The sequence below is a fragment of the Mesoplodon bidens genome (assembly GCF_964165515.1).
Source record: "Mesoplodon bidens genome assembly, chromosome: 1".
In the NCBI taxonomy this organism is placed as follows: domain Eukaryota; kingdom Metazoa; phylum Chordata; class Mammalia; order Artiodactyla; family Ziphiidae; genus Mesoplodon; species Mesoplodon bidens.
Genome location: NC_138176.1, coordinates 71,232,124 through 71,376,302, shown reverse-complemented (window position 1 = coordinate 71,376,302; position 144,179 = coordinate 71,232,124). Strand labels below are relative to the sequence as shown.

The 144,179-nt window shown below is 35.9% G+C and overlaps 1 protein-coding gene across 1 annotated transcript; it reads left to right on the top strand.

Annotated features, from left to right (window-relative positions):
• Positions 1–54,352: 54,352 nt before the first annotated feature.
• Positions 54,353–122,941, top strand: TACR3 (tachykinin receptor 3; the record flags this gene model as incomplete). The annotated part of the gene is made up of 5 exons (XM_081248164.1): positions 54,353–54,897; positions 80,609–80,797; positions 82,564–82,714; positions 120,968–121,164; positions 122,588–122,941. 5 exons carry the CDS (start codon positions 54,353–54,355, stop codon positions 122,898–122,900), a joined length of 1,395 nt encoding a protein of 464 aa, XP_081104290.1. The 3' UTR covers positions 122,901–122,941.
• Between the last annotated feature and the right edge of the window lie 21,238 nt (positions 122,942–144,179).

The following is a 144,179-nucleotide window of genomic DNA, read 5'->3' as shown; positions in this document are numbered from 1 at the left end:
GTCTAAGTGGGGAGACAGATTCCTGGTGCTTAATATTCTGCCATCTTCCTAGAATCCCTTCCCTAGGACATTACTTCAGAGACTGAGTACAAAAATATTGTGACATATATTGGGTGCTTTATCTTATTTGTTTTGCTCTCTTGCTCTGAGTGAAGCCAGCTTCCATGCTGTGACCTGAGATATTCAGTATCCTCATAGAAAGGAAATTAGGAAAATCTCAAGTTAACAGCCAGAGAGGAAGTGAGACCTTCAGTTCAAAAGCACACAAGAAACTAAGTCCTTCCAACAATGAGGTAATCTTTTCCCAGTTAAAACTTCAGATGAGTACCGTGGCCCTAGTTGACTGACAGTTTGTGTGCAGCTTCATGAGAGACATTGAAAGTCTTCCAGATCACCTTTGTCCAAATTCCTAACATACAGAAAATGTGAAATAATAAATATTTGTTGACTGAAGCTTCTGAATTTGGGGATAAGTTGTTATGCAGCAAGAAATAACTAATATAGAGAACACAATATATTCTGATTTGTCTTAAGTGTTTAAGTCTATTCCTTGATTTTTCAATGCTTACTGAATTTTTTTACCCTGTATCATTTCTTAATGTGTATTGATATTTTCTACCAGCTACAAAAAGAAATGCTTCTTCTGACTGGTCCAAGGTTGTGTCAATTTGCCTCTTAATTCTCAAGAATTAGGCTTATATTCCACAGTTATCTATCAAGATTTTGCTCATTTAAAACTGCCATTATTTGGGCTTCCCTGTTGGCACAGTGGTTAAGATTCCACCTGCCAATGCAGGGGATATGGGTTTGAGCCCTGGTCCAGGAAGATCCCACATGCCGTGGAGCAGCATGCCACAACTACTGAGACTGTGCTTTAGATCCCATGAGCCACAACTATTGAGCCCACATGCCACAACTACTGAAGCCTGTGCACCTAGATCCCGTGCTCCACAACAAAGAGAAGCCACCACAATGAGAAGCCCACACACCACAATGAAGAGTAGCCTCCACTCGCTGCAACTAGAGAAAGACTGCGTGCAGCATTGAAGACCCAATGTAGCCAAAAATAAGTAAGTAAGTAAATAAATAAATAAATAAATAAATTCATTAAGAAAACTCCATCGTTATGAAATCTTCCCTTGCTTCCTAAGATTCTGCCACTGTTTCCTTAGCACTTTGCACATATCTGTTATTAACACTTATCACACTGTCCCACACTTTTGAATTTATGAGTTTTTCTCTCCATTAAGCTGTAAGATCATTAAGAGAAAAACCAGGTCTGATGTCTCTGTGCACCACTAGTGCCTGCCTATAGCCATGTGCCATAGCACAGAAACACAGTAAAAGTTGTTGAATGACTGGGTTTCCCATAGCATAGGGCATTCTAGCTAATATCACATATTCTTATGTACTGGTATTATTGTAAGCACTATATGCCTATTAACTCATTTTAGTCTCACAAGAATGTTATGAGTGGTACTATTGTAGTCCAATTTTACATATGAAGAAATTGAGCCACAAAGAGGTTGTTACTCCTGAAAGATTATATACCCAACTGCCTTACCAATAACATGATACATAAACTTCAAATATATTCCCTCCATTCCACATGACTTTTATCACTTAACTATTAACTAAACTTTCCTTTTTTGAATCTCCTATTCTTATACTTTATAATTTAATAGTGGAAAAAATAAAACCAGAACTGGCTATAGAATTAAACATAAAGTAATATATCACCATTTTACACAAGTACAAGATATTTGTTTAGTTACTACTGTGTACTTGATGCCCTTTTCAAAAATGTACAGCACCTTGATGACTTTATTGACTGCAAAACTTGAAACATGAATTAGTCTTGGACCTCAAGTTCTTTCCCAGATTCTCTAATATACTTAAACACCTTCCCAATTTCCCTGAAACTTTTGGGTTTTCAGTGCCTAAAACTAGGACAGGCCCAGGAAAATTGTGACAGCTGGTCATCCTACATTTATTTGACAAACATATCACCTCTCCATAATATGAAATCACTGTTCCCAGCACAATGAATGCACAATTTCCCCCTAGGCTTAACAACTGAAATTTCCAATTTATTTGACACTTTTCTGTTTGTTTATTCACATTACAAGGTCTTCAAGTAGTTTATTCTTAGAAACATATATTTTTGGCATTGTACCTCATGTTAAAAATAACTTGTTTAAAGATTAATTCAGTCTCAGTACTAATGCTCACTGATACTCCAGGTATTTCTTCAGTATGAAGGTATCCCTTGCATATTGAGTCATTCTTGTTATTTATCTTTTTTCTTAGTGAGTCTAGCTAAAGGTTGTCAAATTGGTTTATCTTTTCAAAGAGCCACCTCTGAGTTTCACTGATCTTTTCCATTGTCTTTTGAGTCGCTATTTAATTTATTTCCACTCTGATCTTTATTATTTCCTACTGACTTTGACCTGCACTTGTTCTTTTTCTCCTAGTTCCTTTAGGTGTAAGGTTAGATTGTTTATTTGAGATTTTTCTTCTTTCTTGAGGTAGACTTGCATTACTATAAACTTCCCTCTTAGTACCATTTTTGCTGTATTCCATAGATTTTGATATGTCATATTTTTATTTTCTTTTGTCTTCATGTATTTTTTATTTCTTCTTTGATTTCTTCATTTATCCAACAGTTGTTCAGTAGCATACTGTTCAGTCTCCACATAATTGTGATTTTTCCAACTTTCTTCTTGTAGCTGATTTCTAGTTTCTTACCATTCTGATCAGAAAAGACACTTGATATGATTTCAATCTTTGTAAATTTATTGATTTGTTTTGTGTCCCAACATATGATCTATCCTTGAGAAAGTTTCATGTGCACTTGAGAAGAATGGCTAATCTGCTGCATTTGAATGGAATGTTCTGCATAAATCTATTAAGTCAATCTGGTTTAATGTTTTATTTAAGGTCACTGTTTCCTTATGGTAAAGATTAAGTCATCACTGTGTCATAAAAATAAATATTCAGTGATCAACTTCATCATATTAGCTCCTAGGTGAGGATGAATGTATCAAAAAATAAAAGATGAATTGTGTCCTCAAGAATTTCATAATGGTTTAGTAATTCAACGGTAACACATAAAAACAATTAGAAAAATGGTGAACAGACTGTCTAATTTGGTTAACTTGTGGCAAACCAACCCTAAAGATTTAAGATTTTGAAAATTGAGTGGGTTAATGTTATCAGAGAAATCCCCACTCTGGTGAGAAAACTTGGGTTAGACCTGAGAAAAAGGACTTTTGAATTATCAGAGGTGAGATAGGAGAATGAAGTAAGAGAGATGCAAAAAGGGTTTACTGATGTGTTTACAATGGGAGTGTAAAAAAGGAAGTAGAAGGAAGAAGAGTGATGGTTTTTAAGAATATAAACTTGTAATTAGTAGTAAATTAGCCATAAAGATCTAATGTACAATAGTAATAGACAATGATATATATTATGTAACTAAAAATATGTAATGTGATAAATATTTCTACATCGGCAATCATATTACAATATATAAATGTATCAAAGTAACAGGCTGTATACCTTAAACTTACACAATGTTACACATTATATTTATTCAATTAAAAAAATAAAATGCATTGCTCCACAAGGCCCTGTATTACTTAGCACAATTTGGAGTGCATCATAGATATTCATTTATTTTTTATTTGTTGAATTCACTTCTATTTCTTTACTCTAAAAGTTTTTGGATCAACTTGCAACAACAGTAGTAACAAAATAATTTATTAAATTTATTGAAAACTTAAAAAAGAGAATTGTTAGATATTATAACCATCCCCAGATTTAAAATGCCCTAAATAAAAATTCAATAATGGTTCAAATTATACTAATATATCTCCTTCACAAAAGGAGAGGAATTATGTTTTTGGAGTCCAATTCTGGATATAGTTTTAGTACAGAAAGGAAGAGAAATCTAGGCTTTTTAATGTGATGTGTATGGAGCATTTAATAAGATGTACTTTCTTGTTTCCCCCTTATTTTTTAAAAACATTTGTCCAAAGATATCCTCTGAATATATATCTTTTTGTATTAAAATAATACAAACTATTCTTGACATGACATTGCTTAAAATGGTTCAAGCCATTCTCTGGCTCACCAAAGTTCAGGAGAGCAGTATTGTCATTACTATACCGGGAAGACAATCTGTCTGCCATTCAACCTAGAAGGAGATATTGTACAATACTTGAAAAAGCTTTCGCAGAAGTGTTTCTCTTCCTCTAAAAGAATTATGTTTATTTAATTCCTTACCAAATAGAATTTTTCAAAAGATTAATTTTTATCATCATAGAGACTTGAGTTAAATTACTAAAAATTATAGAGCAAAGCTGAAGAATAGAATCACAGATTAACTTAGCAGGTGTGCAAAGGCACCATCAGCCATTTTACAGGCCCTATCAGCCATATTTTTTGCAAAATAGCACTAATTATAGCTCTTGTAATTAGAAACAATGTTATGCATTCCCAGATTGCCAAGATTATATAAATGCCTATGTTGGCAGAAATTTTAAATCACTATAATTTCATTCTATATTTTGCTTATCATAATTATACTTTATTAAAACAACTAACTCACAAGAAAATAATACCAAAGCAGATGAGTTGTATTTTTTCATTCATTTGTGTTGTTACTGAGGTAAGTAGAGTCATAATAAATTGGGATTAGAAAATTTTTGACTGAAATTGTGTTTTATCTGTGGCTCTCTTTTACACTAAAAGTGTGATGAAATTTGAATAATAAGAAAGAGTTTAGAGTTCAGAGGTTAATGTCCCTGCATATATACATCTATGCCAATTTTCCCTTGCTTTCGTCAAATGGGAAAAAAAAATCTCCCCCAAAAATGGATTCTCCAAATTAGATTAAAAATTTTACTCCAGTATTTATTTCATTCTTTACTTTCTCCAATTATCCACAATATAATTAATATTCATTCAGTGGATGATTACTTTTTGGTGTGCGTGTGTGTGCGTGCGTGTGTGTGCTTTCTGCTTCCTATTACACCATAAGTTATTTGAAAGAAGGGATCATATTCTGTGTGTTTTTCACTCTGTTTAAATGGTTTATCCTCATCATATCTGACTTTCTGTCTCTGTCTCACATACACTCACAGCACACATGCACGCACAAACCCAGAAGAGCTCATCCACTGAGAAACTATGAATAATGTAGTGAATAATAGGTGAATAGTAATAGAAGTACCAACAAAAGAGTTATGATAGTTTGAGTGATTCAATTTCTGAAGATTTTCTAGTGTTTGATGAAAGTGAGGGGGTAAATCACATGTTGACGTAGGAAAAACATGAGGGGTAGGAAAGAAAGTCAATTTAAGAATTAGATTTGTCCCCATGTAAGGATGACTTCCGGCCATCCATAAAGAAAAGAATATAATGCTGCCAGGTAGCCGACTGCTCTTCATAAGGGAACAGTTTGTGGTCTAAAGGTGAGCTACTGCCACTGAGCACAGGGCTCTCAATAGTGGAGAGAGCTGCAGAAACCTTGGTGAAAGGAAGGAGATGCAATGTTGAGAATACATTCTATCCATGAACATTTAGCTACTTGCATCATAAGGACAATATTGAACAAGTCCTGAGATGACAGGAAAGAATGTGCATGTGTGGCTAATCTCTACAGGAAAAGGAAACAACTTTAGGTATCTTAAGGACAAAAGGATCTAAAACAGGAAAATAGATACTTACAAATCATTAAAAGAGCCAAAGGCATGGAAGTCAGGGGCATTAACTGCACTGCTAGATTCAGGGTTATTAACCACTATGCCTGCAATCTGGACGTGCTACTATTTCTACCTCTGCTGCTTCAATACAACTGCCACACATTCATGAAGCTGTTGACTAAACATTAGAACATGGAGCTTCACCATCACAAACTTGCCTGTCTGTGAAGAGTAGCTTGTCAACTACCATAGTCATCAGAAGATGGCTTCTACCCCACTTCCATCTTTCACATATCACAAATCTGCATCTCCTGGAAGAACCAAACTTTCATTCACAATCTTAAGTTTTACGCCTCATGAAAAATGTAAATTTTGTCCTTCTAGTTCTTGTGATAATGAAAAAATATTGAAGGGGGTGAGAAGAAATTCTACTTAACAATGGGCAATATCCAACACAGGAGGCTGATTTATTTAACAAGAGAGTTATTCTTTCCATTCTTCTATGCTATCCTGTTGATAAGCATTCACATTGAACACAATTATTTTCATGCTCTGGGTTTATTCCGAATGTTTCTCCCACATCCCTCTGAGTCTGGGGGATCTTTATCTCTATCCCTCTATCTCATGCAAAGTGGACAAGAGAATCGTGTTCTTTTTGAGAGAATTTCTCTATTCTATTTCTATTAACATCATGTCACGCAGAACCATCTAAAAATCAGGCTGTAATTTTTTCACACTCAGTTAAGTTGCTTTAGAAATCATTCCATGAAGATCATACATGTTGGTTGAAGGAGGGATGACAGTGACTAGGATTAGGCATGCTGGGAATGTGGGCAAACATCCAATGCAATTTACATGTGACCCCAGGGCCTGTGCAGGCTGGCTCTGAGCACCTTATCACATGGTGCTGTCAGTTTTGCCTGACTTTGTATCTAGGAGGAAGAAATCATATCCAGTTGATATTGGGTGGTTTTGATATTGGGAGTTGCATGGTTACTACCTGATGTTTTAAGATCAGCTTCAGTCTTTTTCAAATGTTATTATATTGCCAGGAGCAATTCCTCCAAGGAAAAGTACTACATTAAAAAGTGCACAAGAGTTTTGTTCCCAAAACCTAAAAATCTATAATGTGTCTCCTATCTCCAAGCAGGCCTTGCCATAGGCTCTTTGCAGTATCTTGTAGCACAGATGCTGCTGTTATATAAAAGCCAAACATTAAGCAGCCAGGCTGCTTAACTTGCAACATATACCAAAATATGAGCCAAATTCATATGTGGAAGTTCTGAGTTACATAGTAAATGCTCTGGAGCAGCAAACCCGAAGGTAGTGTGCATTGCCTTGGCAATACAGAAAACCATGTTTGTTTGTTTGTTTTTCCTGTCTTAAGGCAAACGACAAATGGTTTAAGATGCACCTCTCCATATTTTGGTGGACACCAGGAGAGACTCTGAGCATGGATATATGAAATAGCATTTATCGAGTGCGTTTCAGTCTATCAATTTCCAACGTTGTGGCTGGATTGGCCCTGTGGTTCTTATTATGACTGCAAGACGCCTTCAGCAATAACCATCAGGAAGCTTTGGGGGAAAAAAAGACTTATTACTTACAAGTCCTGGAAATCCCATGGCACATCTGGGGCCTCACAACAAGGTCATGGGGGAGGTGGTGAGGTGGGGGAAGAGAGAAAATGGGCCTGGGGTTCTGCTTTTATTGGGGTTGAGGGTCGGGACCTGGGGTTTCTTGGTCTCACTCTACATTGGTGAATTTAAAACATAAAAGCAGGAATTTAAAGAGTGAGAAGGAAAAGAAAAAGCAGCCCAAATTGTCAGTTATCAAAATCCACCAAGATCTCTAAAACAAGGGAGCCTGGGGCGTGGGTGGAGAGAGGGAGAGGGAGAGGGGAAGTGACTGGCCTGGTGCTTTATCTAGCTGTATGGCTGGGGCAGTGTGTTTACTTGAGATAGCCATCTTTCAAGTGAATGTCTTGGCACTCAAAGCTTAAGTCAGGCACTTATATCACAAAAAAAGAAAACCCAACTCTCAGGGCTTACACTAAAGCACTGCACACATAGAGAACAGCAGGCAATTCCTTGCTAACAGAGCACAGATTATAACTGAATGTTATGAGACTGATAGATACCAGTCATAATGGATCTTGCTAACATATTAAGAAATTTAAGCTTTATTTGATAGGGGATGGGGTTCTGTACTTTGAGGATTAATTCCAGCAGGCAGGAATTTATTCTTATTTCAGTAAAAATTACAAATGTACCTGGCCTGGCACTGACTCCTAGTCAGCATGTGACATATTGATTAATAGTGCTGCTTGGTAGCCATAAGTCTTTGAAGTTTCAAGGAAGTTTGCACCAGTTTCTAAACAATGAGATTTATGAATTGCCCCTAGTCTTGGTAAGACCCCTGCATTATGTATCCAGAATATGCCTACATGACTGGTAGGGTATAAGGAACCCCAACTGAAACTAAATTTTGGGTCGCCTTATTCTGAGGTGTCCCATTCACACATTGGTGGTTTCTGGTTCAAGAAAGGAAGTGTGTCATGGGAAGACCCTTAGAGAGGGGCGACAGCTGGAACTTACTCCTGGCCTCTCCAGACACTTGACTGTGAGGCAGCATTTGGCTGTGATACATACCCTAATTTTAATGCTGTGACTATATCGTACATCTTTCCTGCAATGAACTAGAGATTTGTCAGCATTGCCACTTTGAATCCTGTGAGTTTCCTTTAGCAATTAGCACTGTGCACCTGTCACATTAGGGTAGGCCATATAAAAGTATTAATCCATGAATGGTATATTGTTGGATGTAGATGCGAGGGAGGGAGACCACTCGCATGTTTCTGATTTGTATGACTATAGATAGAAGCACCATCAACTAACACTGGAAACACAGAAGACACAGATTTTCTCTGGAATATAATGTGCATAGTCTCATCATAAGGTTGGATTTGGGTGTATTTTGAGCATCTGAATGAAAATATTTGGACAGCTGGATATATAAGCCTGAAAGTGAAGTGATAGTCTTTCTTGCAGTTGTAACAGTCATTTGCAGAGACTTTTTTAGAGCAAGAGTAATGAGATAAAGACTAATGATATTTAAACAGATGGCAGAACCAAAAGAGCCCATATTTCCAATCCTTAATATCATTCTCCTAGATTCAGACGTCATCACTGATTCTAGACTAGATTATGTTGTTTATGAACATTTTCTGATTGTCAGGTTGAAATTTTCATTAACTGCAGTCAGGTAAACATTTCACCTTTGCAATTTTATAGGGTTGTAAAAGTAAATTACCATGGATTGATCATTTTAACCTATAAAATACATTATCACAAAGGTACTGATTCATCAATTACATTTTGAAAGGTGACCCTTAAAAATAACTGCGTTAAATGAAAATTGGCTCCAAGGAAATAATTAAAATATTTTTAAATAAAAATGACAGTGCAAATAGATAAATTTATCTGCTGACCAGAGAGTAGGGATGTAATAACAGAGTTATTGGTTGCAAGGGGCAGAAATCCAAATGATAAACAGCTTAGGAAATAGTAGGTAAATTATTTACTCTAGTAAAAATGAAACGAAAAATAAAGGTGGAACTAGCTTCTGGGTCCTTTGGAACTTGTGGTTAATTATCGCCAAGTTATCTCTCTGTTTCTCTGTCTGTCTCTCTGTCTCTCTCTTCTTTTCCCTTGTCTATAAATTTCACTTACCACTGCTGATATCATGCCTACTAGTAGCTCCCACTTATCTTTTCAGCCTTATCAAGAGAGACTAAAGGACCTGTTTAGTTCTAATTTTTTTTTTTAATTCTCAGGGAAGGACTTAAGATGGCTTGTGTCACAGACCCACTCCTTCCACCAAACATTTTTATGAAGAAGTGAGGAAATATAAGAATATGGCATAAAAAAATGAAATTCTGCCATTGCAGCAACGTGGATGGACTTAGAAAATATTATGCTTAGTGAAATAAGTCAGACAGAGAAAGACAAATACTGTATGATATCACTTGTATGTGGAATCTAAAAATTAATATAAATGAATGTATATGCAAAATAGAAACAGACTCACAGATATAGAAAACAAATTTGTGGTTACCAAAGGGGAGAGGGGAAGGAGGAGGGACAAATTAGGGGTATGGGATTAGCAGATACAAACTACTATGTATAAAATAGAACAAGGATATACTGTATAGCACAGGGAATTATAGCCATTATCTTTTTTTTTTTTTTTTTTTTTTTTGCGGTACACGGGCCTCTCACTGTTGTGGCCTCTCCCGTTGTGGTGCACAGGCTCCGGACGCACAGGCTCAGCGGCCATGGCTCACGGGCCCAGCCGCTCCGCGGCATGTGGGATCTTCCCGGACTGAGGCCCGTGTCCCCTGCATCGGCAGGCGGACTCTCAACCACTGTGCCGCCAGGGAAGCCCACCATTATCTTATAATGACCTATAATGGGGTATAATCTACAAAAATACTAAATCACTATGCTGTACACGTGAAATTAACACAATATTATAAATCAACTATACATCAATTTAAAAAAGAAGAAAATGGCAGCTGATACTGAATCATAAGTGGGGATGGTGGACAGGACTGGAGAAGAGTGAATCTTGAAAAGAGGATGATACTGTTCTCAGGACAAGAAGGAGGTACTGGGGAGAGACAGTAATGTATGTATGCTAAGAAGGTTAGAGTAATCACTTGATATCTTTTCTGTTGACATTAATGACATTAATGTAACAAAAAATAATGATGTTGTATATGTATAGCTGATTCACTTTATTATAAAGCAGAAACTAACACACCATTTGTAAAGCAATTATACTCCAATAAAGATGTTTAAAAATAATGATGTTTCCTTATATATGGAAATATATATTTTTATTGAGAAAAATTCAATCATAGGTACTCAAGACTAGTGACAAAAACCTAAACAACAAAATGAAGCAAAGCAAAACTTCGTCTGACCCTCGTCCTAGCACATGTAGAGCAATCAGGGGTATAAAGCAGAGATAGAATTTTACTAAAAGTTGGTAGTTCTAACAATGAGTTTGAGAATATATAAGAAATATTTTATTTTCCACCAGAATATGATTTAGAAAAAAGAATTTTTAATGAATAACTTCATATTAATTAAGGTTTGGGGTTTGAGAAATTATCTAAAGGCAGATATTAATAGTCCCTTTGTACATACTTGTTTTTATAACATAGATTCTGTTTGCTTATTTTTTATAAATTGTCCTTAATTTTTTATATAAGACAGTACAAAAGCAGCTAAAGTAATATGTAGTAATTCTAATAGAAAGGAGATATTGTAACTTGGTAAGAAGCCACCACCATTTTTGGTAAGTGAAAATTATTTATTTGGGGACAGTAAAATGCACACATCAGACACCCTTAAGATAATCTAAACAAATATATTTTAAGGAAAGTTTAGTTAGGCTTCAATTTTTCAATCATCTGAAATGAGAACATTTACCTAATATACTGGAATTATATTGAGAAAATAAGCATTCTTATCACATCTTTGTTATTAAATAAATGTGTTTTGGGACAAGATACTTATTCTCTTTGGTTCTAGTTTCCTTATTGAGAGATTTTGAATAAATTACAGTTTTTGAAATTTTTCGAGTAGCAGAATTATTTTACCAAAGGCAAAAAAAAAAAAAAATCCCAATATATAAGACAGAGAAAAGCACATAGCTACTATGACTGAAGTCAACAGCCCTGTACACTTCACGACCCATTATCTCAGGTGCCCTCACTGCTCCCACTCATCTTTACCCAAAAGAAAACTCCCAGAACAGAATGTTCTGGGGAATATGACTGAACATCTGGATTAGATGGTTTTTAGGGTTTTACACAGTTCTAAGATGATTTTTAACTCTAAGGTTGGGGTGAGGGAAATGGGGAAATGATGTTCAAAGAGTACAAACATTCTATTATAAGATGAATGAGTTCTGAGGATCTAATGTACAGCATGGTGACTATAGTTGACAATACTGCATTGTATACTTGAAATTTTATAAGAGAATAGATCTTAAGCATTCTCACCCAAAAGAAAAAATATGACCATATGAGGTGATGGATGTGTTAATTCACTTAATTGTGGTAATCATTTCACAATGTAAACATATATCAAATCATCACATTGTATACTTTTTTATATATAATTTTATTTGTCAATTATAACTCAGTGAGGTTGGGGGAAAGAGCTATTAATTATACTTAGTCTCTAATATTAGTTTAATGCTGTGAAGAATTAAACATTACTATTATTGTAAATAAAATATCAAAATAAAGGTAAGTTAAAATCTTACTCCTTAAAGTTAGACCATAACTATAGAGGTTCATATGCCTCTGGCGTCTGGTGCCTAAGAGGTTTGAATCAGTGTGAGCTTTATTCTTTCCATCCTCCATACTATTTAAAGGCAGCAGAGCCTTGTTAGCATCCACATAGAGAAAAAGAAAACAATTAACTTAGAAGTTTGAATGTTATCATATCAGAGCTGCAGTTCGAATGGGCTTTGGAAAACACTGCTGTCCAATGAGTAAATGGGATCAGAAATCTAGTGATTATCACTTTTAACTTCAAAATAGATTATCATTTATTTATTTTTGGTAATTTCCATATAGTGTTCAGCACTGTATCTGAGTGCTCCAATTTTCTCATAAGCATACCTTACAAAACAGTTTTTCTATCCCACTGACAAAAACAGATTCTTTTTTTTTATTTTGAGTCTGTGAGACACAGATCTGTCCTTTTAAAGTGAGGTCTCTACTGTGCCAATGTTTAGGTCAGGGCATGCATGGCCCTGTGTGAGGTTTTCCTAATATGTAAATTAGGCTGTTGATTCTGACAAAGTCAGGAAAGGCCCTCTAGAGCATCACTAGGGACAAATTACAGGAAAACAAGAACTTTCTCAATTTCATTCAGACTCTATCAAACACTAGATCATATTTTTTTTAAAAATAACTGTTAGCTTACTCTCCTCTGATCTCAAGGCTGAAGCTTCTGGCTTCTCTAGAGTGTCCTATCAGCCATTCATTCACAGAGTTGATACTGAGCCATTAGGTTAGTTTAACTGCTCCAGCAGTCTGAAAAGATGAGATAATTTTTCAATGAGTGGGAAGAATCAAGTGCATTGGGAGCAAAGCAAGAGGAATCCAGAAAATCCCCAAAGTTACTTGAAGTTAAGCCAGTGTTGTCTGCAGAAGAAATAACAGAAATAAACTAACCAGGTATTGTGGAAGTCAGGGACAGCTGTATATACTAAATCCTGGCAAGGAAGTGGATCAGAACATACTATCATCGGGACTTCCCTGGTGGCGCAGTGGATAAGACTCTGTGTTCCCAATGCAGGGGGCCCAGGTTCTATCCCTGGCCAGGGAACTAGATCTCACATGTGTGCCGCAACTAAGAGTTTGCATGCCACAGCTAAGGAGCCCACGTGCCGCAACTAAGGAGCCAGCAAGCCACAACTAAGGAACCCTGGAGCCATAAATAAGACTTGGTGCAACCAAATAAATAAATGTTAAAAAAAAAAAGGAACAGAGGGAACCAAGTAGGATTCAAAAAAAAAGAACATACAATCATCATATATAATAGTATATATAGTATTTTCAGCAAATTGCTTTAATATACAATTGTGAGGAGAAAGAGACTACAAGGGAGAAAAATCAAAATGCCAATAATATCTAGGCTCTAAATTTTCTATTCTGAACTTTCCTGTGTTTTCCTGGTTCTCTACAATGTACACATGAAAGAAAAAAGTTATATTTTGTGGTGCTGGTTAGAAAGAAGGTACACATCCCGAAGTCAGGAGCTTAGGTGCAAAGCTGATAGGAAGACAGCATGTAGTTTCAGGAGCCAGTGCAGCTGACAAAAAACAAGAAGTGACCCAATCCACTAAGAGAACAGAAAGAATTGGGTTTAAGTCCCAATAAATGGAACCAATAAAACAGCTAATCAGACCCCAGCCCTTCCTGGCTGTGGTACGGTGCTCACAGTGGGAAAAAGAGGTTGATACACTTCTGATCAAATGGTTCATATTCAAAGTGCTTTGTTTTACTGCACTGAAATGACAGTGGTCAAAACTATTGAGAACTTACCAACATGCCAGGTACTGCTCTGAGCATTCTGTATGAGTTGTATGATTGAATTCTTATGAACATCCTATGAGATAGTAAACTATTATTATGTCCATTTCACAGATGAGGACTCAGAGGTATTGTATCCAGCTAACATCACAAGGTTATGTTCCAGTCCTATTTTATTATAATATACTGACTTCATATTTCTAAATGTTAATGATTTATTGCATGAAGGTTGTTGTCCCTTCTCAATTTAAGAAAGACAAAACAGTCACTGGAGAACAGGAAGATCATGATAGAAACGATAGAGTGGTGCTACGGCAGGGATGCTAATCACTGCGTTCTGACATCTGAGTTTTTCTGATGTTGGCAGATTTCACTTTCATGTGCCGGACTGTGTAAAGCAGCTGCACTGATTTATTTTATTTGCCTAATTAGTCTTTTATTTTCATTTTGTGCTTATGCCCAAATGATAACATGAATTGGAAATCTGTGATACTGGAAAAAAAAACTACATCTTTTAACTTGTCTTTTACAAAATGATTAACTGAGGTGATATATTTACAATGACAGTACTTAATTTTCTTGCTTCATCCCTAACTGGACTTCCTGTCTGGTTTATGTTAGTGCTGTATGGTAAGAGATCAGGACCAAAGATTCAAAGCAAAGCAGGAAACAAATAATGGTCCTGGCATTGAAGAAGCTTAGGACTTGGAATTGGCATAAGTTGGGGATAAAGAAGCAGCTAGTCAGAAACCTCAGGATTAATGCAGGGAACAAACAGAGACAAAAGTCAAGGTCAAATTAATAGTTATGAAAGAAATTAGGGTAAGTAGTACTTGTAGCCTCAGATACAAGAAGACCTATATTCAGGTGACTTCTGTCTCAGAAGGCAAACATCATGGTTTCTACCTATCAAAACAGTCAGATATTATGAAGACTACCCCAGGGCCCATGAATAAAAGTGAGTGAGCCCAGAAGTGTGTGAAGTGGTACATAGTCTTGCTTTGGGAGAGTGTGTAAACAGTGTAAAGAAGATTCTATATATAATAATTCTTATTGGCATACCTAGCAAGTTGTAAAGAAAAATGTGCAGCTATTTATCTGCTTACAAATAAAACTCTAAGCAGCTAGATTTGAGATGCTCTTATTAGACCTTCAAAATTATTATTTCATAAATAAGAGAAAATATTTGACTTAGTTTTGGCCCAATTTTGGTTACGTAAAGTAAATTTATAACAATGTCAAATTATGTAGTCACTTGCAAACTTTAATTTCTCTTTCCAGTATATACGGCCATGATGACTAGTCCTTGAAAAATTGATGAAAAACAATCCCACCAAGACAATGAAAAAGAAGGGAATTCAATCTGTGTTACGAGGTCTGGTTTGATGTAACTGTTTCACTTAAATATTTGAATAAGCAGATGAAAGGCATCCTAAAGAAAGTATACAATTTTGGAGATTAGTTCAAGTTATCTATTCCTGTGAAACAAACCACCTCAATCTTAATGGCATAGGAGCAAGCACCCTAAGCCACTAGAAGTTGTATCACTTCTTACGACTTAACACCAAAAGCCACATGGTATCATATCACTATAGTCACAAGGCCATCGAGATTCAAAGGGAGGGGGCATACACCCACCCCTCCTTGGAAGAAATGTTGAGGTAAAAATGCAAGAAGAACATGTGGAATGAGAAACAGTGTGTGCCTTTTTTGGAAAATACAATCTGCCACAAAGTATGAAACACATTTGACAGTAAATACATCATACAAACAATATAAACAGATATAAATAAAGAAGAAAATATTATGAAATTAAGGTAATTTATGTCCAAATGCCTGCTGGGAATATAGAAACTGCATATATTTATAAAGAAAGAAAATGCAAACCCCACTGTCTGATCTTCAGCCTCAGTGCCTTCATCCTAGAGATTAGGGGTCTTCAAAGCTCTTACATTTTCTCATCATGGCGGAAATGTCCACTTTTGTCCCTGAGCTTAAGAAATGGACTGCTTTCTCGAGATTAGCAATGGGATGGTTTGTGAAAAGCCTACTGAAGGGCAAAAGCATATTGGAAAAATTCCATATCACTACTATCTACCATTAAAGTTTAATTTTGTTTAAAAATCTAGGTTTATTTATACTAGTTTTTCAGAGAAACTGAAAAAAAATGTGGACAAATTGGTTCAGAAGATACTAAAAATGGTGGAGGGGAAATCACATAAATTGAAAACTACCTAAGCCACATATTGATTTGGTTGATTTTTGAAAATACTATCAAGTGGAAAACTGCTAAAAAAATATGTACATACTGACTTCAGTCAATTGCAAAGTAATCAGTATTCTTTAATCCATTTAATCATTAAACAATGAACCCTAAATTTTATTTAATCTAGGTATGAATGTTTCTGGTATTACATTTTTTCAATTATGTAAATTTAATTTAAGTAACTTCAAGACATATCTAACAGACATAAGTGTTCATATTCCAATGGAAGTCATAAATTGACATAAATTTAAACTAGCCAGGACTTCCCTGGTGGCACAGTAGTTAAGAATCCGCCTGCCAATTCAGGGGACATGGGTTCGAGCCCTGGTCTGGGAAGATCCCACATGCCATGGAGCAACTAAGCCCATGTGCCACAACTACTGAGCCCAAATGCCACAACTACTGAAGCCCGCACACCTAGATCCCATGCACCGCAACAAGAGAAGCCACAGCAACGAGAAGTCCTCGCACTGCAATGAAAGTAGCGCCCACTCACTGCAACTAGAGAAAGCCCGCAAGCAGCAATGAAGACCCAACGCACCAAAAATAAATTAATTAATTAATTAATTTAAAAAATATACCAGACATACTTGTACAATAATTACTGTGAAATTTTTCTATTTTTTGAATTAGTTATAAGTTAATATTTCACATCTTTGAACCAAGCTCCACCTGACCCTCAGTGCTCCCCTCAATTGCAGGCATCCTGAAATGCAAAACCTGTTCAAGGTAACAGGTTCATCCTTTACAATGGAACTATCAAAAGAATTTTCAGTAATGCCTTTATAAATGGCTGTTTCCTGGTAGACAACAGCATTATTGTATCTTCAGTCTGAGTTCCATCTGAACCTAAAAGATGAATGTTTTTGTTGTTGTTGTTGGCAAATTTAAAAAGAAATTATTTTATATGGGAGTAGAGTTGATTAACAATGGTGTGTTAGTTTCAGGTGTACAGCCAAGTGATTCAGTTATACATATACATGTATCTGTTCTTCTTCAAATTCTTTTCCCATTTAGGTTATTACAGAATATTGAGCAGCATCCCATGTGCTATACAGTAGGTCCTTGTTGGTTACCTATTTTAAATATAGCAATGTATACATGTCAATTCCAAACTCTCAATCTATCCCTCTCCCCAACCCTTCCCCCCCTGGTAACCATACTTTTAAGGAATGTGTGGGCAAATGAAGGACAGAACATACACAAGAGATCACAAAACAGTTGAAGTAACATTGAAAGCTCTCAATAAACTATTTTGCTTTTTTTTTTTTTTTTTTTTTTTTTTTGCAGTACGCAGGCCTCTCACTATTGTGGCCTCTCCCGTTGTGGAGCACAGGCTCCGGACGCACAGGCCCAGCGGCCATGGCTCACGGGCCTAGCTGCTCTGCGGCATGTGGGATCTTCCCGGACTGGGGCACAAACCCGTGTCCCCTGCATCGGCAGGCGGACTCTCAACCACTGCGCCACCAGGGAAGCCCTCAATAAACTATTTTAAAGCCTAATTCCTTTCATAACTATTAACCTGACTTTGACTTTTGACTCAGTTTGTTCCCTCCATTAATCCTGACTGATGGTTTCTGATGGTTATAACATTTATTTGAAGATATCATTTATTTTATAATTTAAGACAAGTGTAGGGGGAAATTTAATAACATTTTTTATTTAGTTTACTATGGTAATATTACAACTTCTCTGATGAATATTTTAAGAAGTATAGAAATTCTTTTTGGGAGAAGAAATTTCCCGATACGGTAGAAGCATCTGTCTCTGTTGTTAAATCAGGATGATTTTTTTGGCTCCAACTCGTCTCTTCTCAATACTGTACAAGTTCTATATTATTGGTTAATTTTATTTTCTTCTAAGTAAAAATGCATAGCGGGGAAATAAAGGGTGTGTGGAAGTAAGAAGTAAAATGTAATCTGACTGCTGTAGCGGTTAAGATTAGTTGCAAAGAAATGAAAGCAAGGGTAAAAGAATGTAAACATGTCAACCATTTCTTAATTTTTCTGGTGAATCATACGTGTTGTATAGATTAAATACAGACCACATTCAGGGAGAAATAAATCTTGCTAAAAGAGCAGAAAATGATAGTATATAGAAAAGAAAACATCTAGTATTGCTCACCCAAGAATATTCACTGTAATACTCAAATACCATCTGCACACAAGGTATGTGTTTGTGTGTGTGCAATAATAGTACACATAGAAGTTATCTCACAGTTCTATAAAGATTAAAAATGAATACATTGAGTAAATATAAATTCACACATCAATAATATCACCACTAACAATAACAGCCACCATTTATTGTATAAAATATGATGATGTTTTGAGCTTTACATGCATTCTTTTTCAATCACTTTACCATCTCCATGGAGTAGGCAACATAAGAACTTTGAAGCGTAGACAATATAGTTTGCCAAATCTTTGCTTCCTGTACCTGGGAATCTTTTTTTTTTTTTTTTCTTTAGCTTTGGGAAGTTTTCAGCCATAATTTCATCACATATATTTTCTACCCTTTCTCTCTTCCTTCTGCTTCTGAGACCTCCTATAATGTGAATATTAGTATGCCTGATGTTGTCCTCATTTTTTGACTTTTTTCTTTCTTTCTTTCTTTTTCTTTCTTTCTTTCTTCCTTCCTTCCTTCCTTCCTTCTTTCCTTCCTTCCTTCCTTCCTTTCTTTCTGTGCTACATGGCTTGCAGGATCTTATTTCCCTGACCAGGGATTGAACCTGGGCCCTCGGTAGTGAAAGTGTGGAGTCCTAACCACTAGACCACCAGGGACTGGACCTAACTGTCCTCAGTTTTTAAAATTTGTTTTTCTTTTCGTTTTTCTCATTGGGCAGTTTCCATTATTTTATCTTCCAGATCATGTATGTGTTCTTCCATATCACTTTGTCTGCTGTTAACTCCTTCAAGTATGTTTTTCATTTCAGTTATTGTATTCTTTGGCTCTATCTGGCTCTTTTTTTTTTTTTTCACGGTACGCGGGCCTCTCACTGTTGTGGCCTCTCCCGTTGCGGAGCACAGGCTCCGGATGCGCAGGCTCAGTGGCCATGGCTCACGGGCCCAGCCGCTCAACGGCATGCGGGATCTTCCCGGACCGGGGCACGAACCCATGTCCCCTGCATCGGCAGGTGGACTCTCAACCACTGCGCCACCAGGGAAGCCCTATCTGGCTCTTTTTTATATTTTCCAGTACTTTGTTAAAAATTCTCACTGTGTTCATCTATTATTTTCCCAAGTTCCCTTAGCATTCTTATTACTAATGCTTTGAACCCTTTATCTGGTAAATTATTTATCTCTGTTTCATTAGTTGATTTTTCAGGATTTTTCCCTTTTTCTTTCATTTGAAACATATTCTTCTGTCTTCTCATTTTGTTTAACTTTCTCTGACTCTATGAAATTAGGTGAAACAGCTACCTATCCCTGTCTTGAAGTTGTGTCCTTGTTTGGGAGCATCCCTATGCAATCTACATGTGCCCAGTGGCTTTGTCTGTAGAGCTGGATCTGAAGTAAGCAAGGTTAATGTCTTCCTCAGGGTGTGCTGACAGCTATCACCTTGATGGGAGGTGAGATTGGAGATGGAGGGGCTGGGGTCATAGCCAGCTGTGAGTTAGGGCCTCCCCTCTGCTCAGTGGCTGTTACCACCCTATCAGGGGTGGGGTCTGGTCCCAAGGTGCTGGAGCAGGAGCCATGAGGGTTGGGTCTGAGTTGGCTCGTTTTCTCTAAGTGTGCACTCTCCTTCCTCCCAGTAACAACTTTGCCCCAGAGGAGAGCATCACTGGAGCAAGAGGGCCCAGAGTGAGCACTGCAAGCCAATCAGAATGCCAGACATCTCCTCATCCTCCTCCTTTGCAAGTGCCAGCGGTGGCCACCCTTGCTCCATTCAGATGCAGTGCCAGGTTCTAAGCCAACTCCATGCCCCCCAGTGCATACTTTCCTTGGCATTGGCAGTCTTCGCACTAGTGGGTAGCTGTGGGTAACTGTGCTGGAGCAAGAGGAGCTCCAGCATTGCAGGAAACTGACCAGACCCCTGGGCAATTTCAATCTGTTTTTTTTCATCTTATTCCAGGAAGTAAGCGTGTGTGTGTGTTTCACGAGCAGAGTCTTGGTTTTCCTACAGTCCTTCTGTAACTCTCACTGATTTTCATCTTCCTGGTGTCAGACCCCAAGCCTGGGATGCCCAATATGTGCTGGAATCCCTCACTCCCCAGGGAAGATCTCCAAGCTCATTATATCCTCCTCCCCTACTGTGTCCCCTGCTAGGGACATGGTCCCAACCTGATTCATTCTCTGCCCTTTCTACCCAACTCCATGTGGATCTTTATAGGCTTGGATGTAGAAGAGTCTTTCTGCCAGTTTCCAGTTTGTTTTCATGAGAGTCGCTCCACATGTAGATGTATTTTTGATGTGTTACTGAGGGAACGTGAGCTCAGCTTCCTCCAACTCCACCATCTTGATCATTTCCCCCTTCTTTTCCATATGTTATCTAAGATTTTGTCTTCACCATTTCTATACCTAATATTTTGCTTGTTAAAAAAACAAAATTCAACTGAGTAAAGAGCTAATTGGCTTTATCCAATGACTCATGAATTGGGCAGCATCCTATCTAGTAAATAGAAAGACGCTCTGAGGAGTTATACAAAATGGAGGGTTTTTATAAGAGGAAGGTGGGACAAGGAAGTTATTACCAAAAAAAACAACAAAAACAAAACAAAAACAGTTTCAGGCCAGGCCATCGTGTTTTGAGGGAAGGGAAGGGAAGGGCAGGGGACATTGTCTCTTCTTCCTTTGGGGGCTGGAGAGGGCCTATGTGACAGATTATCTCATTGATGCTGAACAGATAATTCCAGACTAACCAGTTAAGGTTACATTCCTGGAAAAGTTTAAACTGCAGTTATGTCAGGTATTAAATCCAGGTTTGGTATATTTGGATTTAGCACAAGTGATGCCATTTTGGACTTGTGGTTTCCCTTTAACAGCTTCAATATTAGAAATTTTCTGATAATGATATCAGGTAAAAGTTGAATGTCATCAACTTTATACTACTCTGTCAGAAAATTCAATTTATTAATTCATAAATTCATACTTACAGTCAATTTCCTTAAAAAAACAAAAAAAACCTAAGTTTGGGGGAAAAAAACAATGATTCCTTGGAACACAGAGTCCTAAAATCCATTTTTTAAATGTTACTTGAAAATATGTTAGCATGAATTTTAGCCTTTTTAAGAAATGAGATAATGCCTTCCTTGATTTTACTTCTCTAAAATATGTCCATTTACAGCAATAAATTACAGTATATTCTCTCCATTAACCACATAAGCATTAGGAATGTTGAAAAGAAACAAGCCCAAAATGGAGTCATTTGTGTTAAGCCCCACCACTTAATAACTAACCTAACTGCAGTTTCAGCCTCTCCCAGGAGGGGAATTTTAAACCAATTGGTCTGGAATGTCCTGATCAGCACTGGTGAGGTAATCTACCTGATAAAACCCTCTGCCTTCCCCAAAGGGAAGGTAGCCTTGCCTGAAATAATCCACACATTTAATTTCTTTGTCCCAACCTCCTGCCTATAAGGCCCTTTTTTAAAAATAAATTTATTTATTTATTTATTTATTTATTTTTGGTTGTGTTGGGTCTTTGTTGCCGCACACAGGCTTTCTCTAGTTGTGGTGAGCAGGGGCTACTCTTTGTTGTGGTGCATGGTCTTCTCATTGTGGTGGCTTCTCTTGTTGTGGAGCATGGGCTCTAGGCGTGCAGGCTTCAGTAGTTGTGGCACGCGGGCTCAGTAGTTGTGGCTCCTGGGCTCTAGAGTGCAGGCTCAGTAGTTGTGATGCACGGGCTTAGTTGCTCTGTGGCATGTGGGATCTTCCCGAACCAGGGCTCAAACCCATGGCCCCTGCATTGGCAGGTGGATTCTTAATCACTGCACCACCAGGGAAGCCCTAAAGCCTTTCATTTTGCACAGCTTCTGGGAGCTCCTTTCTACTTGTGGATGGGATGCTGCCTGATTCATGAATTGTTGAATAAAGCCAACTAGATCTTCAAATTTACTCAGTTGAATTTTGTTTTTTACCAGAAAAGACAATTGCTTTGTTCCATTTATTAATTTCTCATTCAGTAAGATAAACAATAATAGTACAAACCAGAGGAAAGAACTTTGAGAAAATGAGACTTCTGCCTTCTGGGATGACATATCAGTTAATCAACTCTAGCTTCTTCCTTCTGCTCCTGGCATTGGTTCAACCACATTTACTTACTTTTCTCTATTCTAACTTGCAGTGTCAGGTACAGGGTTGGCAGATGTGTGGTTCTCAGCTCTTTTCTTCTTGAGCAGCACAAATGATATTACAAAGCATATAACCCTGCTTGTATGCCTTTAAGGACAATCTGTCCTACTCCTCTACCCAATAATTCACTTCAAGTTGAAGTCCAGTGTTTGTTTATAGGTTCTTTTTTTCCACCTGACTTAGATGTGGCACACATTAATGTATTGGATAGATCCTTTTCTGCTGGACTGATCTTTACATGAATTTAAGTTGTAATAATCACGTATGACTTAAATGCTAATTGAAGTTCAGAATACCACTTCAGGAAAAAAACAAAGAACACATTTTGTAAATGACCAGGCTCTGAAAAAAATTGTTCAAAAATATGATCTATTTCCAGCTCTGAAGATTAAATAAGCTACTAGCAATTTCCCTGAGTCTGTAGGTATAACATAGCTTGCTACATAAACTAAGAAGATTTGAGACAGCAATTTTTTTTCAATCCCTTCTTAGTCTGTGTCCTTTCTAGCATTGACCTGAAACAGACTGCCAAATATTTCTCCAGCAAAGATGAGCTTATTTGGAATCAGCAGAAAATTGCAATTTAAGGTCTGCAATCATGGCAAGCCACCTGAAAGTCCCTCCCAGTAGCAAGGGAAGGAGAATACTTTTATAGAGAGGAAAAGGAAGTTGGAAGGGCTAGAGAGAACAGAGTCCATGGCTTTTCATTGGCTGAGCCCTTGCCAGGAAAGAAGAGTCATTCTTCTTCTTGTTGGGCTCTGCTATCATAGCAGGGCATGACAGCTCCCCTTTCTGGTCCCCCAACTCTATTTAATTAGAGTTTCTGTTTATTAATTTTTTACACTTGGAAGGGAAAACTACTCTAGGAAGGGGAAACTTCTAATAAAGAAAAACTACCTATCTGCTAGTAAGACACAGTGTCATTAGTAAGACTAGTGAAAATGGAGGTGAGATGGATTTTTTAAAATCTCCTGTGCCTTTATTGGTGCAGGAAGAAAAACAATCCTTGAGTAGAGGCTAAAGGCACTGAAGTGGAACAGAATTTGTCACCCCAAAATACGCCTCTTTGCATAAGGATTATCTTAAGCTGGTTATTTCTAAGAAACGTCAGACATAGGAGAATCTCTGAAAACTGAGTAGAAGTTAACCTTTGGTAAGGGACATTTACCTTTATAAGGGAAATCTCCATTTGTAAGGGTGTCTTCCTCTCTGTACCAGGAAGAGGAGGATGACTAAATCTTTAGAAATTCGTATCAGTGGAGACAGCAACTGACTTAAACCTGCAAAACAACCTTACCCTTGTTTACTGTGCTTTGCCTGCTAACTTCCCATAACTGGCTTCCTTCCCTTACCAAGATCTTTTTTTTTCTTTAGCTAGAGATGATATTTAAGGTGGTGGCTTGGGCCATTTTGGGGAGTTACTCAGTTTTCTTGGGTCTCTCTCATTGATACAGGAGGTATACAAGTTATTAAATCTCTGTTTGCTTTTCTCCTGTTAATCTGTCTTTTTATTACTGGGGAGGATGTTTCAGCTAAGAACCTAGTAGGATAAAGGGAAAATTAGTGTTACTCCCCATAACATGAAATGAAAAATGTTAGTATGTCCCAGTGCACTCCTGGTTTAACAATGTGCTTTTTCAGTACAAAATAATTTGTTAAAACTGATGTTGCCAGGTAGTTGGCTAGCCATAGAATGTGCTAAAGTCATATATACATTTACTTGCCCATAGAAAATCACTGAGTAAGCCACAAGTCTCAATATTTTAGGATTTTCTTCCCAGCCATATTTGTCATTCAAATTACTCCAAAGTAGAGGAAAATTGCAAGTACTATAAGAGAGTATGCTGAAGTTGTAAAGCCCTTTGTACTGAGTTCAAAATTTCACTTGGAGAATACACAGAACTTTTACTCAAATTTGCTGATAAAGAAGAATGTGTTTACTTTTGTCACGCTAATCTAATTTTGGTCTTAATAGTGGCCCTAGGAGAAGCAAAAAAGTCTCTGGCTGATAGCTAATTAAATCTCTGTGGCCTTTGGTGTTTAGTTGATTCTCATTTCTACTGCATATAAATCATCTGGATTTGACAGAAAGAGAAAAGATTTACTGGAAGTCCTATATCCCAAATGATTGCCCTGAAGAAAGAAGAAACCTTCATTCCATCAGAGTATGCAATTAACTGGTCTAAATAGAATACCGTTGACCTGGGAGCTCAGCTGTTTTTAATTACTGCTTCAAAGCATATTGAAGTATAATTTGTTAATGAGTTTAAGTAGTTAGAATTAATGGTCAAAGTCTTTATCTTTGGTCTTTCATATGAATTCTTCTGCAGTTATAATTATGAGCAATAAAATGGCAAACAACCCTATTTTGGGGTTGCTGGAAAGTAAGAAATTTTTCTCTATCCTAGGTTCTTCTGGATGGTCTAATTATATTGACATAGATTAACAGGGGAAACTCAGATAAAACTTTAATAACATGTATACCTGAGAGAGACTCAGGAAAACTAAGTAACTCTCCAAAGTGAATAAAATCCTTACCTTAAATGTCAGCTTCAGACAAAAGAGGATGTTGGGGGTAGTGGTTTGGGATTTCAAAGGGGAGGAAGGCAATTTACATAGAGAAGGAAAAGCAAATGTTTGGTACACAGTCCTTTGCTGGGCCCTGCAGAGAGGATTCAACACAGAGTGGACTCTGATCTCTCGGCCCTGCTGAGTTGCCTCCACCACACCCAGCCCATATTCTTTTCAGATTTCTCTGGTGGCAGCTCTATTCTGGGAACATCCCCTTTATCTAAATTCTTTTAGGCAGTTAAGGGAGAGGCAACAAGAAAATCTTCCTGAGTCTTCTGTTTCTTAATATTCATCAGTCTAAATTAATCCTTATGTCAAAGAGACACATTGTGGGGTCACAAATTTTGCTTCCCTACAGTGTATTCTTTGATCAGTCACATTTCAAAATGGGTTGTAGTAGGAATCTGGACAATTATTGTCCCTGTTTTTAGCAAACTTCCAAATCTAATGGGATAAACACTCTTGGTAGTTAAATAATTTTCCATCAGAAGTTTAATATTTGCTCTGATTCTATTCAGTTCAAATATATTTGAAACAAACGTTAAACACCTACTATGTGCTTTCATTTTTTATTAATTTGTAATTTCCCATTTCCGAAAAAGGATTTAAGGCAGTAAGTCAATTGAGTCAATCCATCACTAATTTAATCAAAGAGATATTGCTAACTTTGATTTCCCCACAAATATTCCTTAAGTAATTAACAAATCATGCCATAAAACTGGTGGTTTTAGGGGTAAAAATATTCCTGCAGCGCCATGTTTAATAAGTGCTTTTCTTTTGTATCATTCATACTTTTTACAAAGCTACATAATTAAGTGAATCTATGCTGGAATTTTTTCATTAAAGTAATATAAATGGATTATACCTGATTGTTGAGAATAGCTATAGGATAATTAATAATTGTATCCTTTTGCCTTGAAAGTGTACGTCTGCTATACACATTTTTTAACCTGAAATTTCAAAGAAGTTTTTACTTAAAGAGGTTAGTAATTGAAGCCAAAAATAAACAAACAGAAATTATGCACTGAGAAATCAAACAAGAACAATTCCAAAGAAGTTTATAAAACTGCACAAGTAGAGAATCATTTTAGCAATGAAATTCCTGTATAGAACAATATTGTAAATATTGAGAATGCTTTATTGTTTTCATTACTTCTTAGTCTTTGTCTTATCTCTTCGCATTAAGTCACAAGTCCCTTAAGGCTGTCTTTTACTTTTATTTTAGCTCTTAGTCTGGAGCACTAGAACTCTATTTCAAAGTGATAGTGTTCAAATCATCAAAAACCCCTGGGAATTTTAAAAATACAAGTGAGACTCAGGATCCCAGAGACATCCTCAGAGATTTTGAATAAATCAGTCTGCAGGAGATCACAGGAAGATGTCACAGAAGTTCCATAAAGGAATTTGATGGTCAGCCATAGAACTATAAAGCCACAAACTATGCTGCTTTTGGGGTCCAGGGCAGACCACCCCAAAATATGCCTCAATGGCAAGTTGATTATTTTGGATTAAAGTTACTTAAGAAACAGCCAATGCAAGAGGGACACTCTGACCCACCTCCGTGTCTCCCTGAAAGCAGGAAATAAATCTCTCAGGTGAAAGGTGTACTCCCTGTCTCTGGAGACAGAAGGACACTCTTATTGCCAGAGACAGGGAATTTGGGGCCGAGAAGCCTATATAAACAAACCTTGTTACTTCTTTAATTTACTATCCAAAGCCCAAACTCTTATTAGATTCTTCACTAATTGAGCACCCCAAACCTAAGTTTCTTAGTCCTGTCAATTCATCAAAAATTGTTTTTTTTGTCTGAAAAGTATAAAACTGCCTGCTTTGGCCACTTCATTGGTCCTATTTCTATGAGACTTCTGTGCACACAATTTTTTTTCTTTTTTTTTTTTCCTGTTATTCTGCATTGCGTCAATTTTGTTATTAGTCCAGCCAAAAGAATGCAAAAGGGATAGAGGGGGAAATACCTCTTCCCCAACACTGCCTTGTCATTTTCATATTAAGTATAATACATTAATGTTTGCTATGTGTAAAGTGACATAATTTGACTTGATTTAAAACCTAAGCATTTTCACTAAGAATGACCTTAATTTCCTGACTATTAATAATAACCTCTATTATTCTACTTTAAGTAGATATAACCTAAGAAATGTGGTAACATCTGTCTTGGATATCTGGGACATGTTAACATATTTTCACTTAAGGTTAAAAGAAAAGTTTTCCCCATATTTTATACTTTTGCTCTGATCTCTTTCTGCATTGAAAATATTTTCTTTTTTTAAATACATAAAAGTTAAAATGCAATACTCATTTAATCTCAAATTTCTGTATTAGGATTCTGGCATATTTATCTAAAGCTACCTCTACTCTTCAAAACAATATACAATAACTATATAAGATTAAAAATAAGGTTATTAACGAGTCATTTTATTTATGATAGAGGCTTGGCTGCTATAACAGACAATCACAACAACAGAAAATTCTTCAAAGTAGGAGTTAATTTTGCTTTCACCTAACAGTCTGGGCATAAGAAGTCAAAGCTGGTTTGCTAACTGCCTGAGATCAGACACGCAGGGTCTTTCTATCTTGCTCCCATTAACCCTTGGTATTGCTCCTATCGAAAAAAAGGAATCACTAGTCAATCTAAGAAAGAAATGGAAAATTTTATTAGAGCCAACCTGATGATTATCATCTGGAAGATAGTCTTTCAGAAAGCTCTGAGGACTGTTCTGAAGAGGTAAGGAGGGGAGGCCAGTATGTATGTGACTTTGGCAAAGGGGTAAGTGCAATCAAACACATACCTTGGTAGAAGGGTTCTGCTATTCCCAAGGGACAAATATCTTAGTTAATGGTTTTAGTGCTTTTATAAGTATGGGAAGATACAAGAAACTGGGTTCATAAAATTTTCTCCTGAAAATATCTAACGGGCCAGTTCCGCCAGTTTTCCCAGAGCACAGCACCACATCCCGATCTTTGCCCCCAATTCCTTTCAGAGTGTATTATAGGTCAGTGACTGCAGTGACTAATGACTTGATTCTTATAGAATCAGATGGTGGGCAAATTCTTTATTTTATAATCCCCTCCCTTCTGGTCTTATTTTCGACCAAGGGTTGGGAGGAATTTTGTGATCAGTTTATCTTATGGCACTAGGGATTCTCATTCCCAGATCAGGCAGGGATTTCATTGATAGGCCACCAGAGTGTTGTTACTGGACCAGGCCCTGTTAACAGTAGCCAAAATCCTCTGGACTGCCTGTTTTACTAGTCTGTTATGGTCCAGAAACTGGTTCCCTCTTCCTATGTCTAGAGTTACACTATTACAATCGTCGATATTATAGAACTATATGTTTGGTCAACTGTTTCAAGTCACCTAGTCATCATTATTTTTATAGGATGCTCAGTCACACATTTGGTAATTCAAAAAACAATAATCTTATAAAATAGGCAGAATACAAGTAATACAGCTAGTAACATTAATAAGGTTATAAGTAAGTATTTAAGCTAAGAACTTCCATTAGGTGTGGCCCAGTATATCCTCAGGTCATCTGGCCCAGTCTGTTTTGTACCAATCACTATCTTTAAGTGAAATGATATATTGGCATTGTGCATAAAGTTCACCAAAGATATCTGCACATACAAGGCAAGTGGTGGGTCACTGTGACCCCTTACAGTATTGAGAAAGGAATGTTACCTTCTAAGGAGTTACATGGCTGGTGTCAGAAGAAAAACTGATCTTTATGGTTGTGCAGGTATTCTGCAATTGGGAAGGTCTGGTTAATGCATAATGCAGATGTATAATGCATACTGTTGGGGAGAGGAGATCCAAATGGGCAGAGGAAAATTTTATGTTTAAATTTTTTTGTCTTGACTTAAAATATGCATTTTATTTCATCACTTCCATCTACATGCTCCCAGGAGGCTTCAGCACAACCACATTTCAACCAGTGAAAAAGGAGCAGGGACAAGGGACAATGCCCACTTTCTCTTGCACTGGAAGTCATACACATCACTTTTGTTCACACCTCTTTGGCCTGAATGCAGTTATAGCAGCACACCTAGCAGCAAGGGAGGCTGAGAAATCTAGCCTTTAGTTATGTACTCAGCTAGAAATCATGTTATTGAGGAAGAAAAGAAGAATGGATATTAGTTGGCAAGTAGTGGCCTTTACCATCCATCAAGAATAGGATACTTTACGTGGGGCAAGTGAAATGAACCAGCACCAACCACACCAAAGGCCAGTCTTCATCCAAAGAAAGTGATATTGTGTATATGGTGGAATAGAAGGGAGTCCTCTATTATTAGCTCCTTCCAGAAAAGCAAATGATTAATTCCAACAAGTACTGCTCCCAACTAGACCAACTGAAAGCAGCACTCAACGAAAAGCATCCAGAATTAGTCAACAGAAAACACATAATCTTCCATCAGCATAATGTAAGACTGCATGTTTGTTTTGTTTTGTTTTGTTTTTAGCGGTACGCGGGCCTCTCACTGTTGTGGCCTCTCCCAATGCGGAGCACAGGCTCCGGATGCGCAGGCCCAGTGGCCATGGCTCACGGGCCCAGCCGCTCCGTGGCATGTGGGATCTTCCTGGACCGGGGCACGAACCCGTGTCCCCTGCATCGGCAGGCGGACTCTCAACCACTGCGCCACCAGGGAAGCCCGAGACTGCATGTATTTTTGATGACCAGGCAAAAACTGTTACAGCTTGGCTGGGAAGTTCTGATTCATCCGTTGTATTCAACACACATTGAACCTTCGGATTTCCATTTATTTTGGTCTTTACAAAATTCTCTTAATGGAAAAAATTTCAATTCCCTGGAAGACTGTAAAAGTCACCTGGGAAAGTTCTTTGCTCAAAAAGATTAAAAGTTTTGGGAAGATGGAATTATGAAGTTGCCTGAAAAATGGCAGAAGGTAGTGAAACAAAAGGGTTAATAAGTTGTTCAATAAACTTCTTAGCAAAAATGAAAAAAAAAAGATAAGATACTTTATGTAGGAAGAAAATTACCCCTTTTTTTATAGGCGCATATCAAAAAAGAGAAATATTTGCTTTTAATATGATGTTAATGCAGTAACTGAATGTATTTGTTTTTATGCAAATGATAAAGTACTATCCTATTATATGGACAATCATTTTGTTAGGTGTTGAAAAGCAAAATATAAAAGGTACAGTTATAGCTCTCGAGGAGTTTATAATAATGGCTGATGTGAGTTGGAAGGCAGAAAACAAATACTAGTATTTACATAATTAAGTCAGAAGACTAAATAAGGCAAGTGCCATCAGAAATGTGCAGTGATGCTGGGGGGGGGTATGGTTTCAGAGAAATGAAAGTTTGTATTTAGTTACAGGGTTCAATAAGGGATAAAATAGTACTTGAAGAATGGTTGTAGATCTTAAGGCAGAGATGAAAGAGCACATGAAAAGCAGATACTTTAAAGATGGGAAAGCTTTAAGGTCATTTGAGGTATAAGTAACTCAATTGTATTGTCCAGAGGAGCAGTTGTAAAAGATGAGGTCAAACTGTCAGTTAATAGGCATATAGTGGATAGCCTTAAATATGAGACCTTTAGAATCGGTTTCGAAGGCAATTAGGGGTTAGTGACTTTTTCTTAAAATGAGGGATATATTGTAATCCACTCAACAGAAGAATTCTATCTTATACACTTCTGTGTTCCCAGCATCTAGAGCAATGATTCATGAAGTGCCTGTGAGAAAAAATATTTGTGAATCATTGAATGGGTGACAGAACATGTACCAAAGGAAAATTAATCTACAAGTGGTGTGTTGAATAAAATGGAAGGAGATTATCATACTACTTGCATCATTATGATTACTGTTAACATAACATGCTATTAACATTTAGTGCTCAGTTTTTGTCAAGCACTTTACAAGCCTATCTCACTATTGACATCAATCGTATAAGGTAAAATACAATTTTAATCTCATTTTATAGAAAAGGAAACTGAAATTCAGAGGGTTAGTAATCTATCTAAAGTGTCCAAACCCAGGTCACTGATCTCCTGTCCCCAAACACTTAACACTACAGCTGTGCTTCATCTTTCTGAGAAGACTTTGCTGTCTTCTCAAATAAAAAGAGTTCAAGTAAGGCAAAGTCAGTCTTCTCAGGTAAAGCAAGGGATTAAGTCACAGGCTAGGAATGGGGGAAGTACATGTGGAATTAAATTTCTGGAGAGGAGGTTTTAAAAAGACTTGATTTGATTCTGTGAGCAAATTAAAGTACTGTTGTATCTTTGGTCCAGATGATGTAAAAAAAGTGTGGAATCTAACTAACCCAACTAATCTAGGAGAGGAAAAATACCCAACTCTTGCCACCTCCAGCCTTCTACATGGGAGAAAGAAAACTCTCAACTCCAGCTTAGTTTAGCCCTCCTGTTCCTCTTAAGGAGGAGGAAAAACTTGTGAAGTTCACAGTCAAGAGGTATAGACTCAATAAAGGACTAAGACCTAATCATAGCAATAGAGAAAGCTTCCCCTCCCCAACACTTCACCACCACATTACTAACAGCCTAATTACAGCAGTTTGGTTTACCCAGTACATCATGTCTGGTTATCAAGAAAAATTACAAGGCATACCAAAAAGCAAATATATATATATATATATATATATATATATATATATATATATATATATATATATATATACAGTTTGAAGGTATAGAAGAGGCATAAGAAGCAGACATGGCAGAGATGTTGAAAATATAAGTTTGGGAATTCAAAACAACTATGATTAATATGCTAAGGGCTCTAATGGATAGACAGCATGCAAGAACAGATGGGCAACGTAAGCAGAGAGGTGGAAAACCTTAAAAAAGAACCAAAAATAAATGCTAGAAATTCAAAATACTGTAACAGAAATGAAGAATGACTTTCATGGGCTTATTAATAAACTGTACACAGCTAAGGAAAGAATCTCTGAGCTGGAGGATATATCAATAGAATCATCAAAAGCTGAAAAGCAAAGAGAACAAATATTTTAAAAACACAGCAGACTATCCAAGGACTGCGAGACAACTTCCAAATGGGTTATATACACATATGGGAATACCAGAGGAGAGGAAGTAGCAGAAGAATCGTTTGAAATAATAATGACTGAGAATTTCCCCAAATTAATGTCAGACACCAAACCACAGGTCCAGGAAGCTCAGAGAACACCAAGCAGATAAATGTCAAAATTAAACCTAGGCTTGGGAATTCCATGGAAGTCCAGTGGTTAGGACTCCATGCTTCCACTGCAGGGGACATGGGTTGGGGAACTAAGATCCTGCAAGTTGCATGGCCTAATATATAAATAAATAAATAAATAATAAATATAAAGTGAGGTCACTTAGATGAGTATTCTCTTTTGGCATCAAGTGCTTCACAAGAATGATGTTTAAGGCTTAAATAGATTTAGAAGTATGAACAGGGCTTCACACTTCCCTTTAAAAAAAAAAAAAAACTACGTAGGCTTATCATTTTCAAACTACAGAAAATCAGACACAAAGAAACAATCTTGAAAGAAGCCAGAGGGGAAAAGCTCCTTGCCTATAAAGGAACAAAGACAAGAATTAATCCAACTTCCCAGAGATTATGTAAGCAGCAAGAGAATGGAATGAAAAAATATCAGTGTTGAGGGGGAAAAAAATGTACCAATTTAGAATTTTGTACCCTACAAAGTTATCCTTCAAGATTGAAGAAGAAATAGACTTTCTCAGACAAGTAAAAATTGAGGAAGTTTGTTACCAGTAGACCTGCCTTGCAAGAAATGTCAAAAGAAGTTCTTTAGAGAGTAGGAAAATAATACAGGTGAGAAACTTGGATTTATATAAAAAAGGAAGAGGTTGAAGAAGGATTAAGTAAAAGTAAAATAAAATTTTTTTCTTATTCTTAATTAATCTAAAAGACAACAATTTGGGGCTTCCCTGGTGGCTCAGTGATTGAGTCCGCCTGCCGATGAAGGGGACATGGGTTCGTGCCCCGGTCTGGGAAGATCCCACATGCCACAGAGTGGCTAGGCCTCTGAGCCATGGCCACTGAGCCTGCGCATCCGGAGCCTGTGCTCCACAATGGGAGAGGCCACAGCAGTGAGAGGCCCGTGTGCCGCAAAAAAAAAAAAAAAAAAGACAACGATTTGTTCAAAATAATGATACCACCAATGTATTCAATTTGTATGCATATATGCATACATATACATAGTGTGTGTGTGTGTGTGTGTGTGTGTGTATAAATGAGATGGATGACATTAAGGATACAAGGTATAAGAGGGAGGAATTGAGACTATTTTGTTATTATAAGGTACTCAAACCACCTGTGAAGTGGTTCCATGTTATTCAATATTGGACATGGATTAGCTGTAAATATATATTACAAATTCAAGGCCAACCAAAAAGAAAGGTTAAAAAAGGAAGTACAACTGATATGCTAAGCAAGGAGAGAAAATGGAATCATATAAAATGTTCAGCTAAAACTAAAAAAAGCAAAAAGACATGAAAGACAAAAATAGAACCAAAGGCAACAAATAGAAAACAGGAATAAATAGAGTAGATTATTAACATAGCTGTCAATGATCTAAGTTCACCAATTAAAGACAGAGATTGTCAGAACTGAATAAAAAAACAAGAACCAACTCTAAGAAACTCACTTTAAATATATAGACACATACAGATCTCAAGTAAATGGATGGAGGAAAATACACTTAATGCTAATCAAAACAAAGTAGGTGGAGCAATATTAATTTCAAATAGAGCAGACTTCAATGCAGGGAAAGGTATCAGGGATAAAAATGGGCTTTACATAATAACAACTGATAAATGGATCAATCCTCCAAAGGACATAGCAATCTTAGCATGTATGCACCTAACAAAAGAGTATCAAACCACGTGAGGCCAAAACTAATAAAAATACAAAGAGAAATAGATATAGCTACTATCATAGCTGGAGACTTCAACACCTCTCTCTCTCTGAAATGCTCCAGCAGGCACAAAATCAGTAAAGATGTAGTTGAACTCAATAACATCATCAATCAACTAGATAAAATTGACATCTATAAACTACTTCATCCAACAATAGCAGAATACATAGAGACAATATCAAGAGAACTAGAAGACAAACCACAGACTGTGAAAAAATACTTGCAAAAGTCACATCTGATAAAGAACTGTTATCCAAAATATACAAAGAAAATTAAAACTCAAAAATAATAAACAACCCAGTTAAAAATTGGGCCAAGATATTAACAGACACCTTACCAAAGAAGATATACGAATGGCAAATAAGCATATTAAAAGATGCTCCACATCATATGTCATCAGGGAAATGCAAATTAGAACAGCAATGAGATACCACACAACTATAAGGATGGTCAAAATCTGGAACACTGACAGCACCAAATGCTGGTGAGGATGTGGAGCAACAGAAAGTCTCACACTTTGCCGGTGGAAATGCAAAACAGTACAGCCACCTTGGAAGACAGTTTGACTATTTCAAACAAAACTAAACATAGTCTTACAGTATGCTCCAGCAATTGTACTCCTTAGTATTCCCCCAAAAGAGTTGAAAACTTATGTCTACACTGCACTCAGATATTTATAGCAGCTTTATTCATAATTGCCAAAAAACCTGGAAGCCACTAAGATACCTTTCAGTAGGTGAATGGATAAATAAACTGTGGTCCATTCAGACAATGGAATATTATTCAGTGCTAAAAAGAAATGAGCTAATAAGTCATGAAAAGACATGGACTAACCTTAAATGCATATTACTAAGTGAACGAAGCCAATGTGAAAAGGCTACATACTGTCTGATTCCAACTATATGATATTTTGGAAAAGGCAAAACAGTAAAAAAAAAAAAATCTGTGGTTGTCTGGGGGTAGGGCGTGGGAAAGGGGTGAATAGGTAGAGCACAGAGGATTTTTAGGGAAGTGAAAGTACTCTGTATGATACTATAATAATGGATACATGTCATTATACATATGTCCAAAGCCATAGAATGTATAATACCAAGAGTGAACCCTAATGTAAACCACTGACTTCGGGTAATTAGGATGTGTCACTGTAGGTTCATCAATTCTAACAAATGTACTGCTCTGGTGGAGGGTAATGATAATGGGGGAGGCTATACAAGTGTAGGGGTAAGGGATATAGGTAAATCTCTATACCTTCCCCTCAATTTTGCTGCTTACCTAAAACTGCTTGTAAAAAATAAATTCTTAATTCAAAAAAATATATATTTTCAGGAAGGATATAGGCTTACCAAACTTTCAGAGGTCCATAGCACAAGAAAAGTTAAAAAATCTGATATAGACTATGTAAATGTAACAAAAGATTATTTTCTTGATAAGACATAAAAAATTTTTCCTTTCATCAGCACCAGCGTGAAGAGTAGTGAAAATATAAAGTGTTATCAAGGAGGTAGAAACCTAGAGAGGAGAGGTAAATCTGATTTGCAGGGAGCCAGTGCGGAGATTTTTGTATGGCAGTGACAAGGATAAGAGATTATTTTAATAAGTGGCAGGTTAGATGAAACTGGAAAGTAAAGTAATTGAAGAGAGTTTTATGAAAAACGAGATTGACTGCACATCACAGGAAAGAGAAAATATCTATTTTGGTTTAATTTTCAGTTTAGACATCAATTATATTTCTTCATAAAGTTTGGTTTATGTGATGATGTCATTTATTTTTGAAGAAGAGTGATAAAAATTTTGGACTGCTTTCACAGAAAATTGAAATTAAAGTATTGTAATGCTCAGAAGGGCAGTAACTTGTTCAAAGATCTGAGACGAAGAAAACAGTTCCTATCCATACATTCTCTAGGCCTTTCCAATCCTTCCTTTTATTAGTCCAAATTCTTGCCATGGAAACAACTATATAACTAATCAAGTTATTGATAGAGCACATGGAACCAAATGGGTAATTATTTCACTAAGGACGCTTGAATACTGCCTAAGGCTTAGTAGGCACTAAAATCGAGTTCTTATGGTGTCACTAATTTAATCTAATTAAGTTCATTAGAATTTGCTATATTTCTAGAGTAAAAGTAATCTCAAAGGAAGTTATTTTTCAGAAATATAAGTTTAATGATAAAGAGCATTTAATAAACAACAGGAGTGAGAATGGAGTTCATTTTTTAAAAAGCTTTGATATCTTTGGCTACAGAATATGAATGAATCAGTCAACTTCTGTGGGCAAATGGCCTTCCAAAGTAATTGAGTCCTAAATGCCAAACTAAAATAGTTTGCCATAGACTCAGTGAAAACGTTCTGTTCTAAGAATGTTCCAAATGATAGTAAATTTAATAAAGTTTAGAAATGTCAAGTTGAGTTTTAATTCCAAGTTCATAGCTCCTAGAATGTAATGTGTTACAAATTCAATATACTGAGACCATCCTTCTTCAGCTTTTTAGATTATAGCAATAAGAACTCAGAGAGCAAACATAATCAAGACTCTATTCTGCTTATGTCATTCAGAAGTTCAAATAGCTGATCTGAAATACAAACCTATAGGGAGCTATTTTAAAATAAAAATAATAATAATTGTTAGGTTCAGGGTCTCCAAATCAGGCTGCTTTTTTTTTTCTTTTTGATAACTAACATTTATTTGGCATCTACTATGTTCTGTATACTTTTTTAAAAATTGTAGTTGATTTACAACATTGTGTTAGTTTCAGGTGTATAGCAAAGTCATTCTGTTTTATATATTTATACACACATATATATGTTCTTTTTCAGATTATTTTCCCTTATAGGTTAGTATAAATTATTGAATATAGTTCCCTGTGCTATACAGTAAGTCGTTGTTTATCTCTTTTATATACAGTAGTGTGTATCTGTTAATCCCAAACTCCTAATTTATCCTTCCCCCCTCTCCTTTCCCCTTTGGTAACCATAAGTTTGTTTTCTACATCCCTGAGTCTATTTCTGCTTTGCAGATAAGTTCATTTGCATCATTTTCTTAGATTCCACATATAAGTGATATCATATGATATTTGTCTTTCTCTGTCTGACTTACTTCACTTAGTATGGTAATCTCTAGGTCCATCCATGTTGCTGCAAATAACATTATTCAAATTAGGCTGCTTTTTATGATATCAAATAATTTGGCTTAATTTTTAGTGTCTAGCTAGACTAACCATGAAATAAAAAAAGTTTTAAATGGTAAAACTGAAATATATCAGTTAAAAACATCTACCTGTTTTATAAAAGATATTATTTTTCAGTAACTATTTAACTATCTTGCTTGAGGACAAAATAGGTATCTATGTGGCTAATACAAGTGAAATAATAACTTGATGTTTAAGTATCTTAGCTACCTAAAACTATTATTATATCAACAAATATGAGTCACAGCTTATATAAACAAAACAATTGATCTGGTTAATAATTTTAATTTTAAACAATTATTTTGTCATTTATGTAAATATAATTTAGCCTTACTAATAATATCTTACATTCAAGCTTGTGTAGTTATACCCTATAAAAGATAAGGATAAAATCTGAAATTATCTTTTAGGAAGGCATTCTATTACACATAAGTTAATATCTTATTGAAAGGCACTGCTTCAGTCATTTATGAATGCTCCTAATATGTATTCTGTAATCCCAGAGTCTTTAGCAACATAACAAAATGTCTTGACATTCCCTTAACCCTCCCTGCCATTCCCAAAGAAGATAGAAAGGTTCTTTATGAAATTCAGTCATTTTTCTTGAATAAATGGTCCTTGCATTTTGTAAGCCTTTGATTAATTTCCAGAGCTCTAAAAAAGTTGATTTTAACAAATTTGCCAGTTATCATTGTTTTTTTTTGAAGAGCGGATTTTCAGAAGTCCTTACTTTGAAATTCTGGAAGTGTTTCTATACTTGAGTCTATTTTAACATTTTTAATCTTGAGTTCTGATTTTTTGATTACTAGTATATAGATATGTCATTGTTTTATATATTTATTTTGTATACAGTTTCCTTGCAAAACTTGTTTAATTCTAGTAGCTTTTAAAAAATATATTTCACTAAATTTCCTGTATAGGCCATCATGTCTTTTTGCTTTCCAATTTCAATGCCTTTTATTTCTTTTCCTTTTGTTTGAACCTCCAGCATAACATCAAATAGAAGCAATAAGAGTGGATCTGTGTGCCTTGATTCTGATTTTAAAAGAAGAGTGTTCAGGTTTTCACCACTAAGTATGAGGTAATCTGTATATTTTTTGTAGATTCCCTTTGTCAAATTGGGGAAGTGGCTAAGATGTTTATATGAGGAGTGGTTATAGGGTGTTGTCAATTTTTTTTATGTATCTATTAAGATGATCATCTGGTTTTTCTTCTTCAGTTGGTTAATATGGTTAACTACATTTATTGATTTATGAATGTCGAACCAATCTTGAATTTCTGTGATACCTACCATTTGGCAATTAATGCTTTAGCCTTTTGATATATTGTTGGATTCCATTTGCTCAAATTTTGCTACAAAATGTCTCACTTACTTTCTTGAGGGTTATTGGTCTATAGCTTATTTTCTTGTAACGTTATTGTATGGCTTTGGTAACAGGGTAACATAGGCCTCATAAAATAAATTGGAGTGTACTTGTTTCCCTTCAATATTCTAGAATAATTTGCATAAAATTGGTAATATTTATTCCTTAAATGTTAAGTATAATTCACCAGTAAAGTCATTTGGACCTGGAGTTTTTTTTGTGGGAATCCAATTCATTTAATATAGTGCTATTCTGATCATCTGTTTCATATTGAGTGAGATTTGGTAGCTTGTGTTTTTCAAGGATTTGTCCACCTCAGCTGGGTAGTAGAATCTTTTGGCATAAGGTTGTCTATAATATTCACTTATTTTCTTTTTTAATATCTGTAGATATTGTAGTGTTGATGCCTCCTTAATTCCTAACGCGGATAACTTTTGTCATGTCACTTTTTCCCAAATCATTTAGGCTGGAGCTCTACCAACTTTACTGATATTCTCAAAGAGCCAGCTTTTGGTTATTTTGGTTTTCTGTACTAGATTTTTCTTTTTATTTCACTGGTTTTTTAGTCTAACATTTCTTATGCTTAGTTTGGGGTTTTTGTTCTTGTTCTTCTAAAACTTTTTTTGTGCTGGAAGCTGAGTTTATGTATTTGGGAACTTATTTTCTAGTAACGACATTTTGTGATACCAATTTCTAAGTGTTCTTTTAGATGCATCCCAAATAATTTTATATGTTGTATCTTAATTTCTATTTAGTTGAAAATATTTTCTAATTTCTTGTTTGATTCTTTTATGGAATCATGAATTATTTAACGGTCTTATTTAATTATAAATATGTTAGAATTTTTCATATCTTTCAGTTATTGACTTCTATTTTAATCCCATTTTGAGCAGAGAACAACTCTATATGACTTGAATTCTTTTAAATTTATTGAAACTTGTGTTATGGCTTAAAATATAGTCTATCATCTTAAAAAAGATTCTGTACACAGTTTAAAAGAATATGTATTCTATTGTTATCAGTGGAGTGAACACTAAAAACACTTTACTGGGGTAAAATATAAATAACTAAATTTTAGTGTAATATAAACTCAGTGCTGGTTGCTAGTGTAGAGGAAGGTAGTGAATTTGTGTTCAGGTTTATCTGACTAATATTTGATCCTTTCCAAATTCTATGTCATCATCTAAGTCACTTTTAATCCTAAACCTCATTTTTTTTTCCTTAAAAAAAGAGGGGAGGATTCCCTGGTGGCGCAGTGGTTGAGAGTCCGCCTGCCGATGCAGGGGACACGGGTTTGTGCCCCAGTCCGGGAAGATCCCACATGCCGTGGAGCGGCTAGGCCCGTTGAGCCAAGGCCGCTGAGCCTGCGCGTCCGGAGCCTGTGCTCCGCAACGGGAGAGACCACAACGGTGAGAGGTCCGCATCCGCAAAAAAAAAAAGGTGGGGGATTAATAATGCTTACATTACAATTTGGCCTTGATTATTTATCATGGGTGTAAGTTTCTAAAACCGAGCTACTCACCTACTTGTTCTATTGAATAATAAGCTATAGAGGAGCAGGGAGCATGTCTCTACTGCTAGAGTTTATCCACTGTGCCTAGGATATTGCCTGTCAAATAGTAGACACTCTGAGTATTTGTTCCAGTTTCCCTTGTTTCTCAGTATTAGAATGCTCTCATAACTCTCCATTAAAATCTATTTATGTGTGTGCTTTTTATTTCATCCTTCATATAATTCAGTTTACTCTTAATAGATAAAAAATATTTCCCAGCTTCGATGATGAGTCATACATGAGAGAAGAACAAATTATGGAAATTGTGTACTAATATGTGATTCATGATGGCCCATGTTGCCTCTACCTTTCAAAAATGTTTTATTTATCTGTGATTCTTTGAAAAATGTCATAAAGCTCTCTGTGAGTAGTCATTTGACCTACTAAGAATAAGGGTACATTTAAAATAATGAAAATAAATATCATTTGTAATAATAAATCATAAGTCAATGAACATCTTATTTTTATAGCTCATTTCCTCTCAGATTTACTTGGCTGAAAACGTAGAGTGGTTGATCAAAACCACATTATGAGACCCTTTAAACCTCTTTATCATTGCCTGTCTCTACCATGAGGTTGGCAAAGCTAAACCTCATTTTTTAGTCTCCTTTCAAACTTAGGGTTGTCTATGTGACATAGCCTTGCACAAGGAAGGATTCCAGTGAGAAGGCTGTTACTTTAGTGATAAACACATATAGATGCTACTTGACTTTTTGCTTGATTTATTTGGGGAGGTTGCACTTTGTTTTGCCTTGAATGAGAACACAAAGTCTATAGATCTAGTGGTCATGAATAGAGATCATCATATAAGAATGGCAGAGCATAAAGATGGAGATGATCTAGGTCTTCTTATGGAATTATCTGGTAGAGAGTTCAACATTACCAAGTACTCAAGCCTAAATTTCTTCCATGTGAGAAAAGTATAACAGGAATTATTGTTTGTGTCTTTCTGTTAGTTCAGGCCATATTTCTAACCGATAAAGTTGACTTTCCTGACAAGCAAATAGTCTAAATTCACACTTATTATTTATTTTAGGGTTGACATAATATTTAGAACTTTTGGACTCCTAGTTATTATCTTTAATATGGGAAATGAAGAGAGAAATAATTAAAAGTCAGATAGAATCTGTCCTTCAGAGAAGTTTGGACAACCAAAATTAAAGTGATATATGTCATACAAATTAATTTACATTGCATGTATTAATATATATACTACCAAATGCTTAACATTTCCATACACCCAAAGCCTAGTCCTGGTCCTTCAAATCCTCATAGTTAAATCAACTTATACTTCATCTTTCAGGTAGGTAACAGTGTTTTCATATATCATCTCAATCATTTAAAAGTCCTGTGAAGGTGAATATTTTTATCCCATTTTTTTAACAGATAAATACATATAATTGTCTTTTTGATTCAAGCTAGTTAACTAAAACAGGAAGTTTTCCTTTTGTCTTTCTGAATCCATAAAAATAAAATTATAGAAATACAAGTAATAAACTTACTAAATGTGTTAAGATCAAATAACATTCCCCCCAAAATAAAACCATGAAGTTTTGTTTAAAGATATAAAAGAAGTCACAAATAAATGTAGAGATTTCTCATGTTTCTCTATGGACAAATTTGATATTGTAAATATATTATTTCCTCAAAACACAGTCTATGAATTCAAAAGAATTCCAAACAAACCTCAAAGGACTCCTCATGGAACTAGAAAGTGAATTCTAAAGTTAGTTTGAAAAAGAGAGAATTGTTCAAGAACAGCTAATTTAGAAAGTTAACAATAATAGGGCAGTAAAGTAATTACCAGGTTATTACAAACATATACATATGGTTTTGCTATAGGAATACTTATGGGATCAATAGACCAGAATGGTGAATACAGATACTGATTTCTGTTAATGTGAGAATTTAACATAAGAGAAATAGGGCATTTATTATTTTGTAGATGAAATTTGACACTATTTTACAAATGGTTGTGGAAAAAATAGCTGTCCGTTTGGAAAAAAATATTAGATTTCTATCTCAAAGCATTTATCACATTCTAGACAAACTACAAATTCATGTTAAATACACACACACACACACACACACACACAATCTATAAAAACATTCAAGGAAAATACCTTAAAGCAGAAAACGTCTTCCCAGGACAAAATTCAATATCATCAGAGGAAAGATTGTCAAATTTGACTACCAAAACACTAAAACTTTCTTTACAACAAAGATAGCAAAAAGTTAATGGACAAATGAACACGTGGGAAAATATTTGCAACATAAATTAATATTCATATCTACAAAAAGCTCCTACAAATATAAACTAAAACTAACACCTACAAATACTTCAGTATCAAGTATCATATCTTTAGTATTGAAATACTGAGGAGCTTCAAACATTCTCACGGAAGAAGATAGAATTTTATGGGAAGAAAAAAGGGAAAATATCTATGTTTCAGTCAATTAGAAAGTATATCAATACTATAAAACCTAGGACAGACATTTCTGCATACACCTGCTGACTCCCAACTGTATAGGCAGCCATGGAAGTAGCAGGGTTGCTAACAACTAGTTTGTAGAGGTTGCGAGGGAAATGGCTATGCAGCATCATTAATATCATTTTTAATTAATTATGGAAGTAAGGAGAATTTTCATATCTATGAACAAAGCTACTTTGTGTAGAGATTACATGCTAAGATGCTACATGTATATTTTCAAGACTATTGTCAATGGCCTCATCTTTCCTTTTCATTTTTGAATATTTTAAATGTTTGTAATATATTCATGCAATCATGCAATATATATAATTTGTAAATAAATAAAGATACATAATTGACAGTATATGCTTTCTTTTCACCTCTTGATCAATAACTTGTAGAATACTACACTAGTCAGCATATAATAGTACAAAGATTAGAATGTAATATGTACCTGAGAGAGTTAGTTATATTTGAATTTTTAATCTAAACCATACTTAGATTAAACCACGTCAAATGCTGATTTGCTTATAGATTATGTTCTTAGAAATCTTCTTAGACCACTAAGAACATTTGGGAATAAATTTGTATCCAGAAAATTTTGTGCACTACTACGAGTAAATTTGACCTATATTCTCCTTAATATACTTCAATTTTTGTGGAGCTTGTGCAGTGATCAGATTTCAAATGAAAAATTATGCCAGCCATAAATGAAGCATATGTGAATAAAGATATCAGCACCTCCTATACATAATAATTTCTGATTCCTCCTTTAAATGAATGTGTGGCACAGAAATTATATACCAATCATGCAATCCTATAATTATACTGATTAACTCTGATCCAGTTAACAGATAGGAGATCTCCAAGGAGCTCTTATTTTGAGTATTAAAAAGAAGCTGAATTATTCCACTACACCCCCCCTCAAATTCAGCAGTTCTTAAATTTATAGTAATAGATACTTTAATGGTTTTGAAAGATTAATTTTTCTCTTAATTATGTCAACTGTATCTCTTGAATAAACATGGGAAACCCAGTTTCTGCAGATAATCAGCAGATGTCTGACTTACCACATATACTTGCTTGAATATAACCCTTTCTCCCCTTACACAAAAATATAAACAAATCCTAATGTTACTAGAACTATTTTGTTATTCATTTGTAGGAATATGTTTTTACTTCTTTGGAAAATTGTCTCCAAATTGCTTGAAAGTAAAAATGCAGGTGGCAAAATTATCATCACTATATAATTCTATGGAATTATATTGAATACGCATTTAATTTTCTAAAATTCCAATAAATATACTTGGAAAATGAAGAAGGTAAAAAGGAATGACATGTAGGGAGAAAAGAAAGGAGGGAGAGAAATAATTTACATTGTTCAGATAATACACTTCTCATTTCTTTCAGTTAGCATATCCCAGGGAGAAGAGGAGATGGGAGACATGAATCTTCAATTTAGTCATTCTCAACTCTCACTGTGTAAAGGTTTTGTACAAACAAGTATGATTCTAATGTTTAAATGAGCATTTTATACCATCTGGACTTTAAATACAATCTAATACTTTATTTTGTGCTAAACTGAAGAAGACACAATATATTCCAGCTTGAAGACTAGCTATTTTATTTGTTAGGAAATATGGTATGTGTACATATTATACTTTATAGGTGATATAGAGGACTCTCAAGGGTGACTTTAATAATGTGACCTTCTCTTCAGATTGTAGTAGCCAATTCCCATGTAATCTGTGACTATGTTGTACATGTATATGTTTAAAAACATTGGCAGTGAGGGTATCAATCATTTCTGAGTCATCACTGTGGCTCATATCCATATGCTATAGTCCATGGTCCCAGTCTTTAAACCGTGGCTACTCCAGTCTGCCTTTGTTGGTTGGGTTAATTCCAAAGAAATTATCTGTTTGCTTGTTTGTTTGTTGATTTGTTGGAGTTTTGTTTGTCTTCTACAAAACACTCATCAGTGCTATACTTAAAACCCTGCATGTTTGAAACTGTCTTTCTGTTATCTTTATATTTGAAAAGAAATTAATCAATGGGATAAATTTTTTCGAACACACTTTTACTTCCCTAAGAATTTTTAAGAATACCTCAACTCTATTCCAGCAAGCAATGTTATTGTGTAATATTTTGAAACCAGAATGATTTATTAAACCTATAGATAGTTTATTTTGCCTGTTACATCTAATGTTATTTCCTTATCCACCAATCCAGTGGTCTAGTAATTTCACTTGAATACATCTTGAATTGATTCTTTTGTATAAATTCTGGTTTTGAGATAATGAATTTTTCTGACTCTAGCTTTTTTTAGGAAGAGTTTCCTGTTTTAAGTAAAATTCACATAACATAAAATTTTATGTTTTAAAATTTTAGGCAAAATTTACAAAACATAAAATCCACCATTTTAATCATTTTAAAGTGTACAGTTCAGTGGTATTTAGTACATTCACAAAGTTGTGTAACCATCATCTCTAATTTTGGAATATTTAAAACATGCTCTTAAATGACAGGATAAAAGCCCCTCTTTGAAAACCAGGATTCATTTTTTGGACATGTTAAAATTATTTTACATGTATGCCTTTTACATTTTTGACCTTGTAAATATAGCTCCAATATACATCCTTGTGTAATTTTGTCTGAATTTCTGATTACTTCCTTACATCAAATCACTAGGAGTGAAATTATTGAACTCAAAGAGTGAGATTATTATTAAGATTCCGGATATATATTGCTTTATATCATACCAAATTCTATTTCCTTAATAATTTATACACCAGCTTTGAGGGCTATTAAGAGCACTTGGTAATTTGAAGGGGAGAGGGATTCATGGTTTTTTTACTTATTGCTTCCCACCAAGTGCTTGGTTTGTAATATCTATATACAGCAGATGAGTTGTCACTATCTAATTTAAAACTCTTCTTAAATAAAACCTTAAATAAATGTTAAAACCTTCAACGTTGAATTGTTCAAACATTGTGAGTGAGTTAATTTCTGGATACTGTGAAGTTTCTCCCTCTACTTACCATCTCTGTGGTCTTGCACAAATTAACCTCTTGAAGTCTCTGTTTTCTCATCTGTAAAGTAGGTACCTCCTGTACTTTAGTAGTATTTAAGGATGAAGTAAACTCTATGTCACTACAGTGACTTGCAGAATAAATGCTCCATAAATAAGTTATTTTAATTAAATTAAATGTAAAATCAATCTTTAAAAGGTAATATATTTTCATAGTATCTGCCCCCAAGAAAAAGGTACAGTACATTTAGAAAAACTCTACAGTCAAGCTGCATCAAAGCATAAGTCCTGTACAATTTCTATGCCTAAAACAGCACCTAGCATACAATAGAAGCTCAATAAATATTTTCTGACTGAGTGAATGCTGAGTAGCTTCTTGCCACACCACTGGAGGTTTCAAGTCTTTTATAAACCCAGGAAAAAAACATCATCTTTCCAGATAAAGCCTATAAAAAAAGATGTTTGTAAATATCCAAACTTATGAGCATTTGTTGTATCCTGTTAGAAAGAAAAAAGAAAGAGGGAGAGAGAGAGAAGGAGGGAGGGAGGGAGGAAGGAAGAAAGGGAGAAAAGAAAAGAAAAGAAAAAAAAGAAAATTATACCAGAGAAATAAGAGTTATGTAACTGAATCATGATACAAAATGAAAAAAATGAGTAAAACAAGAAAGTTAATATAAGGTTCTGTTTTGTGAAAATTGTACGTTTTCAAGGAAAGTTAATTATGATATAAAATTAACATAGTCCTCTGTATGATGACATGTTTTTTCTTTCTACTAATATGCAATTAGAGGGTGTGAGAGAAATATTTCTAGTGAGGTTACCTAGAAATAGAAGAAAATCCTCATTTTCAATATATATTTTATATAAAAGGGGAACAAAAACTGAAGTTTTGTGAATATTTAATATGATATTTTGTTACAAGGAATGAATGTGGGATTCAAATACTCTGTGTGCGTATGTGTGTAAATCAAATGAATTCATAAAATTATGCCATTCTATTAAGTGCACAAGAATATGTAAGTATCTTGAGACAATTATGAACTTACTATCAAAATAAAATCTAATATGATCTTCTGTGAATCTAGTGATAATGGTAGATAGTATTAACCTCAAAGTCTCTGGGATAAGGGGGAAAAAGACCAGTGCATCATTTCTTAAGTAAAATGTACCAGTGTATTTTCCTACATAAAACAGAATTACTTCTTCCTAACATCATTGAAAACATGGACTAACTTCTAAAATTACCATTTTCAATACAACATAAATTTCACCTATAAATAAAAAACCCAATAAAATAAACTTTATTTTGGAAAGGTAATTTATATTTTTATAAATCAAATGTGCTCATAAATAATTCAATTTAGGGTTGTTAACTTAATATAATATATAGAAAGAAGAGCTGGTCTATTAAGCATTTAGTAATTCCAATAACATATACTTGTTACAGATTCTAAGCTAGCCATCTGAATAAAGTTCATACTTGGCTCTTAAATATCTTGTAGTTTAATTGGGAAGACATAAAGGTAAATCAATAATTACAGGATGTTGTGAAAAGAGCCAACCTAATGACAGAAACAGGGTACTATGATAGACTGCCCCATCATAAGAAGCTTCTCCAAGATAAAGGAAATAATCAAAATGAAATCTAAAAAACATGTGATAAATTATAGGAAGGGAAAAGGTATTCTAGGAAGAGGGACAAAAACTGTGAAAACATGATATATAAAAGAATAAGATATGTTGGAAGAATTACCAGTAGTTTTAGATAGTTAAAAAGAAGAACAATGCAAGGGAGAAGTAAAAGATGAAGTTTAAAAAGCAAACAGGGACCTAATAATAAAGGGCCTTTTTGCTTTGCACTGAAAGATTTTTGGCAGGGAATTGACTGATCTAGTTTATGTTTAGAAAGATCTCTCTAAGCCATTGTAAAGAATAGTTGACAGGAGCAGTACTGACTAAAATCAGCAGTGATCCATTCATAAGAGTGATCCATTATGAGCCTGTCACAGAACCCACAGATGAAGTAATAGAGGCTGAAAGTAGGAATCCACCAGCGGACACTTTCCTACTTTAAATAATTATTACTTCTTCTGTGGGTGTAAGAACTTCTAAGAATGCTGAATCTATTCTACTGGAGTTGGTAAGAGATTGGATTTGTGGAATAAGGAGAGAAAGACAGATGCAAAAAAAATCTAGAATAATTCCCCAGTTTCTAGTTTGGAGAATTAAATTCAGCCAGATTTATTTCCTTATCAACATGGGGAAAAAATGGAAAGAACAGGTTTAAGACCTTGAAGGTGAGTTCAATTTGGGTACTGTAGAGTCTGAAGTGACTGTAGAACAGCTGAAGGGAAATGTCCAGTAGGTAGCTGAGTATATGAGCATGGAGAAGTAGATCTGGTAGACATCAAGACTAATGGTAGCAAAGATTTGCATTTGCATACAGTAGATATCTCAGGGAGAGTATATAGAGTAATAAAGGCAAAGGATCAAGAAAGTAATCTTTGAAAACACTAAGAATAAATGGTAGGCAGAGTAAGTGAAGCCTTAAAATACATTGTTTGGATGTAGGGAGGAAGGAGAAAGCAGCAGACAGTTGTTCCACGGTGTTGTAGAGGGAGAGAAAGTTAAGAATGAAGAAATTAATAATAATACTGTGGGTTACATTGTGAGGAAGTGGGGTGAGGCTGTAAAAACTACTAAAAAATGTGAAATTGACTTTGAAGTTGGGTAGTAGATAGAGGCTGGAAGAATTTTGAGGTACACAGTAGTAAAAACCTAAATTGCCTTTAAGAGACTATTAGAAATATGGTTGTAAAAGAGGATTCTGGTGAGACCTCAGAAGAAAGTAAGGTAGTAAAAACCTAAATTGCCTTGAGGAGACTGTTAGAAATAAAGTTGTTAAAGGGGATTCTGGTGAGATCTCAGAAGAAAATAAGAAATAGGTTATTGGAAACTGGAAGAAATGTTATCTTTGTTATAAACTTGGTTGAATGGTGTTTTGCTTTTGGAAAGTAGAACTTGTAACTGATGAACTTGGATATTTAGCTGAGGAGATTTCTAAGCAAAGCATGGAAGGTCAGGCTTGGTTTCTAGTTGCTGCTTGTAATAAAGTGCAAGAGGAAAGTGATAACTTGAGGAAGGCATGCTAAGCAAAAAGGAACTAGAAAACTTGGGACAGTTTGTAAAATTCTCAGCCTGTCCATATGGCAAAAGATGAGAATACTGTGCTCTGAAGAAAACACCAAGAGTGTGGCTGGACAAACTTTTGCTGGAAAGATTAGGCATGTGATGGATCCAAGCAACCATCTTAGCAGAAACACTGCTATCCTGGACTGAAGCAGACAGAGACAGGATGAAATGAAGAAGAGCTGTTGGACTTCTGGAATTCTGTAGGTAGGAAAAAGGAAATGGATTACTAGAGATACTAGGCTGTAAATGTGTGTTGCCTTTCAGGAAAAGGGAAGAACAACTCCAAAGGTGGCTGAGAGGCCAGCAGGGATGTCACCTCCTCAGTTCTAGAGAATAGGGTTACCACCTCCTTGGGCCAACAGGATGGGACCACCTCAAGCTAAGATGGCAGGACCACCACCAAGAGCCCAGAGGCAGGAACCAATAGGGCCTTGGTGGCCCCAGAGGCAGGGACTGATGGACCCTCCACAGACCCAGAGTACAGAGCATCAAGCCACAGAAGATAATTCTCATGCCTTACATCTAATGGATTTTGTCTTGCTCGATTGTGAACTTGCTTTAAACCTGTGATTCTTTTATTCCGTCCATTATCTCCCTTTTCAAATGGGAATGCTTATTCCATGCCTGTCCCATGATTGTATTTTGGAAATAGATAACTTGCTTTCTAGTTTCAAAGATCCACAGATGGAGAGGAATTTTGCCACAGGACGGACTATACCCAGAGTTTTAACGCATACCTGATTTAGATGATAAGATTCGGGGCCTTTTGAGTTCATATTTAAATAAGATTTTGGACTTATAGTTGACATTGGAATACATAAAACTTTGGAGCGTGTTGGGATAAAGTGAACATCTTTTATATAGGTAAAGACATAATTTGGAAATAGGGTCTTTGCAGATGTAAGCAAGTTAAGATGAGGTATACTGGTTTGTGGTTGGCCTTAATCCAATGACTGATGTCTTTATAAGAAAACGGTAATTTGGACACATAAAAACACACAGGGAGGTGATGTAAAGATACACAAGAAGAATATCATGTGATGACAAGCAGAGATTGGAGTAATGTATCTACAAACACAGGAACACTGAAGATTGATAGCAAACAGCAGATACTAGGAGAGAGACATGGAACAGGTTCTCTCTCAGAGCTTCCAGAAAAAAACAGCCTTGCTTACCTCCTGATTTCAGATTTCCAACCTCCCAAACTGTGAGAGAATAAATTCTGTTTTAAGCCGTTCAGTTTGTGGTAATGTGTTATGACAGCCCTAGGAAACTAATGCAAATGTCAAATGCTATTGTTACAGAGAGGTCAAGAAAGTTAAGAATGGAAAGTGGAAATCTGTTTAACATGCAGGTAATCGATAGGACAGAACACTGACAAAAGAGCATTAAGAATTTTATTACCTAAAGATATTGTGTGAGGAAGTGGAAATATTAAATTTAGCTATTTTGTTTAAAAAGCTCATCTAGAAATAAAAGAAGAGAGAGAAAAGTGGTAACTAAAATGGAATGTGGTCAGGAAAGGGCTATTTAAAAAAAGAGGTGTTCGAGAGAGAGAGAGAGGATAAGAATTGTTGAAAGAACACATAGTACAGATGAAAGAAGATAAACCACTTTCACAGAGACAATAATAAATGACTTAAAGATGGATGAAATGCACAGAAATGTGAAGTTCTTGGCTGGTGGTCTTAGTTTTATGAGATAAACTGTAAATAACATAATTTGCTGAGCATAGAGGGGAAGATGGAGAAGAAAGAGAATTGCAGAACAGCTGAGAACCGATCACAGGCCCACATGGAAAGAGGGTCTGGTAGACAGCAAGAATTACTAAGTAGCTATCTACACAATTAAGTGGAGATGATCGATTGTTGATTGTCAGCAATACTCAGCAGCCTGATTATTGGAGTCCATAACTCAGAGGGTGGAAATGACCCAGTGTAACTGCAAAGCAGACACGATGAAATAATAAAGGAAAAAAATAAAGCAAGCAGCAAAGAGTGGACTATCAGGATCTGACACTGGTGAAAAGAAAAAAATATATCAACATAGTGGGAAACAATGAACATACTGAAGCTAAAAGTGTGGGAGAACTGTCACACGGAAGATTATTGTCAGAGACAGAAATCTGGAAATTTGACTTTTTCTTTCTGAAAATAACTTTTTCACTAGGCAGCAACACTACCTGAAATTCTACCCTGATATGTTTATTTTTAGGAGGCCTGTTAAAATAAAAATACAAGCATGAAATATGCCATATTGTTTCCTTGAGTTGTAAAAGAGGAAAAAATAATATATGACCAGCATCCATTCTATTAATATAAATTGTTAGCAAATTACTGGGGCACATCACCAGTATGTATTCTAAGCAAAAATATGGAGAGTAAATAATATTTGGAAGAAATGTAATCTATTATGCATAATAAAATAGGCAAACATTTCTTGGTCATTAGGAATAAACTGCAAGTACTCACATAAATGATCGTAATTTGTATTACAATTATTCAGTCAAACCAAGCTTTACACACTATTATCTAAAACCTATTAATGTCTCCTAGGATACCATGCTTGGCTTATTTTCCAGGATCCTCATACATTTGCATAGGTGCATACTCACACACACTCCCAGGTTTTAAATGTGGGAGTATAGAATTCTCTCTAAGTTACCTTCTAGTGGGTCAACATTTTCTCAGCCTCCCTGCTCCTTTCCTCAGTGGTCCAAGGCTAAGGCTTTTGGAGCTCTTACGGTAAGTGAAAGAGGATGAGAAAGAATTAGGAAAACAGAAAAGTAGGCTCAGATAAGAGCAAGATTCAGATTCTGGAGCTACTATGGCCAGATTATTCACCAGATTCTCTTAGTTGGGAAACTTCCTCCTTAACCGTTATCTCCTAAACCTTCCCATTTTTCAAGCCATAAGTTTCTGCTAAGTCTATCTTTCTTTTTGGCACTTCATTTTATCCTCATAAAGAAGTGTTTTACGTGAAGTTAACAGAATCCAGTAGGCACACATCCTCCTACTTAGTTACATACTCCCATTTTTCTCTGCATCTTCCTATTTTACTACCCTCAACACTTGCTTTAATGTCAAAAACACTACTAGACTACAGGCTCCATGAGGACAGGGTTCGTACCTGGTTGTCTCATTGCTACATCCCTAATATTTGGTACAGATTTGGAAGGAAGTACACTCAATACACATTGAAGGAATGACTGAAGCAACGCATGAACAACAACTACTCTACTGGGACACAGGGAAAGTCTCTCTATGTAAGGCAGATCTAAAAGGAAAGCCATGAGCTGGATCCCTCTCTTCCTCTGAAAGAAAACAACTCTTTAAACGTCTTTCATTGTAACTTCTTCTAATTCTATCACCAATCAATTTTTATCATATCTTCTACTCATGTGTAAGTCCAATAAGGATAAAATCACAACTTATAATGCTCTGTATGGATAAGTAAAACAGCAGTGTAAACTGAATAGATTTCCACACAACTGATTTTACAACTGTAAATATTTGATCAAAATATGCATAATTACCAAACCATGACCCATTTTGTAATCTTGATAAATGGTGTGTTTCATACAAAGGAATTTTTTTTAACAATTATCCATTGATTTCATTAAGGAAGAAAGAGGCTTTCACTTGTAACTCAAGTCATTTCCCAACATGGTGAATTAACAGAAAGAAGTAATTTGCCTTTCAAAAGAAAACGATTTAATTTAGAATTAATAAGCAGGAAGTGTGGAGTCTGTTAACTTATGATTTATCACATGTTTTTGCAGGTCTTTCTGGGAAGAAATAGCAACTAATAACCTTGATAATTATCATTTTCAGCATGCATTTATTTTGAAGTAGGGTTGTGTCCACAGAATTATTATCAGGTTGCCTCAAACTTACTTCTGTACACTACCTTTTTGTCATAAACACTATAAGAAGGAAAGTATTATTCATTACCAATCACCCTAAGTCCACTTATGCAATAATCCAGGTTTTTAAAGAATAGATACTTAACTGGGAAACTGAAGAATACAGTGTTCAGAAATCACAAGCTACTTTCTCTTGAAGCAAATAAAACTTGCTCTCCAATACATCTTACCTGAAAATGTTTAGATGAAATGCACATTGTAACAAGAGAGAAGGGCACTAACATTTATTGAGGTCTCCCTCCTGCCTGGTATTGTCGAACGGCTGTTGAAACTACTCATCCCCATCATTACCCTGAAAATTAGATTTTTAAAAAATCTTCATTTTCAAGTGAGGAAATCAAAGCTCAAAGAGTTCAAGTGGGAAAAAAAAGAGTTCATGTGTTTTGGGGGGATTACTAAAATACGTGTAACCCTAAATCTCTTCTCACCTGCCTCTCAAGAGACTAATAAAAGAGAGTCTTGGCCCCAGAACATCTTGATAAATTGTCTGTGAGATCCACCTAAGCACAGGCTCCAGCTTGCACTCCACAGAACACTCCAGCTCACCTGCTCTCACCCAAAGCTCAGAAGTCAGGCCTGCCTGTCTGCCCAGGAAATTAAGGTTATTCTTGCATCCTCATCAGTGTGTCCTCATGGTCAGGCCCTGAAAACTAAGGCTCCAAATGTCCAAAACCGTATAGCCATGTGTATGTATTTAGATTGCTTACAGGATACTTTCATCCCAGAGCAATGAAGAAATTCAAGTCTTGTCCTTGTGTTTCAAGAAAATCTACATCTTGGAATTTCTGATTTACCCTCATTGTTTTATGGCATTCCAACCTGAGCAGAGTCCTCCAAGAAAAACCATAGTCTCTCTCTGCCTGGGGGAGAGGAGGGGTCGGATTTCTGGAGATAGAGATTAGAGGAAGTGGGAAATGGGTGGATTTGGGAAGGGGGAACGAGAAGAAGCGGGATCTGAGAAGGGCGAATAGAAACACACAAGCAGAAAGTTGAGTGAAATTCCAAAAACCAGTGGCACCTAACAAAGCGCTCGGTGCCCACAGTCCGCAGCAGGCTGCACCCACACATGCTCTAGCCCTAGCTGAAAAATCTCCGGGGACCGTGCCTTTGCTTTACGGGTGAATGGTTTAATTGGTTTAGAAAATAATAGTCCACAGTAAATGTCTGAAAGCAGGGACCTCAGCAAAATATCTTGAAGTTAAAAGACGAAAAGCAATCTTGTAATGATTTTAATTACGTATGAGAAAGGGCAGCTCTTCCTTCAGTGTATCAACCCGCCGAGTAGCGAATGAATGAAACCCAAAGGGCGGGGGTGGAGGAAAGGAGGGCAATCTTATCCCGAGAAGGGGCTCGTCAGTTCCGCACAACGTCACGGAAGCAGGGCACTATAACAAACTAGAAAGCTCGCAGCAGCCCCCGATCCTCAGCGCTCCGGCCGGTGCCCGGGAACTCGCGCAGGGGCGACCCTGGAGTTCTCCGCGGGCGACTGCCCTTAGCATCTCTTTTTCCGACTGTCTCATCCTTCCAGCCTGCTAGATTCGCAGACTCCTCGGGGAAAGTGCTTCCCTTCTCCCCATCACCTGCAGGTTCAAAGCATACCTTAACCAGCAAGGGCTGTGGGTACCTTTCTACCTCGCTTTCGGGCGGGGCTGAGGTCCACTGAGCAGCAAAGCTACCGGGAAGCAGAGAAGAACTTCCAGGGAGACGGCCCGGGCGGACAGTGGATGAGTGAGGGGAGCCGGGTTGCCGACCTATCGCTATGGTCTCGCTCCCCGTAGCCGCGAACTGGACGGACGGGGGAACAGCGGGTGCGGACGCCGGGAACCCGAGTGCCGCGCTCGAGGCTGGAGCAGCCGAGGGAGAGGCTGAGGCTGAGTGGCTGCAACTGCTAGTCCAAGCCGGCAATCTTTCCGCTTCCTCCTCCACGCTGGGACTGCCCGCGGCCTCCGCGGCGCCTTCGCAGTTCCGGGCCAACCTCACCAACCAGTTCGTGCAGCCGTCTTGGCGCATTGCGCTCTGGTCCCTAGCATACGGCGTGGTAGTGGCCGTGGCGGTCTTCGGGAATCTCATCGTCATCTGGATCATCCTGGCCCACAAGCGCATGCGGACCGTCACCAACTACTTCCTCGTGAACTTGGCTTTCTCCGACGCCTCCATGGCCGCCTTCAACACCTTGGTCAACTTCATCTATGCGCTTCACAGCGAGTGGTACTTCGGCGCCAACTACTGTCGCTTCCAGAACTTCTTTCCTATCACAGCGGTGTTCGCCAGCATCTACTCTATGACGGCCATTGCAGTGGACAGGTGAGGAGAAGACCCGGGAGGGAGAAGGAGGGGGAGGGAGAGATAGGAGCTGGGCGGTGGGATAAGGTTACAAAGGAAATGGTGACAAAATGGGTTTGATAAAAGGAAAGGGACCAGTTAAAAGTTCTTGAAGAAAGGAGGTCACTAACCCATTGGTAGTCCTCTAATGGCTGAACTGGTTTCTGCTTCTATGGCCTCCCCACTCCCACCCTAATCCCCCTGATCCCCATTAAGGGCATCTAGAAGGACTGAAGAAGGTAAATGAGAGAAATGGGGAAAATCTGTCATTCCAAGTAGGACAAACTCAGCTAGAAACGCTGCTTAGTACTCGCACATTTTCTCAGATGGCTTCAAGCAATTGCCACAAAAATTATGTTATCTGTAAAATGTACTTTTGGGCCTTCCTTCTGTCAGTCATTATTCTGTCAGAGAAATGAATGATAAGTTACCCTTCTCCTCCCTCTGGTTTGCTGGTCCTCATCACCACCCATCCCCTTCCCCATCCTTGCCCCAAGGCCAACACTGGTTTGGTCTCCCAGTTATGAAGGATCCATCAGAGGCAACAAGCTCCCTCCAAATGATTGCCGTCAGCTAGCAGTTTCCACAGTGTTTCAGGTAGATTTCACTTCCAGTAATCTGTGAAGGCCATGAGATGGGTAAACCCTGTGTCTGGAAGATGGCATCCAAATCATTCAGATGATGGGCAGCAAAAAGCCCAAAGAATAAGTGGTTAAGAAATGAGGCACACCGGGCTTCCCTGGTGGCGCAGTGGTTTAGAGTCCACCTGCCGATGCAGGGGACACGGGTTTGTGCCCCGGTCTGGGAAGATCCCACATGCCGCGGAGCGGCTGGGCCTGTGAACCATGACCACTGAGCCTGCGTGTCCAGAGCCTGTGCTCCGCAACGGGAGAGGCCACAACAGTGAGAGGCCCGCGTACCGCAAAAAAAAAAAAAGAAAGAAAAAAAAAAAGAAATGAGGCACACCACTTTATAACTGTTGAAGATAATCTTTTAGAATGTCCCCCAATCTACAGTGGGGATTCTGAGATTCTCAAGCAATTTTAAGAAGCTGGAGAGACCTCCAACAGTTGTCCTCAGGTTCCAGTTTATGAAATTTCTGTGAGTATTTTCTTTCTCATATTGAACATTATGGACTATGCATACTGTGTTAACACAATGGTAAACCTCTACCTGTTACTGATAGTTACATTTTAATTCAATATTATGCTAAAAAAGAAACACACCAGTTGATTTTAGTCTTCATTTTGTGATTGGCAGCTTGCAAGGGGCATGCATGGAGGCCGGCGGGAGGGGATTGAAGTCACTTTAACTTCAAGTAACAATGTCCTCATCTGTGAAAAGAAGAAAACACTTTTTTTCTATATTAACGAACTTGTTCAAAATAAAATGAGGCTTAATATTAATTCTTACTACATTAAGCCACCATTATGAGAAAAAATAAGAAAAAACTACTTTTTTCCCATAAGTCAATCCTCTGTGTTTACTATTTTGAAATAGTGAGCACAGAGGTCTTGATGACATAAAGCTTTAGAAACAAATTTCAAATGCCACGCCCAGGGGGTTAAATTGAAGGAGCAGTGGTTAGCTGCCACTAACTAGGATAAGTAAGCATAAAACCACATTTTAAAAGCCTCTGAAACTGCCAATCTTCCTTTCCCCTTTATCTCTGATTTTCCACAAGAATCTCACCCCTTCATTTTTGTAGGGACAGAGGTGAGTACAAAAAGAAATAAAATTAGCCCCAAGTTGGAGAACAAGTGAAATTGCATCTAATCTTGCTCTACCAAGATAGAAAGGAATGTTTCTTTGGTTTGAGCATTTTTTAAAATACATCTTTTTTGGAGTATCATTGCTTTACAATGTTGTGTTAGTTTCTGCTGTACAACAAAGTGAATCAGCTGTATGTATGCATATACCACCATATCTCCTCCCTCTTGAGCCTCCCTCTGACCCTCCCTATCCCACCACTCTAGGTCATCACAAAGCACAGAGCTGATCTCCCTGTGCTATGAGGCTGCTTCCCACTAGCTATCTATTTTACATTTGGTAGTGTATATATGTCAATGCTACTCTCTCACTGCATCCCAGTCTCCCCTTCCCCCGCTGTGTCATCAAGTCCGTTCTCAACATCTGCATCTTTATTCCTGGCCTACCACTAGGTTCATCAGTACCATTTTTATAGATTCCATATATGTGCGTTAGCATACGGTATTTGTTTTTCTCTTTATGACTTACTTCACTATGTATACCAGACTCTAGGTCCATCCACCTCACTACAAATAACTGGTTTGAGCATCTTTATTTTTTGTTTTTGTTTTATTTATTTTTCTTTGTTCTGATCTGGAGGAGAGGCATTAGCATATCATGTTATAAAATTCTCACAATGTTACTGAAATTAATGGTACATTATGAAATATGGTGAAAATTTAGTTTGTGAATTTGGTATTTCAAGTCTGCGAGGGGAAAAAAGGTCATTTTCCCAATCACTTTCTGCCAATATTTATATAAAATCTGAAATGGTCTTGGAGTTATTTTCATTGATAATGTAATGCTATTTCATCACACTCACTGGTTTGAAATCAATGAATACTACTTATTCTTTACTACTTCTTTACTAGAAAACATTATTCAATTACCAAAACTATTCAAAATTTAGGAGCATACAATTTGCAACAAAATCTGAAGCATACTCAGTTCAGATACTGAAAAACTTTTTAAAACTGTTAATTAAAAAATTAGTTTCCTGGGACTTCCCTGATGGTGCAGTGATTGAGAATCCACCTGCCAAAGCAGGGGACATGTGTTTGATCCCTGGTCCGGGAAGATCCCACATGCCACAGAGCAACAAAGCCCGTGTGCCACATCTACTGAACCTGTACTCTAGAGCCCCCGAGCCACAGCTGCTGAGCCTGCGAGCCACAACTACTAAAGCCCGTGCACCTGGAGCCCGTGCTCTGCAACAAGAGAAGCCACCACAGTAAGAAGCCCGCGCACCACAGCAAAGAGTAGCCCCACTCACCGCAACTAGAGAAAGCCCACGGGCAGCAATGAAGATCTAACGTGGCCAAAAATAAATAAATAAATAAATAAAAATTTTAAAAAAGAATAAACTTAAAAAAATAGTTTCCTTTGAGCAACTGACATAAATGGATTACAAAAATAGAGATAATTTTTAGAATCCAAGGGTATACAGCTATAACAGTTAGAATTCTCAATAGTTTACCAGTCCACAGAATCTTTCTGCATTGGTGTCTTATCAAACATGAACTGAAAATACTACTCCTGTGGTATCTGCAGTAATTTTATTGATTCAAGTTGGCAAGGTTGACCCATCCTAGAAAGTTCAGGTGAGTTATGGTGCCTTTGGGTATGGTTGCATGGACTCCCTGACCCATACAGACCATAGTTAACAGTGTATGCTCAAGAAATTATCTTTCCCTATATAATTAATGCTTTATTGAAATAGCCATAAAGTTATATAAACCCTAATTAGGTCTTAACTGATAAAGGAATACATCATTTAGACTGTGATACTAACACTTGATTATTGAATTGTGTGTGTTTTCTAATCCCATTTAATGTAAACTGAGTTGTATCCTCCCAGCCTAAATGGAAAATGTACTGAACTCACTGTGTATCCCTGCCTAAAATCAAAAAGATCTTCTCAGGTTTAAAACTACTTCAGCTTTGACTCAGGCACTTATGGCTTTCCTTCAGCTGCAGCAAAATACTTGCAACCTCCTATGACCTCAGAAATCTTAGACTTGAAAGTATTGTAGATGCTTCCTTAATGAACACCTGTATTTTACAAATGGAGAAACTCAAGCCAACAGTCACACATTTTGTTGAGTAAAGGCGTTATTTTCCTTTAAGTGTTTTGCACTCATTCTGCACTGGGAGAGTTGCTTGCTTTCTAATTCCACATTTTTAATGTAATATTGATAACTCTACTATCATAGGTTCTGATCTTATCCTGAAACATCCTGTCCTTTTGCTTTGTTAGAAATTCTTGCAAATCTATGTTTTTATAGGCCAAGAAATCACCTTTAAGTTCTACATAGTTCTTTTTGCCTGTAAGGCTACTTCACCACACACACACACATACACACACACACACTGGAATTATTTGCCAATGAAGAGTCGCTGTTTCTCTCCACCATCCTTCCCAAATTTGCCATTTTGAAATGTAACATTTAAACATAACATTTATGTAAAAGGTGCTCAGCTTTTCCAAGATCATTCAGCAGAGCTTCAAACCACCGCAGTCCACTACAGGACCTGTACTATTCTTAACCTCTATACTCTCTTATAGCTCCTAAGGAGTTGTGGTGACTACAGGTTTAAATTAGAATGTAGCACTTGTTTATGCTACATGTCTTACATGTATATATAACACATCTTACATATATATTACCTACGTTTTAATTGAGGATGCAGGTGTTAGAAAATTAATAGAACAGTTTATAACAGAAATATTATCTTTTTAAAAATTTATGGCATATCCCACTTGACATACAGGGATATTAGAAAATAGAAAATATTTTCTTCCATTTTCTAAGCACATTTTTTAAGTTAAGTTAGAAATTCTAGGAAGGCTTATTTACGTATTGTAAGCGACAATTTCAGGGCATAAGGTCCAGTATTGATTAAAATATTTAAAGAATTTTTAAAGTGACAGTCACTGTTTTTTACCTGGAAACCTTAAGGAAGTAATTTAATATGTTTTATTTAATAATTCAAACGCATTAACAAACACAGCAAAAAATACTTTATATTCTTCAAACCCAGGGACACCTGACATAAATAATTAGTAAAATAAATATTTAATTTAACTGAAGTAAGTTATGTGTTTAGCCAAATAGATAAAAATTTATCTTATATGCTATACTTTTAAAAATTTGCTTCTCATAAAGCTGTTATGCAAAGTATTCATAGAACCTCTATTTCTTTTGAAGCTTATTATGGACAGATAAAAATATATAGTCTTAAAAAATCATAAGGCCTGAATGTGGTAACAAATTATCTAAATGTATAGTGGTAAATTTTACCATTGTTTTAAACATTATGGTTATAAATACTTTGATAAATTTTTTTAAAAAACATCTTTATCAGTCTTTAATTCTAGTGCCTGAGCCAATCTCCTCATTCTTCTCTACTTTAGGGAGAGCCACTGCCCATGCAGTTATATTCTTTATTACGATAAGACTTGACTCATTATTTAGCCCAGATGATAAACTGCATGAGCTTAGCCCAAGATAAACTGCTTTACATTTGCATTCTTTGCAAAATAGTAACTAAAACTGTGCTTTGGAAAAGATTAATTTTAGAAATTTTTTTATGAATCTTTAGCTCCTTTTACAATTTGTAGTCCTTATTCAAGGATTTTAAAATATCCCATTTGCAGCCACTAAAATTACTGCTGTAGTGTGCTGTGAAAGTTCAATTAAAACTATCAAATTCAAGTGAAAATTCTTATAAAATTAATCCTGAGTACATAATGAAAGCAATAAATGTGTATTAATTGAATGAATGAAACATAAAATTATCACAAAGTAAGGTGAAATTAGAAGTGTCTCTTAGATAACTAGCAGAACTCCAGTTGATATCAATGTTACATTAACAACACCAGGAGAAAAAGGAGTTTATATCATATTTAACAGACACAGTATAAAAAATGCTGAATATATAACATATTATTAAACACTAATAAAAATATATATCTCTAATATAAAAAGAACAAAAGTAACAAACAGAGAATTCACAAAAGAAGAAATAAAAGTATCTAACAAACATTAACTTATGGATTGCTTATATTTTATATCTCCATTTTTCACCTGTTATTTGCTTCTCAAGACATTCAAATCTGAACTCTTTTTCCAGCACTCTACCCAAAGAGCCTTATTGAGAAATCCAGTGAGCATTTTAATCCTCGACTTCCTTGACCTTTTAGTAGTATTCCTCACAGGTGGCTATTGCCTCTTGGCTTCCAACTGTCCTGATCACCTCCTACCCCCTCAGCCTCTCTTCCATGGCATTATTAATTCTCAATAATTAGAATTATTTCTAATTATCTGCCTCTATGTAGTAATTAAATGCATAGGTTCCACAATACCAAATCCTGGACCTGATTTTGTCTTTACTTTACTCTCTATTTCTAAGTGATCTCTTTCAAACCCACAGCTTCATTTTTCACTTTTGAATGAACAGTTTCCATTTTTCTATTATCTAATTGGTTTTCTTTTGAATTATAGAAGACACATAACAATCCATACAATAAAGTAGACAAATATAAATGAATGAAAAATTAAAACTGGAAAAAAATAGAAAGGGAGAAAATAGAAACAAGATGGGAGTGAAGTTATAACACGGACATTCAGGTCAAAGAGTCCCAATCATTTATGAAAGTTAAGCTTTAAATATGTCTCTGAGCTTCTTAGTGAACAAACATAAAAGGAAACACAATTAGTAAATTTGTTTACACTGTCCATATAAACAAGATATACACATTCCTTAAGGGCTTAGGCATTTCTGATATTTGAGTTTCAAGAAATTCTTTGTATGGGTAATTAAGAGGACAGTGTCCTCAACCACAGTGTCATAAATGCAAAAGAAAATTTCCCATAGGTGTTTGCTTAGCATTCCTCTGAGTAGGCCAAAGACATATGCCAAAGCAGAACTCAGTGAATGATGTTCTCAGGGTAAAACCTCTATCTGAGCACAGTTTCCAGATGGTCTGGTTTGTTGCATTGAAAAAACTACAAAAAAAGGATAAAATGTATTTCCTCCAAAAGTATTTTTTCCACCTGAACTTTGGATATAGCTTGAGAATCAGATAATTCAAAGTTGTAACATATGGTAAAAGCTCTACAAATCATTCTCATTCCAGTCCCCAATCTCTGATCCTGATCCATCCTCTATACCAGTCTCTTATTTAAACTTATTTTCCCCTCATGCATTATAAGGATCCTATATGCACAGTGAAAAAAATTAGAAATATTAGAAAGTTAAATTTACCTGTAATTGTCCTACACCCCAAATATAGCCTATCTATGATCTTCACATTCACATTTCAACTCTCCCCTCATTTTTTTGTGATATGTATATCTCACATATTACATTATGTACATGCATAAAGATATATTTTTTAATTACTAAAATAGTGCCACATTATCATGTCATTTTTTATGTACCATACAAGGTTATTAAAATTTATTGAACAAATTATAAATCTTGGACATTATATGTTATGAAGATATAGATGTTTATCTTACTCTATAACATTTTTACTTTAATTGTTTAAATTACAGTAAGTACATATAAGATAGAAATAATAAATACATATGCTTTAAAACTCAAAAAGTAAGTGGATCACCAGCCTAAAATCCTCTAAACCATCTTTGAGCTCTGCTCGTGTACGTGACGTTTCCACTTGGGGTCTGAAAATCTCCTCAAACTCCTCCAAACCCATTATCTTACCTCCAAACCTCTTCCTCTTCCAGTGTTCCCCATTTCAATAAACAGTACAAGCATCCATTCAGTTGTTCAAATAGCTCCCAATCTATTACCTTCTTTCTGACTCTACCCCCACTTCCCTAGTCCAAGCTACTATCATATCTTTCCTGGACTAATAAAAACACCTCCTAATTGGTCTCCCCACATCCAATCTTAATCCACCTTAGTATATATAAGAAGATGTTTCTGCACTCCTACTTAATGCTACAATGTTTTCCCATTGCTGTTATGAGAAGAAGAATATTCTTAATCCAGATAATAATACCTTGTATAGCCTGGTTCCTTGACCTGTCCAACTTCAACTCATACTATACCTCAACTTCCTTATCTTTGTTCTAGCCACTCTGATCCTCTTTCAAGTCCCTAAATGTGTGATGCTATCTTTTTGCCATAAAGCCTTTAAACGCAGTTTTCCTTCTGTCTCAACTTCCCTTCTGCCCATTCCTCATCAGTTGAATGTACTCCTCATTTAGATAACAGCTTGAATCTCATTTCACAGGGAAACGTTCCATAAGCCTCCCAATTTAAATTAAATGTCACTTTGTAGATTCTCTTAGCACATGTTAGTCATAGCATTTTTATATATTAAATTAAGAATACTTGATTAATAATTTCCTCTAATAAACTTATAAACATCATAAAGACAAGTTCCCTCTGTTCTTAGTCTTTATTGTATCCTTATGCCTCTCATACTGTTTTGCACATGGTAAGCACACAACCCAGATTCCTGAATAAAAGAATCATAAAAGTAATCAAATAAAAATTAAAGTGATGAGATATAACTTTTTTCCATTAAAATCGGCAGAGATTGCTAAGTTGTAGTAAACATGGCATTTTAACACATGATTTTAGATTGAACCATATGTAATTGCCAGTTTTTAATAGTTTAAAATGTCAATTAATATTTCATATGGTTTAATCTAGCATTTGGGTATCTATTGTCAAAAATCTTTCAGGGTTCAATTTTCCAACATGTTCAAAGATATTTTTCAAATCAAAATTCAAAGAACTGAAAACAACTAAAAAGCCCAACAAAAAGAAATGAATGATGAGGCATCTAAAAATGAAATTCTATGTAGAAATTTTAAAGTTACATTTGAATATAACATCAGCTCTCTCAAGTCTCTAGGCACATGTATATAAATGTGCTAACATTAACATGCATATCCAAATTTTTTAAGTCTTTTTATAACCTTTGCTTATAAACCATTTCTTGCTAGTCTCCAATTATTTCAAAGAATCCCTAGGAAAGTCTGATGAGAGTTCATCAGTAGTCCTCCTTAGCACTTCCATTCTCCTCACCATACCCTGGCCAGAGAGAGAGAGAGAAAGAAAGAAACAGCAATGTCAGCACTTTGGTACAGAACATAATAGTGTCTCTGGAAGAAGCCATGCCTTTCTCCAGTTGTTTTGGGCATACTGCATCCAAATCTGCAGAAGTCATAAATTACAAACTGCCCTCTGCCTGAAGTTTTTGTGATGTCTATTTGTGTTCCAAATAGAATTTGGAGGAATTATCATGTCCCTAATCTTTGCTCCATTTACAAATTCTTCAAGACCAGTGTTCCTTCATCTTCTACTTGCAACTCTCTCTCCCTGGGCCTCAGCTCTAAACCACATGTCCAGGATGAGGAATTGTTTCCCTACTTCCCTATGCCTCACTGCTTTGAGAATACACCATTCTTATTGAGGCTTGCTCACTGGCACGTTGGATAAATGGTGCAAAATATACAACTGGGGTTTGAAGCCCCACCACTTCATTAGACACAGTCAGAGTCTGAATCCGACTTTAGACTCAGCAGGATCTCTAACACACAATGAATTTTTAGACTATGGATTTAACAGTCTGATATAATTCTATATGTGCAATAAGGTAGATATAGATTTGATTTTCTCTGACTACTGAGATTTTGGATAATTTTGTTTCCCTTTATACTTTTCCTTTTCTAATTATCTACAACAAAATGTACTTCTTTTACACGAAACAAAATACATTGCTAATTAATTAAAGTTCTGAGGATGGATGGTGGTGATGGTTGCACAATAATGTGAATGTACCACTGAACTGTACACTTAAAAATAGTTACAATGGTAAATTTTATGTTTGGTATGTTTTATCACTATAAAAGATTTTAAATATTAATTAAATAAATAAATACTGTTTAAGAACCTAATAATGACTCTGAGATACATGCTAAAGAGTTTGGACTCAAGGAAAGAACAACTTGATTAAACTTTGTATAGATTTTTAGTGATAGATGTTTTATGGCAACATTTTAAACACACTTTCTAGGCTAATTTAGAAATCATGAAGACACCTCTGGCAAAAGAGTACCTAACATTACAATGGATTATTTTGTAAACTGTGAAATCTTTTTCCCAGGAATTATGTAAAGATATCATACCTATGTGGAGTAATTTAGAAGACTGCCTAAAGATACAGGGATAAGTTAGCTCAGTATTTCTATTATTTAGTCTGGTATATGATAAAAGTTTTTAAATATTTGCTTAAGAAGTCCCCTATTTTGAGTTTGTATTATCATCTATGATTTTTTTTTACCTTCAAATCTGCCCAAGTATCAAGGTTATTTAAATTTTTCTTTTACGCATACCTGTAAGTAAGGAAAATGTGTATCTGATTTTATCACTAAGCGACAAAGGGCTCAATTGTGTTCTGGAGCTGATTTATACTTGTTAGAGGGAATCAATTGTGCACATTTCTTCTCAACTCTGCATTTAGTGATGTTACTTTGGTAGCTTGAAATCATGGTAGGAGTATTTACACCACAGAAATTTGCAAATGCTAGAAGTCATGAGTTTTGTTTTGTTTCTGTGTTTTTTTTTTCCTTAGAGTGCTTGTGGTTAAACATTTACCAGCACACAAATCACTATATTTGTAGTCATTCACTCAGTAGCTATTTCTTAAGTACCTTACAAGTATTAACATTGTATAGATACGGGGCACACTGGAATAAACAAGACAAATATGTCCCATATGCTAATGAAACTGTAATTAATATCTTCACTTGAATCCCTCAGCTGTAGTCCACCAGAGTCCTAAATCCAATAATCTATTGAACTTCAACATCTGAAAGTTTAATAAGCATCTCAGAATTTACATGCTCCAAACTGATTTCCTGATTTTCCTCTGAAACTTACTCCTCCTACAATCTTCTGAGGTCAAAAATCTGAACCTCAGGTCAGAACTCTTGGAAGTATTCTCACTCATCTCTTCTTTCATACTCTATGTCCAATCAATCAGAAAATCTAATCACTTTTACTTTCAAAATATATGTAGAATCTAATCACTCCTTAAGATGCCTATTGTTGCCTCCCTAGTGTAAGTCAATATCATTTCTCACCTAACTGGTTTCCCTACCCCTGCTTTTGTTCCCCTTTGGTTTGTTCTCAATGCACCAATCAGAGAGATCCTGTAAGGAGTCAGATAATATATCCCCTCTACAAATCCTCCAATGGCACCTCAGTTCTCTCAGGGTAGAAATCAAAGTTCCTATAATGGTCTATAAGAATTTATAGTAACTGGTCCTTTGTTACTCTCCAACCTTATCTCCTACTACTTACACTCCACTGCTCTGCTCCACCATCACTGGATTCCTCTGTTACATCAATATACTAAGTGTGTTTCCACCTCAGGATCTTACACTCTGTGTGAAACACTCTTACTCCAGACACATTGTTCATTACCTGTACTACTTCTGGACCCTAACTACTCTATTTGAAATTGCTTTAAATTTTTCTTTACCACATGTATCACCTTCTAAAATACTATATAATTAGCTCATCTGCAATGTTTATTGTTTTTTGTATGTCTGCCCTACTGGATTCTAAGTTCCATAAGGACAAGTTCCATGAGGACCTGTGTCTCAACTGAGTAAATGAAGAATAGATAGAGTCTATGGTAACTGGGAACACATAGCAGGGGAAAGCACATTTATAGTGTTAGAGCAGAAAAACACAGAAATGTAGAAGCATTTTTTAAGTTCCTTATTTTACAGAAGTATAGAAAATATCTCCTAATAAATTGGCTATGAGTAGTTACTATTTAAATAAAAACAAAACATTTAAGGTATTCTATGCAACCTAATATGTGATTATCATATTAAACTGCATCATCTATAAAGAAAAAGATTAGGAGACTTTCAAATGAGCATAGAAAACAATTTCGAAGAAATTAAAAACTCACAAATTGAGTGTTTATGTTGAATAAGTACTATTAATCACAATTCAGAATTCTTAGATGAATAAACTTACTGAATTTAAAAGACGTCACAGTGCCATATGTATTGATTTTTATACCTTCAAATTAAATAAATATATGAAGGCCGTTTTCTCCATTAAGTTAACTACATGGTATAAAATAAATTCAAAACTCTTAAACTTACATCATGTTTTCATTAACTTAAAATGTTTTACTCCTAAAATAAAAATATTTTCAATATCTCTTCAACAAAGATTTACATAAGCTAAATTTCATGTTGAAGGCTGTGGTATTTCACAAATAAACTAGTGTAATAATATTTTTTAAATAACAGATTACAGTGCTTTCCTATGTAAGAAATTACTGACAATCCCCATTGACCAGTCACAAAACCACTGATGAGACTGTCTTTAATGAACAAAAATGAAACTGAATAAGGTCTCCTTAGAAACATATAAAAGGACACCATTTTAAAGTTTTAGTAGCTCAAAAATAGAACACATATGCCAAAGAACACACACACACATAACCAATTCTATGCATGCACAATTCAATACACGCAATCCTTGCTTTGAACAAATTTGTTACCAAGATTATTTATTTATATAACACCAGTCCCCTCAACAGCATGGCTCAAGTTTTTCTTACCATGTCACATTAACTGTGAGTACTTGCATAAAGTAAAAAATTAGCTTCTAGCTCTTAAGCTCTCATGAATCACTCCACAAATAACAGATGTACTTCATAGTCAGTGACCAATCATATTCCTATTTTTCAAAATCTGTTACTGATTGGTCACTGATTATCTTAGTCAGTTCATGAACAGACAGCAAAGCACATAGTTGCATTGCCTCATTGTCTTTCAATGATAAACTCAAATGACACCTTAGAAAAATGGCTAATCAAGAGAAGGACTTGCCAACAAAGAGGAAGAAATAAAAAGTGATAACACTGAAAGTGAAATGCAAATCCAGTATAGGTGAAGATGAAGAAGAATAGCTGAATAAGGGAATGTTGACAATCACTTTACAAGAGACTCTAAGTATGCAGCCAGAGGAAATTAGTGAAGGTGAATTTATCAACATGAATGAGGAAAATAATAGTGACAAATGATGAAGATGTCCCAGAGGAAGAGAACTGGCAAAAATCTTCATAGAAAAAAAAAATTCTCAGATATTTCACCACTTTCAAAGTTCAAGGATAAAATGTTGGAAGCTGATTCAAACTCACAAAGGAGTACAATGCTTTTCCAAGGTATAGAAAACATGTTGGCTCTGTATATGTTACATGAAAGAATAAAGTAAACACTATTCAAACTACTCATGATACCTTTACATTTTTTTCTAAGACTTTATTTTTAGAGCAATTTTTGGTTAACAGCAAAATCGAGGGAAGGTACAGAGATTTCCTATATATCCTCTGCCCCCCACACTTGCATAGCCTCCCTGTTATCAACATCTCCCACCAGAGTGGTACATTTTTTACCACTGATGAACCTAACTGACTCATCATAATCACCCAAAGTCCATAGTTTACATTAGGCTTCACTCTTGGTGGTGTACATTCAATGTATTTAGGCAAATATGTAATGTCATGTAACCATCATTATTGTCTCCTCCAGAGTATTTTCACTCCCCTGAAAGTTCTCTGTGCTTTGCCTATTCAACCCTATTCCCTTGAACCCCTAGCAAATACTGATCTTTTTATTGTGTCCATAGTTTTGTCTTTTCCATAATCACATAGTTAGAATCAAACAGTATGTAGCCTTTTCAGATTGACTTCTTTCACTTAGTAATATGGATTTAAGATTTTTTGATGTTTTTTCATGGCTTGATACTAGATTTCTTTTTAGCAGTGAATAATATTTCATTATCTGATGTATTGGGTTGGCCAAACGGTTGGTTTGGTTAGTGAATACATTGTTCAATAAAGTTATTCGTGAAAATGAAAAATGTGTCTTTTATTTTTACTTTAAACCAAACGAACTTTTTGGCCAAACCAATACCATAGTTTATTTATTCATTCATCTAATGAAGAACATCCTGGTTGCTTTCAAGTTTTTGGTAATTATGAATGAAGCTGCAGTAAACATCTTTGTGCAGGGTTTTGTTTTATTTTTGTTGTTGTTGTTTTGGTTTTTTGTGGGGGTTTTTGTTTGTTTGTTTTGTTTTGTGGACATGAATCTTCAACTCTATTTGGTAAATACCAAGGAGCACATCTGTTGCTGGATCATATGGTAATAGTATGTTTAGTTTTTTAAGAAGCAGCCAAACTGTCTTCCAAAGTGGCTGAACCATTTTGCATTCCCACTAGCAATGTATGAGAGTTTCTGTTGCTTCACATCCTCTCCAGCACCTGGTGTTATGGATTTTCACCATTCTATAGGTGTGTAGTGGTATCTCATTGTTGTTTTAATTTGCATTTACCTGGTGATGTATGATGTGGAGCATCTTTTTGTATGCTTATTTACTATCTGCATATCTTCTTTGGTGAGGCGTCTGTTAAGGTTTTTGGAACCTTTTGGGAACCTTATACATATGTTAAATCTTTTGTAGTTGTCCCACAGTCCTTGGATATTCTCTTCCATTTTTTCAGCCTTTGTTTTCTTTGCTTTTCAGTATTTATGGATTCCACTTATATATACTCTAGCTCAGAGGTTCTTTCTTCAGTCATGCTCAATCTACTAATAAACCCATCAAAGGCATTCTTCATTTCTGTTGCAGTGTTTTTCAACTCTAGCACTTCTTTTGGTTCTTTCTCTCTTAGGATTTCCATCTCTTTTCTTACATCGCCCAGCTATTCTTACATGCTGTCTGCTTTATCAGTTAGAGCCCTTAGGGTATTAATCCAGTTAATCCAGTTAGCCCTTAGGATATTAACCCAGTATGATAATTCCAACATCCCTTCTATGCCTGGTTCTGATGCTTGCTTCATCTCTTCAGGTTTTGTTTTTTGTTTTGTCTTTTGATAGCTGGACATGATGTTCTGGGTAAAAGGAACTGCTCTAAATAGACTGTTAGTAATGTGGTGGTGAGGTACGGAGGAAGGGGAAGCATTCTAGAGTCCTATAATTAGGTCTCAGTCATTTAGTGAGCTTATGCCTCTGTTCTGTGAACTACACAAGTGTTTCTCATTTTTTTCCCTCCCTTTATTTTATTTTATTTTATTTTATTTTATTTTTATTTATTTATTTTTTTTGCGTTATGCGGGCCTCTCACTGTTGTGGCCTCTCCCGTTGCAGAGCACAGGCTCCGGACGCGCAGGCTCAGCGGCCATGGCTCACGGGCCCAGCTGCTCCGCGGCATGTGGGATCTTCCCGGAGCGGGGCACGAACCCGTGTCTCCTGCATCGGCAGGCGGACTCTCAACCACTGCGCCACCAGGGAAGCCCCTCCCTCCCTTTATTTTTAAAAAAATTTTATTGGAGTAAAGTTGATTTACAATGTTGTGTTAGTTTCTGCTGTACAGCAAAGTGAATCAGTTATACATATACATATATCCACTCTTTTTTAGATTCTTTTTCTATATAGGTCATTACAGAGTATTGAGTAGAGTTCCCTGTGTTATACAGTAGGTCCTTATTAGTTATCTGTTTTACATATAGTATAGTGTATGTATATCAATCCCAATCTCCCAATTTATCCCTCCCCTGCTCTTTCCCCCGGATAACCATAAGTTTGTTTTTTTTACTTCTTCTTAACAATGACTGCCCTCAGAGGAAACTAGTTGGTCAGAGTTTAATCTGCTGGGGTATTATCGGAGTCTAACTGTCCTGAGGGAAGGATTTATTCCAGTCCAGCTGCATCAGCCTTCCACTTGGAAGAAGGGAAATAGCCAACTCTAACCTACTCTAGACATCTGTCCCATCTAAAGGGAGAGAAACATATGTGTTAAGAATAGTCTCTGATGTTTTTAAAAAGTCCTTTTCCCCTTCATCCTGCTAGAAGCATGAGGGGGTGTTTCTCTGATATATACAGTGGGATCATGGTCCAGTTCCTGGAAGTAACTCACAGTATTGTGAGAGGCCTCTGCTATATTTCCAAAATGTGTATTTAATAATCTGAGGGGAAAATGTAACATTCTATAAAGCAGGACAAAATTATTCTTCCACAATTTTACTTTGTAGAAAGATCCAAATGTTCGTATGCTTCCTCATTACTCTTTTATTCTGTTGTTAATTTACTTGTAGAAACCTGGACAATCATTCTGCCTTTGCTGTAACCTGTTCCATACAACTCATCCTGAGTTTCATTACCTTTGAGTAGTAATTTCCATTTATCTTCTATTTGGATATGTTTAATTTGTTAATTTTTCCATTTGCTAATTTTTAGGGGAGAATATTCTAAAGGGTTCATTCAGTAAAAACAAAAAAAGATGAAGAACTACAAGCAACATATACGTTTCAAAATAAATGGAAATAATTGTTGACATAATGAATGCTCCTCTATAATTACATCACATTTGTTATGTTCAAATCTTTTTTTATCTTTACTAGTTGTTGTTGTTGTTGTTTTGTCTTCTATCAGTTATTGAGAAAAGTGTGATAGTCCAACTATGATTGGGAATGTATTTCGCATTTTAGTTTTGTCCATTTTGCTTTGTATATCTTGAAGCAATATTTATACAAATCTAGGACTGTTATGCCTTCCTATGAATTTATCCCTTTTATCATTATGAAATGTCCCTCTTTACATTTAGTAACACCTCATGCCTTAAAGCCTAATTTTTGTGATGTTTTTTGAATTTTATTTTTATACAGCAGGTTCTTATTAGTTATCTATTTTATACATATTAGTATATATATGTCAATCTCAATCTCCCAATTCATCCCACCACCCACCCCCAGCTTTCCACCCTTGCTGTCCATATGTTTGTTCTCTACCATCTGTGTCTCTATTTCTGCCTTGCAAACCAGTTCATCTGTACCATTTTTCTAGATTCCACATATATGCATTAATATACAATATTTGTTTTTCTCCTTCTGACTTACTTCACTCTATATGACAGTCTCTAGCCAATCTTTTCTTTGGTTAGTGTTTACATGGTAACCCCTTTCACACAAACATTTTAACACCAAGAATGTCTAATATGATTAGAAGTCACAAATTTGATCCCATGATGTGTGGAAATGTAAATTTTAATTACGTAACTTTATTTATTTTTTAAGTTAACATATACTAAAATTGACTTTAATTGATGTACAGATTTAGGATTTTTAATGCATGAATCTATTCATGCAACAGTCACCACCATCAGGACACAGAACAATTTCATTACTCCAAACAAACTCCATCATGCTATACCTTTGTATTCATACCCGCTCTCTGCCCTAAAACCTGGGAAGCACTGATTTATCTTTCTCCACTGTAGTCTGGTCTTTTTGGGAAAATATCATATTAATGTAATCATACAATATGTGAACTTTGAGACTGGCTATTTTCACTCACCATAACATCTCTGAGATCTAAGTTGTTGAGTGTATCAAAAGTTTGCTCGTTTTTTATTGCTGAGGGTATTCTTTGTATGGAGGCACCAAAGTTTATTTGTTCATCCACCATTTGCAGGATATTTTGGTTGTTTCTAGTTTTGAACAATTATGATCTATTCATAGATCATAAACATCCATTAAAGATTTTTGTGTGAAAACAAGTTTTCATTTCTCTAGAGTAAATAAGTAGGAGTGGGATTACTGGGTCATTTGGTAAATGTATATTTAACTTTATAAGAAATTGTGGAACTGCTTTCCACAGTGGCTATACTATGTTGTATTCATACCAACAGTGTATGAATGTTCTACTTGTTCCAGATCTTCATCAGCAATTGGTATTGTCAGTATTTTTGTTTTAATTTTAGCCATTTTAATGTGTATCTTGATGTGCTTTTAATTCACATTTCATTAATGGATATTTATATTAGACAAGTTTCATGTGCTTATTTGTCATTAATGCATCTTCTTTGATGAAGTGCCTATTCAAGCCATTTGCCCATTTTTAAATTGGATTGTTTGTTTTCTTACTATTAAGATTTTATTTTTAACAGCTTTATTGAGTTATAATTTACATACCATAAAATATACTCATTTTAGGTATATGATTTAATGATATTTAGTAAGTTTTTAGTTATGTAACCATCAACACAATATAATTTTAGAACATTTCCATTACCTCAAAAAGAAACCCCACTTCCAGTTTTGTAGTCACTCCCCATTCTACGTGCAGCCCTAGACAACCGCTAAGCTATTTTCTCCTGCTACAGATTTGACTTTTCTGGAATTTGATATAAATGGAATCATTTTATATCACATATAGTCTTTTGTATAGACTTCAAATTGTTTTCTCTGTTTTTAATTGGGTTATATGTCTTCTTGTTAAATAGTGAGAGTTATTGTGTATTTTGAACACAAGTCCTTTACTGGACATATTTGCAAATATTTCCTCCTTGTCTGTGGTTTGTCATTTTACTTTCTTCATTGCATATTTGAAAAGCAAAATTTTTTAATATTCATGAAGTACAGCATATCATTTTTCTCTTTTATTGTTTGTGCTTTTGTAGTCAGTTCTAAAAAATCATTAGCTATCCCAAGGTTGTGAAAATTCACTTCTATGTTTTTTTTCTGATAGTTTTATAGTTTTAGATCTCACATTTATATGTGATACGTTTGGAGATTATTTTTATGTGTGGTGTGAGATAACTGAATAATTTATCTTTTTGTATGTGGATATCTGATTGTCCTAGCACTGTTTGTTGAAAAAATACAATTTACCCCCATTAAATTGCCTTGGCACAGTTGTCAAAAATCAATTGAACATAAATGTAAGTGTTTATTTCCAGACTCTTGATATTTTTGCTTCACTGATCTACATGTCTATTTTTATGCCAGTACTACACTGTCTTGATTACTGTAGCCCTGTAATAAATTTTGAAATATGGAAAGTATAAGTCCTTCAACTTTGTTTTTATTATTCAAATTTTTTTGACTATTCTAGAAGGTCTGTACTTCCAAATTATTTTTAAGATCAGTTTTTTAAATTCTGGAATTAGAATAGGAAGTTTTATAAGGATTCTGTTGAATTTTTCAGTCAACTTGGAAAGCATTGTCAGCTTAACAATATTGAGTCTTCCAATCCATGATCATGGACTGTCTTTCCATTTATTGAGGTCTTCTTTAATTTGTTTTAACAATGCACTGTAGTTTTCAATGTATGTCTCAATTCTTTTATTAAATTTCTTCCTATATTTATTAAATTATTTTTGGTGCTACTGAATAGACTTTTTTGAAGTTCATTTTTAGATTCTTCATAACTAGTATATAGAAATACAATTCATTGAACTTGTATTCTGTGATCTTGCTGAACTTATTAATTCTAATGGGTTTGGGGTTTTGTGGATTCCTTAGGAAGATCATTTCATCTGCTAATAAAAACAGTATTAGTAATAAAGACAATATTCCTGTTGTAATAAAGACAGTATTCCTGTTGAATACTGTCAGTAATAAAGACAGTATTCCTGTTGAATCTGGATGCCTTTTATTTCTTTTCTTTCTTTCTTGTTTTGTAGTTGTTATTGTTGCTGTTGTTTGCTGTTTTTTTCATATCTGATTTTTCTCTTTAATTATATTTTCATGATATCTTATTAAGGTAATTTGAGCACAAATTATTCAATGATAGAAAATGACAGAAAAACAATTTAAAAACTCACCTCCATTCATTCATTAATTTAGTCATACAATAAATATGTATCAGGTGCCAAATATGTGCAGTCATTATCCTAGATGCTATGAATATATTTATTATCTAAGTATATATCCAAGAATATATTATTATCCCAGTTTAGAGGTTATCTATACCTTCCTTCTTCCATTTGCACAGTTAAATAAGCATTTACATCATCACAACTTAAATACCTGAAGATTGGGTACTCCTTCTGCTTGATGGACAACATCATCTTTCTGAGTTTAAGGATAACAGAGTGGAACTGCCACAGGCCACTTCAAAAAGTAGTTTAATATGGTATAGGCCATATAAAACAAAATTGAAGGAAATTAATTCCTAGTGCACCCAAAGAACTTACAGAGTCTCCAAGTATAACATTGAACATTTCTATTTAATCATTGAACCACTGAGCACTAGTTGCCCTGACTGATGTTACTTAGAAGACCTTAGTACTCTCCATTCAAGAAATTCTTCTGAAAGGAGAGATTTGAAAGAGAAATAACCTATAATGCACTACCCTGATGGAACAGTTTCTGTTGAAAAGTTATAACAATATCAAAAGAAGTTTTGGGGTTTTTTTAATCCTTAGATCAGAATTTTGGTGTGAACTTATTTTTCTTTCTACTCTGATCACAACTGGCTAAGAACCACATTAATAAGTTATCTTTGTTTATTTTTGTCTTGAGCTTACCACAGCAACTTTTTTTAAATTCTCAAGTGTTAATTTCATTTTATTCAATATAGTTTTAGAGTGATTTAGGTTGAATGTCTACTGTGCCTGATATTACCTAAGTCTTCTTGAAAACATTGTCTTATGTAATGTCATTTTAACCTCATAATCATACTCTACACCATGTTTATTATTCCCATTTAGCAAAGTTAAGAAAACTATTCCTTTTAAAAATTGTGTATACGCTGAAGTTTTTATTTGTAAACAATTATTCACCCATCCATCTGTCTAAATATTCAAAACTATTTGCAGTCACTATTCAACAATGATGTTAACTACTATAGATACTTTGTTAGGTGCTACAGAACATAGAGAAGAATAAATCGTATCTCCAATGAGCTAAAATCATTATGAGCATAATGCTGTTGCAGCACTGAGGAGGTAAAAACTAACTCTGCACAGAGAGAGGGAAAGAATCTACAGTGATCAATGTGTAATCTGAGTGGAAATTAAAGGATGGTTAGAAGTTTTCCAGTCATAGAACTTTAGAATAACATATGAAGCAAAAGAAAAATCACTTCAGCAAGGAAACTAGCATGTGAAAAACATGAAATTATTATCTGAGCTGGATAATGTCCATTTTTCAGTTCATATCTACTCACTATCTATTCCACTCTTTTTTTTCTGCCCCTGCCCACCAGGCTGACTACTTCTGTAGACTGACTGTATCAATAGGGTCCCTCACTCTTGGGTCTCTTCTTGGCTTTTCCTAATGGGAGACCTCTGGAGGGGATGGGAAGAAGGAGAGTGCCTTTGGGATATATCTACCGTTCTTGCCTTTCAGGATTGCTGCAAATTGGCTAAGTCTCCAGCTGTATACATATCTCTTACCAAGTGCTCCTTCCTAGGGCTTCATCTCCTTACTTCAGATTATAGGATCCTGAATTTACAGACTAAAGCAATGTCTACTGTGGCCAGAAGCAAACTTGAAGACAGTAAAATCTATATTATTTCAGGCAAATATTACTTAATATAATAAAGTAAACATCTGAAGACTGCACTCTCTCTTTAGACCAAAAATTTTAAATGTATATAAGCATGTAATGATCCAGAAACAGAGCTTAATAAAAATGTTACCAAAAGGAAAAATTATACCATATACCAAGAACAATTACAAAATGGAAAGGCTTACTGAGAGTAGTAAAGTTATGTCAAAAAATTCTGTCTTGCAAAAGACATCATCTTTTTGATAAAAAAGACCCCTTCAATTATGTCAGGAAAAGAAGTACATGGCAAAGGACATTGGTCCTGTATTAGAGTGAAAAGGAAAACTAATAAAAGATGGCATTATAATGTGAGCTTCTGATGGATATTCCTGAGAATTTCTTCCTCTATGAAAGACAACAAAAAGTGACTTTAAAACTTTTTTAGGTGATATGCTAATTGGAAGAGTAAAGAATCCAATCTTAGCTATTCTTTGTGAAACAGGCAGACTAGGGAGACTCTAAAGTATTTGAGAATCTATTTGGTGGGGAAGAATGGTAATGAGAAGCTTAGACAAACACCTAGGAAAATCTAGTGTGATCATATCAAAGATATATATTTCTTTAAAGGAAGAATAAAGTACTGACACTCATTTGAGAGAGATTGTATCCTGGGTTTGATCATTTCTTCTCAAGGTCCAGAGGGTATTTATTTGACCCTAAGGATCCATTTTCTTCATGCCTACTGTTGAGCAAATTATTATTCCAGGAGAGAGTCACAGAATAGGAAACGTTGATGCCACAGTGAATTCCTAATCACCAATTTCAAATTGGTCTTCAGCAGTGCCTGGAAGTTCTAGTTACCTCTTTGGTCAACTGGCTCTCCTTTTCTACAATATTTCAACATTTCTTTATTTTCCTCAATCACTAATGTAATTCAATCTCCAGTGGTAATACTCTATTCCAAGCAGCAATCATCTCTCAACCAAACCAAAACAATAATGAGGTAACTTATCTCCCTCCTTCCATTCTTTCGCTCCTTCAGTCCATTCTCCAGACTAAAATCTGATTACTCTCCCCTCCTGATTGAATCACCTCAATTACTTTCCAAAGGACAAAATTCTATAACCTGAACTACAACTTCGTCTCAAATTACTTTCCCCCTTCACTTTCAGCATTTCAATTACATTAGCCCTTAGTTCCTCAAGTGCACAATGCACCCACACTTACCCATCAGATTGGTTTCCTAGGGCTACTGTAACAAACTAGCACAAACTGAGTAACAACAGAAATTTATGTCTCACATTTCTAGAAGCTAGAAGTCTGAAATCAAGGTGTAGGCAAGGGCCATGCTCCGTCTGAAACCTCTGAGGAAATTCTGCCTTGCCCCTTCCTAAGTTCTCATGGATTGCTGGCAGTCTTTGGCATTCCTTGGCTTGTAGATACATCACTCAATCCTCCATCTTCATGTGGCAATCTCTGTGTGGTTCTCTGTTTCCAAAGTTCTCCTTTACACCTTATATTGAATTAGGGCCCATCGTAATGACCTCATTTTAACTTGATTACCTATATAAAACTCTATTTCCACATAAGGTCACCTTCTGTGATATTGGGTGTTAGGACTTCAATGTACCTTTTTTAGGGGGACACAATTCAACGCATAAAACCCCACCATTAACACAGGAGTTTTTCGCATGTTGTTTGTTCCCCCAGAAATATTTGCAGTGCTCACCCTTCTGCTACCTTGCCTAGTCACCCTTTCAAGTTTCAACCCAGAATGCTTTTCTTAGGGAAGACTGATTCACAATCTAAATGTTTTCTCCAGTAAATGCACTCACACAGCCATAAGCATTGCCTTTGTAACACTTATTATATTTGTAATTTTGTTTATTGGTGAGATTATTTGATTAGTATCTATCTACTTCACTAGCCTGTGAGTTCTGTGAAGGTCATTTTTTCTCATTGTTGTATTACTACAGTATCTGGGATACTACAGTAGACATCCAAGAAATGTTGGCTGAATGAATGAATAATAGATCAGGCCAGAAATGACAAAAATGTCAGCTTGAAGTTTCAAAATTTCTACTTTCACTAAAGTGTTAGTTAGTGAGAATAAAATTGACTGTTTCCATACAATCTAAATAAAACCATATTCTACCTGTCAGGAAATAATTTCTCTAACATTAAACTAATTGACAAAAAAATCAATAAGAAATTTGTAGTTTATTTTGAATTGTCCATGCTGTAGTAGCTGTACAAGACTCTAAACCTGCTCACATCACTCAACTTCTCATTACAGTCTCAAAAAATCAGCTGTCTAAATATTCAAATAGCATTCATAAATTTCCAGGCAAGCAAAAAAGCAAAGATTATGATAAGATTGAGGAATAGTCAGTTCAGTAAAACAAAATTTATTGATAAGTACCATGTCTGACTCTGGAAACACCATAGAGCAACAGTTCAATGTAATGAGAGAAATGCTATGGTGATTAATAGTCCATAGCAATGGGAACAGAAATGACCAATCACAATTACTGCCTTTATATATTTGACTTTCGTCTTTAATATTGCACATAAATGCTTTTGAATTTAGAGACAAGATGCAACTTCTGATTCTCTTCAAGGCATCTACCTTATATATTTTTCTTTCTCCCCCACAATTCCTTACACGAGTGGTTATATTCAAAGCCATAATCTGTACCTACGTAAACTTTGAGGATTGGCAGAACTGGTTTAGAATTCCAATTCTTACCATTTGGGACATTTTTAAACAATCTACTTATTCTTTAAGCCTCAGTTTTCTTTTCTGTAAAATAGAGATAATATTAGTTCATTTATTGAACTTTTCTGGATACTAAATATATATATATGTATATATATTGTGTGCAATGTTGTCTAGTCATGCTTATCAATCAATATATGTTGCTATTATTATCTTTACCAATATAAGCATGAGAGGTGAATTTTAAACAGTTTTCAGTTTCAAACATGTGTATTTTATTTTCTTTGTATGGTTCACTTTATTTCCCTAAACCAAGGTTCCATTTTATGATTATTTTTTTCATATCTAACATTCACTTTTGCCTAATAGTTGTCATACATAATAAATTAAGAGTACTTCCTTTAAGTAAATTACAACTAAAGTTAACATTATGAATAGTAGGTAGATAAGTTCCAATATATCTACTGAAGATCTAATTCTGCCTAATAGTTACAAAAGCAAAGAGCAGTAAACAAGTTAATGAATTATCCTTTTTTTAAAAATAGTTCCATTCATAAGATTAATTTTTTTTGGTTTAAGTAATACTCATTCTTTGATAAAAATATTACCTATGAAAAATTTTCATACATAAAAATATATTTGAGAAACACAAAATGGCCAATAGTAAAAATAATACAATTAAATAATGTGTTTTATTGACAGAAATGCCAAAATATAATTCATTTGATGTATGTTATTTTCTCTTCTATTAGCCATAATTTGGCAATTAGCCATTTTATCCAATTTAAAACTGGAATTTAATTCTCCCAGACATATTCTTACTATTTTACCAAGTGAATAAAGCTTGACTTCTGTTACCATATTTAAACAGTTTCTAATTTCTCAAAAAGTTGCACTCTAGGGCCTCCCTGGTGGCGCAGTGGTTGAGAGTCCGCCTGCCGATGCAGGGGACACGAGTTCGTGCCCCGGTCCGGGAGGATCCCACATGCCTCAGAGCGGCTGGGCCCGTGAGCCATGGCCGCTGAGCCTGCGTGTCTGGAGCCTGTGCTCCGCAACGGGAGAGGCCACAACAGTGAGAGGCCCGCGTACCGCAAAAACAAAACAAAACAAAACAAAAAAAGTTGCACTCTAAAAATCATATGTAAATATTTTAGAGCCTTAAACATATTTTCCTATAACAATTATGTTATATATAGTTACATAGATAAATACTATGGAGATTTATATGATACAGTATGAATTCAATTTTAGAGGTAATAGGAAAGCATAGCCTCAGTCAAACTTGATTTATTCATCCTTATCTAAACCCTGAACTTGTCTATGGATGCTTTTAAATGGCTATCTTGACAATATCCTTCTGAGGGATTCCTCATTTTGTCAATCATGTAGACATTATCCATATTAGTTGTCTAGAATTTTCTTTTTAAAAAGTTAAACATACATAAGAAAAATGGAGGTCTTGGGGTACAGAATTCATATTTTTAAGCACTTAATACGCATCTTTCCAATTCCATCCAGCAGACATATGAGTTCTGATAATGTGTTAGGCACAGCAGCAAATAATCAATACCTTTCACTTAGATTATTTCTATAGATCGTTACTTCACCACTAAGAGAGGGGTGTTCTTATTTCTATTTTAAAAATAATGGAGTTCAAAAAGTTAAATAAGTGAGAGGATAGGGTTTGAACCTTGATCTGCCTGATTCCTAAGACTATGCCGTAATTATTCTATGCTGCCTTTATACAAGCAAAATCTTTTTCAGTTTGTTTACCAGAAGAGATATAACCCTGGCCCTGGAAACTCCTCTGAAACTCATTTTAAAATCCACTAACAAGGTAGTCAACAAAATGGTTTTGTTTGTTTTTATATAGGTATATGGCCATTATTGATCCCTTGAAACCCAGACTGTCTGCCACTGCAACCAAGATTGTCATTGGAGGCATTTGGATTCTAGCATTTCTACTTGCCTTCCCTCAGTGTCTTTACTCCAAAACCAAAGTCATGCCGGGCCGTACTCTTTGCTATGTGCAATGGCCAGAAGGTCCCAAACAACATTTCATGTAAGTTAACGCTCTATTACAATTTTCAACTAAATGTGTTGAACACTTAATGAACTACAGGTTGAAAGCAACAATTATATAGATAAGCCATAGACATTTCCCTCAAGGGCTCACACATTACTTGGGAAAGAGACACGTAAAAATACTATACTACAATATGATATAGTCAATTCGTTTGTATAATTTACAAAGGTTTCTAACTGGAAAAATGTGAAGACCTCTATGTGTGGTAGCTCTGGAGATTTTCTGGAGGAGCTGATAAGATCACTGGAAATGAAAGTGCAAAGGAAAGCCAGGTTGTTATCCACTGAGAAACGAGCCAGAAGGGAGGAACTGAAACTCAAAGGTGCAGATTGCTCTTTTAAGAAGCCTGGCTGAAGGGAAAGGAAGTTTTAGTAGGTTCTTGGTTGTGTTCCTTTGTTTTAGCATTAAAGAAACTTAAGCACTAGGTTAGAAAGGAAATAGGAATGCTATATGATAGAATTTGATATTTCATAATTTGAACCCACCTTAAGGAAAGCAAATAAAAAAACATAATTGTTCAATTGTTTGCATTTTGTTTTTTATGCTGACCATTTAAATTTTATTTCAAAAAATTCTTATTTAGTGAACTATTTTTTCCTTTAAAAATAATAAATGATGCAAATACAGTGATCATCTTTTAAAGCAGCCATTTTATCAAACTCTGCTCTACTCAGAGTCCAGATTTTTAAAGAAAAACATTAAGAAGTACTTATTAAAGGAAAAGCAGGCAGCAGTTATTAAACTGAGGACTGCATTCTATCCATTATATACTATTAATAATTCTTAGGTTGTATGATAACAAAATTAATTTAATCAAAATAATAAAATTAAATTATTTGTTGACTTAATTCCCCATTGACTTTAAGTTAATACTTAATAAGCTATCAGGGTACAGAAGGCAAGAAGATTTAAGATTCCCTTTACCAAAATAAAAAAAAAAAAAACTGGGATTGAGAAGACTAGCATACCAAACTCTTTAATTACTTTAAAGCCTTCATAAGATAGTAGAAGCCACCCAAAAGTTTATACAAATTCTAATTTGGCTATTATGTTATTTGGTTGCCCTTCTAGTCCTCCCTAATTGCATCCTTATAATTTTTATTGAAAGCTATGAAATCCCAAAATTTAGTTATAATTTATAGTATAATAATTTTGATGTGACTAACACAACTGTATACTATTTACCAAATTTAATGATGCAATCAAATGTACCATGACTTTGGAAAAATACCAGTGTGACTCAGAGCATCTAGTCACATTTTCTTCATTTGGATGAATAATGATTTATTTCAAATATGATGTTGTAGGATATATGTAATAGTTTTACATAGGAGAAAATATGTCAATTGATCAGTTTAATCTGTCCCATCTCTTTTCCTCCGATTATACATTTAATTAGGTTAGCTCAATTAATTAGGTTAGCTCAATGACTACCAAGCAGAGAAAAGGCATTCATCCTGAGCTTCTATGCAAGGGAGAACGTGTGTAGTTTAAATGAGCACTACAGTTCAGCTATAGTTTTCATACACGAAGTAAAGATTGACAAAGATCAACTGGTAGCATTTGGATGATTGTAAGTGACAATAGCATAGTATTGTGATGGATTTGTGAAATGAGGACTTAGAGAAAATGTGGGAATAATCTTTGTCATGTTCAATTATGACTTAAAATGGAATGAATTCAAAGTCTTACTATTTCATTCCAATACGCTCTTCAGCATATATTTTTCTTATTTCTTACAGTTACCATATTATTGTTATTATACTGGTGTACTGTTTCCCATTGCTCATCATGGGTATCACATACGCCATTGTTGGAATCACTCTCTGGGGAGGAGAGATCCCAGGGGACACCTGTGACAAGTATCATGAGCAGCTAAAGGCTAAAAGGAAGGTACTGTTTCATATAATTTATCTAGCATTTGTGTAAAGAGAAGGGAAACAACCTAGTTATGACATTTTAATATAATATGATTTGATGCTTGACTCCTACTTTTTTCCTGTTTTTTTCTTTTTATCAATTTTTAATTTTACTCTCCTTTTATCTTCTATAAGCCACTGGCCATGTACAATATCAGTTTGGGATATTCTTACTTCCTTACAGAAAGACTTTTTATTACCTTTTGCAGAGTATTCTTAATTACACCACGTGAAACTTCTGAAATTTCACTGTAGGAGTCCCAGTGGATTGTATTCCTGCAGCTCTAGCTATCTTTGTCCTTTATTGAACAGAATTCCTCTGATGTACTATATAGTCTTTCAGAAGTTTCATTTATCACAGGAATGGCACCTTTCTTAGTATGTGCTATAATTCTGTAATATCCATTTATCTATCCCTCCCTCCTTCCCTTCTCCACACCTCCTCACCCTCATCTGTTGTCTGATTAAGAGATGAAGTTACATTAAAACCCTTGTACAACTTATTGGGTGACATGATAAAACCTATTTTTGAATAATTCACATTAAACAAGAAAACCTATAAAATTATCATAGTGATATTTTACTAGGATTATTTTTTTCCTTTAGTATTTTTCTGACTATCATTATGTGATTCAATGAGTGAGATATTCTAATAAATTGGTGCATTTGAAAGTAATCTTAATGTCATCTATTCCATTTTCCTCTCTCTAATTGATGAGTACCTAGTGCAAGTCTGAGAAGTTTTTCCAAGGATAAGCGAGACATACTGATATGGCAATTACTGTTTATTCCAATTATGACATGGACACTTACCTACAAACACTCACTTAACAACAGTCAATCAGGTTTTAAAAATCTGGTATAGAAAATGAATTCTATTTTAACACTAATATGTTTTTCCTCTGTTATTGACAAGTGTACAAAGCTTATGTGTGGTTAACATTTTACCATGATGTCCAGTATTTGAAAACAAATATTTTTTCACATATATTTAGTCATTTCAGCCTAAAAAATATATATAATTTCATTTTATTTCATTAAAAATGAAGTGCATAATCCCACTCTTGGGCATATATCTGGAGAAAACTATAATTTGAAAAAATACATGCACCCCAATGTTCATAGTAGCACTATTTCCAGTAGCCAAGACATGGAAACAACTTAAATGTCCATTGATAGATGAATGGATAAAGAAGATGTGGTACATATATACAATGGAATACTACTCAGCCATAAAAAGAATGAAATAATGCCATTTGCAGCAACATGGATGGACTTAGAGATTATCATACTAAGTGAGGAAAGTCAGAAAGAGGAAGACAGATACCATATGATATCACTTATGTGTGGAATCTAAAGTATGACACAAATGAACTTATCTACAAAACAGAAACAGACTCACAGACATAGAGAACAGACGTGTGGTTGCCAAGGAGGGTGGTAGAAGAGGGACTGGGAGTTTGGGGTTAGTGGATGAAAACTATTACACTTAGAATGGATAAAGAACAAGGTCCTACTGTATAGCACAGGGAACTATATTTAATATCCTGTGATAAACCGTATTGGAAAATAATATTAAAAAATGTATATATATATATGTATAACTGAATCAGTTTGTGGTACAACAGAAATTAACATAACATTGTAAATCAACTATACTTCAGTAAAATAAAATATTTTAGGGCTTCCCTGGTGGCACGGTGGTTGAGAGTCTGCCTGCCAATGCAGGGGACGTGGGTTTGTGCCCGGTCTGGGAGGATCCCACGTGTCGTGGAGCGGCTGGGCCTGTGAGCCATGGCCGCTGAGCCTGCGGGTCCAGAGCCTGTGCTCTGCAATGGGAGAGGCCACAACAGTGAGAGGTCCACGTATCACAAAAAATAAATAAATAAAAATAAATAAATAAATAAAATATTTTTTAAATGCAGTGCACAATGTCTTCACCGCATAAAAAAAAATCGTAGAACTAGCAGAACTTCAGTAACATGATCATCTTATAATTTTGACCCTCATTATCTAACATCTTACTCATGTTGCAAGATACTCTTTGGGGGGGCAGTATTTTCTAACAGTTATGTTTTAGGCATAATCACATTAAATAACTGATGTGATGGTCTGCATACTATTTTTCAGAATAATTTGTCTCTGTATTTCCCACCTAGTTTCTTGTCTTTTATTTCTTTCCTACTACTTTAAGTATTTTAAAAATATTTTCCCCTGTTTAATTTTAGTAAAATTAAGTCCAGTAATTATAGATTATAGTTCCTTTTCCTTCATATTCATGTAATATTTTTCTAGGAAGAAATGAAAATTTAATCTGAGTGCTTCTTTTTATTTTTGAGTTGAATCCCAGAGGGAACAAAAGAAAGAGGGAATATTTTTGCATTTGCCCCCGTATAACAGATGAGAGTAAGCCATAAGTATTCCATTTTTACTTCATTACTCTATAATTTCAAAGTATAAATATCAATTCAAACTGAGACTGTGACTCTTCTAGAATATTTCAAAAATTAAGACATTTAAAAGTTCTTGTCCATATTTCTTTCTCTCAGATTGTGTTCTGTCTGGGCTCAAATAGTATAAAATGACATTTATGACATGGACTTCTCATAATAAATCACTTTGTCCTTGTATTTCTTTCACAGTCACTTATTGATATTACCATCAGTATCTCAGAAAAAACACCAATTTTGCTCAAAAATTTAAAATTTCACAATAAAGACAGCTCTTCTCTTAATTTCTTTTTTAATCTAAAATTTAAATATGGTCTGATATGGATTGGAATACAGTTATTTCAAGTAATCATGCTCTTTTCATATTTTAGTATGACTACTTAGGTCAAAGATATGCATCTTACCCTGGATGGGCCATTTAAATATATGCCGTCTCCTAGAGAATACATCTTTGATATTAACAGATTGGACTTGAGTTAAAAGAGTATTGGTTACAAGAGTGTGAACTCCTCATGACTGTTGGGAAAAATAACTCCATAAACAACTCCGAGCCAGCATACTACTAATAAAAGGATAGCAGTTGTTGACGGAGGCCCCACATATACATGAACAAGAATAAAGAAAAGCTTAAGACATTTTAGTCAAATCACTGAAAAGATCTTTGCAACTATTGAGAAACATTGTTTCCATTTCTCTTTTCCCACAATCTTCGGGAAGTGTGTTCAGTTTCAAGCCCTGTAGATTAAATTCTCTGAAGAACAGCCAGAACTAAATTACAGGTCTATGTTATTTAGAATCTAGCACGTATAAAATTGAAACTAATATGAAACTTTCAGATAATTTAAGAGTAACTGCCCTCACTCAAACTTTACATTTGTCCTGCCTAAGTATATAAATAGTTTGAAAATAATACCAGTGGTTCTAGCCAGTACCAGGTCAAAAGGCTAAATATTAGTTTGGAGAAATAAGGTAATACCTCTAGAAATATGTGCTCATAATTAAAATTGGAATGTTGAACCTGAAAATCAGTATTAAAATTCTATGGCTGCAAGCGGCTTATTAAACTCTAGGAGGCAATTTGTAGGACTAACATTTAAGTCCCATATGTAGAACCAGTCTTTCCAAAAGAGTTAGCAAGCACACTAATATACTCTTTCCTATATGATGAATTTTACAATTTCAAAGCACTTTGTATACCTCATAACTGGACCAAAGATATCCTTAACTTACAGTAAGTTTTCTGAGTTTTAAGATCCTGTATGCTATGTACCCATTGGTTTTAAATATGTCTACTTAAATATGTATATTGAAATAATAATGCCTCTTTAACTTCAGAATCCCTGCACTTTAAATAACAGTATCTTCAGATAGTAGAAAAACATAAAATATCAATTAATATCACACAATCCCCAAAGCCTTGGTTAAGGTTAATTCTGTTGTTTTTGGTGGTAATTGGTTAATATTCTTGCCAAAGCTCTCCTTCAGGAAATATGTACTATTCAGTACATAGCTATAAAATTCAAATTGAAAATTAAAATTATAATACTTTTACAAATTTTTAGGAGAGAATGCTCTTCTAACATTATCCTCTTTTCTGAGCATTATTGTATTAATGCTTACATTCCAGTGTGAGAATAATTTAGTGCATAGAAAAAGAAACTGAACTTTGTGTATTTTATTTTACTTATTGTCAGATATAGTCACAGATTTTGGCTACCTACTAAAACCTTAGCTAAAATACTATAAATGAAAATTATTATTAAAGCTATCTATTAAAGTCATAATAATTATACAGCAAAACTTGAAACCTTCTCTCTTTATGTAATATACCACATGTTGGCATATGAAAAGTCAGATTTTAATATATAGTGTTCAACTCACAAGCTGATTTAAAATACATTTGCAGTTTTTAAAAGACCTATTCTAGAATGGTAGATCTGATCAGAACCTAAAATTTCATGAACCCCTTGCCTTACTGCTGTTCTTTAAGGCAGCAGATTAAAATCTTGCCACAGTCAAGAAACTGGCAAAAAGCTTCCATCCTGTACATGGTGCTCTTTCTCTCTCATTTTTTACTTAAAAAAAAAAAACAGAAAAATTCATCAGATTTGTGGAAATGAGGATATTCCAAGATTGTGGGCAGTTTTGCTTTATGATCTTATGAAGGAAATTTGTGACCTGGGATATATATATATATATATATATATATATATATATATATATATATATATATATATATCCCAAACCAGTAACAGGACTTTGTTTATATTGCAAATCAATATTATCTTTTCTTTAACATTTTTAAATTAAAATCAAATTCAGTGTAAAATTGAATGTAGAACTCATTTCCAGACATTTATATCTGACTCTCATTTTACTTCTTTTAATTAATAAAGAATTTTTATTTAAGACAGCTGTAGATTTTATCAAGATTTATAGTTAAGGTAAATTACATTAAGGATAAAATCAGTTTCCAAGTGACCTATAGTTGCTTGTTTTTTTCTATGTATTAATTTAACAAGAGATGCAAATGGCAATTTTCCTGTGATGACATTTAACTAATGTTAAAACATCTCAACCATAGGAGGGAAAAAAAAACAGTTATTTTCAAATTTTTCAGATTTAGCCTATAAAGCCCTTACTCTTGGAGAATATCCATTTAAATAAGGTGAATCAAGAATTTGATATCATATTTTCTGTGTTTTAATATTTACATCACATGTTATGATATTAATCTGAGATTTTTCTTAACCGTTGTCTTCCTTTACTATCCAGCTGTAGCAAATAAAGTAACATAAAATGTATATATTTTTCTAAGAGAGCACTTATTGTGCAATATCAGCAGTGGTAAATGTCAGGGTAACTGAGAATCTGCCAAAATACTGTCCTTGAGAATAAACTAGAATTTTTCTGTCTAATTTTCCCCATAACCAATTTCTTTATCTCTATGTACTTTGCTTACTATGTTGCAATAAAAAATACTTAGTATTATCCATATGGCTTATACTTCAAATAGTAATACATTATGTAGATGTACAAACTTATATACAATGCAGTATGGCTCACCTATCTGTGTCCTTCTCTCATTTCTAGATCTCCATGACACATTACCAGTTATTTCCAGGCATTTTTATCCAATAATTTGTCATATTATTAATAATAAAACCATATATACCTTTTAAAGTATATCCATACTTTAAAAATACATACCTTGTGTATTCTACTTTCTTTTAAAAATGTATATTATCGGGACTTCCCTGGATGGCACAATGGTTAAGAATCCGCCTGCCAATGCAGGGGACATTGTTTCGATCCCTGGTCCAGGAAGATCCCACATGCCGCGGAACAACTAAGCCCATGTGCCACAACTACTGAAGCCCATGCGCCTTGAGCCTGTGCTCCACAACAAGAGAAGCCACTGCAATGAGGAGCCTGTGCACCACAACGAAGAGTAGCCCCCACTTGCCGCAACTATAGAAAACCTGCACACGGCAATAAAGACCCAACGCAGCCAAAAATAAATAAATATATATATTTTTTAAATGTAGATTATCATCCAGGTATAAAACCAACATTTTAGTAGTAGATTTTTTAGGGAAATTAAAGTCAAAAACCGTGAAATTATATTTTTAAGTTTCTGTCATGTATAACACGATATTTCCCCAACAAAGAAAAATAAATATTGTAAGCACTTTTATATAGAAGTTCCTAATTTTTTACCAAGTATTTTTCATTAAGATATTTGGAGAAAAGTTTGTATTTTGGCTGATAAATCAAAGAACACCATTAGAACATATCTGCTTATTATACTTCTGAAATTATATAAATAGTTTAATTCATCAGGATTTAATGAAAATTTATCCAACTGGGTATTTCAAAACCCCATTGTCTTAAAGGAAAATAACTAAAATCAAAACAGAGTCAAAAAACACCTAAAATTTATAACAGATATGAATAATATTATCATGAAATACTTCTAATTGAAGCAGTGAAGTGTAAAGAAAACTAATAGCTGTTCATTCCCTCTCTCTAAATTCTACCCCACCGAGGATACAACCTGCAATCAGGTGTACCGCCTACCTCTAAGCTTTGCATTGATCACAAATGTCACTTGCTTTGATTAAATCTTCTCCCTAAGTGGCAGTGGATAGGAATTATTTTGAAAAGCCTAGAAAAGTTTCTGTGTATTCCTTTCTAGTTTGCTACAGTACTTGAGAAGTGGAAGTGTTTATTCCTTTCGAAAAATATAAGAAAAGATAGCACTTTAGGAGGAAATATCTGCAGCCCTTTAGTGCGTGGCAATCACTTGAAAAGATTCCTCTATGGATTACCCATTAATATTTCTCATGCTTCAATTACAGGTGCAGGGAAGATTGAAACCAAGTTTACACAATGTGGATTTCTCAAAGGAAAACTAAGTTTAGCATATGAAATCAATAACAAGTGCTACACCATCAACATAGAGAAATTTGTTGCATTTCTATACACTAATAGCAAACTATCAGAAAGAGAAATTAAGGAAACAATAACACTTACAATTGCATCAAAAAGAATAAAATATCTAGGAATAAGCTTAACCAAGGAGGTGAAACACCCATACACTGAAAACAATGAGACAGTGATGAAAGCAATTGAAGAAGACACAAGCAAATGGAAAGATGTTTTGTGTACATGGATTGGAAGAATTAATATTGTTAAAATGCTCATAGTACCTAAAGCAATCTATAGATTCAATGCAATTCCTATCAAAATTCTAATAGCATGTTTCACAGAAATGGAACAAATAATTATAAAATTTGTATGGAACCATATAAAAACACTGAATAGCCAAACCAATCTTGAGAAAGAAAAACCAAGCTGAAGGCAGCATGCTTCCTGATTTCAAACTATATTACAGAGCTACAGTAATTAAAAAGTATGGTATTGGCATAAAAACAAATGCATTTATCAATGGAACAGAATAGAACCCAGCAAAGAACCCACACATATATGCTCAAGAAATTTACAACAAAGGAGCCAAGAATATACAATGGGGAAAGAACAGTCTCTTCAATAAATGGTGTTGGGAAAACTGGACAGCAACATATAAAAGAATGAACCTGGACCATTATCTTACAATTCTCAATACTTCAGAATATGCTCTTGAGAGAATAATATCAATTATTGTCGATTTTATAAAATCACTCTTTATATGGATAGATTAGATTAAATCAAACTCTTCTAGTGGTTTCATAATATGTTTGTTGTGTAAAATTTAGATGTACCTGAAGTTTATTTATGTAAGTTGTGGAATGAGACTCCAGTATTATTTTCTAGATGTTTTCCTGTTATATCTACCTCCATTTATTGAGTAACTCATCTTTTCCAACACTAACTTAAAATGATAAAATTATCATATTCTAAGTTCTCCAATGTGTTTGAGACTCAGTCACCTTTCTACTTTGTTTTATCTGGCTGTTCATGCATTATCACCATACTGGTTACATTAATGAAGCTTTATATGTACTTTAATATCTGATAGGGCAACTCTTCACCTCTATTTACTCTTTTTTTCCCAGAATTTTCTCAGCGATTCTTGTTTATTTTTACATATAAAAATTCATAAAATCATTTTGTTTAGTTAAAAATGATTTTTTGTTTATGGAATTAGATTATATTTATTAACTTTGAGAGAATTGGAAAATACATATTCAGAGAAATATAGAATGGGTTGATGAGTGGATAAACAAATGGCATTCTTTTATGTTACTCTTAGACAATTTAATGTAATGACTGGGAACAGAGACTCTTATTCAGTGTGCCAAGTTCAAATGCTGATTCTGGCACATACCTTGGGGAATATAGCCTATCTGAGCCTCAGAGAGGTTACAATCCCTATAAGCTGAAATGAAAATAATAATAATGCATATACTATGTGGTTGTATAGGGATTAAATGAGGCAATACTTGTTAAGTACTTCAAAAAGTTCCTGGCACATAGAACCGTTCTCAGTAAATGGTACCTGTTACTTTAGGCAGTTTACTGTGAATATATATGCCAGTACTGTGAAGAAAAGAAAGCATCATGTGGTAGAAAAGTAAAGAGGTATAAAACTGGCCATTTATCTTTTTAAACATAATATTGACCTACATTTTACAGTGAGTCACAGTTTCTAAATAACTTTCACATGAATATTATTTAATTCTCACAGTATCTATGTGATTTTTTCTTGTTTTACATAAAAATGAAATTGAATCTCAAAACTCACAAAATGAATAAGTGGCAGAACTTGGACTTGAATCCTGTACAAAAGTTTTTAGAGTTGAGTTATTTTAGAGAACTCGCTCAAAGGACCAGGTTTCAGAATGATACTTTATATCTGAGTATTTATATTATACAAGTTGTATTCTCATACATAGACTGTACTAATCTTCACAATATCCCCAGGAGGTAAGCCTGGTGGAAACTATTTTCTTCCATTTTTAACAAATCAGGAAACTCAAGCTCTTTTACCTTGCTTAAGTAGTTCTTAATGTAGACTTAAATAGTCTTAACTAGATTGTTTGAATAATTGAAATTTCACTTATCTCAACAACAATATATCATTTAATATCCATTTACAATTCTTCAGTTTATAATTAAACCTCATTTAAAAATAAGTTCAAGTACTGTTAGAGTATACAAAAAAATAGAGGAGGAAAGAATAAGGTACTTTAAAATTAGGTTAAATTAAAATGATGATTGGTAGTTTCCCTAAGAAATGTGGGGCATCTTATCACAGGTAAATTCCCAACTCTGTTGTAGACTATTGAACAAGAGAAGTGCTGTACTCGCTATTGTCTCCTCAGTACGTAGCATAATGATTTCTGGATGGTGAATTAATAAATGATTGAAAGAATAAAGTTTTGTGAATCAGCTGCATTCTCATTTTATACATAAGCAAATGCAGTCATGTGATGTGACTTGCTAAAGGTCAAAAATCTTTAAACGGAGAACTAGTTCTGGAAATTAGGCTTCCTGAGTTCCAACCTGATACTCTGCCCCTAGATCCAGCACACAGAGGAAAGATTTTAGTCTGAATCTTCAGGAGAAAGTTCATGTCTTCAGGATTATATTATATCCTCAGGACCAAAAATGAGGTCTACTTATCTTTTGCTGAATAAGTGAAACTGTCCTTGAAAGTTTTCCATATTTTGTTAAATAAAAATATTTCTTAGCCCTGCCACTAGTAAAATAATATAGAACTCTCCCCATTATAGATTATTGATATAGTATTCCAGTAAACAAAAAATTCATGTTAGTAAAAAGAATTTACACTATGCATATACTTTTGTTTTTACAAGGGTTTTCTATATCAGTTTGCTAGACGTTAACACATGTATTTTGTGATCAATAAACGGGTGTTAATTATTGGTGATAATGATTATCTTAATTTAAAAAAATTTTTATTGGAGTATAGCTGCTTTACAATGTTGTGTCAGTTTCTGCTGTACAGCAAAGTGAATCAGTTATATATACACATATATCCACTCTTTTTCAGATTCCCTTCCCATTTAGGTCACCACAGAGCACTGAGTAGAGTTCCCTGTGTTATACAGTAGGTTATCATTACAGTAGGTTGTCCATTTTATATATAGTAGTGTATGTCAATCCCAATCTCACAATTTATCCCACTCCCCTCACCCCTCCTTGGTAACCATAAGTTTGATTTCTACATCTGTGACTCTATTTCTGCTTTGCAAATAAGTTCATCTGTACCATTTATTTAGATTCCACATATAAGCCACATTATGCGATATTTGTCTTTCTCTTTCTGACTTACTTCACTCTGTATGACAATCTCTAGGTCAATCCACGTCACTGCAAATGGCATTATTTCATTCCTTTTTATGGCTGAGTAATATTCCATCGTATATATGTACCACATCTTCATTATCCATTCCTCTATTGATGGACATTCAGGTTGTTCCATATCATGGCTATTATAAATAGTGCTGCAATAAACGTTGGGGTGCATATATCTTTTTGAATTATGGTTTTCTCTGCGTATATGTCCAGGAGTGGGATTGCTGGGTCACATGGTAGTTCTATTTTTAGTTTTTTGAGGAATCTCCATACTATTCTCCATAGTGGCAGTACCAATTTACATTCCCACCAACAGTGCAAGAGGGTTTCCTTTTCTCCACACCCTCTCCATCATTCATTATTTGTAGATTTTTTGATGAAGGCCATTCTGACTGATGTGAGGTAATACCTCATCGTAGCTGTGATTTGTATTTCTCTAGTAATGAGTGATCTTGAGCATCTTTTCATACGTTTTTTGACCATCTGTATGTCTTCTTTGGAGAAATGTTTATTTAGATTTTCTGCCCATTGTTTGATTGGGTTGTTTTTTTGTGTGTGATATTGAGCTGCATGAGCTGCTTGCATATTTTGGAGATTAATCCCTTGTCGGTTGCTTCATTTTCCAATATTTTCTCCCATTCTGAGGGTTGTCTTTTCATCTTGCTTATGGTTTCCTTTGTTGTGTAAAAATTTGAAGTTTAATTAGGCCCCATATTTTATTTTTGTTTTTAGTTTCATTACTCTAGGATGTGGATCAAAAAAAGATCTTGCTGTGATTTACGTCAAAGAGTGTTCTGGCTATGTTTTCCTCTAAGCGTTTTATAGTATCCAGCCTTACATTTAGGTCTTTAATCCATTTTTAGTTTACTTTTGCATATGGTGTTAGGGAGTGTTCTAATTTCATTCTTTTGCACCTAGCTGTCCTGTTTTCCCAGCACCACTTATTGAAGAGACTGTCTTTTCTCGATTGTATATTCTTGCCTCCTTTGTCATGGATTAGGTGTTCATAGGTGTGTGGGTTTATCTCTGGATTTTCTATCCTCTTCCATTGATCTATATTTCTGTTTTTGTGCCAGTATCATACTGTTTTAATTACTGTAGCTTTGTAGTGTAGTCTGAAGTCAGGGAGCCTGATTCCTCCAGCTCCATTCTTCTTTCTCAAGATTGCTTTGGTTATTCAGGGTCTTCTGTTTTTCCAAACAAATTGTAATTTTTTTGTTCTAATTCTGTGAAAAATGCCATTGGTAATTTGATACGGATTGTGTGGAATCTGTAGATTGCTTTGGGTAATATAGTCATTTCCACATTATTGATTCTTCCAATCCAAGAACATGGTATATCTCTCCATCTGTTTGTATCATCTTTGATTTCTTTCATCAGTATCTAATAGCTTTCTGAGTACAGTTCTTTTGCCTCCTTAGGTAGGTTTATTCCTAGGTATTTTATTCTTATTGATGTGATGGTAAATGGGATTGTTTCCTTAATTTCTCTTTCTGATCTTTTGTTGTTAGTATATACTACTGCAAGAGATTTCTGTGTATAAATTTTGTATCCTGCAACTTTACCAAATTCCTTGATGAGCTATAGTATTTTTCTGGTAGCATCTTTAAGATTTTCTATGTATAGTATCACGTCACCTGCAAACAGTGACAGTTTTAGTTCTTATTTTCCAGTTTGGATTCCTTTTATTTCTTTCTGTTCTCTGATAGCCATGGCTAGGACTTCCAAAACTATGCCAAATAAAAGTGGTGAGTGGACATCCTTGTCTTGTTCCTGATCTTAGAGGAAATACTTTCAGCTTTTCACCATTGGGTATGATGTTAGCTGTAGGGTTGTCACATATGGCCTTTATTATGTTGATGTAGGTTCCCTCTATGCCCACTTTCTGGAGAGTTTTAATCATAAATCGGTGTTGAAAGTTGTCAAAAGCTTTTTCTGCATCTATTAAGATGATTATATGGTTTTTATTCTTCAGTTTGTTAATGTGGTGTATCACATTGATTTGCATATATTGAAGAATACTTGCATCCCTGGGATAAATCCCACTTGATCATGGTGTATGATCCTTTAAATGTGTTGTTGGATTCTGTTTGCTAGTATTTTGTTGAGGATTTTTGCACCTATGTTCATCCATGATATCGGCCTGTTATTTTCTTTTTTTGTGATATCTTTGTCTGTTTTTGGTATCAGGGTGATGGTGGCCTTGTAGAATGAGCTTGGGAGTGTTTCTGCCTCTGCAATATTTGGAAGAGTTTCAGAAGGGTAGGTGTTAACTCTTCTCTAAATGTTTGATAGAATTTGCCTGTGGAGCCGTCTGGTACTGGGCTTTTGTTTGTTGAACGTTTTTAAATCACACTTTCAATTGGAGTATTTGTGACTGGTCTGTTCATATTTTCTATTTCTTTCTGGTTCAGTCTTGGAAGGTTGTCCCTTTTTAGGAATTTGTCCATTTCTCCTAGGTTGCCCATTTATCAGTGTATAGTTGCTTGTAGTAGTCTCTTATGATCTTTGTATTTCTGTGGTATCCATTGTAATTTCTCCTTTTTCATTTCTAATTTTATTGATTTGAGACCACTCTCTTTTTTTCTTAATGAGTCTCACTAAAGGTTTATCAATTTTCTTTATCTTCTCAAAGAACCAGCTTTCAGTTTCATTGATCTTTGCTACTGTTTTCTTTGTCTCTGTTTCATTTATTTCTGCTCTGATCTTTATGATTTCTTTCCTTCTACTAACTTTTCTGATCTTTATGATTTCTTTCCTTGTACTACCTTTGGGTTCTCTCTGTTCTTCTTTTTCTAGTAGCTTTAGGTATAAGGTTAGGTCGTGTATTTGAGATATTTCTTGTTTCTTAAGGTAAGATTGTATTGCTATAAACTTCCCTCTTAGAACTGTTTTTGCTGTGTCGCATAGATCTAGGATCGATATTTTCATTGTCACTTGTCTCTACGTGTTTTTTGATTTCCTCTTTGATTTCCTCAGTGACCCATTGGTTATTAAATAATATATTGGTTAGCCTCCATGTGTTTGTGCCTTTTATAGATTGTATCCTGTAATTGAGTTCTAACCTCATAGTGTTGTGGTCAGACAAGGTGCTTGATATGATTTCAAATTTTCTTAAATTTATCAAGGCTTGATCTGTGACCCAAGATGTGATCTATCCTGGAGAATGTTCCATGTACACTTGAGAAGAAAGTGTATTCTGTTGCTTTCAAATGGAATGCCCTGTAAATATCAATTAAGTCTATTTGATCTAATGTGTCATTTAAGGCTGTGTTTCCTTATTAATTTTCTGTCTGGATGATCTGTCCATTGGTGTAAGTGGGGTGTTAAAGTCCCCCACTATTATTGTGTTACTGTTGATTTCCCCTTTTGTGGCTGTTAGCATTTGCCTTATATATTGAGGTGTTCCTATGTTGCATACATAAGTATTTACAATTTCCTATCTTCTTCTTGGATTGATCCCTTGATCATTATGTAGTGACTTCCTTGTCTCTTGTAACAGTCTTTATTTTATTTTATTTTATTTTGCGGTACACGGGCCTCTCACTGTTGTGGCCTCTCCCGTTGCAGAGCACAGGCTCCGGATGCACAGGCCCAGTAGCTATGGCCCACGGGCCCAGCGCTCCATGGCATGTGGGATCCTCCTGGACTGGGGCACGAACCCTCGTCCCCTGCATTGGCAGGCAGACCCCCAACCACTGCACCACCAGGGAAGACCCCAGTCTTTATTTTAAAGTCCATTTTGTCTGATATGAATATTGTTACTCTGGCTTTCTTTTGATTTCCATTTGCATAGAATATCTTTTTCCATCCCTTCATTTTCAGTCTGTATGTATCCCTAGGTCTGAAGTGGGTTTATTGTAGACAGCCTATATATGGCCTTGTTTTTGTATCCATTCAGTCAGTCTAAGTCTTTTGGTTTGAGCATTTAATCCTTTTACATTTAAGGTAATTATTGATATGTAGTTCTATTGCCAATTTCTTAATTGTTTTGGGTTTGTTTTTGTAGGTGTTTTTTCTTCCTTTCCTCTTTTGTTCTCTTCACTTGTGATCTGATGACCATGTTTAGTGTTGTGTTTGGGCTGCTTTTTCTTTTTTGTGTGTGTATCTATTGTAGTTTTTTGGTTTGTGTTTTCCATGAGGTTTTGATAAAGCAGTCTATATATATACAAGGTTGGTTTAAGTTGCTGGTCTCTTCATTTCAAATGCAATTCCCATTTCCAACTTCCCTTCTCACTGTTGCTGATTGTAATATTATATTTTTTATGGATGATTTCCTGCCTTGACTGTATGTTTGCCTTTACCAGTTAGCTTTCCCATTTGTGATTTTCTTGTTTCTAGTTGTGGTCTCTTTGAGGTTTTTTTTTCCCTGCCTAGAGAACTTCCTTTAGCATTTGTTGTAGGGCTGGTTTGGTGGTGCTGAATTCTCTTAGCTTTTGCTTGTCTGTAAAGCTTTTGATTTCTCCATTGAATCTGAATGAGAGCCTTGCTGTGTAGAGTATTCTTGGTTGTATGTTTTTCCCTTTCATTACATTAAACATATGATGACACTCCTTCCTGGCTTGCAGAGTTTGTGCTGAAAAGTCATCTAGTAACCTTATGGGGATTCCCTTGTATGTGATCTGTTGCTTTCCCTTGTTGTTTTTAATATTTTTTCTTTGCATTTAATTTTTGTTAGTTTGATGAATATGTGTCTCAGCATGTTCCTACTTGGGTTTATCCTGTATGGGACTCTCTGTGCTTCCTGGACTTGGGTGACTATTTCTTTTTCCACATTAGGGAAGTTTTCGACTATAATCTTTTCAAAATATTTTCCCAGGCCCTTTCTCTTTCTCTTCTTCTTCTGGGACTGCTGTAATTCAAATGTTCTTGTGTTTGATGTTGTCGCAGAGGTCTCTGAGACTGTCCTCATTTCTTTTCATTCTTTTTTCTTTATTCTGTTCCATGGCAGTGGTTTCCACCATTTTGTCTTCCAGGTCACTTATCCATTCTTCTGCCTCAGTTATTCTGCTATTGATTCCTTCTAGAGTATTTTTCATTTCAGTTACTGTATTGTTCATCTCTGTTTGTTTGTTCTTTAGTTCTTCTGGGTCTTCATTAAACATTTGTTGCATCTTCTCAGTCCATGCCTCCATTCTTTTTCCGAGATCTTGGATCATCTTTACTATAATTATTCTGAATTCTTTTTCAGGTCGATTGCCTATCTCCTCTTCATTTAGTTGTTCTGTAGGTTTTTATCTTGCTCCTTCATCTGCAACTGATTTCTCTGTCATCTCATTTTTTCTGACTTATTGAGTTTATGGTCTCCTTTCCACAGCCTGCAGGATCACAGTTCCTCTTGCTTCTGGTTTTTGTCCTCTGGTGGGTGAGCTGGATATTGAGCTGGGCCTCCTCTTTGCTCTGTGGTTGTCACTGCCCTGTCAGGGGTATGGTGTGCTCCCTAGTTGTTGAAGTAGAGGCCCTGAGATATGTTTCTTAGCTGTGTTTCTGATCTGTGATGCGAGGTAGGCAGGATTGAAGTACTCCTGCTGGGAGAGAATCCTCTGAGTATTCCTCTTCTGGGGTTGTTCACCTGTGAGTGTGCTCTGTTGTGTCCCCTTTCATGCTTTGTGCAGGCTCATAAAGTACACTGTTGTTGGCACTGCTGTCAGTCCCACCTTAACCTTGGGTATGCTGGCAGATGTTCCTGGTGACTCACAGGTGTTGTTTTCACCAGGCCACCGGTGCAGATCTACTGAGGTCAGGTTCCAGGACTGCAGTAGTCAGGCACCTGGACCTGCTGTGGGAGCTATTGAGGCAGCTCAGGCTCTGGCCTGGCACAACCCCTGCATGTACATGCCCACAAAGCCCACAGCTGCTAAAGCCAGACCTGTCTCAGCTGCAGGAACACTTGTCCCTTCAGATGTTCCACAGGCACTGAATTTAGGAAGTCACCAGTGGAGATGTAACTCTGCGGTTTGCAGAGCCATGAAGAGAGATTTCAGCTCTTCTTCCTTAGATGTACAGCCCCTCCATGCATATACTTCTCATTGTAAAATTCCAAATTCCCTTAACATCAAACTATGCTGAAAAAAAATGCCTCCTTTCTTTCATAGAGGAAAATAACACTTCAGTGTTTTGCAAAACTAACTTTATCAACATCAAATATAAGCTGCTTGGTCAAGAAAATAATTAATAGAGAGGTTAAGTTAAGAGAATGTTGGATAGCAGGGAGTATATTCTTAGGCTTAAGTGGTGCATATCTCCAAAACAGATTTACTAGTCCAGCAAATATTTCCACGAGCCTCCCATTCTACCCCAGGCCCTCAGCTGGTAACATCAGCTAAAAATATTTTTCCTAAAAACAAAAATCCTTTCTAAAATGCAAAGAATACATGAATAATCTCTTTCTTGACAGCTAGGACACAGGGGTTGATACAGTCAAGGGCTTCCTGGCACCAAGAAAGATTTCTGCTCTGCTATAAAGATGCAAGTTTCCTGGCAAGTGAGACAGCTCTTTAATGAGGGTAGTGTTCCTCTCCACTTTATTCTAACAGGCTTAACCTTAAACAGAAAGAAAACAGAGGAAACTGTTTTTCTGTTTGTTCGACTTGAACATTTTACTCCTTTGTCTCATCCCCAGTTGGCTGTTTGCTTTTGAGAGCCCTTCTATTTCCCCTTTCTCCTTTACTCCTCTTTCTTCATTCCTCCTTTAGAGGAGACAGTTCCTTTTGAAATTATTTTGCCATTCCATCTTCACATATTCTTTGCAACAAGGGACAGTGCAGTCCTTAAAAGTGCCAAGAATGACACCTGTCTGCCCCCCACATAGTGCTCTATAAGTGATTCTGACTCTTGATTTTGTATGATAGCTAGTTCCCAATAACCTACTGTTTTCATTTACCATTATTCATATGACCCAGATTTTAAGTATCTTCATATATATCACTATTTTTCATTTTCATGTATCCTGAATGACAAATGTAAATTTTGCTGAGGATTTTGTACATTAGCCCAAAGGGAGAATTTGCCTCTCAGAACATAAAACTCTTTTGGTATTTCTTTACATGTCAGCTCCCAGGCAATTTTATGTGTCTCTCTCTCCCTCTTCATCTCCTTCCTCTTTCCTTCTCCCTCTTCACCTTTCCTTCTTGCAGCCTCTCCTTGATCTATGTCTCTGCCTCAGAAAGCCTATTCACCCATTATTTTTCAAGACAAATCAGCACAGTTCCTATAATCCAAACTATAGCACAGATCCTATGATTCTAATAATTCCAAACTTGCAATCCCCGTTTACATCCGTTACCCTTCTCAGCAAACACAATATTCTCCATAGACCCAATTTCACTCTCCTTCAAGTCAGGAGAGGATTATAAATAGAAAACTAATGTTGTTGTTGTTGTTGTTATTGTTGTTTCTGTCACACCAGGTTGCACATGAACCCTTTATGCATGTGATTATAATTACTTGCTCCAAGTCTTTTCAGATGTCTTTCTGCTACTGTTTTCATTTTTATTTCACTTCTGAAAAGATTTCAGAGAGACTTTCACCTCTACTACTTTGCTTAAGTAGTAGATCCCCCAAAGGACTATGATTCTCTGTACTTCTATGTGCTTCACGCAGTGTATTTCCAAACTTATGGACTTTTAAAATTACTTGTATTTCTCCCAAACCTGTTTTTAACTTGTTTTTATTTGGAAATATTTAGATCGGTGAAATGATATACTGTAAATAGTTCTTACCTTTGGACTCTCAGATATTAGCGTCAGATTATTTCTGCCTAATTATTTCATCATTCTCCAACATGATCTGAAATGAAAATTATATAAAGTCCCTGAAATAGAAATTCCTAAAGCCTTTTTCTTTTCATCTGAGCCACCTAAGCCCAGATGAAAAGAATGATTTTCACTGACACCTTAAAGGAACACATACATGCCTCACATATTAAATCTGTAAAGGAAAAAAGCATCCTAAAAGAACTGAAAACAATGGACAGAATAGTAGTTGCAAAACCAAGGTAATAGGAACTCCAGTAATAATTAGAATAAACAACAGGTCCTTCAAATGCTACCCATGCTGATTAAAAAGCAGAAGATCAAGTATTAGATAATAGTTCCCTTCATACACAGTGCCTCAAGGAAACTGAAAACTAATGATTGGTGACAATAAGTTTGTATGCCACATTTAATCCAGTTTGAACAAGAGAGAGTGTTCAATTTTAGACAAGGCTTCATGGAGAACTAGAAGACACTTTTTCTTTCACTTGACTGAGAACACAAGCCAGGTCTCCATCATTACAATACCTGGAACATTACAATCTAACTTCTAGACATAAGATTTCATGAGGCATCTCCTGGAACATTTCATTATCAGACCACATATTTTCACTAGGAAGTATTCAGTACAGTGAGCACAAACTCCAGCGTTTTGCGGCAATAAATAAATCAGCTTACATTTACTTAAGGATCATCTATAATACAATGAATGGGAGATCCTTGGCCTTACAATTACATTTCTATTGCTCTCTTATCTTTTTCCTATAAGATACCTGAGAATTTAGGCAGCTTTGAGCAAATGATTCAAAGGTAAATGTATATACCCATACCTTCTTCAAGTCTCAGCCTGAGATGGGAGGCATAGTTCAGGGACATTTTGCTGTAATGATGTCATTTCTTAATGTATATAAGGCATATCAATGGCTACTCTGTTATATTCTGTGATAACAAACCAAAAAATTTTGTTATAAGCAAAAGGGACTATTTTCCACACATGACTTTATTAATGGTATTTTAAAATTTTAGAGGAAAGTCACAGAATCTCTGTCTTTGGGTGATTTAACAGTACAGATCAGATTCTCATTTCTCTGAAATGGATCAGTTTTTTCATACAGCTAAAGTACCAAGTTATACTAGTTGAGCGGTAAAAAGCTTATAGCTTTATTTATATTAACTTTAAGTAGTAGGAGAGAGAATTAATCTATTCATTTTGAATCCTTTATCCAAGAAAATTGTAGGTATACTCCAATTTGAGAGCAGGTAGATCTAGCAAATGACCTCACAACATTCCCATCGATCATTTTTCCCTATGATTCATTTTGATTAAAAGTTTAATATGCACTTCATTTTATTTTTTTAAGTGTGATTCCCTAAAGCTGATGAATATCCTTCCCCAGTCACATTGATACTGGTCTCTTCCAGGTCTGATTGTTCCTTACAACTGAGCTCCACATTTTCACAACAACACAGCTCTTCTGCAGTATTATATTTGGATTCACTTCAATGTGGGGATGGGGGTTCAAGTGGCCACAGACTGCTGACTAGGCTCACTGTCTTCACACATCATCCAGCTACTGCTATCTTCCTCTGATCACTGTCTTCTTATGTTTTTCATCAATACATTAACTGTGTTCTAGATCCTTGGCACCTCCTTCTCAAGAGTAGCCATCTCTCAATTAAACCATCTCTCTTCTGAACCATGACCTCTTTCACTTCACTATAATTCTCTTCCAAAATGTAAGCACACTCACATCTCTTCCATCTTGTGTTGTTTATATTTGCTTTCTCCTCTTGTTTACCAATCTTTTGCTCCTCTTGTTAATGCTATGTGACTTCCAACACACAGTATCATCCTGCTGAAACTACCCTTGACAAAGATACCTGTGCCTTCTTTGTTGTAAATTCATTGGATATATTCAGTCCTTGATCAGATTGACACAGTAGATACCCTTTCATCAGTCACCACTTGAGAAGCCTCTCCTTCCATGGAATTTGTCTCGTTTCTCTCTGCAGGATATTCCTCTTTAGTATCCTTTTCTGGCTTTTCTTCCTATACCACTTCAATGCTACTCTTTACCCTGCAGGTCCATTCTTCATATTTTTATAGCTTTCATATACAGTCTTATTTGGATAATTTCATCCACTTCCATGACATCAACATCTTTGAAAATTACTCCCAAATCGACATTAACATTATGCCCATATCTAGACTTCTCTTCTGAGGCTCAGGCTCTGAGCTCCAGATTAAAATTCTATTAACCATCTCTCATCCCAACCCTATGTATAACAGACAGTTCAAAATAAGCGTGTCAAAATGAAATAACTGTCTTTGTCGAGACTTTGAAAGTCTTCTTCCCATTTCATAGAATATTACTAATATCCACAGAGTGACCAGACAAAAGAAACTGGAAATAATCTGTAACATCTCTCTTTCCTCAACTGAAACTCAGTCAATGAGAAAGTCCTTCAAATTAACTCTAAAATCACTCAAATATAAATATATTTTTTTCTTTCCTAAGCTCCTGCTCTACATTTGTTTAGACTACATAATTTCTTACCTAGATTAATATACTCATCAACTAATGATCCTCCTGCCTCCATTAAATCTGATTCAAATAAAATCGATTCTACACTGCTTTCAAAGTAATCTCTCTAAAATCTGAATTTATTAATACTCTCCTTAAAATCCTTTAATGGTTTCTCTGGCCCTCCCTAATCTCACTTCAATCCATCTCTCTTACTTTCTTCATCAGCATATTTTATATTATGCACTACATCCCCAGTCAGTCAAACTATTTGTAGTACTAGAGTGAGGTATGAGCTTTGCATATTTTATTTATGTGACTAGGACACTCTTCCCCCCACTCTCCCACTCCTTTTCTACTCCTCTCACCTGGATGTTTCCTATTTGTCTTCAAAGCTGTATCACAGGCACTTCTTCCACTAGAAAGACTCTTTGAAACTTCCACCCCCAATCTGCATTCAGTGTTTGTCCATGTGCTCCCATTACATCACACAGCAAGCTCTAGCATGCAACTTACAACTTTACATAAGAAACATCCATTTGCTTAACTATCTCTTCCAACAAACTGCAAAGCTGAAGGGCTCAAGTGAATCATTACTTTAAAAATGATTATTGTTACACATGAAAGCTTATACTTATTATGAGAGGCAGAATATTTCAAAATGAATGTGTTTTCTCTTTCTTTGTTTGCTTATTTGTCTTAAACCATGACTCAAATGACTCACAATCTTCTAATATTTATGACTCAAATAAAATATTAATATTAAAAGATCATGACTCATTTTGGCTCTCCAAATCTGGTTTTCATTTTTGATAAGGCATTGTACACCAATTCTCATGTTTTGTGAGTTGCTAGCAAAAATAGACTCTAGCCAGAAACAGAAGCAATTAATGTGGACTCAGCAATTCAATGATTTTGCTAGTTTAATGGTCCTAAAAAAGTATCTTTCTCTTCTAGTAGTAATAGAAACAAAAGAAATGTCTTATTCTAGGAGTATAATCTTGCAAAGTGATAAGAGATACTGACAAAATGAATCAAACATTATCAAGTACTTATCAAATATTTACATAGTCAGAATTGAAATGAAACGTCTAATATTTTACTAAATTACTTCAGATATTGTTCTAAGATTTCCATCTGAATTTTTTACAGTTTTACAATTTTCATATATCTCCTGAAATTCTCCATCTTTTAAGCCATCTGTTTCTGTAAATACTTTAACATATTTTTCATAGTTATTTAAAAACCTTATCTATTAATTGCAAAACCTACCGACTCAGTTTTTCTTGATTATGGATCACATTTTTATATTTCTTTGCATGTGCGACAATTTGGAGTTGTATACTGGGTATTGTGAGATATGATGTTAAGACTCGGGGTGCCATTCATCTGAAAAATGCTGTGCTTTCTCTGAGCAGGCAGTTAAGTTGCTGGTAGATCATTCAAATTTGCATAGGTTTGGTACTTCGTTAGGATGAATCTATTTTAGTTTTGCCCTTAGTTTTAAGGTTAATTTCTTAATCCTAGGCATAGTATTTAATCTTAAGGCCTAGACCTTGTGGGAAAACCCAAGTTGTCTACTGAGACTCTAGTTTGAAGAGACTCAAACTCTAAACTCTGTCTCTCTTATGAGGAGTAGCTGCTAAAATCTCCCCCTCTTACAGCCTTTCAACTGTTTTTCACCTCCTAAGATGCTCGTAGCCTTGTCTTGTGCATTGCAGGGGAAGCCAAGGAATTCGGAGAAGTTTATATATGTATGAATCTCACCCAGGTTATGTAGTCTCCAGTTTCAGCATACTTTTGACCACTCTCCAGTGCCATAAAACAGTTTTGTAGTTGTTATTGTAATTTATACTTTTTCCAGAGCTTATAGTTGTTCTTAGGGAAAAAGATAGATAGATAGATAGATAGATATAGATATACATATGTACACTCAAGTTACTCTATATATATTATACACAATATACACTCTATATACTCTATACAGTATATACAAACTATACAATATGTTGATGTTTCTGAGATTAGAAAGATCGTTATAATATATCCTGTCCTTTTTCTTTGGTTGTATCTTTCATGTGTTGTAGTGACCCACAAATTTATACTAATGCATAAATTAGTATAAATAATCACTTATAATTCAGTAGTCTCCCAATAACCTCTCTAGGAGTTTCCTCTAGCACAAGTCACTGACATTACTGGTCTAACTGAACCCATAAAATTGAATTTTCTGGAACACCACCAATTTTCCTGACATATCATGAGGAGGACTTAAATTTGATGTTTTAAAATATATTTCTGGAATTGTCAGAGTAAAGGATATTTCTCTTTCCCAGAAATTATTCATGCATCTAAAGGAGTAAATATATGGACACGTTATTTTTATTTTTCTCAGATGAACTTTGCAAACAAATTGAGATCTTAAGTACCAATAAAAAAGATACTGAGATTATATGCCTTGGATTAAGTTTATGCTCTAAATATTATAGTTAACAGTTAAATGCGCATTAGAGTCTAGGTATTTTTTAACTTTGTAAAAATATTTATGGTATTTTTATTGTTCATTTAATATTTTATTAAATACATTTCAAGTTCTTACTTCTCCAGTTATAAAACTAAAATATAAATCAAGAACAAAACAATTATTATTCTTTTTCTTCCTCTGGTAATAATCTTCATTTTTTTCCTATAGGAAAGATTTTCAAGGAACATCTGTTATGTTGTTATCTTATAGAAATATGCTGTGTTGAAGACGTGACAAAGCCATTGTGACTATAAAATGATTGGACTTGTTATGTTTTAAGCTGTAATGGAAAACATGAAGTGATGCCATATCTCTCTATCTCTATCTCTATTTCTATTCACAATCACACAAACACACAAACTCAGATTAGCAGGAATTATGATTTTAAAAGAGCTGTTTTTAAAACACCTATTGTTTGCATACCTTCTCCCACAAAATTTGATAGAAGACCTTTGTTCTCCAGTACCCAATTTTCATTTTACCCACTGTCCCCCAGCCCACCACCATAGCCCTCCATTGCCTTTATAAAAGCACATTCATAACCAACTTAGGCCTCAGTACCAATAATTTAAAATATGCTTATAAGTTAGTCAGATCTTGGGAATGAAGTAAAAATGAATATCTCAGCATGCCCTGAGTATTTTATGAGACTGGCATTCTCATTCCCATTTCATCCTCACAATCCCTTGTATGATGAGTGTTCTTATCTCTACTAATAAGGCTACTGATGTTCAGAAAGATTTAATTTACCCAATGTTACATAGCTATTTACAATCAGGGCCTAGATTTAAATCAAAGTCTTTGAGTCCAGTGCTCTTGACACTGCTGTACACTACTGTGTAATGAACTTCAAAGTTCACTTCTAACTATTCCATAAAGTTATGTGCTTAAATGTACACCACTGATCAGCCACTTGATGAGCCATTTAAATTCTTTGCCTCAATACTAAATAGATACAAGTTTAAAATTTATACTTTAAAATATCAGGGAAAGAATTTCTCTCAACAACTCCCTAGATAAGTTGTGTGTCTCTTCCAATTTGGGAATAATTCTTCCCAGGCCAAACAATGAATTATGTATATAATAGAAATATTAAAACTAATATCAAAAGAAAAATGTTAATTTCTGGAAAATACCAATAGGTAATTACCAACTCAAAGGGAAACTCTAGAAAATAATAGACCTAAACACGTTGACAAATAAGAACTTGATATTATAATGTCTTACATTTAATGTTACTAAAGACTGAACTGTGTCTCTGCTAAATTCATATGTTGAAGCTCTAACCTCTAATATGACTGTATTTGAAGATAGGGTCTATATAGTGATAATTACAATTAAATGTGGTCATCAGGATGGGGCCCCAATCCAATAGGATTAGTGTTCTTGTAAGAAGACACACCAGAGAGGTCACTCACTCTCCCTCTCCTTAAATACACATGGTGGCCACCTACACACCAGGAAGCAGAACTTCACCAGAAATCAATCATGCCGGTACCCTGAACTCAAACTCCCAGTCTCCAGAACTGTGAGAAAATGCATGTGTGTTATTGAAGCCACTCAGTTGATGGCATTTTGTTATACAGCCTGAGCTAATTAAGACAATTATTATTTTATTATTAGCTATTAAAATATAACAATAGTTTTGACAGCAAAGTCCAATTAGGTGGTTATTGTATTAGTCCAGGAGAAAGATAATGATGCTTTCTCAGAGATTATAGTAATAGAGCTGACAAGACAAAAAGATTTAGACATATTTTGGTGACTTGGCCAACAGGATTTGCCTAGGTATTGAATGGGGTGGTGAAAATGAGGGGATGCAAAGAAATAAGCATGACTTCTAAATGTCTGGGTGGGTGGTGGTGCCACTTACAGAGATAGGGAAGTTCACAGAAAGAACAGCCTTGGAAGGGGGGGTGGGGAGGGGGAGTGGAGAATGGAGAGAACTTTTTTAATACATAAAATTTGAGAGATTCAGACAGGTTACCTATCTGGGGAAGATGGTGGCCTGAGTTCTACCTTCTCATCTGCCACATACTAAGTCTTCTGAATGAAGCAGTAACTGTGATAGGAGAGTGGGCAGAGCTCAGAGGGGTGTGTGAAGCCAGAGGTGGTGCAATAAAGGAGAGAAGAGCACAGGGTTTTATGCATCAACCTCATTATTCCAGAGACTGTGAAAGTGCTAATATGTCCACTAGGGCCACACGGGGCAGACTAGACTGTCTTTCTCCATCTTCCGAGGACACATAGCTGACCAGTAGGAGAGAAGACTGTGCTCCCTCTGTCATGTCAGATTTGCAGTCCTGAAAAGAACACTCAGTTTATCTTTACAGGCAAAGACAGACAGGGCCTAGACTTGGCAAAAGGAAATAAAACAAACCTTAGGGAACCCAGTTGCTAGAAACAAGACAGAGAAGCAGAGCACTTAGAATAATCTGTACTTCATGGACTAAAACACAAAAGATAAGATCTCTTAATTATGGCATGAAAATCATGAGACTAAATGTATCTTTTTTAAATTTAAAACTCCAATTGTTGAAAAAGAAGATGTCACCATTGAAAAGTGAAGAAATATATCAAAACACAAACAGATATGCAAAACACCTAAGGATCACAAGGGAAAAAATAACAGAAGGTTAGAGGAGAGGTCTAGCTTAGCAATGTGGAGTCATTCACTTGAATAGAATTTAATGTACAGAGAGATGTTCTATTTACCTTTACCTCCAGAATCAGCCTCTTCTACTTCTTGACAACACTCCCTGTTAGAAAATAAATTCTTACCTACAAGACCTTTCACTTTAATTAAAACACAGTTAGCTGGGCACCTCCAATACATACCAATAGCATTAATTAAAATGAGCATATAATGCATATAATACAAGCACAGTACCTTGCACATAACAGGGTCTCAACAAATTTTAGTTTCCCTTCTGTCTTAGGAGGCAACTGTTTGTCCCTTACTTTTACTCTCTGAGATTTTATTTATTATTTATTAATTTACTTATCTATCTATTTATTATCCTCTTTCTTAAACAGTCTTATAAAACTAAATGTACCTACATATTGTTATCTTTTCTGAGTTATTCCTTTCAATAAAGAGCAAATTCTTTCTTTTTATCATTTCTGAAATTAAGGGGAGAAAGCACAAGCTTCTAGAATATGTATTTTGACTTATATTTACCTTAGGGTATAAATAAATCTACACTGACATAATATCACACATCATAAAAATAAGTTTGTCTATGAGAATAGTTTCTTTAGCCACCATTGAAAGAGAATGCAATGAACAATCCAGACATGTACCTAACTTTCTCTATTAGTAACACACTAAAATTCAATTCAATGGCATAATGAAGCCTATGCTACTGTAATGATTAATTTTATGTGTCAACTTGACTAGGCCATCAGATACCCAGATAGCTGGTTAAATATTATGTCTGAGTGTGTCTGTGAGGATATTTCCAGAAGAGATTAGCATTTGAATTGGTGGAATAAGTAAAGCAGATGGTCCTCCCCAATGTAGGTGGACATCATCTCATCTGTTGAGAGCCTAAATACAACAAAAAAGCAGCAAAAGGGTGAATTTGCTCTCTGCCTGACTGCTTAAGTTGTGACATCAATTTTCTCCACCAGCCTTCCTGGCTCTCCATCTTGCAGGTGGCAAATTGTGGAAGTTCTCGGCCTTAATAATTGTTTGAGCCAGTACCATATATATGCATATATATAAAAAACGCTTAATAAATATTTGCCGAATCAATGAATTAACAATGTATGAAGCAATGCCATAATGCCATTAGCTAAACTGATGAGGAATAGATTAGATGATCAGAAAAAAATGTATTCTCCCCTAGATCAAATATATTTTTATATAAAAATGAAAGTGCTCAGAAATTGGACTACTTCTAGGAAGGCCAAAAATATGGAGTATACAATAGGGAGTTGTGCAGTATAATTGATATCATAGCAGTAGTCAGGGTTCTTCAGTGAAATAGAACCAATAGTACAGAATATATTCATTCCTATCTTTCTATATTCATTCTTATATTCATTCCTTTCCATGACATTAAATATCATCTATAGATCTCTGACTCTGAAATATATATTCCAAATCAATACTTCCTCTATGAGCTCCGAGTTTATGCAATAATCAGCTGCATACTTGATGTCCTTGTTTTGGCTATTTCTGAGGTATTTTTAGAGTATAATATACAAAACTGATCTTTAAGTCTCCATGTCTGTCATAAAAGCAGACTCTTTCTACAGTCATCCAAATATTAGTAGTTGGCACTTCCATTCACCCAGATAATAAATTCTGAAAAGAGTCGTTTTTAAACTTCCCTTTCCCTCTCACTATCATCTATTTCATCACTAAATCCTAATGAGTCCCTCCCTAAAAACATCTCCCATTTCTGTACTTCTCTCCACTTCCATTGAAATAATTCTCCAAGATACTATCATTACAACAGCCATTAGGTCCACTACCACCGCCTCTACAACTCATTTCCCCAGATCTACACTTGCTCTCTTCAAATTTATTCTCCATTCAGCATCCAAGATTTTTTATTGAGATATAATTTTAAATATAACATTATATTAGTTTTAGGTATACAACATAATGATTTAATATTTGTATATATTGCTATATGATTACCACAGTAAGTCTGGTTAACATCCATCAGAACACATAGTTATAATTTTTTCTTATTATGGGAACTTTTAAGATCTACTGTCTTAGCAACTTTTAAATATACAGTACAGTATTATTAACAATAGTCACCATGCTGTACAAGATGATGTTTTTAGATTCTAAATCAACTCATGCAATCTGCTGAGTTTTTCAGTGGTTCCCCGATATAGTTAAGAAAATAGCTCAAAGCAACTGCAAACCCCCAAAATAACCTATGAGATCCTGCAGAATCTTGCTACCACTTACTCTGCCAATCTAATTCTATGAAACTTCACTCTTCACATACTATGTTCCAGTGACACTTGATCTCAGCTGTTCTAGCACATCAAAGTTTCTCCCACTTCTCAGTCTTCACTCACACTATTATCAGGACATAGAATGATGTGCCCTTCATTCTTCTCTCTGTACATCCTCTAGGTTCCAGCTTAAATATTACTTCCACAAATATAACTTCCATTGCATTCCATAAACCTAGATAGGATGTAAGTTCTGTGAAAATAGACAACTTTTTTTTTTCTTTTTTAATTTAGCACTGTATCTTGAGAGCCTAGGGCCTTGGTTTCTCTAGAAAAGTGGCATTATTGTAGAACAATTGTAATTTAAGGATATAATAGATTAAGTAAGCAAACATAATTGAACTTCTTTCTTAAAGCTGTACCTTCACATGGTTCACATAGCTATTCTTTCCAAATACCCTGCTAAATACAAAGGCCAAGGGCAATAATAATGATTTTAATTTTGGTTTAAAATATATAAAGGTGGGTTTTTTTAGTCACTGAAATAATATTTTTGAAATTCTATTATGTGCATGATAGGGCAAAAAACTGGTAAGACAAAGATAAATGATATTTTTTGCAATTAAAGTGTTCATAAAATGGGTAGTAAAATTAAAATATCCTCAGTCAATAGGTATTTATTGAATGTCAAGAACTATGCTAAGTTTTGGAGACACAAAGATGAATAATGCATGTCCCCATATTCAGACAGAAGAAAACAGAAACATGCTCGACTGTAACATGTATCTGTGTTATAAGTATAATATGCTGTCTAATTAGGAAGTATCTAACCCTACCTGTATGAAGAAATGAGGGAAGCTACTCCAAGAGGTGAACTTGAGGTACTCTCCCAAAGGATGGAGAGAAAAGTTTACAGGGAAAGAAATTGGATTAGGGCATTCCAGAGGTAAACATGTGCAAATCATGTAGATTTATTTCAAGGTAACTACAAATAAGGACAACATTTATTTATAAACCATGTTTTCTTAGTTTGTCATATACTGTAGAGAAAAAAATTAATTTTCAGTGACTGATCTTATTTTCTATAGAAATATAGAAAACAGTAATCTTAAATATTCTAGATTTATGCTGTTTCAAAAAACAATTAAAGTATGCACACCTTTAAGATAAAAGCCAACTGCAAAAGACACTGGCTGGCTCAACATTTCAGACCACAATTTATTAACAACACTGTGTTTCTAAAAGGACAAGATATATAAACACATATCAAGGCATAAAATCTGCTGTTCTGGCAAATGATGTCAGCCCAGCCCTTCACCTGGCCAGGCACATTCTCAAGATACCAGATCCTTCCTTGCAACTTCTAGAACAGAGAAGGATGAGATGACCTGGCAGTTGATTGCAGCTCTTTCCTCTTTTACACCCTCTTCCCCAGAAGGGTAACTGAGACAGAAATCTTCTTGACTCTCTCCCCCACTTCTGTCTGTCAAAAGATCCTAAACCCTAACAGTAACTATTTATTTGAGACTAAAACAGTCTTTTCAGCAGACTTGCTTTATGATTTCTAGGTATAATGAATATATGATATTGTCAAAGATTTATACTTTTTTTCCATTTGTCTTTAACTGTGTTTGACATAAATAAATAATGTGGAAGTAAGTGGTACCATATGAGCACATAAAATATTTGAAGTATTGAGTCCCTATTTCATAGTTTTAGCACAGATAAATCTGTCCTTATTCATGTAGTGTTAGATCAGCCAGGTTTCAACCTCAAATTCTCGGGCCACTCCACCATTCCAACTTATTTTCTCACTCTTTCCCCTTCCAGATATAGAAAAATATCTCATATCACATAAATCTCATTTGAGCTGTCCCTTAGTGGAGTAAGATTCTTTGACTACCCTTCACTTAAGCATCCCCTGAGAATGCTATGTGAGGAAAGAAGCAAAGGCTATTTTTCAGGGTCTTGAGAAGCAGAATGTATACAAAATGATCCCTAGCTAATGAAGAATGAAGAGGCCCAGTAATCCTAGCTCTGAACTTGCCTTTGGGATCTTAAGAAATCATCTCCCTCCTTGGTTTTAAGTCTCTCATCCATAAAATGGAGAAACTATATGGTCTAAGGTTTGTCGTGGAGTTTAAATAAATTCATATATTTGCAAGTTTTAAAATGAATATAAAAAACACTAAGCCTTTTACTAAAATAAAAGAGGGACACGACTCCACTGACTCATACACCACTTCTGCCCTCAAATGTACCCACTGGTCATACCTCTCTCAAAAGACAATGTAACTATCCACTTGACTTTCCTTTAGTGATTCTCAAAATGACTGTTAGAACTACCTGGCTGAGTGCATCACTCCAGCAAGCTGAGCATTGTTTCTGTAGCACAGAAACTGTGTCATCACAAACTAGCACAGAAAGGTAGTAAAGGGAAAGATAAGGAAATAGAAGTTTTGAAGGACAAGATAAGAAAGTCCTTAAGTAGAGCACAGAATGAGAAATTGTGCTATACCTTCCAGAATTTAAGAGAGAGAAATTTGAAATGTAAAGTCAGGAATGGGCTCTCTATTGCTGTCCAGTTACAGTGTAACAACCCAGGACATCCCAATAAGTAAGAGAAGAAGATATTGACCAAACAATTTCAAATTCCAGTCCCATTACCAAACTATCACCTTGTAGTTCATTATGAATTATACATTTATATATTTTGTCTATATGTTCTGAGTACTATAATTTTATTACATTTTTTGTGTTATTAGCTAGATGTATACCTTTAATGTAAACCACATTTTTAAACCATATTTTGACATTCTTCCCTATTCTACTATAAAAGAAGCCTCAAAAACATGACTTGGCCCCAATATTCATAATATGTGACAATTTGTTTTTTGTTAATTCTTGTTGAAGTTGGCCTTATTTATTTGAATAGCTGAAATACTGGTAGATAAATTTGCTTCTATTGTTTTATAAACCATAGAAATTTTTTTCTGGCTATTTTCTATTTTAACTATCTTCCTCTAAATACTAACAAGCCAGATGTGCTCCTTCAGAAGTGAATACCTAAGTGTGATAACAAAGAAGCCTTTTGCCTTAATCAAAGGAGCTGCCCTTCAGTCTAAGCTCAAGTGACAGATTCAATTGGATTTTTGACTTGTATAACAACCACAAAGAATCTATTACCTTGCCCAGCAAGTAAGCTTTCTCTGTGCTTGTCATTTCTGTTACAAAGGAATTATCATGGAAAATAGTGCTTGTGAGGAGGACCATATATAACCTAAGAGAGGCTCAAGTGATAGAAAGAGAGATCCTGGTCTATCCTTTACTTCCCTGAAAGCAATTTCCAGGCAATCAGAACCTCTCTAGAAGTCTCCATTTTCACTGGGAACTTGTATAGTATTTTGCCTCCTACTTTGCAGGAATTAAGCCATATGTAATATACTCTCCTTAGCATTACAAGCACTGTATTAATCTACTCAGGCTGCCATAACAAAATAACATAGACTGGTAGTTTAAACAACAGAAATATTTTCTCACAATTCTGGAAGCTAGAAGTCTGAGTTCAAGGTGTCATCAAGGGTTGGGTTCTTCTAAGATCACTCCACTATGTTGCAGATGGCTGTAACCCTCTGTCTTCACATGGTCTTCCTTCTGTGTATCTGTATTCTAATCACCTCTTCTTTTAAGAACACCAGTCATATTGGTTTAGGTCCCACCCTAATGACCTTATTTTAACTTAATTACTTCTTTAAAGACCCTGTCTCCACATACAGTCACATGCTGAGGTGCTTGAGGTACTGAGGATTAGGACTTCAATCTATTAATCTGGGGGAGTGACATCAACAAGATGGCCAAATAAGATGTCCCTCATCATAGCCCCACTCAACAACAACAATTTGGCATCTATCCATGGGCAAGAGTGCCTTTGTAGAAACTGGGAGATCCAGGTAGGAGACTGTGAAACTGCAGTGCAGTCCAAGAATGAGGAGAGTCACTTTGAAGAGCGGCCTGCACCCTGGCGGCTGACTCACCTACCACGGTCTCAGCTACAGATCCAGAAACAGCTCCATACTTCTGAGGACTTGGCTACAGCCCCATCTGGCTTTGGTTCCGTCACCAGCACCATAGCTGGGAGAGTCTTGCCCACAGGAAGACAGATAATAGACATACAGACCTCTGTCTGGCTGTGAACCCCTGAGTGGCCCGTAAACCAGCTCTGCCCCCGCTTAGCTGTGAACCAGGAGTCCCTTGAAAAAAGTGATTTAGACAGTCACCCACGGATCAGAGAGCCTTTGTGGAAGTCCAGGAGTCCAGCAGAGAAGTTCCAGCACAAAAAAATCTGAGATTGGATGCACTGGAAAGAGTAAGAGGAGCAAACTGACTTTACACACATCACCTCTTCCCCAAGGTGACGCAGCTCAGTGCCAAGGGGGCCTTCTCAGCTGTGATTTCTCCCTGGGGGGGCAATAAGAGCATGTGACGGGGAGTGCCAGGCTTCGGATGTGTGTGACCCTGCCAAAGATACCCATCTCTGTCTCCCTCCATCCAGAGGACTGTGGAGATCTGCACAACTAGGGGACAGAGAGCAGCTGGGAGAACGGCAGGCAGGGCTCCAAACTGAACGTATCAAAGGGACTTGGATCCTACTAACCCATCATGGACTCCATCAGGAAGCCAGCTCACAAGCCACTGGGGATGCCTCACAGATGTTAAGAGAGTAGATCTTAAATGTTCTCAACACACACACACACACACACAAAGGGTAATTATGTGATGTAATGAAGGTGTTAACTAACCCACCTGGGATGATCATCTCACAATAGATACATGTATCAAATCATTATTTTGTACACCTTAAACTTGCACGATGTTACATGCCAATTATATCTCAATAAATCTAGAAAAAACTTCTAATATATAAAAAGCCATGTAAACTTTAAAGAATGTGGTGGTGAGGACATAATTGAGTCCATAATAAGCCTCTATAAGTTTTTACCTTTAACCATGATCCCGTAACATCAAACTTTATTTCCTCTTGCCTTAATGGACTTCTTATTCTAATGTCCTCCTGTCTTCCTTTTTGTGGCTGCATTCCTTTTTATGTCTTCAGATCATCATAAACCTGAAATCTTACAATACTTTAAAATTCTAAGTTTCCAGTGGAAAATGAAATTACATTAAAAATGAAGCATGACCAATGAAGTGTAAAGAAGTAGAATCCAAACACAATACTGCACACACACACACTCACACAGAAATATTTTCCACATTCCATGTATATACACATAGGGTTTTCTCATTTGTTTCACCTTGACATAACTCCTTATAGGCATTGCTCTAAGCGAATGTTAATTGTATAGTCATGCTAGTTGGATTTGGCAACAGTGTCAAATTTCTTGGATGACACTAACAAAATACACCTATAATCACATCTAATTCTGAAATTACTGGCAAAATTCAACTCATCTTCTGGACTATCCTGAGCTTTTTTCACAAGTGTTACTACTTAGTTCTCTTTTTCTCCCTTGGGACTGAAATTTTTAAGCATGTTCTTTTAAACTGAAACAGCAAAAGCCCAACCTAAATAGTCCAAGAAGTAGTACTTTAGATTTTGATGCTTGTCATTAATTTTTTTCCATATCTTACTCTTGAGAATATTATTTTAATGTGCTAGTATGAAGTTAGAATAAGCAGGCCTGTAATTTTGACCTAAGGAGATATAATGGTTATTTAAGAACATTTGTGCAGATAAAAGGTACAGAGAAGTGGTACAGTATATAGTCCATGGGATGGTTCTTCAAAACATGCTCTGGGGTTTTAATTAAAACAAGAAGTTCCTTCTCACATACAGTTGACCATTTCCAATTCAGACATTTAAAAAGAATAAATTCCCCCTTGAAGAATATAATTCCTAGATATTTTTAAGGTTGGCAATATTTCCTAGACTGGCAAATTAATTTCCTAGACTGATTCTTTTTTCTCTTACAACTTAAAACCTCAAAATCATCCATCCTGCATTAATTTAATATGATAGATAAGAACAACTGCAGGCATTCCAGTCTAACCTGTACAGGATAAAAAGCCAAAGATATTTTTTTTTTCCCTAATACCTGAAGAAAAGGTGCCCAAAGCTTATTCTCACTAACTTATGACGTGCATTTCCATCCTGCCTATGTACGAGTAAAGTGGATTCTAAACTATTAAGAAGAGGCAATGGGGCTTCTCTGGTGGCGCAGTGGTTGAGAGTCCGCCTGCTGATGCAAGGGACACGGGTTCGTGCCCCGGTCCGGGAAGATCCCACGTGCCGTGGAGCGGCTGGGCCCGTGAGCCATGGCCGCTGAGCCTGCGCGTCCGGAGCCTGTGCTCCGCAACGGGAGAGGCCACAACAGTGAGAGGCCCGTGTACCACAAAACAAACAAACAAACAAAAAAAGAAGAAGAGGCAATGTTGCTATAAGAGCTACCTCCCTTGTCCCACTTCCCTTCTTTCTCACCTGGTAAGTCCCTGTGCCAAGGACAATGGATGGCCACAACTATCCATGTTGCCATGGAGAGTAAATCCAATCACCTCAGAAGCTGGATATGTCTTTCAGCTTCAAGAAATACCCAACATCGATCAATCTTTGTATCAAGTTACAATAAAATTTGTTAAGGTATGGTGAAACATTTGAGTCATCTCTATCCCAGTCTCTTATCTTGCCAGAACATATCAGGAGTTTCAGAAAGTCCACCAACTTTCCTGCTTAGCATATGTAGCCTGTCTGAGCTAGTGCCATTGTCCAGCCATGAGACACAGCGGAACTGAGCAGTTGCACATCTATCATTGCTCAAGGTTTGTGTTTCAAAGTGCTCTTTCCTTTGCCTTTTTATGAGGAAGATGATTACAATTTCTTGATTTCAGCATTTCACAAAGCAAGGCAATTTTGTCCACCCAGGAGCCTACTTTTGTATTTACATCAAACCTGGGGGCCTGAAAGTTTGATATATGAAATCATTCCAGAAGATTTTATGAGCAGAGACCCAAGGTAATGGTTAAAATGTATTTGAGAGCAATAAATCAATAAAATACAGCTGTTGTTTCACGATAAAAGATCCTTTCTTTTAGGTTCTTTTAGATTTTTCCTAAAAATCTTCAAATAGGTTTCTAAATGTTTTGCAACAGGGTCCTTAAGGCCATGTATATGTGAATTATAAGTTATCTGATACTCTGTTTCTACACATGCACTTTAATTTTCCCACATTCCAGACTTCTTCCACATTGATGGTAGGAAGTCACATTACAAGACTCTGATAGCCTTTGCAGCTCTTCAGCTATTGTTGAAAGACAGTTTCATGCAAAGGGAAACTGGTTAGTCTGTATAAAAGCAATTAAATAAGCTTTTATGTACATTTGCTGATTCTACATTTAACATGGTAGCTTGTACCATGTTCACATTGTCATAAATATTTTTCTTACCCTTAACATTTATTCAGAACAAAATGCAATGCTTTCACACATCCAAAATAATATATCAGTAATACTGTTTGTACCCTAATATGCTTTACCTGAATTTGTTTGCCTAGAAAAGGGAAATAGTTCATTTTATATACACATGTTCATTTTAAAGTTGGAGGACAAATGATACCAGTGATTCATGACAGAGTAAAATTGTGAACATCACTTAACCAACTAAATGTCTTTTAGTTTTTGTATTCAGTTTCATTTACTTATTTTTCAAAACTTTGAACACCAATTATGTGTGAAATCCAGCCTACATGCCTGAAATACATAAGTAAAGAAAACAAGCAGAACATTCTTGCTTTTTTTGTGTTCTAGCATAAGGAGACACAAAGTAAAGAATAAACACAACCAACTGAAAGTAAAGAGCAAGCTAAGGGGCTTGGGGTGCTGGAAGGACAGATTGCAATTTTAAATAGGCTGGTCAGAAAATGATTCATAGAAGAAGTGACAACTGTGCAAAGGTTTGAATGAGATGAGGTTGCTAACCAATGAGAATAACTGGGGGAAGAGGGAGAGGGAGAAGCCAGGGAGAATAATCTTGGACAGGAGCTTGTGTACAATGTTCAAGGAACAATAGGATGTTCACATATTCAAGAATGAAAAAACTCAACCAAATCCATGTCATTCAGTCTAAACTTCCCTGAGTCTACAGGTAACATGCATTGAGTCATTCCTGCTTATAATAAACTAGTAAGTTTCATTCTTACATAAGAATTCTCTTAATCTCTCATAAATATTTTCAATTTATTTACACATTTACATCCCCATTCTTATGCAGTTTTAATTTACATTTTTGCATTTTCATTATATTATAATCTTCTTCAGGATAAGGAATTGGTTCTCTACTCATTATTTTTCTCTATTATGTTTTTTAGACCCAATAGACATTCAATAAATCTTACTAATTGTAAGCAGAAAAAACAGACTTAAGAGGCTGAGTTTTAAAAATTTTAACTTAGATTCCATGAATCACAGTCATCAAATCTTTTGGTCATTTCCTCAGCTTCCTAAAGTGCAATTGAAAACCAATTAATAAGTTGTTAGATGTGTGAAACATTGTATAAATGTACAATTATAATCAAATAGGCTCCTTACTTGTATTCTACAAATATATGAATAAAAAATAGGAGAGATAAAATGCAGAATTCTGAACACAGTTATTCAGAAAAAAATGCAATAGACAGAACATGGAGAAAATCAAAATACTGCATGGTGGGGCCAGTGATGACATTCTGTGAGCTACTGACCTGGATTTTCAGCTCTCATGGCCAATTACCATCAGCTAATACTAAGTACCTGGATGCTAACTGTGATTAGGCCCTTGGGAAAGCTTTGCCTTCTACATTGATCCATTTCATGCCTTGCCTATTTCTAGAATCATGTTTCTCATGATTTTTAATCTTGTCAACTTTCATCTGAATGCCAACTTGCAATCAAATAATGAGTCCAGTACTTAAATAATGTACTTTCATAGTTTCAAGATGCTACATAGGCTGTTTACATCAGGACTTTCTCTGATTGATGTTCTAATATGACTGTGGTTAAGCCTCAAAATTATTTTGTTTAGTATTTATTATTCTAAACTTTTTACAAATTCCCAAAAGAAGTATGAACAAATTTACTCGACAGATTGATAATGGGAAATATTAAATGAAGTTATCCGAGGATGTTGTTATTATTATTTCCTTTCACATAGAAGGCGAAGCTGCTCACGGTGTTCAATAACTTTGAGTCTACCTTTCTTATAGACACAATGGAACAGATTTTATCTTATTTACAGACACGCAAAACATCCTCCCATTCAACTTCCTGTTACAAATTGTACACTGTCGTTTGGTATTCATTCATTTTATATCTAATTATCTATCTCCAGCAATACACTAGAGACTGTGCTAGATGCTGGGGACGTTAATATAATCAAGACATTCTCTATGTCTTTTAGGAATTTAAAGACTAGTGGAGGAGAAATAGAGATTGATATTCTACTTTGACTAGAGCTTTCCAACATATTGTGGTTCAAAAGTGTAGAACAGAGGATATGACCCATGCTTACCAAACTGAAAGAAATTGGTATATAAACCAGTTGTAAAGCCAATTGCCTACTTACAAATTTAAAAGTAGTGATATTTTCTCAAACTAAGGTGAATATCCTTTTTCACTATCCAGAGAAACCTTTACCAATATCAGATTAGAAAAGAAACGAAGGTAACATTCAGACGGTTTCCCAGTGAGAATGGTATTAGAGTAAAGAAATCTAAATAGTCATAAGCTATACTCAGGCTATAATAAATACTGAAGAACACGCTCAGCCACTACAGCCTGATATACCTCCACTGTGACTCAACAGTCAGTTCTCTAGATATAATGTCTTCACTATTTTACAGTTCAGGCTAGCACAGCCAAATCCTAGCTCTTGCTTCTTTCTCCCCCAGGCTTTTTGATGTTTTATAAACACGTATTTTCTTCAAGCCAATTAAAATATATTTGGTTCTGTTTGAGTGATTGCCACCCGTTCACTAGGTGACACAAGCACGCTTTCTTGAAACTTACCTTAGGTAACTATCCTTATATTACCTTGCCATTTTTTAATATATTGACTATTTCTTAGGCATGCTATGTATTTAACTGTATTGGCAGAAAAATATGATTTGCAGTAGGCTATTAGAACTAATAGATACAATGACTTTTATATTTGCCAAAAATGACCTCTTTCTGTCTTCCCAGGTTGTAAAAATGATGATTATTGTCGTGGTGACATTTGCCATCTGCTGGCTGCCTTATCATATTTACTTCATCCTCACCGCAATCTATCAACAACTAAATAGGTGGAAATATATTCAGCAGGTCTACCTGGCTAGCTTTTGGCTGGCAATGAGCTCAACCATGTACAACCCCATCATCTACTGCTGTCTGAATAAGAGGTAAACACAAGATTACCAAATACAAGTTCCTTTTCTCTTCTGACTTCAGTGAAAGCATATAATGCTGTTCCAGCTCCCTGATGCACATTTAAAATTCAAAAGGAAGGAAAAATTGAAAAATTCACTGAGAGGAGCACAGAGCTAGATATTTTTCTAGACTCCTCCCTATTTAATGAAATAACTCACCTTAACAATTACCTCCTCAAAACAATGCTTTTAGGGGTTCTAACTGGGTGGGTTTTATATAGGCCAAATTCTCTCTCCAAACCCTTTAGAATTATACTCGCCAAAGAAAAAGAAATGCCCTGTTATTAAAGGAGGAGAGTTGAAAATGTGCTCAAGTCCTTGAAGAAATGAAGGCACTTCGTAGAAATGCACAGACGGAGAGATGATGGCATATGTGAGTGGACTCTATTAAAAATGATGTCTTGTAAATAGACTTCAAAATAGAAGGTGTTGTGAGAGCAACAGAAGCAACACTAAGGAAAAGAATGACAATCCTCCTTCCAGCATAATGAGGTCAGCGAGTTAGACAGGGTGCAGCCTCTGGTGGAGGGGGAGCTATTTTTTAAAGTGAAGTTGGAAAGAAAAGTAGAAATATTCACAGTTAAATTTAAGACTGGAAATAAAAAGGTAAACTGTGGTTTCCAGATAAAAAACACCTTAGTTGTAAGGTCAGCACATGGAGGAGAAGGGTTAAGTTTCATAGGGTCAATAATTTCCTTAATAAACCAATGTGGTTTAGCACAAGCAGAAAGTGAATTTCATGGAAGTAACTACATGACCTAAATCCTAAGCTCGCTTTCCAGTTGGACCTCTACCACACCGTTCCTCAAGTTTGTTAAAAACTACTAAATTCTTACTTTTTTTCAGTAAGTGCATAAGCCATATATCAATTCAAACCTCCCCATAAGCAGTACATCTGTTTTTAGTCAACCTCATTTAATGGTTTACAAAGCCAAGGATTTTGCACTTTCATATATGATTAGATAAAAACCATCCAGATGAGCAATTAATTTTAATATTAAATGAGACTTTATAAATGTGTAATTATTTCTGTAAGAAGCCATTTTGAAATATGTCATTTTTAAGTGCCTTACCCAGCAAACTTAATTCACTTATGTAAATGTATAAAATTATTGAAGAAACATACACTGTTTCTTTGGCATATTGATTACTGATACTGTGTTTTTACTATATGATGACTTGCTTCTCATTGATGGAAAATTAAGATTCAATTCAAACAAGAAGAACGTAGAAGACTAGTACCAATACTGTGGCATAAATTCTAAGAGTTTGACTAGAAAATTAAATTAAAAAACTGAATTGGCTTAACTGCATTAAGTAGGGCTTTCTGCACCAGTTGAAGGAAATTTCCACTTGAAAACATGACTTTTTCTTCCCATGGCCTGCTTCTCCTCAGATTTCGAGCTGGCTTCAAGAGAGCATTCCGCTGTTGTCCTTTCATCAAAGTTTCTAGCTATGATGAGCTGGAGCTCAAGACCACCAGGTTTCACCCGACTCGGCAAAGCAGTCTGTACACTGTGACCAGGATGGAGTCCATGACAGTGGTGTTTGACCCCAATGATGTGGATAAGAACAAATCCAGTCGGAAGAAGAGAGAGCCTCCAAGAGACCCAAGCTTCAATGGCTGCTCCCGCCGGAATTCCAAATCTGCCTCCACCACTTCAAGTTTCATAAACTCACCCTATACTTCTGTGGATGAATATTCCTAAATCCATTTCCTCAGCTGAAAGAATAGGGTGAGGCCATCATGGTGCCACCATAGGCCCACACCCTCCTGATTGTCGGTCAGCCCTGTCCTACATACTCTCTGAAAATAGAAGGGCAATTTTTAGGTAACTATGTTTCAACTGAGAAACGTAGCATGTAAATGTAACAAAGACACTATTCAGATATTTTCCCCCTCAAAAGTAAAATGGCCTTTAAATTTATTCTTTGAAAACTGAATTATTTTATGTAACAGAAAAATATACTGAAAAATACTTGTAGAGTGTTCCATTTTTCTCATTGAAAAACTGCAATATACATTTGTGACACTAAGGTGACATATGATTTTTCCAAAAGTTTAAAGAACCTTTAAAATATAATTATGTGAATGAATTAAAACAAAACCTATATAAAATGAAACGTTTTCATCTATAACTATAAAACAGAAAAAAAAAGTTATATGACTAATTTTACCACTAGAATGATGGAAAATTAACCTCCAGGAGTAAAAATTAATGGAAATCTTTGCAAAAGAGAACTAATTCTAATTAGTTCTAATAAACATAAAACTTTATTGAGATTTAAAGATTTTCTCCAAGAAATGTAACTGAAAAAGAAATCTAATCAAATTATTAGGCATCTGTACATATTATTTTCTTTACATTTTTATCTGGGAAAGTGGCTTCAAAAGAAAAAAAAATAATTATTTACTTTTTGACCATTACATATATTAAAGCGCCAAGCTAAGAAACAAAGTTAGGACCTTAAAATGACAAAACAAATCCTTATGATCCTCCCTATTTTATTTTTCACAAATATTAAAAAAAATTTTTTAAGGTAGGTAGATTACAAAACACTAAAGATGCTTTCTAATGGATAAGGGAAGAATCTCTGACTACCAATTTTTAGGCAAGAATTAAAGATAGTAATTCATAGTTATGACAGCGGACAAGAACATCTACTAGCTCCAAAGGGAAACGTGTTTCTCCTCCATAACCCAAGGAAAAAGTTTGAGGTGGATGTCAACTTAATAATTGTACAGTGCCCTTATTCTCTCCCCTTCCCCCACTGCAAAAAGAGTAAGGACTAGGGGAAAGTATCAGAAAATATATTCAGATACAAAGCCTTAGGACAAAAAGTTTATGTAGTGCCTATATGTAAATTAGTACCTATAGGTAAATCAAGTAAGATGTAGAAAGCTGAATCAACTGTTAGAATAGAAAGCTGGACAATACTTGGATAAATGTGAACTAATACCAGGCGAATGAGAATAATATACACCTTTCCACAGAGAGAGCCTTCCTTTTGTCTGCTTAGATAATTCAGAAATTCCTCCAGAAAGAAATGAGCTAATGGTCCTAAAGAAGCATCTGTTTTACTACAAGCCAAAATATACTGACACATTTCTGAAACCCATAACAAAATAAGGTACACCATTAAGCGTAGAATTTATCTTCCAGACTTCAGTGCTTATAAACCATCTTTTCTTGAATTAGGGATACTGTCACTCCTGCTCAAGAAAGCAGAAACCTCCTGAGAATGTGGTTGTATAGTACAGACTTCTCCTTTAAAATAGTCAGTTAGATTTTTAAAGCTATCCAGCTAAAATAATTACCTATAATACTTTACTGGATTTTTATGCCTCCATCAATACAGAACTGACTATTTTTTTTAAGAACAAGATAAAAACAATTATTTCAAGAGAATATCACAGTCTATTGCTCCTACAACATCAAATTTTCCAATCCTACCCCCTGTTTTGGACCTGAAGTCAGAAATATTTAAATTGTTACAAGGTGTTAAAAAAGTCTACACACCCCTCATCATATGTGTTTAAGCTGAATTTCTTCTGATTACAACAACAAACAGATACACATACATACATACACATACATGCAACTGTGCATACACATACAGTCTGTTTAATGTATGTAAGAACTTCAAATAATTAAATTCAAAATTGAATGCTGAAATAGTAGTGGCCATTACAGAGTTGCCCCAAACAGTTCAATAAAGCCTGTGAAGCTTGTATGCATGCTTTAGATAAGCAAATGTATTATCATTTAGTACCTAATCGTTGAATATAATATTTTAAGTGTTCATTCCAAAATATGTAAATGCTTATCATATAATGTGAAGGTGTCAAGAAAAAGCCTAATATTTTAAAGCAAACATTTCTTCTTCTTAAATGTATAAATCATTGTGGGACTAGCATTAATGAATGCTCTAGATACATGGGACCATATTCAGCTGTAGAATAGGAACGTGAAGTCTGGCCCCCAAAATCAATGTAATCATCCCTCAACAAAATACATTAATACTGACTCGTATGGTAGTTCTATTTGTAGTTTTTTAAGGAACCTCCATACTGCTCTCCATAGTGGCTGTATCAATTTATATTCCCACCAACAGTGCAAGAGGGTTCCCTTTTCTCCACACCCTCTCTAGCATTTGTTGTTTGTAGATTTTTTGACATGGCCATTCTGACTGGTGTGAGGTGATAACCTCATTGTAGTTTTGATTTGCATTTCTCTAATGATTAGTGATGTTGAGCATTCTTACATGTGTTTGTTGGCAATCTGTATATCTTCATTGGAGAAATGTCTATTTAGGTCTTCTGCCCATTTTTGGATTGGGTTGTTTGTTTTTTTGATATTGAGCTGCATGAGCTGCTTGTAAAATTTGGAGGTTAATCCTTTGTCTGTTGCTTCACTTGCAAATATTTTCTCCCATTCTGAGGGTTGTCTTTTAGGACAGGAATAATGACGCAGACATCGAGAATGGACTTGAGGACACAGGCAGGGGGAAAGGTAAGGTGAGATGAAGTGAGAGAGTGGCATGGACATATATACACTACTAAATGTAAAACAGATAGCTAGTGGGAAGCAGCCGCATAGTACAGGGAGATCAGCTCGGTGCTTTGTGACCACCTAGAGGGGTGGGATAGGGAGGGTGGGAGGGAGACGCAACAGGGAGAAGATATGGGGATATATGTATATGTATAGCTGATTCACTGTGTTATACAGCAGAAACTAACACACCATTGTAAAGCAATTATACTCCAATAAAGATGTTTAAAAAATACTTTAATACATCTGAAAAACATAACTCCTGCCTTCACACATTACAGAAACTCAGTATAATTTAGCAGGACATCTAAGGAAAAATATTGCTCCAATCAGCTGTTTTGTTTGTATTCTTTTTGTTGTTGTTGCTTTGCTTGCCAAGTATCATCCTTCTGGCATGATGCAAATACCTGAGGTCCAGAGAGTATCTTTAATACTTTTTAGGGAAAACTGACATCATTTACTCAATACTCATGACTCTTAAACCAAGACCTTAGAAGCAGAATATTTTAGGTTCAAAAATTTGAAAAGCAATAATAATAAAATGAATGAATACAATATGAAAAAATGAAAGAGATAAGATTTTAGTCCTTTTGTCTGAATTTTGACACTGAGAACAGTAGAATAATACACATGGAAACCAGCTTTAGTAGGAGTCATATTAAATAAAGCTGTGCCAGTATATTTTCATATTTGTCAGGGTTTGGAAGAATTTGACTCCAAAATTCACTCTACCCTCTGATGTTCAATTTCACTGTGAATCTTTTTCACTGTTTGTAGGCAAACAGTGGCTAGAAATACCAGGCAGATGGTCAAAACATCCTAGGTGTTTTTGTACTTAGATCAACAGCAGAAAAATACAAACTATTTTGAGAGAATTCTAAAAAAAAACCTTGCATCATTTTAAATACTATTTTTAAAGACAAAAATAATAAACATTGTATTTTCATTATTTTGCATGTGGACAAATTGTTTTTGAAATTCCCTGAATGAGAAAAAATTAAAGCAAATATGATTACTATAGAATCCAATCAAACATCTTGTATTTTTTTAGCAAGCTCAGTATGCTGCTGCATTTTTCTATCTCCCAACTTCATGACAATGACATTTCTGACCCAGCAGCCAAATTCATATTCTTTTCCAGATCCTGCCAGTCTCTTATAAACAGAGATCCTATGCACTTCAAAGTGAACTCCACCCTTACAATGCACACAGAACCCCAAGAAGCTTAGTATCATACCTCAGAAGAACAAAATAAATGTGAAAAATCAATGCTGGCCAGCTCAGAATCTGAATTTGATTTTTGTTAATGCAGAATTTCATCAGAAAACTTCTGATTAGTGTCTGGTAAATTACTCCATCAAATACAAAGGCAGGAAAATTATAACAATTTCTCACATTTACCAGTAACAATTTGAGTTCCCACTTATTTTTGTCCGTGTGCCAAAAGTTAAGAAAATTCAAGCATGACACTGGCCAGGTTGTAATGTTTTCCTTTGGGCTAAGCAGGAATGGAGAATAATGTCCAATAGTTCTGAACAAGTTCAGTAACTGTGTTGTAAAATAGCTTGGCAAAAATTCTGTGTACATAAGAAATAAATGTATATAATGTTTGTAGTTAGTGAATAAAGTATTTTCAAGTTGTGATAATTATACTGAGTAGATTTAATACATTCATTACCCTTTGTATGTGTGGTAATATGTAACAGATTTGATTTCTTTTTTATTTTCCTTTAAAAGCATTAAAAATAATATTAAAAATAAAAGCAGTCAATATTTTCCTACTGGTTAGCAAAACATATGTAATGGAAAGTCCTACCTTGTCTAAACACACTCACCTAACCATCCCTCAAAACTATATTGTGCTTCCTCCTTTATTTTTCTTCATAAAAATGTCTAGTTTTCCTAAATTACCTTGATTCAGAAAAAGCATCTATGGAGAGCAAAGGTATCAAACTGCAGAAGAATATTCTGAGTAGTAAGCAGCAGCAGGTTAATTGGAACATAGACTGAAAAGTGCATGTCGCTGAGTATAGAGCAGAGCATCTTAGAGCCATGGCATCAGAGCTATAACAACTGACAGACTGCAGTTTAAATCCAAGCCCCACCATCTGCTAGCTGGGGGACCTGGGGCAAGTGATTCTCTGCACTGAGCTTCATTTAACTCATCAATAAAAAAGAGAAAATAATAATTTCTTCAAAGTGCTAATGTGAGGATTGAATGAGCTACTGCATGAATAATGCAGAGCCAAACATTACATAAATGTTCAAAAACGTCATTAGTATCATTGTGTGCATGGGGGGATTAAAGAAACCCTTGTTGCCCATATGATTCTGCCCCCATCCAAAGCTCTTTGAGGGGCATAAGAAGCCTATAGTCTCCTATCCCTGAGCCCTGGGCTGTTTTCAGAGTCCCCACAAGATCTCAGGGATTGCATAAGTGTTCTAGAAATTTGCCATCTGGCCATGGGCCCTGAGCAGGGAAAGCTATACAGGTGAAGGGTTAGAAATGGCCAATTAAGAGAAGGAGTAGCTTCAGAAATGTGAAACTAAACTCACTTCTTAGGAAAGGTGTAGCCATTTTAGGTTGAAGAATAAAAATGTTGAACTTCAGAAGATAATAGATGACAGAGGAAAAGCAGAAATTTTTCTTTCTGGTTTCCTTGGCAGCATCACTGACTGCTCTCTCAGGGCCTCCTCCCCCATGTTCTGAGGAAGAGTGCTCAGGGACAATTCCAGGTCAGGTGGCAGCAATGACCCACACTGACTCTCCATTTTCACCAGCTGCAAGGACATCTTATTTGATTCAGTCCCTCAACCCCACTTAGATACAAGCATTCCCTAATCTATCTTACCAACTCATTGAAGAAGCAGGAAGGAGAGAAAAGAGCAAGGGATCTTCACCAGCCCACCACCCATCTAAAGCATTGGGAAATCCTCTAAGCTCTTAAAAGATATCCAATGTTCTACTGACTCACACTATATCAACTGCTACAAACATGGTCCAAGTTGTTACCATTTCCAGCCTAAATTATTGCAATAGCCTCCACCCCATGCTCTCCTTAAAGTTTATTCTTGAGAAAGCAACCAGAGAGATTCTTTTAAAACTGCATCACGGGCTTCCCTGGTGGCGCAGTGGTTGAGAGTCCGCCTGCTGATGCAGGGGACACGGGTTCGTGCCCCGGTCCGGGAGGATCCCACATGCCGCGGAGCGGCTGGGCCCGTGGGCCGTGGCCGCTGGGCCTGCGCGTCCGGAGCCTGTGCTCTGCAACGGGAGAGGCCACGGCAGTGAGAAGCCCGTGTAACGCAAAAAAAAAAAAAAAAAAAAAAAAACTGCATCACATCATCTCTCACCTCTGCTTAAAACCCTCTCGTGGCTTCCCATTTCACTCAGAATAAAAGCCCAAATCCTTACAACGGCCTAGTGATGTGGCCCTTCTTAGTTTTTCTGCTTTTCTCTTCCATGCTCACTGAGATCCATGGATCCATCTACATCAACTTCTTTCTTAGCATATGCCAAGCATGCTACAACCTCAGGACTCTGGAACTGGCTATCCCTTTTGTCTAGAATGTTGTCCACCAAGATAACTGCATGACAAACTCCATCATTTTCTTCAAATCTTTGCCCAGTGAGGCTAATACTGATTACTTTATTTAAAATAGCAAATCCTTACCCCCACCCCAAACTATTCCTCCCAATTTTCCATCTTGCTCTTTATTTTTTCACAGCATTAATCAGTTTTTAGAATACCATATAACTTATTCATTATATTTAGTATCTACTCCCCTGAATAGATGCACAAGCTCTACTAGGGAATGGGCTCATTAAATAATCATTAAATGAATGAGTGAATAAAAAAGTTTTGATGCAAGGTATAGTGGAGATTGAAGTTCTTCATAAAGCCATCATTTCTCAATGTCAGATGACACTTTCCTACTGTCTCATACCATCAAGCCCCCTGTGTACACTCTTCACTGTGATGCCAGGGCTGGTATTTTGTAAAATACACTCTCCAGACTCCATTATTGCCTGATTTTCTGTTAGGTTCTGTAATGGGAGTCATTAGAAGGAACTCAGAGTGTAGAAGGAGAGAAATTCTGGTCAGTGGTATTCCAGCAGCAGCAAACCTCTACCTTCTTCAACACCCCCAGCACTAGCTTTCCATGCACCCTCCAAGATAACAGTAGCAACTCTACTGTGCCCCTTTAATGATCAGATACCAACCACACTACATTCCCTCACCAGAAGGTCTATGACGTTCACAGAGTCCCAAGCACCAGCCCACTGAGGTCCTCTTCTGAGTTCTCAGAGTCTAGCAATATCTCCTCTTACTTTGTTGTATCCCAAGATTCCACAGCAAGTATGAATTTCTGCATTGTATCAAGACCTGATTTTTGCTCTTTCAGACTTCTAACATCTATGGAACCAAAACCTCTGCTTGAAATACCTAATGTGATTTACCTTTTCCTTACTGGACTTCTTGGATTCTGGTTTAGTTTAATTATGTCTTTGATCTCGAGTACCATCTGAACCCCCAATCAATGGAAAATTGGGCATTAATAATCAATGGCATGCAATGTCATTGTGATTAAGTTATCACCTTTTGTTACTTGGGATGAAAGGCCTACTGAAAGCAAGACTTTGGGAAGTTGAATGGCAGCTGTACTTATTTATTGTGGGATTATTAATTACAATGACTGAGGAGGGGAGGTAGTAGTATTTCTAATAATATCTACACTAGAAAACATACACAGTGAAAATGAAGAGCTTAGGCCTTTAAACTTTTATCACAAGTAATTATTGGAAGACCATCAGTCTTATAAGAGGGCCCTAAAATAACTTCTTATTTTAGGCAACCACAGAGCAGATATGACTAAAAATTACTCCTAAAATTTAACTGTGTGGGTTGCAGAATTACAACATCAGTTATGTTCACAGTTCATTGAAAGAGGAAGAGAGTTTCCCTTGAGGAAGAACCTTGAAACACAACCACAAGTATACATTGTAAGTATTCCTTCAAGCCTTTCCCCAGAGGACCTGTGGCCTTTTACTAGAAAGAATGTGCACAGTCAAAAGAGAAAATCCCAAATATTCTGAGGATTACAATTGAACAAGTAATGATGATTATGACAGGAAGAGCACGGATAGGTAAAATCAATAAAGAAATAAAAGTTATGAACCAAATAGAAATTCAATAGTTAAAAAGTATAATAAACAAAATGAAAAATTAACTAGAAGGGTCAGCAGTATGTTTGAGCTGGCAGAACACAGAATTAGTGAACTTACTGAGTGCAATAGGGATTAAGTAACCTAGAGAACATAGAAACAAAAAAAGTGAAGAAAAATAAAGTCTCAGAAAAAAAGTGAGATAACATGAAGCACACCTACATACACATTATGGGAGTACCAGAAGGAGAGAAGAGAAAGAAATAGGTCCAAAAAATATTTTTGAAGAAATAATGATTTAAAACTTCCCAAGTTTATTTACTATTTTATTGAAAAATAAATTAATTAGAGATCAGTGAACTGCAAGTAGTACAAACAAAAGAAAATCCACATGCAGACACCACAAAGTGAAAATATTGAAAGCCACAGATAAAGAGAAAATTTTGAAAACAAGAAATGACTCAATATGGAAAAATATCTTTCATGTATGTAATAACCGAAATAGACTTTATGTCAAAAATTGTTACAAGAGACAAAGAAGGATTTTATATACTGATAAAAGGCTCAACTCATCAAGAAGATATAATAATTATAAACATATAAGCACCTAAAAACAAAGCCTGAAGATATATGAATTAAAAACTGACAGAAAAGAAGGGAGAAATAAACAGTTCTATAGCAATAGTTGGATACTTTAATACCCTACTTTCAGTAATAAACAGAATATCTAGACAAATAATCAGTAAAGAAATAGAGAACTTGAAAAACACTATAAACCAACTAGACCTAACATACATGTACAGAACCCTCCACCCAACAGCGGTAGAATAGATATTCTTCTCAAGTTTACATAGAACATTCTCCAGGAAAGGCCTTAAATTATGCCACAAAATAAGTCTCAAAATTTAAAGGGACTGAACTCATACAAATCATCTTCTCCAACCTCAATGGAATGAAGCTGGAAGTCAACAACAGAAGGAAAACTGGAAAATTCACAAATATGTGAAAATTAAACAACATGTTCTTAAACAACCAAAAGATCAAGAAGAAATCACAAGGGAAATTAGAAAATATCTGAGATGAATGAAAACAAAAACAAATTTCAAAATTTATGGGGTACAGTGAAGGCAGTACTCAGATGGAAATTTATAGCTATAAATGCCTACATTAAAAAAGAGGAAATATTTCAAATGAATTACCCAACTTTACACATTGAGGAACTATTAAAATAAGAGCAAACTAAACCCAAAACTACCAAGAGGAAAGAAATGATAAAGATTAGAGTGGAAATAAATGAAATGGAGAATAGAGAAAAAACAGAGAGAATCAACAAAACCAAAAGTTTGTTGTTTGAAATAATCAATAAATTTGACAAACTTTTAGCTAGACTGCCAAGGAAAAAAGAGAGACGATGCAAATAAGTAAGATTAGAATGAAGGCAGGGACATAACTACTGACCTTACAGAAATAAAAAGGATTATAAGAGAACACTATGAACAATTGCACATCAACAAATTTGATAATCTAGTTAAAATGAAAAATTCCTAGAAATACACAAATTACCTAAAATTATTCGAGAATAAATAGAAAATCTCAAAATCTTCCTCAATCCCCGGAGGAAGATGGCGGAAGAGTAAGACGCGGAGATCACCTTCCTCCCCACAGATACATCAGAAATTCATCTACACGTGGAACAACTCCTACAGAACACCTACTGAACACTGACAGAAGACCTCAGACCCCCCAAAAGGCAAGAAACTCCCCACATACCTGGGTAGGACAAAAGAAAAAAGAATAAACAGAGACAAAAGGATAGGGACGGGACCTGCACCAGTGGGATGGAGCCGTGAAGGAGGAAAGGTTTCCACACACTAGAAGCCCCTTCGCGGGCGGAGACTGCAGGTGGCAGAGGGGGAAAGCTTCAGAGTAGCGGAGGAGAGCACAGCAACAGGGATGTGGAGGGCAAAGCGGAGAGATTCCGACACAGAGGTTCGGTGCCCTCAGGCACTCACCAGCCCGAGAGGCTTGTCTGCTCTGCCGCCGGGGCGGGCGGGGCTGGGAGCTGAGCCTCGGGTATCGGGTTTCAGTCGGAGCGCAGGGAGAGGACTGGGGCTGGCGGCAGGAAGAGAGCCTGAAGGGGTTAGTGCACCACGGCTAGCCCGGAGGGAGTCCGGGGAAAAAGTCTGGAGCTGCCGAAGAGGCAAGAGACTTTTTCTTCCCTTTTGTTTCCTGGTGCGCGAGGAGAGGGCATTAAGAGAGCTGCTTAAAGAAGCTCCAGAGACGGGCGCGAGCCGCGGCTAAAGGCACGGACCCCGGAGACGGGCGTGGGACGCTGGGGCTGCTGCTGCCGCCGCCACAAGGCCTGTGTGCGAGCGCAGATCACTGTCCACCCCGCCTTCTGGGGAGCCTGTGCACCCCGCCACTGCCGGGGTCCCGGGACCCAGGGACGGCTTTCCCGGGAAAGCGCACGGAGCGCCTCGGGCTGGTGCAACATCACGCCGGCCTCTGCCGCCGCAGGCCCGCCCCACACTGCGCGACCCTCCCTCCCCTCTGCCTGAGTGCGCCAGAGCCCCCGAATCAGCGGCTCCTTTAAACCCGTCCTGTCTGAGCGAAGAACGGATGCCCTCCGGCGACCTACGCACAGAGGCGGGGCCGGATCCAAAGCTGAGACACGGGAGCTGTGAGAGCAGAGAAGAGAAAGGGAAATCTCTCTGTGCAGCCTCGGAGGCAGCGGATTAAAGCTCCACGGTCCACTTGATGTGCCCTGCGTCTGTGGAGCGCATGAATGGACAGTGAATCATCCCAAATTGAGGAGGTGGACTTTGAGGACAAGATTTAAGACTTTTCCCCCTTTTCCTCTTTTTACAACGAATTATCCCAAATTAAGGAGATGGACTTTGAGAGCAAGATTCCAGACCTTTCCCCCTTTTCTTCTTTTTACAACGAATTATCCCAAATTGAGGAGGTGGACTCTGAGAGCAAGATTTTCGATTTTTCCCCCTGCTCTCTTTTTGTGAATGTGTATGTGTATGCTTCTGTGTGAGATTTTCTCTGTATAGCTTTGCTTCCACCATATGTCCCAGGGTTCTATATGTCCTTTTTTTTTTCAATAATTACTTTTTAATTTTAATAACGCTACTATATTTTATACTTTATTCTATTTTACTTTACCTGCTCTTTCCTTTTTTCCTAACTTCCCTTCCTCCCTCCCTCCCTCTGCCCCTCCTTTCCTTCTTTCTCTCTTTCTTTCCTTTCTCCCTCCCTCCCTCCCTTCTTCCTTTCACTCTTTCTTTTTCTTTCCTTCCTCCCTCCCTCCCTCGGTCCTGTCTGTCTTTCTTTCCTTCCTCCCTCCCACCCTTCTTCCTTTCATTCTTTCTTTTTCTTTCCTTCCTCCCTCCCTCCCTCCTGTCTTTCTTTCTTTCTTTCTTTCCTTCCTCCCTCCCACCCTCGCTTCTTCCATTCACTCTTTCTTTTTCCTTCTTCCCTCCCTCCCTCCCTTCTTTCTTTCTTTCCGTCCTTTCTCCCTCCCTCCTTTCTTTTTCTTCCTTCCCTCCTTCCTTCCTTTCTTTCCTTCTTCCTTTCTTTCTTTCTTCTACTAATTCTTTCTTTCTACTTTTTCTCCCTTTTATTCTGAGCCGGGTAGATGAAAGGCTCTTGGTGCTGCAGCCAGGAGTCAGTGCTGTGCCTCTGAAGTGGGAGAGCCAACTTCAGGACACGGGTCCACAAGAGACCTCCCAGCTCCACATAATATCAAGCAGTGAAAATCTCCCAGAGATCTCCATCTCAACATCAACACCCAGCTTCACTCAATAACCAGCAAGCTACAGTGCTGGTCACACTATGCCAAGCAACTAACAAGACAGGAACACAACTCCACCCATTAGCAGGGAGGCTACTTAAAAACATAATACAGCCACAGGCACCCCAAAACACACCACCAGACGTGGACCTGTCCACCAGAAAGACAAGAGTGAGCCTCAACCACCAGAACACAGGCACTAGTCCCCACCACCAGGAAGCCTACACAACTTACTGAAACAACCTTAGCCACTGGGGACAGATACCAAAAACAACGGGAATTTCGAATATGCAGCCTGCAAAAAGGAGACCCCTAACACAGTAACATAAGCAAAATGAGAAGACAGAAAAACACACAGCAGGTGAAGGAGCAAGATAAAAACCTACCAGACCTAACAAATGAAGAGGTAATAGGCAGTCTACCTGAAAAAGAATTCAGAATAATGATAGTAAAGATGATCCAAGATTCTATTTCCAAGATCCATAATCTTGGAAATAGAATAGACAAAATGCAAGAAAGAGTTAACAAGGACCTTAGAAGAACTAAAGATGAATCAAGCATCGATTAAAAACAGAATAAATGAAATGAAAAATACTCTAGATGGGATCAATAGCAGAATAACTGAGGCAGAAGAACGGATAAGTGAGGTGGAAGATAAAATAGTGGAAATAACTGATGCAGAGCAAAATAAAGAAACAAGAATGAAAAGAACAGAGGACAGCCTCAGGGACCTCTGGGACAACATTAAACGCACCAACATTCGAATTATAGGGGTTCCAGAAGAAGAAGAGAAAAAGAAAGGGACTGAGAAAATATTTGAAGAGATTATAGTTGAAAACTTCCCTAATATGGGAAAGGAAATAGTTAATCAAGTCCAGGAGGCACAGAGAGTCCCATACAGAATAAATCCAAGGAGAAATACGCCAAGACACATATTAATCAAACTGTCAAAAATTAAACACAAAGAAATCATATTAAAAGCAGCAAGGGAAAAACAACAAATAGCACACAAGGGATTCCCCATCAGGTTAACAGCTGATCTCTCAGCAGAAACTCTACAAGCCAGAAGGGAGTGGCAGGACATAATTAAAGTGATGAAGGAGAGAAAACTGCAACCAAGATTACTCTACCCAGCAAGGATCTCATTCAGATTCGATGGAGAAATTAAAACGTTTACAGACAAGCAAAAGCTGAGAGAGTTCAGCACCACCAAACCAGCTTTACAACAAATGCTAAAGGAACTTCTCTAGGCAAGAAACACAACAGAAGGAAAACACCTACAATAATGAACCCAAAGCAAATAAGGAAATGGGAATAGGAACATACATATCAATAATTACCTTAAATGTAAATGGACTAAATGCTCCCACCAAAAGACACAGAGTGGCTGAATGGATACAAAAACAACACCCATATATATGCTGTCTACAAGAGACCCACTTCAGACCTAGAGACACATACAGATTGAAAGTAAGGGGATGGGAAAAGATATTCCATGCAAATGGAAATCAAAAGAAAGCTGGAGTAGCAATTCTTATATCAGACAAAATAGACTTTAAAAGAAAGACTATTAGAAGAGACAAAGAAGGACACTACATAATGATCAAGGGATCGATCCAAGAAGAAGATATAACAATTGTAAATATTTATGCACCAAACATAGGAGCACCTCAATACATAAGGAAAATACTAAAATCTATAAAAGAGAAAATCAACAGTAACACACTCATAGTAGGGGACTTTAACACCCCACTTTCACCAATGGACAGATCATCCAAAATGAAAATAAATAAGGAAACACAAGCTTTAAATGATGCATTAAACAAGATGTACTTAATTGATATTTATAGGACATTCAATCCAAAAACAACAGAATACACATTTTTCTCAAGTGCTCATGGAACATTCTCCAGGATAGATCATATCTTGGGTCACAAATCAAGCCTTGGTAAATTTAAGAAAATTGAAATTGTATCAAGTATCTTTTCCGACCACAATGCTATGAGACTAGACATCAATTACAGGAAAAGATCTGTAAAAAACACAAACACATGGAGGCTAAACAATACACTACTCAATAACGAAGTGATCACTGAAGAAATCAAAGAGAAAATAAAAAAATACCTAGAAACAAATGACAATGGAGACACGACGACCCAAAACCTATGGGACGCAGCAAAAACAGTTCTAAGGGGGAAGTTTATAGCAATACAATCCCACCTTAAGAAACAGGAAACATCTCGAGTAAACAACCTGACCCTGCACCTAAATCAATTAGAGAAAGAAGAACAAAAAACCCCCAAAGTTAGCAGAAGGAAAGAAATCATAAAGATCAGATCAGAAATAAATGAAAAAGAAATGAAGGAAACGATAGCAAAGATCAATAAAACTAAAAGCTGGTTCTTTGAGAAGATAAACAAAATTGACAAGCCATTAGCCAGACTCATCAAGAAAAAAAGCGAGAAGACTCAAATCAATAGAATTAGAAATGAAAAAGGAGAAGTAACAACTGACACTGCAGAAATACAAAAGATCATGAGAGATTACTATAAGCAACTCTAAGCCAATAAAATGGACAACCTGGAAGAAATGGACAAATTCTTAGAAATGCATAACCTGCCAAGACTGAATCAGGAAGAAATAGAAAATATGAATAGACCAATCACAAGCACTGTAATTGAAACTGTGATTAAAAATTTTCCAACAAACAAAAACCTAGGACCAGATGGCTTCACAGGCGAATTCTATCAAACATTTAGAGAAGAGCTAACACCCATCCTTCTCAAACTCTTCCAAACAATTTCAGAGGAAGGAACACTCCCAAACTCATTCTACGAGGCCACCATCAGCTTGATACCAAAACCAGAGAAGGATGTCACAAAGAAAGAAAACTACAGGCCAATATCACTGATGAACATAGATGCAAAAATCCTCAACAAAATACTAGCAAACAGAATCCAACAGCACATTAAAAGGATCATACACCATGATCAAGTGGGGTTTATTCCAGGAATGCAAGGATTCTTCAATATACGCAAATCAATCAATGTGATACACCATATGAACAAATTGAAGGAGAAAAACCATATGATCATCTCAATAGATGCAGAGAAAGCTTTCGACAAAATTCAACACCCATTTATGATAAAAACCCTGCAGAAAGTAGGCATAGAGGGAACTTTCCTCAACATAATAAAGGCCATATATGACAAACCCACAGCCAACATCGTCCTCAATGGTGAAAAACTGAAACCATTTCCACTAAGAGTAGGAACAAGACAAGGCTGCCCACTCTCACCACTCTTATTCAACCTAGTTTTGGAAGTTTTAGCCACAGTAATCAGAGAAGAAAAGGAAATAAAAGGAATCCAAATTGGAAAAGAAGAAGTAAAGCTGTCACTGTTTGCAGATGACATGATACTATACATAGAGAATCCTAAAGATGCTACCGAAAAACTACTAGAGCTAATCAATGAATTTGGTAAAGTAGCAGGATACAAAATTAATGCACAGAAATCTCTGGCATTCCTGTACACTAATGATGAAAAATCTGAAAATGAAATCAAGAAAACACTCCCATTTACCACTGCACAAAAACAATAAAATATCTAGGAATAAAGCTACCTAAGGGGACAAAAGACCTGTATGCAGAAAATTTTAAGACACTGATGAAAGAAATTAAAGATGATATAAATAGATGGAGAGATATACCATGCTCCTGGATTGGAAGAACCAATATTGTGAAAATGACTCTACTACCCAAAGCAATCTACAGATTCAATGCAATCCCTATCAAACTACCACTGGCATTTTTCACAGAACTAGAACAAAAAATTTCAAAATTTGTTTGGAAAAACAAAAGACCCCAAATAGGCAAAGCAATCTTGATAACGAAAAACGGAGCTGGAGGAATTAGGCTCCCTGACTTCGGACTATACTACAAAGCTACAGTAATCAAGACAGTGTGGTACTGGCACAAAAACAGAAATATAGATCAATGGAACAGGATAGAAAGCCCAGAGATAAACCCACGCACATATGGTCAACTTATCTTTGATAAAGGGGGCAGGAATGTACAGTGGAGAAAGGACAGCCTCTTCAATAAGTGGTGCTGGGAACCTGGATGGGGACATGTAAAAGTATGAGATTAGATCATTCCCTAACACCATACACAAAAATAAGCTCAAAATGGATTAAAGACCTGAATGTAAGGCCAGAAACTATCAAACTCTTAGAATAAAACATAGGCAGAACACTCTAAGACATAAATCACAGCAAGATCCTTTTGGACACACCTCCTAATGAAATGGAAATAAAAACAAAGATAAACACATGGGACCTAATGAAACTTCAAAGCTTTTGCACAGCAAAGGAAACCATAAACAAGACCAAAAGACAACCCCCAGAATGGGAAAAAATATTTGCAAATGAAGCAACTGACAAAGGATTAATCTCCAAAATTTATAAACAGCTCATGCAGCTCAATATCAAAAAAACAAACAACCCAATCCAAAAATGGGCAGAAGACTTAAGTAGGCATTTCTCCAAAGAAGATATACAGACTGCCAACAAACACATGAAAGAATGCTCAACATCATTAATCATTAGAGAAATGCAAATCAAAACTACAATGAGATATCATCTCACACCAGTCAGAATGGCCATCATCAAGAAATCTAGAAACAATAAATGCTAGAGAGGGTGTGGACAAAAAGGACACTCTTGCACTGCTGGTGGGAATGTGAATTGGTACAGCCACTATGGAGAACAGTATGGAGGTTCCTTAAAAAACTAAAAATAGAACTACCATATGACCCAGCCATCCCACTACTAGGCATATACCCTGAGAAAACCATAATTCAAAAAGAGACATGTACCAAAATGTTCATTGCAGCTCTATTCACCATAGCCCAGAGATGGAAACAACCTAAGTGTCCATCATCGGATGAATGGATAAAGAAGATGTGGCACAAACGTCACGCCGAACTCTGCCGCTGCAGACTCGCCCCGCACTCCGCGCCCCTCCCTCCGGCCCGGCCTGAGTGAGCCAGAGTCGCTGAAGAGGCTGCTCCTTTAACCCTGTCCTGTCTGAGCGAAGAACAGACGCCCTCCGGCGACCTACACGCAGAGGCGGGGCCAAATCCAAAGCTGAGACCCAGGAGCTGTGAGAACAAAGAAGAGAAAGGGAAACCTCTCCCAGCAGCCTCAGAAGCAGCGGATTAAAGCTCCACAATCAACTTGATGTACCCTGCATCTGTGGAATACATGAATAGACAACAAATCATCCCAAATTGAGGAGCCAGGAGTCAGTGCTGTGCCTCTGAGGTGGGAGAGCCAACTTCAGGACACTGGTCCACAAGAGACCTCCCAGCTCCACATAATATCAAACGGCGAAAATCTTCCAGAGATCTCCATCTCAACACCAGCACCCAGCTTCACTCAACGACCAGCAAGCTACAGTGCTGGTCACACTATGCCAAGCAACTAGCAAGGCAGGAACACAACGCCACCCATTAGCAGAGAGGTGGCCTAAAATCATAAAAAGTCTGCAGACACCCCAAAACACACCACCAGACGTGGACCTGCCCACCAGAAAGACAAGATCCAGCCTCATTCACCAGAACACAGGCAGTAGTACCTTCCACCAGGAAGCCTACACAACCCACTAAACCAACCTTAGCCACTGGGGACAGACACCAAAAACAGCGGGAACTACGAATCTGCAACCTGCAAAAAGGAGACCCCATACACAGTAACATAAGCAAAATGAGAAGACAGAAAAACACACAGCAGGAGAAGGAACAAGATAAAAACCCACCAGACCTAACAAATGAAGACGTAATAGGCAGTCTACCTGAAAAAGAATTCAGAATAATGATGGTAAAGATGATCCAAGATTCTATTTCCCAGATCCAAAATCTTGGAAATAGAATAGACAAAATGCAAGAAACAGTTAACAAGGACCTAGAAGAACTAAAGATGAATCAAGCATCGCTTAAAAACACAATACATGAAATAAAAAATACTCTAGATGGGATCAATAGCAGAATAACTGAGGCAGAAGAACGGATAAGTGAGGTGGAAGATAAAATAGTGGAAATAACTGCTGCAGAGCAAAATAAAGAAAAAAGAATGAAAAGAACAGAGGACAGTCTCAGAGACCTCTGGGACAACATTAAACGCACCAACATTCGAATTATAGGGGTTCCAGAAGAAGAAGAGAAAAAGAAAGGGACTGAGAAAATATTTGAAGAGATTATAGTTGAAAACTTCCCTAATATGGGAAAGGAAATAGTTAATCAAGTCCAGGAGGCACAGAGAGTCCCATACAGAATAAATCCAAGGAGAAATACGCCAAGACACATATTAATCAAACTGTCAAAAATTAAACACAAAGAAATCATATTAAAAGCAGCAAGGGAAAAACAACAAATAGCACACAAGGGAATCCCCATCAGGATAACAGCTGATCTCTCAGCAGAAACTCTACAAGCCAGAAGGGAGTGGCAGGACATAATTAAAGTGATGAAGGAGAAAAACCTGCAACCAAGATTACTCTACACAGCAAGGATCTCATTCAGATTTGATGGAGAAATTAAAACGTTTACAGACAAGCAAAAGCTGAGAGAGTTCAGCACCACCAAACCAGCTTTACAACAAATGCTAAAGGAACTTCTCTAGGCAAGAAACACAACAGAAGGAAAAGACTTACAATAATGAACCCAAAACAATTAAGAAAATGGGAATAGGAACATACATATCCATAATTACCTTAAATGTAAATGGACTAAATGCTCCCACCAAAAGACACAGATTGGCTGAATGGATACAAAAACAAGACCCATCTATATGCTGTCTACAAGAGACCCACTTCAGACCTAGAGACACATACAGACTGAAAGTAAGGGGATGGAAAAAGATATTCCATGCAAATGGAAACCAAAAGAAAGCTGGAGTAGCAATTCTCATATCAGACAAAATAGACTTTAAAATAAAGACTACTAGAAGAGACAAAGAAGGACACTACATAATGATCAAGGGATCGATCCAAGAAGAAGATATAACAATTGTAAATATTTATGCACCAAACATAGGAGCACCTCAATACATAAGGCAAATACTAACAGCCATAAAAGGAGAAATCGACAGTAACACAATCATAGTAGGGGACTTTAACACCCCACTTTCACCAATGGACAGATCATCCAAAATGAAAATAAATAAGGAAACACAAGCTTTAAATGATACATTAAACAAGATGGACTTAATTGATATTTATAGGACATTCCATCCAAAAACAACAGAATACACATTTTTCTCAAGTGCTCATGGAACATTCTCCAGGATAGATCATATCTTGGGTCACAAATCAAGCCTTGATAAATTTAAGAAAATTGAAATTGTATCAAGTGTCTTTTCTGACCACAATGCTATGAGACTAGATATCAATTACAGGAAAAGAGCTGTAAAAAATACAAACACATGGAGGCTAAACAATACACTACTTAATAACGAAGTGATCACTGAAGAAATCAAAGAGGAAATAAAAAAATACCTAGAAACAAATGACAATGGAGACCCGACGACCCAAAACCTATGGGATGCAGCAAAAGCAGTTCTAAGAGGGAAGTTTATAGCAATACAATCCCACCTTAAGAAACAGGAAACATCTCGAATAAACAACCTAACCTTGCACCTAAAGCAATTAGAGAAAGAAGAACAAAAACACCCCAAAGTTAGCAGAAGGAAAGAAATCATAAAAATCAGATCAGAAATAAATGAAAAAGAAATGAAGGAAACGATAGCAAAGATCAATAAAACTAAAAGCTGGTTCTTTGAGAAGATAAACAAAATTGATAAACCATTAGCCAGACTCATCAAGAAAAGAAGGGAGAAGACTCAAATCAATAGAATTAGAAATGAAAAAGGAGAAGTAACAACTGACACTGCAGAAATACAAAAGATCATGAGAGATTACTACAAGCAACTCTATGCCCATAAAATGGACAACCTGGAAGAGATGGACAAATTCTTAGAAATGCACAACCTGCCAAGACTGACTCAGGAAGAAATAGAAAATATGAATAGACCAATCACAAGCACTGAAATTGAAACTGTGATTAAAAATCTTCCATCAAACAAAAGCCCAGGACCAGATGGCTTCACAGGCGAATTCTATCAAACATTTAGAGAAGAGCTAACACCCATCCTTCTCAAACTCTTCCAAACAATATCAGAGGAAGGAACACACCCAAACTCATTCTACGAGGTCACCATCACCTTGATACCAAAACCAGGCAAGGATGTCACAAAGAAAGAAAACTACAGGCCAATATCACTGATGAACATAGATGCAAAAATCCTCAACAAAATACTAGCAAACAGAATCCAACAGCACATTAAAAGGATCATACACCATGATCAAGTGGGGTTTATTCCAGGAATGCAAGGATTCTTCCTTATACACAAATCAATCAATGTGATACACCATATTAACAAGTTGAAGGAGAAAAACCATATGATCATCTCAATAGATGCAGAGAAAGCTTTCGACAAAATTCAACACCCATTTATGATAAAAACCCTGCAGAAAGTAGGCATAGAGGGAACTTTCCTCAACATCATAAAGGCCATATATGACAAACCCACAGCCAACATTGTCCTCAATGGTGAAAAACTGAAACCATTTCCACTAAGATCAGGAACAAGACAAGGCTGCCCACTCTCACCACTCTTATTCAACATAGTTTTGGAAGTTTTAGCCACAGCAATCAGAGAAGAAAAGGAAATAAAAGGAATCCAAATTGGAAAAGAAGAAGTAAAGCTGTCACTGTTTGCAGATGACATGATACTATACATAGAGAACCCTAAAGATGCTACTGAAAAACTACTAGAGCTAACCAATGAATTTGGTAAAGTAGCAGGATACAAAATTAATGTACAGAAATCTCTGGCATTCCTGTACACTAATGATGAAAAATCTGAAAATGAAATCAAGAAAACACTCCCATTTACCACTGCAACAAAAAGAATAAAATATCTAGGAATAAACCTACCTAAGGAGACAAAAGACCTGTATGCAGAAAATTATAAGACACTGATGAAAGAAATTAAAGATGATACAAATAGATGGAGAGATGTACCATGTTCTTGGATTGGAAGAATCAATATTGTGAAAATGACTCTACTACCCAAAGCAATCTACAGATTCAATGCAATCCCTATCAAACTACCACTGGCATTTTTCACAGAACTAGAACAAAAAATTTCAAAATTTGTTTGGAAAAACAAAAGACCCCGAATAGCCAAAGCAATCTTGAGAACGAAAAACGGAGCTGGAGGAATCAGGCTCCCTGACTTCAGACTATACTACAAAGCTACAGTAATCAAGACAGTGTGGTACTGGCACAAAAACAGAAAGATAGATCAGTGGATCAGGATAGAAAGCCCAGAGATAAACCCACGCACATAT